Genomic DNA, 144,179 nt, shown 5'->3' with positions numbered 1-144,179 from the left:
CACGGGAATGATTGATAGGTGAGTTGACGTCTTTCCCTGGTGTCTTCGGTAAAGGTGCTGGCTTGAATGGTGCCCGGTGTGACACCCCTTAATGGAATTTTCCCCAATCAAAACCGTTCCAAAAACAACCGGTTGTTGTCCTGCCACCGCCCACCCCCCACCCCCCACCCCCAACCCTCCACCACCTCACCCCCCGAGAATGCCACCCCTGCGACATGCTCCTGTCGCCCATATCAAAAACCGCCACTGGATGTGCTGGCATATCTGGCTGCTAAACACTAGACATTGTCCGAAGTCATAAGCAAGTCTCTAGTTTTAACCTTCAAGTCATACAATGTTGCTCAGCCACAAAATATATTCACATATTCGCCACGTTGCACTCAGTAGCTTTACTTGCATTGTATTAACACTTTCATAACCGAAGGTGGGGAGTAACGTACCACATTCACTCACTTTTTGGATGCATTTTGGCCCACTAGTTTAGCTCCATGAAATGTGCTAACACTTTACCCCCACTAATAGCCAGTTTACAGTGCCTCTCTGATCAGCTGGGTAAAATATTTTTTGTACAATATCTTGACATACATTTGATAGTTTTCCAGAAGTCACTTACAACTTGTGGTGACATATACTGTGACGGAATCCAAACTTCAAGAGCAATAGTTCACCTTGACTGGACTTAACACAGCCTCTGGAGTGCATAGGAGGAAACGTGCATAAGTCGACCGGAAAATGTGTGGATGAACAAATTTGACAGGGAACGCCCACATTAGGGTTGCTCCACCCAGGGTGTGTACCTGGCTTCTTGAAGCTACGAAAATGACAGACTTACATGGACGGAAGAATCTATGCTGCCAGAAATGCGCGCCACTGCACACCTTTTCAATCTTACTCACAAGGGAGAATACAGCCCATAGATTTTTAATGGTCCCATACTAGTCTCCATATTGTTTGTCACTTTTGTCCTCTCAATTAAACACATGAAATTTTGTAAACGTTTGACCCGCTAAAAGTTAGCTAAATTGTGACGTAAACAAAGCTTATCTTACCTTTCTTTGTGGGATATATCGTCACAGACAATTAAATGTCATAACTTGAATGTGTCTCATCTTTGAGTTGCAAACCTTGCATGTTTCCATTCGCTTTTTCTGGATTTTATTAAAAAGAAAAAATCCTTGAATGCAAATTTAATCATTTTAGGAGCGCCTATAATGTTACTTCACATACTGCACTCCGCATCATAGCATGTTGTCAAGGTTGCACATACTACACAATGAATGATTTTTCTTAAAAAAAAAAAAAATGGCACCCGATTTTGAAAAGCAGGCATTATTGTCAAATCATGTAGTTCAAGTGTAAGTCAAGCCTAGTCTCATGAATACTTGAATACTCAATGTAAAGTCAAGACTTTCATAGGTTTAAGCCAAGAAAGTCCCAAGTCCACCAATTGGCAACTTTAGTCATGTAACTTGAGCCTTGAGTCTTCGCCTTCAACATCATGTTATCAGCCTCCGCCACCACAGCAGATGACAACCAACGCTGATTTATGCGAGAGGCTGTGGGCTATCTGCTGGCTTAGCAGGGGACAGGTAACATTTAACACCACCCAGACGCAGAAGCCCCCCCACCACCACCCCCGCCCTTTATGGGTGCAGAATGTGGCCGCATTACGAGCCAAAGAGAAGCGATTGGATCACAAATTAAAACCCTTTCAACCCAAGCAGATGGCACTGGGGGGGTTTAGGGGTGTTGATAGGGATGCTGGGAAAATGAGGAACACAAGAGAGCATTGTCGCACTGGCGTGCTGGTGTCGGGCCAACGACAGCTACGCGGTATTGAGACAAGGTCAGAAAGAAAGATAGAGGCCGCCGATATGCTTGCCTGCACACTCGCGTTTGATGGCTCTTCACTTTGCGAGCCTCCATCTTGTTATCTGTGATTATTACAGCAGCTTGGTCGTTATAGTCTGCAGCCACATACGGACACATGTAAATGTGTGTGAAGCACCCTTGAGGAATACATATAGAAGAGATGTGCTCGGAAGAAATGAAGTACAAATCCTTTGTTACTGTTCTTTAGTATATTTTACAGGTATCTATACTTGAGTGTTTATTTTTTGGGATCACTTTTCAATTTTACTTGAAGTACCGGTACATATTTTAAATGTAACGAGTACGAATGACTGCACAGCAAAAAAAGATGTGAATAGAGAGAATTAAATTAAATGGCGGTTGAGATCTTAATAGATAGATAGAATTAGATTAGATTAATAGATTCATAGATTCAATCCACCAATTTCTCCATCAAAATATATATATAAAATATATATATATATATAAAAATATTCTCCATCTAATCTGAAAAACACATCCAGGTAAGGTATAATTTTTGCAGTTATCATTGGCTAAATTAGCATTAGTCATTTTAAGGAAGTCAGTTCAGGAAGTGAATAAACCTATGTGAACACATTGTTTTGACTTCATCTCCAATTATTTTTTTTGTTTCCTTTCAGTATAGGCATTATGCAAGTTAATATAAGAGGGAAACTATTTTACTGTGCCAAGTTATCAAAACAGGTATTGTATATAATTGACATTCACAATTTATTTGCATGTCTGTCTTTAATTTTTTACATTTACTTAAGTAAAGAATTGAATCGGAACATTTACTTTTGCTCGTGTATGTATTTCACAAGTATCTGTGCTTCTACTTACAGTAGAGACAGAGTGTGAGTACTTTCAACACCTCTGTAAAAGAGGCACGCAATTATGAACATGGCGGTGGCAATATGATGAATTGACGTGTTCGTGTTCCCGATGAAATGTAACAAACACGCAAATAAGACGAACAAAAGGGTCACGCGTATATACTTAAGTACTTCCTCCGGGTATCGCTATTAGGGGGCTGAGGGGGCTGAGAACACCAGCGAGATAATGAAAAGAATATTGATTTCAGGATTTACTGCAGCTGGAATACCTGTAGCTACCAGCAGCATGATATTATTGTTACGCATCGATGCTCATCGCGATTGCACCTGAATATTAACTATCAGCAGTCATAAAAGAAGTTGTATCATCTACATTAATGGGCATCTGACCTTGTGCAATACAGTCCAACGTCTTGTATTGAACACAATCATCTCGTGGATGCTGCTAATCATCAGATTTTTCTCAGATTTGGAAATAATTTCTCCCACAAGGAATAAATCCAGGAGTGGTTTTATTGTATCGAAACATTTCTGCTTTTAGGGGCGACCTCTGGTCAAGCTCTGACCTTCCAGAATTGCGTTTATGACAATTGATCAAACTTTGCCGCCCTGCTCTGCCCACACACAATGACAAAAATGTTTCACAGTTTAACATCTGTCTAGGAAATTATTCAAATTTGTTTCTCTTTTAAGGAAGCCTGGAAATGACCAAATTGACCCTAAAATGGCCGCTTCAAACCAAAATAGCAGACTCCGTAAGTATTTTAGGGGGCATGGAAGCTACAAACTCTTTTTTTGTTGTTGGCCTACTCATGATAGATATGGCTCCCAAATTTCATGCGGCCAAATGACCTTATGGATAGATTTCACTTTAATTAGAGTTTATTGTTTTATGGTGAGTCATCAAATGTCACCAGCATGCTTGATTGATGGTGATGATTCGCCATTTACCGTAGCTCATCTGTCTTTTACACCTGGTTCCAATATGATAGCAATCGAACAAAATTTCTGGACAAATTGGTCTTTGAAGGACACCTAGCAATGGCATACTGTACATGTCCCTAAATGACCACTTCAAGCCAAATTTGCCTTTTCGTACAGATGGGGACTGGAGTCATTGCGTCTTGGACTCGAGTCAACTCAAGTAACTGTTTTGATGACTTGTGACTTGACTTGACATAAATGAAAATACTTGAGACTTGACTCGGACTTGCATGGGTGTTAATGACTCAGGACTTAATTTGACTTGAGCCATGATGACTTGAAAGACTCGATTGTTGTCCATTTTAGATATTTGGTTTAAAAATAAAATATAAAATTATGAATTAATGTTGCTAAGCGAGCGCAAAATGGGAATGACACTATCATGATTGGAGCATTGGCCTGTCAATCAGTTAAACCGCTTGCTCCGGAGAAGTACACCTTTACATTGTCAAGGCTTTCGGGAAAGCCGTGGGTAAAACATAATATGACATTATTAAGAAACAAAGTTGGATAAAATAATCTATCCACCATCCATTTTCTGTACCGCTTATCCTCACATGGGTTGCGGGCGTGCTGGAGCCTATCCCATCTATCTTCGGGCGAGAGGCGGGGTACACCCTGAACTGGTCGCCAGCCAGTCGCAGTTAAAAACGCAGTCGCAATTAAAATTCATTTTGAAATGAAGTAAACTCAAAGTAAAAAACAACAGTTCACAGGAGCGATATGGTTTTTAAATAAGGTACGTTTAAGTGAAAAACAGTACATGTAAAAAAATTGCTTTTAAAATGAAGTATATTTAAGTTAAAAACAATAAATTGTATAAATATGGTTATAAAAAGGAATGAATTTATTTGATAAAAAACTGCATTTAAAAACTCATCCATGAATGCGTATACAGGTTTTGATCAAGTAGCCAATGTTGTCATTATTTGACCTCATTGGTCTTCTCTCTTTTTGAAGACCACATAACCGCATGGACAACTTCATTTAATATGACTTGACTCAGGACTTGACTCGCTCGGGACTTGACTCATTACAGGACTTGACTTGAAATAACCTGAGACTCCACTTGCACAAGACACAAAATAACTTGCACATGTGACTTGATCCCATCTCTGGGCATTGGTTCTTGAGACCTTTTTGGGGTTTGACTTATGACAGACATGCCGACCAAATTTCATGTTGCTAAGAGAAATTGGCTACTGTGGCTGAATTTGCAGAAGATTCTGCTGAGCGCTACTGAGACATTTTTTGGAGCTGGCAGGTAAACTGAAAAGGTAAGTGTAAAGCAAGCAGACATTTGTGTGTGTGTATGTGTTTGTGTGTCTGTGTATGTGTGTGTGTGTGTGTGTGTGTGTGTGTATGCGTGTGTTCATGTAGAAATAAATCAGTCTCACTTTACTTGGTGGATTAGTGCCGTCCAGTGCGTATAATGTTATTAATCTTTGATATCACAGAGGAGATTGGATTTAATCTCTCACACACAGGAAGTCCTTTTTTTGGCTTTCACTTCAGAGGCTTCGGGAGATCTGACGCTAGTCGCCTCTGTTGCTGCGGTTATACTGTCTTAATTTTTTTATTTCAAAGATCAAACGCAGATGCAAAAGAGACTCGTTGGGCATTTGGGATGGAGGCGTGATCCCAGGTTAACTTTGACGTAAATCATTTGTTCAAAGGGCCTTTCTACCAACTGATACAATATACTGTATGTTGCTTCCAAACTTGAATTAAAGCTGTAAGCAGCAATGAACGGGCCCTTGCGCCGCCTTTTTACAAACGTTTCTCAAACTGACTCTGAACTTTGATGACATGCTCAGCCCACATTAGATGGCACGGGTAAAAGTGCTTTGCAAATATAACATAGCCAAACTCTCTAGTAACTTGCTTCTAATTGGAGCTCATGTGGGCAAAGAAGTTTGTCGAAGTAAGAGGCCTGCAATATGTCCAAAATGGCTGCTTCAACCCAGCATTTATGACTTCCTGTTTTAATTTTGAGACTTTTTCTTGTGTCATGTTGTGATGGGAATGGCCATCCTATTTCATGGCAATGGGTTTAACTGGTGCCAGGGGTCATTTTTTCCACGGGTCACTACTGAATTAATTTTGGGAGGTTGTGTTGGAAATTACTGAAATATGTACGTTGTCACCGTATATACCACCATACAAAAAGAAGCGCAGATCACTTTTGAAGTGCAAAAGTCAAGTATTAAAACCAATATTGTGCCTGTAAATTGGAGTGTTAATTGTTATTAGTTCCATTTTTTTTTTCATTTTAATGGCAGATAAGTGGAGCACAGAGTTACATCAAAAGACCCTGCTCATAAAATGTGCACTAGCTAAAGGGCACCAAAGACAAAGTCGCTCTTTTAGATGGTGGAATAGTTTCCTTTGCAGATATTTTAGCTACATCATTTTAGATGATAGCGCGGGCGAGAATAAAAACATCTTTCCAGGGCAGCTGAAGGTAAAGAGCTCACGGTGATATATTAATCGAGTACAACAAACTGGGTCAGAGATACAGATGCTTGATTTCTTAATGCAAGTAGTGCGTCGAAGACTGCAAACTGGGCTCCAAATGATATTAAAATCTCATTAGCAAGTTGAGGCCACGATGCCCAAATATGTTACGTTTAGTGTGTGAACAGGACTTCACCCCAAAATCTAACAAATAGTGGAGCCTCTGAAGTTGAATGGCAAAATTTACCTCGAATCACTCAAAACTTCAAGGCTTTGTCAGACACCGATGAAGTGGTGCGATTTTGATTTTTCAGGAAACATATCCCCTTAAAGTCATACAAAGCTGCAGGATTTCATGCAAGACATCAGTGTACCTCACGAGAACTCAGTTCAGTTGACAGGAAGTCACCTCAACGAGAAATTCATTCTCGAGCCTCTAAAGTCTCTAAAGCTCTTGAAATAACATCATTCATCATTATATAGTGAGATGAGTTTGAAATGGTATTGAAGTGTTTTGGTATATTTAGAGTTCAAACCATTAATACAGTGGTACCTTGGCTTATGAGTTGAACTTGTTCCGTTACCGAGCTCCTGACTCATTTTACTCGTATACAAATCCATTTAATAAAATAACAGAATTGTTGAAATGTTTGCAGATTTATTTAAAAATAAAAACTGAGCTATTACACAGCCATAAGTATTCAGACCCTTTGCTCAGTATTGAGTAGAAGCACCCTTTTGAGCTAATACAGCCATGAGTCTTTTGGGGAATTATGCAACAACTGGTTTTGGGGATTATCTGCCCTTCCTCCAGTTCTGTCAGGTTGGATGGTGAACGTTGGTGGACAGCCATTTTCAGGTCTCTACAGAGATACTCAATTGGGTTTAAGTCAGGGCTCTGGCTGGGCTATTCAAGAACAGTCACGGAGTTGTTCTGAAGACACTCCTTCCGTTATTTCAACTGTGTGCTTAGGGTCATTGTCTTGTTGGAAGGTGAACATTCGGCCCAGTCTGAGGTGCTGAGCACGCTGGAGAAGGTTTTTGCCCAGGATATCCCTGTACTTGGCCGCATTCATCTTTCCTTTGATTGTAACCAGTCTCCCTGTCCCTCCAGCTTAAAAACGCACCCACAGCATGATGCTGCCGCTACCATGCTTCAATGTTGGGACTGTATTGGACAGGTGATGTAGTGCATGGTTTTCTCCACACATACTGCTTAGAATTCAGGCCAAAAAGTTCCATCTTGGTATCATCAGAGCAGAGAATCTTATTTCTCACCATTTTGGAGTCCTTCAGGTGTTTTTTTTAGCAAACTCCATGCTGGCTTTCATGTGTCTTCCACTGAGGAGAGGCTTCCGTCGGGCCACTCTGCCATAAAGCCCTGACTGGTGGAGGGATGCAGTTATGGTTGACTTTCTAGAACTTTTTTCCATCTCCCGAGTGCATCTCTGGAGCTCAGCCACAGTGATCTTTGGGTTCTTCTTTAACTCTCTCACCAAGGCTCTTCTCCCCCGATTGCTCAGTTTGGCCGGACGGCCAGCTCGAGGAAGGGTTCTGGTCGTCCCATTTAAGAATTATGGAGGCCACTGTGCTCTTGGGGACCTTAAGTGCAGCATACATTTTTTTGTAACCTTGGCCAGATCTGTGCCTTGCCACAATTCTGTCTCTGAACTCTTCAGGAAGTTCCTTTGACCTCATGATTCTCATTTGCTCTGACATGCACTGAGAGCTGTAAGGTCTTATATACACAGGTGTGTGGGTTTCATAATCAAGTCCAATCAATATATTCAAACACAGCTGGACTCCAATGAAGGTGTAGAACCATCTCAAGGATGATCAGAAGAAATGGACAGCACCCGAGTTAAATATATGAGTGTCACAGCAAAGGGTCTGAATATTTATGGCTGTGTGATATTTCACGTTTTCTTTTTTAATAAATCTGCAAAAGTTTCAACAATTCCATTTTTTTCTGTCAATATGGGGTGCTGTGGGTCCATTAATGAGGGGGAAAAAATGAATTTAAATTCCATCCATATTTTAACAAATGGCTGCAATATAACAAAGGTTGAAATTTTTAAGGGGGTCTGAATACTTTCCGTACCCACTGTAAATTTACTGTATTTATGGGTGTTCAAATATGACATTACATTGACATGAATAGTGGTTGTTTTTACACACACAAAAAATTGCACCACCTCATTGGCAAAGACGCTTTGGGTGTGGAGGAGAGTGGGGTGGTGGGGTGGGGTGGGGGCTATCCTTGAATAACATTTCTAAATCGTGAGCTTGTCAGCCATTAACATTTAACAATAGCAAGGTTAATGATGCCATAAATTTAATCTCCAACCCGTTCATCAACCCCGTTTTGTCAAGAGTCTTAAGCAGACAGCGGCCGACCATCGCGCCACCATCAGGCACAAAATGGCTTCCAAATTTCATGCAGGGCACTTCAGCTTCATTCATTAGCCGTGCGGCTGAACCGTGAATGTTGGTCACCCGCTTTTGAGACGGTCTGTGTAATTGGAACAAATAATGTCTTTTTAAAAACATTGGCCTTAATAAAATAATTATTAATATATATATATATATATATATATATCTTTTTTCTTTTATTTGTTTATTTATTTATTCATTTATTTTTACATCCGCAGCTCAAGGGCAACCCCTGCAGGCATGATGCTAAAGGAGCAGACAAGTCGTCAAATGATTCTCCAAATTCCTCCTCACCTCCCATCTAGTAAATTAGTGCCACTATTTGTGTCGACGCTGGCGGCTCTTTAATTGCAGATGATGTGTGTGTCTCGTCAGCCTTTTTTGCCATCCCGTCATCGCCCCAAGTCATATTTGTCCAAATAAAGAAAGAAATAAAGACCTTGCTCCCAAGCATTGTGTCACACTTCACAAGTCGGCTTATTTTTGTTGGCATGCATGTTTAGTTTTTGTATTTAGTACAGTTGGACACATTGATCCAATAATAAAAGCTGTATTTCCCCAAACATTGGCCACTATCCGAAGAGATGCCATTCTTTCAAGAATAACTGGGTACATCCCTCACTTTAGACCAATAAACACCTGCCTCAAGTAGTAACTGTAATTATGATTACAAATACAAGTAATGATTGCAATTTGGTGACTGAAAGTCGGTCTAAATTTACACCTGCTCAGACCATGTCTAACTTATGGCACAAGGTCGACCACTGGTCTAACGCAATTTTGGTGAATTTGATCAAGGTGCAGCCAGGCAGGATCTCCGTGGACATTTGTGGTGGATCAGACGCGCAGTATTTCATTCCTTAATACGTGACCAGCGGACATTGAACCCTCTGAATCATTGCAGAAATCGATAAATTGAATGCATTGTTAACATGATTGTCACAATTATTACACTTTTTAAATTATCCCACATACTGGCCGGCATGCAGCAACAGGGTTCGCAGAGGGGATGTAGATACATGAGGTCCGCGGACATATTAAAGTCGCCAGCGGTTTCACCAGCTTATTCTGTATTTATGGATATATTCAATGCTCCAGTCACGCGTTGTCTTCCGCGTACAGAAACGTCTCCATGAAAAAGACTGCTTCGATTGGACATGATTGAAGTCGGCAACGCCCACACCAGTGCAGATGACCGACTTTTAATTGCGCTGGGGGTACGCTGGTCAGCTAAATGTCTAGCCCACCTCCTTGCAGAGTTACGCCAAGCGCAGTGGTGCATTTGCATTAGTCGGGAAAATCGAGACCCTTATGTTTAAACCCTAACCTTTTTTTAGACCTTTTGGCTTAAAACACTTGTATGAAAAAAAACAATTCTAAGCTGTAAATAGAGAACAGTCAGATGAAATTAGTGTTTAGTTTGTGGTAAAAACATGAATAAAATGTAAGTGTGTCATACTCGATGTAGCAAATAATACAAAAAAACCACATTAACGTGAATAGTACTTTTTACATGGAAAATGCACCGTTTTGAATGTTGAGCATGTCTAAAAGCTCCCCACAGACCCATGAAATCAGTTCACAGTCTTTGTGGGTGCTCAGGTGCGCTTGGTGCTGGCTCGGCTCCAGCTCTGTTTAAACGCATCCACGGGTTCTTCTTGAATGCTCCACTTTATGTCTCCCCGCCGACTTATTTGGCTGCAGGGCGGCAGCTCGCTTGTTGCCCTTCACCGTCGCCGGTGTCCAATTCTATCACTGGCAGCATCAGAACGCGGTTTTTATTTTTTTACACTTTCTCCCTCAAATCTTTCTTGCCCATCCCTGAGTGCTTCTCTCCAGATGGCAGGTGACAGCTGGAAAAGCTCGTTGCGAGGCTTTGCCCCGCCCTACACCAACCCCTCACCACCTGGCCCCCGCAACCCGCTGGCACCTTCCTGGCCTTCCAACAGGCCCGGGTTTCGTCGCTTTCCCCGGCTGATGCTGGCGAGCCTCTTTTATGTGTTGCTTAGCAGCACAAAGGGAGACAGCCCATTGATCAAATACCAGCAGCTCAACAGGCTGCTTTGCTTCTTTTTTTGTTCACGACAGCGCCGATGGAGTGGATGGAAGAGGGAGTTGGATGATTCAAGTCTCAGGCCTCGACTGACACTTTGTTTTCATGCTGAAAAGAGCTGGAAAATGTTGCTGTCTGGCACGTACAAAACGTGTGCGATGTGTGACACATGCCAGCAGCAAGTAGGAAGATGCTTTATATTTCTCAGCCATTAGGTGGCCTAGACGTCTAGTTAGTGGTCCTCGACGTTTTTCCGCCATGGACCGGTTTCATACGAACAAATATTTTCACAGCCCGATATGGTGGGGAGGGGTGGTGGGCTCCTGACGGTATTTCCAGATCAAAGTTAATGATCGATCGGGAGGTATGGGGTCTTATTTTTAAAATGTTTTTAATCTTATTTTTCCATACTATTGGCCAGCTAGTGGAAGGCGCCGGGGTTCTCAAGACCTATCTCCCGTTTTTGTGTTTCTTTTTTTTCAGTCTGTCTGTGTGGCCCACTAATAAATGGCCTGAGGAAAGTACTGGTCCGTGGCCCGGTGATTGGGGAATGGGGACCTCTGGTCTCGTATACGTGGCTAAAATTTGATAGCAAATGGGCAAACTCTACATGACTTAAAACCCTAATTTGAAAACTTTGAAGCCCTTACTCCGTTTTAAAAGCCTAACTTTAAATACTAACAATGGCTCAAAACCATGAAACCTGGCTTGATAGCCTAGTTTTAAAATGTAACCCTTGTTTGAAAAAAAAAACAATCCAAACCCCTCACTCTAGTTTAAAACCCCTATTTGAAATCATAACCCCAGATTTGAAACCCTGACCCTGGCTTGAAACTCTGATTTCAAAACCTATCCCTTGTTTGAAAACCTAACATCATTGTTCAGTGACTTTAAATGCAGTTTGTCTATGCACAAGAGGCCAAAACGCATTGGTAAAAATGGATATCTTTCAAGCATGTTAAAGTAGTACTTGAGAAATCAACAAAAACCTCCTATTCTTAGTCCGTGTTTTAGTTACCAAACTCGTGTTTGATGTTCAGTCATCCTGAAGGTAACCTTACATGTTGTCTTTCCTGCTTCTCACCATTTTGATGGCAGCAGTCCCTTGCCACCGTGTCACTGCCGCTGCACATTAAGTTGCCTGGGCCGTCACCTGTCAATCAAACCACAGCAGCGCCCGTGACCCTCCTCGTCCTTGGACTTGACAAGCCGACGGAAGTTTTCCCGCATAGTTGATTTGGTTTTCACCTGAAGCAGCAGCACAAATGCTTCTCCTGCTCTCATCTTTCTGTTGACATGTTATTGAAAAAGCAGGGCTAATATAACACAAGGACGTGTATGCGCCCACGTCTAACACCACTAATTTCCCAGTATTGGCGCCACTTCAGGGCCTTTGAGCAAGAGCCTCTTTTGGGCTCATTGGTGGATGTTCAAGGATGCTCTTCAGGCTTTGGATGATCTACACAGGTGCAGAAACAAAGACCAAGAGCTGTGTGGAGATGTGCTTAGGGGAGATGGTGCTGTATTATTCCTAAGGGGAGGCCTTGTCTTATTTCTGCATGGAGAGATCCTCAGCATCCTTTTGTCAACCCCGTTTGTTTGTTTGCTGCAGGAAATCACACTTCTTGATTTAATGTTGTTGTAATAAAATTTGAAACCCTTAACCCAGGGTTAAAACCCTAGTTTGACAGCCTAACCCTGACTGAACAGCAGAATTAGTAACTCTAACCATGGCCTGAAACACTACAGTGGCACCTTGACTTACAAGTAACATTTGTTCTGTGAAAAAGCTCCCAATTCAATCAACTTGTACAGTATAACAAATCAATTTTTTCCTTTGAAATTAAATGCCCTGAATCCAATACGAGCCCAGCCAGAGAGAACATAATAAAACATAAAAGATAATTCACAGAAATAAACTTGTATAAAAAACAAAAAAAAGTCTAAAATCACACACACACACACTTACACACACACACGCACACACACACACACACACACACGCTAGTATTTGTGTGATAAAATGTGCCATTAAAGGGCTTAAAACTGTACTTTGAAACCCTAACCCTGACTTGTAACCCGAAATTAATACTTTAATCCCATTTTGAAACCCCATTATTTTATGACGGGTGTTTTATGTCAATAAGACATCAGATGCAGACTCCAGGGTCAAATCCCTTTTTCGCAGTAAAAAAATGGAACATAAAAAACATCAGCGATTGTCATGTTTGCATTTATTATCATAAATCAATCAATCTGTGGTCAGAAAAAAAATGTAGTCTAAAAAAAAGTGATGAAATTGATAAGGACACACTGAGTTTTTGGCAAATCAGGAATATTGAATCAAGTTTACTGACAGGTGCCAGAGGAAATACATACTTCAGTCAATATTTCCCAATGTAGAATCAATCATAATCAAATAGCCAATACCTCATAAAACCTGAGTTCAATGAGCATCAAGGGATTAACTGGCACATTTTCACTAAATGACACTGAAGTCACCAACCAGATGGGACGCAGGCGGTGAGATGTGCTCCTCAGGCTGAAGCATGACATGACATGCATAGCATCTCATTAGACGTGACCGCTTTAGCGAGCGACAAGCGTGACAGGAGTTTATCCGCAGGCACTTAAGGACTCAACTGAATGATGTTAGATTACGTTTTACCGGTAGTTTTGGATTTATTACACCAAGAGCTTGTCTTTGGCCTGAGCACATTAATGTTGTGTCGCATTGTAAGGTGGTGCTCGAGTTTTACATGGAACTCCCTGTGTAAAAAAAAAATCAATAAATAAATAAAATTAAAAAAAAAAAGCTGTTTGCAGTACTGGGGTATAGTGTGTATATATGCATTTGAGTGTGTTTAACACTTACACTTAACCCTACACTGAACCCCAACCCTGGTGGTGGCCTAACCCTAACTCTAACTCCAAATGGAGGGGTCACCAACCTTTTGGAAACTAAAAGCTACTTCTTTAGTTAGTTAGTTAGAGCTAGAGTTTGTCATGAGGCACATGAGGCCCCAATTGTGATTTCTGTAATCTGTAGTTTTTTACCTGAGCAGATGATTGGCCAATCAAGTATGATTTGATCCTCCCGTTCAAGTACTAACCAGGACCGACCTTGCTGAGCTTCCGAGATCGGACGAGATCTGGCAGCATGTGGGGATTGGGCCGGAAGCTACTTCGTCGGTGCTGATTAATGTGAAGGGTTACGAGTTTGATACACACTGAAATAACAGATTTGCCCAAATAACTTTTTCAAATTAACTTAAATTTGAAATCGCTGACATTGTGACATAGTTTTTGTATAGTCATATATTATACCTGACCACTTTGTCGCTGCGCCCCTCCCCCCCACACTCAACTCAGCTGAATGGCAACACGGCATTTCTGAGTTTTAAACGAGCGAGTCTCAGATGCTGCGGCGCCACAAAAATACACTCAATAAAGTAAAAAAATGTTTGTGTTTTACAGCAATGCTTAACTATATTTGTCATTTTTAATTAAACTGTGGTGGATGAAATAGCAAAGCTTGCATTCATTGTCGCCAGTGAAGGTCATCGCGGCCACTTTCATTCACATGAATGGGACCAGATGACGAGCTCAAAATAGTCCCCTCTCTTATCTCACCCACATCCACTCTCAGCCAGCTCACGTTCTTTATTAGTGGGCCAACCAACCAGCACTTGGTGAATTGTGCTTCACAATGATTTATACACACTGAACGGGCACTCGCCTCACCTGCGCCACACCGACATGCCACCTCGGTCCTCTTCAGCGGAAAGAGAGTCCTCCAGCACCGTGCTGCGAGAAGCCGCGGGGGACGGGCGTCGCCGTGGCTGCTCAAAGCACTCGCTTGCAGACCTTCTGGGGAGGACCGAGTTGGTGGAGAATATTTCCCTTCCAAAACAATTTCTAGCCCATTAAGATAATTGCATTTGTTGAGGACCCCAGCCCCCCATTACATTTCAACTACTGAACTAGGCTTTCTCGGATGTGCTTCGGGGAAGTGAACCTGTAAACGGAGAAATAATAAATAAATAATATATACAAAATCATTAACAGAAACCATACAATACTGATCAAAGATTTTCCGTTTCTAGCAGGTTGTGCTGGTAGTAACACACTCCATTGATTTTTACTTTTTGAAAGATTTAATGCAACATACTTTTTACTCGGACTCGTGTATTTTTATTAATTGGGAACGCTACTCCCACTCCATTGCATTTGAGCTAAATTGTACTTGCTGCTTTTACACACACAGTTTGGGAAGAGGCTCATACTGTATTTTACTCTAGCAATAACCAGCAGCAAATTCATAATGAGCTCCTCATTAGTGGTAAACAAGCAGGCTGGTCACTACACGCTACAATACAGTAACTTAGGGTACAACAAACTCATGCACAAGTATGTAAAACACACACGTACACTATGAGGAAAGACTATCAACTAACATTAACGACGAAACACATAATTAGCTGAGACTATTTACAATTGCCTCTCAGGGTTCAACCCCATGATTTGAAGGATTTCGTAAATGCTCCAAACAGAACCATAGTGGGGCAGGCGCTGCGGAATTTGTTTCACGTGCGCAATCAGAACGCAGAGAGTGGCGGTAATTAAGGAGCAGTGTCCCCACATGGATCCCATCCGGTGAAGCAGGGTTTTAATTCCCGGTTAATTGAGGCTAAGACGGGGATGGCGGTGTGTGGGGCCAGATGCCCTGCTGGTTGAGCGCCCGCTGGGCGAGGTGATTATTAGAGCTTTAGCAAAGGTAATCTGGAAACTAAAACCAGCCAGATGTACACCTGAGCCCATCTATCTCACCATCCCACAGCTCGCAGAAGTAGGAGGGCAGACATTCCCGTTTTAGCTTGTCTTTAATGGCACCCGCCGGCGAGAGGCAGAGGAGAGAATTGTTTGATTGATTTACTTCATTTGATTTTGGATCTCGTCTGTGATTGGCGTCGACAGGTTCACACGACCGCAGAGAGAATAAACGATACAGAGAGAGGAAGTATATTTAGAATTTTCCGGGCTGCTGCCTGTGCTGAAGTCTAATCAAGGCAGCCGTTGTTTTTCTTCATCATCACAATGATATTATAGTCACTTTTTTCATTTACTGTGAAATAATTGCTGCTTGGAATTATTGTGTTAGGTGACTTGTTGTCATCTACTTTCATGGGCACTACATCAGTATTGTCAAATCTAGCAAATTATTATAAAGTCATGTAAGGGTCAGGGGTAGGGTTAAGGTAAGGTTCGAGGTTTAGGGTTAGGATTGGGTTGGGTTTAGGGTTGGCGATGGCGTAATAAGAATAAGAATTATTTATATCGCACCTTTAAAAATACGTTCACAAAGTGCTTCGACAGTGCTTTTTTGTGCTGGTGGATGTGCTTGGCACATCCCGGGTTTGAATCTAACATCGGGCCTTTTTTTTCTTGAGGCTTGTGTGTGCAAACTAACGATGCATTGACATCAGAGCCCATTTGGTTGGTAATTAATACGCGTGGCTAATAATAGGCCTCAAAGTCCAAGGGTTTAGGTGGGGGAAGAATCTGGTGAGTATATCCTTTTGGTTTTTTTACCTGCAACGTGCCAAGATTATTCTGTATGGATGGAAGAGACTGAGGCGGCACGGTGCCCGACTGGTTAGAGCGTCAGCCTCACAGTTCTGAGGACCCGGGTTCAATCCCCGGCCCCGCCTGTGTGGAGTTTGCATGTTCTCCCCGTGCCTCCGTGGGTTTTCTCCGGGCACTCCGGTTTCCTCCCACATCCCAAAAACATGCATTAATTGGAGACTCTAAATTGCCCGTAGGCATGACTGTGAGTGCGAATGGTTGTTTGTTTCTATGTGCCCTGCGATTGGCTGGCAACCAGTTCAGGGTGTACCCCGCCTCCTGCCCGACGACAGCTGGGATAGGCTCCAGCACGCCCGCGACCCTAGTGAGGAGAAGCGGCTCAGAAAATGGATGGATGGATGGAAGAGACTGTAAAATGAAAAACACAACAAATTCAACACACAAGATGAGTCCAGTTGCCTCGATTCAACCTTTGTGGATTACCATGAACTGGACGACCGAGAGTCCACACAGGCTGGAAAAAAGAGATCATTTTAGTTAAAAATGAGGAAATTATGTTATCAGGCAAACGATATTCTTTTGATTTTGATGCACATGTGATAACCAGTACATCACTGCTTGTTGATGCATTAGCATACACAATCTGTCTTGGATTTATGGCATGCGGATTTAACATTTAAAAACTGACTATACGGAGTTAGCATTGTACAGTAGATATCAAAAACGCCTTTCTGGCTAGTTGTAATTACATTTTGAACTATTGGAATTTCAATTGAAGATAGCTGTTACGTAATTGTGACACGTCGAAACCACAGATAGAGATATCACTTTTGGCAGTCATGTGTTGGGCTTTCTCATTATTCTACAATTCAGTTGCATAACTTCAATTGCATTGCAGACATCTGTAACTCCAGTTTGAGAGACCTACAACATCATTTTGCCTGGTTGAAACTTAAGGATATCTGAAAAGGGACATGTAAATATCTTGAATTGAGGTGAATTAAAGATATCTTGAACTTGAGATATCCCCTATGTGAAGGATGGAAATCTGCAACCTAATTGTAGATATCGACATGAAAGACAAAAGTAACATCGGTTGTTCCAGGCAAAATGACATTTCAGATATCTGAAATGACAATTGTGGGTAGGAAGAATGTAGTTTTGGATATCTGAAATGTTCTTTTTGACACGACAAAACTGAAAACCAGCTATCTGCAACACATACCCAGCCTAGTTGTTCAATGTTAAAAGGGATCTTGCGATAGGAATTATTGTTCGAGACAAGAGCAAGAGCCCTGTTGACATTCACAATAAGTTGGCAGCGTTAACCGAGGTTAAAGGTAATTTTCCATCCATCAATTTTCCATCATTTGCACCTATTCATCTTTTCCTTTTGCTTTTCAATGCACAAGAGGCGAGAACCAACCGGACTACACGCTTGGAAAACTGCATATCAGCTGCCGTGAAGCTGCAGAAGCTTTGATGCTGTTTGAGGTAAAAGCCCATCAAGCTGCATATTAATGTGCATACATCTACTGTCTTTGTTGTGAGCGTGTGATCCAACAATCCATTGTGTTGGGATTGTGTTCTGTCATCTGCATTGGACACCAAAGAGACACCAGCGCGAGTGGATCCCGTGGGTGAGCAATGCCCCCTAGTGGCCATATCATTAACTGAAACAAGGCGATCTTCCATACTTGTGGCGGCTTAAAGCATGTCATGTCATTTCAAAGGCAGACTCTAAGGGTGTGCGTGCGTGCGTGTGTGTGTGTCTGTGTATGTGTGTTCGTACATGAATAAATTGTTGTCAAGCAAAGCGCAGTGTCTCCCAGGAAAAGGAGGAGGAGGGCGGGACAAAACATCAACACGGGGGAACAGATGAGCACTCTCTGCGTTACTCTGATTAATTCACAAACAAGGGCGAGGACGAGTAAGACTCAAAGACGGTGAGGACAGGGCGGGGGCCGAGGAACGTCGGTCCCTTCTTGTTGGAAACTGCTTGGCTGCAGTTTCCTCAAGGTCGCTGGGTTAACAGGCAGTCGGGTGGCGTTGCAGGTGGTGTCTGCCAGCCGGGGCCTGGAGGAGCCCCCAATCAATGCTCACGATGCAGGGCGAACATTATGAGAAGCCGGCCGCTCAAAGCAAGACAGATGAGGGAGAGAGTTATGGCAAAACAATGCAGATCAATAGAAGCTTTATATATTTTGTGGGGTTTTTTTTTGTGTACAATGGATGTGAGATGCTCAGAAATGCAGCTGGTACTATCACCTTGATGCTCCAGGGAGCAAGAAACAGCTTTGAATGAACAATTTGCCTCTATTGTGGTACTAAAATTGTACTTTCTCGTTCAAGAGAGAGTGGAGAAATACGAAACCAAGTATAATGTAGTGAACAAACACTTTTTTTTTAGTTTAGTTCGGGTGATAGTTTTAGTGTTAGGATAAGGGTTGAGGGCAGGGTTAGGGTGAGGCTTGGGGGTTAGGGAAAGGGTAGGGTTTTGATCGCATTAGTGTTTAGGGTATGTTTAGGTGAAGGGTTTAGGTTAGGGTAGAGTTATGGTAGGATTAGGTTAGCGTTTGGTTAAGGGTTTGGCTTCAGCAAAAGTTTTAGGTTGGGGTTTTGGTAAAGGTATGATACTACACAGGTAGGGTTTGGGTTTATGCTAGGGTTAGGATTCTGGGCAGGGTTAGTCTGAGTGTTTATCTTCGGGGTAGAGTACGTGTAGAGTTTTGGGTAAGTGTAGGGTCTGGGGTAGGTGTTGTTTAGGCAGGGTTATGGTACGATCACGTTGGGGTTTTGGGTCGGGTTTAGAATGGTTTATGTAGGATTACGCTTTAGTGTAGGGTTTAGGATAGGGGTAGGCCAAGGTACGTCGCACAAACATGTATTATTAAAGTGGTGCCTTGAGATATGAGTTTAATTCGTTCTATGACCACACTCATAACGTAAAACTCAAATCTCAAATCATCTTCCCCCATTGAAATGAACGGATATGCCATTAATGAGGAATTTATGTTGACTAGCTTCTTTGAAATGGCTTGGTTTAAATTTAGAAGTTCAAGTTTATTTGCAACAGGGGCCGAGGAAGAAACCATTCTGTTGTAGCATATATTGGCATTTGGAAAAAACGTAATTTATTTGAGAAATAAATTCGTTGAAGTTGAACGCCTGCGTTCACTTCCAGGTTAGTCCGATTTATGTTCTAACGTTAAAATCAAACTATTTTATCTCGAAAAGGGGCACCACGTCTCTTTTTAGATGCATAAAATTTTAGCAAAATGAGACGAAAAAACCTCTGTCTCATAATTTGAAGCTTGCTACATTTTATGAAATACCATTCGTAGATTACAGAGGCTTCATTATTAAACTCAAAACAGACACAAGGAGTGGAATTTTATAGATTATTTAATGACATCTACAAGGGATCTATAGGGAAACACAGAGTCTAATTACAGTAAGAAAGAGGGAGAGAGAGAGAGAGAGAGAGAGAGAGAGAGAGAGAGAGAGAGAGAGCAAAGTTGGGATTTTGTGTGTAGTGTACTGACTAAAATGTGTTGAACTGTATTTGTTTGAATTGCTGTTGTGAAAACTAGTTAAAAGTTTGTTTGGTTCTTTGTATGGATGGATACTGGGGTGTCCTGCGTTCCGAGGGGTCTGTGAACATTTCAGGTTTTTTTTTGTTTTTAATGATTGATTGAATGGGTGGTGCGTCCAATTGGATTGGGGGAAGGAGGTGGGTCGTGGGGAAAAAGAGCGGGAGATGGGCGGGGGAGGAAGAGTTTTTTTGGGGGGTTCAGGACCTGTTTTTTTTCCACGCGAACGGATTGGTTGGTTTTTCTACGCGAACGGATATTTTTGACTGTTTTCAACGCGAACGGATTTACTCTTTCAACGCCACGGGTCCTGCCTGCTCAACGCCACGGTTCCTGCCTGCTCAACGCCACCGGGCTGCCGCTTCGATGCTACGAGATCCAGTCGCTGTGCCTACTGAAGCGTTTTGAGGGCGCGTTCCTACGCCAATCGGTTTCGTTTTTTTTTTCCCCAGTGAACTGAGGGTTCAACGGTTTTGTGAGTACTGCCAGTGAGGGCTACATGTGGGGGCTCGTCCGGGATTGTTATTGTTCACTAGTGTATTTGTGAGCAAAGAGAAAAAAAAAAAAAGAAGAAATTCGGTAAATGTTGACCGGGGTTGTAATAGTACTGTAATCACAATACTGAGTGTGTTTTGTGTGACTGGTTTTGAAAAAAAACAAAACAAAAAAAACTCAAAACAAAACATGGAGTCCGAACAAATAATCAAATGGTGTGACGACAAAGGTATTGATGTTAAGAATTCTATTGTGCTTAGTGGGGTTTCTCTTGATGTTACTGATGAGAACATTTATAAGGTACTTGATGAAGTTAAAATTTTTGGTCACACTAAAATCAGAGGACGGTGTCTAACACGCACAAACAACAATCAGTCCGTATTAATTGAGACCACAGATGACATGACTAAAACTGACTTACCTGAACAGTTGGTTGCTGGGGACCGTCAGACTTGTGGGTAGTAAGTGTCCCTGATTTTCAGACTTTCCATGTGACTAGTGACAAAAGAGGTTTCCAATCCAAGCTAGTATCATTCTTAGCCAGTGAAGGAAAGACTTTAGATGATGTGACAGGTTTGCTTAAGACCACGCCTTCCCCACCCGCTGTTCCTGACTTGAACACAAAGCTTGTCAATGCCATCTCTTTGCTTGTGGAAAAATGTCAAGCACCGCCTATGGACGGACAAGGCTATCGTAAACTTTGCTTCTTCTCGGGCATAAAGCCAACGCTACCTGGAGAAGAGGAGTATGACTCTTAGGCGGAACAGACCACCCACCTGCTGGATGAGTGGCAATGTTCTGATGTTGTCAAGAAACAGAGAATCGCTGAAAGTCTCAAAGGGCCTGCAGCAGATATTGTCCGGGGTTTAAGAGTCACTAACCCCAGTGCCACTGCCAATGAGTATCTTAAGGCCCTAGAAACAGCTTTTGGGACCACAGATAGTGCAGCTGATCTCATGGTAAAGTTCCGTAACACATTCCAGCAAGAAACTGAGAAGTTGTCAGGATACTTACTCAGGTTAGACAAACTGCTGCACGCTGTTCATCGGAAAGGTGGGATCGACGTCACTGACATGAACAGGACACGCATCGAGCAAATTGCTAGAGGTGCTCTCACTCATGATCTTGCTGCACTTCGTATAAGGATGACTTACAAGCTAAAGCCCGCTCCAAGCTTTACAGAGCTCCTTCGTGAGGTAAGAGAAGAAGAAGGGATGGTTCTTGAAAGAGAAAGAGTGAAGAATGTTGTTTCTTCATCTGCGGTTAAGTGTGCAGGTTGTGCTACGGCGTCAGTGGTGTCAAAACAACCAGAGTCTGCACCATCAGTAGCTGTTGGAGTTGAGACCGACCATGCCATAGAGAGTCTGAAGAAGGAAATTCAGGGGCTTAAAAGTGATATTGCATGTCTGCTATCTGTCTCTGTCGCCACATCAGAAAGTCCACCACAGCATGCAATCCAGAACCACACTCAAAAAGCTGCTGTAAAATATGCAAGTGGGAAAGAGAGAACTCCGAGATTTCAATATGGTGCAGATGTTTTTTGCTACAAATGTGGTGAAGATGGTCATTTTCAGCGGGAGTGTGAAAACCCAGAGAATCTCCGAAAAGTGAATTAGCGTCTCCTGAAAGCAAAACAGCTGATGGGAAACTTCCCAGGAGCTCAGTAAAGGAACGGCCTGATGCTCTGGAGAGAACACGTTCCACAAAGTGTGATACGCTAAAAGAAAGCAAGGCTGATTTGCCAGAGGGTTTAATTGGACCTAGTTCTGTTGTTCCTGTACAAGTTGAGGGCATCTACGCCAAAGCTTTGCTTGATAGTGGGTCCCAAGTTACCCTGCTGTACCGCTCCTTTTATGACAAGTATCTGAAACACCTGCCCTTGACCCCTATTGAGTGCTTGGAGATTTGGGGCCTCAGTGCAGACCGATATCCATATGATGGTTATATGTGTTTGAAACTTGAGTTTGCTGGAGATGTAGTGGGTGTAGCTAAGACCATAGAAACACTTGTGCTTGTGTGTCCAGACCCAGCCATGAAAGGTGAGATTTCTATTGTGGTTGGCACAAACACCTCCATAGTTCGGAGCTTATTTCATTCCTGCAAGACACAAAACGGAGATAATTTCTTACATAACATGTCTGTTCACCCAGCAATAAAAGAGGCTTATGAGAAGTTTTGGAGCACCCCAGATGACACAGCTGACCTAAAAAGAGGAACAGTCTGGTTCACTCGAGAGAAGCCCTTAGTGCTGTCTCCTGGTGGCGTTGCAAAAGTGGTTGGCGTGCCAAAATTTGTGGGGGGGTTTTCTGGTCAGGCTGTTCTTGTAGAAGGCCCAGAGGAGGGTTACTTCCCTGAAGAACTGTTAGTGATGCCTGTTGTTGATAAAGCAAGCGCTGTTCATTGTCGTCGTATCACAGTAACTTTGAGAAATGTATCAAATCATCCTGTGACATTGAAACGTGGTATGCAAATTGCTCATTTGCACAGGGTGGATGTAATAAATGCAGTCCCTGAAAAGAAGTCATCTAAGCCGTCCACATCTCAACTATCCCCCTCGTCTTTCAACTTCGCAGATTCTTCTGTGCCTCCTGAGTGGAAGGAGAGGCTGTGTCAGAGAATGATGGAAAGGAAAGAGGTTTTCTCCTGTAGTGAGTTTGACGTTGGTTGTGCAAAGAGCACACAACACAGCATTCGAGTGACGGAGGACAAACCATTCAGACAACGATCTAGACGCTTACCTCCAAAGGATTTGGAGGATGTGAGAAAACATTTAAATGATTTGAAAGAAGCTGGAATAATTTCAGAGTCTAGAAGCCCCTATGCGTCACCTATCGTTGTGGTCCGCAAGAAAAGTGGGACCATACGTATGTGCGTAGATTACAGGACCTTAAATAGGAGAACAATTCCTGACCAGTATACAGTCCCACGTGTGGAGGATGCCCTGACATGCCTGAGTGGTAGCAAATGGTTCAGCGTGCTTGTTCTCCGAAGTGGCTACTATCAGATCCCTTTATGTGATGCTGACAAAGAAAAAAACGGCATTTACCTGTCCGGCAGGATTTTATCAATTTGAGAGAATGCCACAAGGCATCTGTGGAGCACCAGCCACGTTTCAGCGTATCATGGAAAGGACGGTTGGTGATATGAATCTTGCTGGAAGTGTTAGTGTACCTTGATGATGTCATTGTTTTCGGGAGAACATTGGAGGAACATGAGCAGCGCCTTCTTAAAATTCTTGACAGATTAAAGGAAGAGGGACTTAAATTATCTTTGGATAAATGTCAGTTCCGCTGTCCCTCTGTAACCTATCTTGGGCACGTCGTTTCTAGCAATGGCATTGCTACTGATCCTTCAAAGATCGAAGCTGTGAAGTCGTGGCCACGCCCAGAGAACATCACTGCTCTCCGTTCTTTTCTTGGGTTTTGCGGATACTACCGACGGTTTGTGAAAGATTTTTCCAGAGTCTGTCATCCGCTCAATCAGCTACTGCAGGGCTGCATTGTGACTGGAAGGCCAGGAGGAAATACTAAAATGGAAAAGAACAACAAAGAGAAAGAGAACTCAAAAACAGACATGAAGACAACAGAGTGGTACCACCCCTCAGAGCCGTTTGGGGCAAGGTGGAATGAAGACTGTGAGAAAGCTTTTGAGACATTAAAGGTCAGTCTTACAGAATCACCTGTTCTTGCAATCGCAAACCCAAATCTGGCTTATGTTCTGCATGTTGATGCAAGTAGAGAAGGCTTAGGAGGTGTCCTCTATCAGGACCAAGGAGAAGGTTTGCGCCCGGTTGCAGTTGTAAGTAGGAGCCTCTCTCTGTCAGAAAAAAATTATCCCACGCATAAACTTGAATTTCTGGCTTTAAAATGGGCTGTCACTACCAAGCTGCATGATTATCTCTACGGAGTCAAGTTTGAGGTTCACACAGACAATAACCCGTTAACATATGTCTTAACCACCGCTAAGTTGGACGCAACAGGACATAGATGGTTAGCGGAGCTATCAATGTATGATTTCAGCCTGAAATATCGCTCTGGAAAACAAAACATTGATGCAGATGCATTGTCACGGCGTCCTCATGCTGACAGCGATGTGTCTGGTGAAGAGGAAGTGTCCATGTCTCCTACCAGCGTCCAAGCTGTCTGTCACATGTCGTCAATTAGAACACCTCATCCGCACCGTTGCAGAGCTGTGGATCTCCTGGGCTCATCCAAGCATGCTGTACCCAGAGCTTATTGTAGTGTGTCTTCTGTAAGCACTCAGCCACTGCCCCAAATGTCTTTAGCTGACATCTCACATTCTCAGCAGGAAGACCCATGCATTGGAGAAGTGTGGTGTGCTGTTGTGCAGAACTTTGCGGACCGGGCTAACAAACGAAAACATCCGGATGTGTCATTGTTGTTAAAAGAGTGGGAAAAGTTAAAGGTCAAGGACTCTGTACTGTACCGAATCAGTAAGCCTCCCAACAAACAAGTTTGACAACAACTCTTACTCCCACAGAAGTTCAGAGAAACTGTTCTTCAGTCTTTGCATGACCAGTCAGGTCACCTTGGGTTTGACAAAACCTATGGGTTGGTGCGATAGAGATTTTACTGGCCTCGTATGAAAACACAGGTTGAGACGTATTGTAAAAATTGTTCAAGGTGTATTCAGAGGAAAACGCTGCCCAAGAGAGCTGCTGAGTTGTCACATCTTACCAGTGAGGGGCCGATGGATCTTGTCTGTATGGATTTCTTGACAATTGAGCCTGACTCCAGAAACATTTGTAATGTGCTTGTAGTTACAGATCACTACACACGTTATGCTCAAGCTTTTGCGACTAAGGATCAAAAGGCGTCAACAGTTGCTAAGGTCCTGTGGGAACAATATTTTGTCCACTATGGTCTACCGAAGCGAGTACACTCGGATCAAGGCAGAGATTTCGAGAGCCGCCTTATTCATGAACTGTTGAGTATGCTTGGTATAAAGAAGTCTAGAACCACATAAAAGTCTGTTCATAAAAGGTTATGTTGTTATACATGTCATGAGGGCATGACCATTTTTTTTTGTGGGGGGAGAGTGTAGTGTACTGACTAAAATGTGTTGAACTGTATTTGTTTGAATTGCTGTTGTGAAAACTAGTTAAAAGTTTGTTTGGTTCTTTGTGTGGATGGATACTGGGGTGTCCTGCGTTCCGAGGGGTCTGTGAACATTTCAGGTTTTTTTTTTTTTTTTTTAATGATTGATTGAATGGGTGGTGCGTCCAATGGGATTGGGGGAAGGAGGTGGGTTGTGGGGAAAAAGAGCGGGAGATGGGCGGGGGAGGAAGAGTTTTTTTGGGGGGTTCGGGACCTGTTTTTTTTCCACGCGAACGGATTGGTTGGTTTTTCCACGTGAACGGATTTTTACTGTTTTCCACGCGAACGGATTTTTGACTGTTTTCAACGCGAACGGATTTACTCTTTCAACGCCACAGGTCCTGCCTGCTCAACGCCACCGGGCTGCCGCTTCGACGCTATGGGATCCAGTCGCTGTGCCTACTGAAGCGCTTTGAGGGCGCGTTCCTACGCCAATCGGTTTCGGTTTTCTTTTCCCCAGTGAACTGAGGGTTCAACGGTTTTGTGAGTACTGCCAGTGAGGGCTACATGTGTAAAGCTAGTAATTTCCCTAAACTTATTAGACACTGATATTGTACATTCTAGCAACGCTTGTTGTGATGTACTCACGACCGTAGATCAGTTGGTCGGTGGGGATGATCTTTCTCCGTACATCTCTGGAGGAAAATGAAGCAGGTTTAGTTGAAGAAGAAAAATGTTGCAGAAAAATAAAACAAAAACAAAAGAAGCGAAAGAAGAAAAATTGTTGTCCCCTCGTAACTTTGCTGCCGATTGACCTTGTGGTGGGCCCAGCTCTTGCTCCCAGCTGCGTGCGTGACCGGGACAGGATGCCGGTAGTTGCTTGCTGAGGCTCCGCCGACTGATCACGGCTAGAAAAAAAGAACGATTGAAGCCGCCGTCGGGTTGAGGCGGGCGCTCGCGCACTTAGTGGCGCCTGGTAAAACTGGAGGACAATAGAAAAGGAAGGGAGTTGGCTGAGGCCACCCAGTGGTTGGCGCGATTAGCCAGCCAGGACGGCAGAGGAGCAGGACACAAGAGAAAAAAATGTCCGTGTCCCAGCAATTGTTCCTATTGGGCGTTCGCCGGCGCCTTGCGTACATGTTTGAATATTAAGCAAATAGTTCATTGCTGTATTTGCATTCCGTTGTCGATCTGTCCCAGCTTCGTCTTCTTGGCGAGAGGGTCCCCCAACCTTTTGGTCGCTAGCTTCAAAAAAAGGAAAGAAGTCTTTTGAAGACGGGAATCAAGAGTTGACGGGAAGCTGCTAATTAAATTAAGGTCCAGCAGGCATCTTTTAATGGCTGTCTCGCACAGCAGAGCCGCGGGGAGGCATGCAGTTTATCCAGTTGTTGGTGGGAGGGGGGGGGTCAACTGGGTCAGTCACTACACAATTTTGCTACATAATACTGTAAGTCATAATAAATAAGTAAATGAGTGAAAGAACTTTCTCCTGGACACTTTTCCAACCCATCAAATGGAAACTTTTCTGAATTTACAAAAGGCCAATGGAAGTAATGAGACAGACAAGGTGACGGGAAGGTGGCGGTGCACAAGATGCTGTAGCAAACACACAGATCGATAGGAGAGAAGAGGCTAATGGGCTAGAGGCTTCGGCGGCGGCGCTGATATCCACAGGTCTTCTTTTTACTGCAGCCTTCTTAAATTATTCCGGCCATGACACGGGCACAAAGACCCGCCGCCAAGCCGAGAGCCGTCGCTTGTCGTTTGAGCCTTTAATCATGCCAGATCTGCTGTGGGGGGACCTCATCTTCTTCTTCATGTCTAAAAGCCCCGTCGCCATCATGATCCACATGCAAGAGAAAGTGCCTTGAATGAACAAGTGTCTTCTGTTGTGGTTCTGAAATTGTACCCTCCTTGAAGATGCACTGTAATAAAAGTCAGTGTCTACTGACACAGCCAAGCTCGATGTAGTTACACACTATTTTTGCATGTGTTTAGGGTTATAGGTTGGTTATAGTCGTGTCAGGGTGAGGATTGGGTTTAGAGCAAAGTGAGGGTAATCGTAAGGTTTTGTTATCGTTGGGGTAGGCAAAGGTTCAGAGTTGAGAGTAGATTTAAGTTTGGGTTAGGGTTTAGTGTAGGTTAGTGGCAGAGATGTGAGTAAGTCACATATATGCAAGCCACAAGCAAGTCTCAAGTCACTGAGGGGAAAAAAATCAAGCAAGTCGAGTCGCCACTAAATTTCAACCAAGTCGGGTCAAGTCATTACTTGGTTTAAGCAAGTCGCAAGTCAAGTCATACAATCTTGCTCCAGTTGCAACATATATCGGAGTGGTGATAAAATGTGTTTTTCACAAATCATAACACTAGAAAAAAAAGTATTCACACCTTGTAAAAGTTAAATGAACAACAACTTAGATGATAATTGATTGATTGATTGAAGCTATTGCACTGAACTGTTTTCCAGTACAAACTGTGCTGTGTACTTTGTGAGGACAGCCTTCTAATGTCTACGGTTCTTAAGAGAGCACCATTAAGCAAAAGCCAAGACTGTTTTCTGTTGGTCAAATATAATTAGAAGTGTACCTAGTGGGCTAATGGAGCATGAATGTGAATAATAGATGACATGAAAATGTTGCAATCTTTAACCAGTCGCCCACCGTGCCGCCCTAAGCCAGTGTATGAAACTTAATGTTGACCAGCTAGTTAAACTCTTAAATTAGCTTACCTATCTATATTTTGTAGTGACAGATGAAGTTCGACGTCGTTCTTATTGTGTCTTTGATGTGCGAGTTGCAAACTATGCATGTTGTCATCCTCTTTTTGCAGATTTCATCGACATCATCCTTGAATCCCAATTTTATTATCATTGGAGCTCCTTCCATCGGTGTTCATGCAGGTGGTTAACCTCACACCGGCAAGTGGGCAACAACACAAACTGTTTTGCCGGGTTGGCGCAAATGACCCCCTGAAACATTTCTTACTTTAAAAAAAGGCAAACTGTCTCAATTAAAATGCAGATTTCCAACTCGGAATTAGATGACTTGTCATGACAAGTCATGTAGCAAGTCAAAGTCAAGTCTCTTGGCTACCAGGTCTACAATCAAGTCTTTCTTAAGTATTTGGCAAGCAAGTCGCAAGTCATAAAACTGGCAACTCGAGTCGACTCACGTCAAGTCAGTTTACTCGAGTCCCCCCTTTTCTGCTTAGTGGTAGATTCATGGGTTTAGGGGTAGACTTTAGGGTAGGGTTAGTGTCATGGTTTAGGTTAGGGGATATGGGTTTAGGGTATGGTTTGAGTTTCGTTTATTGGTAGGTGTATTTTAGGGTTCTGGTAGACTCTTGGTTTAGTGTAGGGTTTGGATTTGAGTAAGATCTGTGAGGTTATGATTCACGTGGGAGGTTAGAAAAGGACAAAGATGTGTGTCGCTGTCTCGCACATGCTCAGTGACCACTACCACTGAAATATGACAGCTAGTGCAGTAAAGGCTTCAAGAAATACAGAGATGGATATTTTAAAGGCAGTATGATGAGACTCTCTTAAAATGTGATCAGCCCCACTGTCAGTGGTTGAGGGGGTCCTATCAGGGTTCACTGCGCACACAGACTAGCGCCTTAGGCTGGGGAGAGGCACGTGACAGGCTGGTGGTGAGAAAATAACAACCAGGCCCTGAGATGGAGCAGGAGAAAATGTGGAAATACAGGGCAGAAATAGCTGCATCGATCAGGCGAGGTGCAGGGGATTAAGGGCGACAGGTTCCATTTTGGATTGGATAAATTGGAAAGAGGCGGTGTGTACATTACACTCCCTGTTACACACTTGATTTCTGTCTATGCAAACTGACAGGAGCTATTAGTCTTCTTACCTGTTAACATTTAGCACGTGCATGCTGATGATCATTATGAATGCTAATGTGTAGTTGAAATTCTAAATAAAAGTCTACTTGATGTGTTTGTTTTTATTGTGCAATGTGGTGTTGAGAGTAGCATTAACATGAGTTATATGATGCATACATTGTAACCACGGATAATTTTTTTGTCATTGTGCTCATTCCTATTGTGCATTTTACCATAATTAACTAGCGAGAGGAGCAATCACAATAATTGTAGAACATATAAATTGCACACGTGCCTTGGACATTTTATTTTACTAGTTGTTCTAGTTATTGCGCAAACTGGCGCCTAGCATGAATTACTGTTGAGAGGTGTGATCGCATAGTCATCAATGCACGCTTGTTTGTGACCGACTGTGCCGTGGACTTTGTTTTTTACTCTGTGGATTATATTTTGTGGTTCTGTTCCTCTTTTGTCGGCAATAAATAACTGGAGAGAGAAGCGACCGCATTAATTCCAGGATGTAACACGTACACACACGCATATATAACTGAGCATGCGGTGGCCATTTTTTTTTTACTCTGATTATTTGTAGTCATTGTTTTTTTTCTATTGTGCCACGTCACAGTTATCCTGAATAGCTGCCGAGATAAATCACCACATTAATGATACGACATTAATGTGTGCCTACGAGTGACAAAGCGTGCCACAGACCTTTATTTTTATTTTTCATTTATTTTATTTGTTTGACTCTGTGGGTTTTTTCAGGTCATTGCGTTAATTTCTATTGTGCAAGATGGGAGTAATCGTGAATAACTGGAAAGAGCATCCATCACTTTGATCATACGACATGTACACATGCCTGTGCGAGGTGGCAGACTTTGTGGCTTATTTCGTATTTAGAAAACCCGGGCAAAGTTGTGCTTTAAAGCTACTTCAATGCAAAAGACAGCTTGCTTGCTAAGCCATTCCTTTTCGTCATCTAAACACAGATTGTTATGCTAGTCCACCCTATACTGCTTACGGCCACTAGAAGGCATATTCCTTTAATTTGCTATTATACTGTATGTTCACAATTGAGGCGGGCAAGGGTCACCACTTTGTGAACAACTGCATGAGAATGTTTCTCAACGTACAATTGCAAGGAATTTAGGGATTTCATCAGCTACGGTCCATCATAATGTCAAAAGATTCAGAGGATCTGGCGAAATGTCTGGTGAAGGATAAAAACCAACATTGAATGCCTATGACCTTTGATCCCTCAGGCAGCACTGCATTAAAAACCATCATCATTGTGTAAAGGATATTGACACATGGACTTTGAAACACTACAGAAAACCATTGTCAGTTAACACAGTTGGTCGTTAAAACGCTACCATGCAAAGCAAAAACCATATATCAACAACACCCAGAAACTGCGTCGGCTTCTCTGGTTCCGAGCTCATCTGAGATGGACTGACACAAAGTGGAAAAGTGTGCTATGGTCTGACGAGTCCTCATTTTATATTGTTTTTGGAAATCATGGACGTTGTGTCCTCCGGCCCAATGGAAAAAGAACCATCTTGATTGTTATCAGTGCAAAGTTCAAAATCCAGTATCTGTGATGGTATGGGGGGTAGGGGGTTATTGCCTATGCCAAGAGTAACAAATCTGCAAAGGCACCAATAATGCTAAAAAGTACATACAGGTTTTGGAGCAAAATATCCTGCCATCCAAGCAGCGTCTTTTTCAGCGATGCCCCTTCTTATTTCAGCAAGACAATGCCAAACCACATTCCGCACATGTAACAATAGTGTGGCTTCGTAAAAGAGTGCGATTACTAGACTGGCCTGCCAGCAGTCCAGACCTGTCTCCCATTGAAAATGTATGCAGGCGCATTACGAAGCCCAAAATAATAAGCGGCTTGCACGCTTTGATTAAAGAGCAATGACAACAGCGGCAGCGAGTCGCTGAAAAAGAAAAGTTTGGAGGCAGAAAAGGGAGGATGAGTCGAGTCAATAACGATCTTGGCTGGTGGCTGCTGGAGCTGTGATGCAATCTCATTTACTGGTAAACACAGTCACTACACTCTGTGATTGACATGTCATACTATAGGTTCTGGTTTGACCATCAAAATCAAGAGGTCTTGCTTTGACATAGTGCATTGCTCTTTAACCAATAGAATCTTGTTCTGACATGAAAAAATCATAGTAAAACAAACTTTTTGGACCTCGACTGTCACCTCGAGACCCCTCCGATAAGGCATCAATCAAAACCAAAAGAGGTTGCTTCTCGAACAAGCTGTATTATTATCAAAGCGATACAGGAGAGACGCGCACACAAAAGCATGTTTTCCACCATGTCAACACGCATGGAAGGTCCTGGTGGTGCTACAGCAACAGGAAGCAGAAAAACAGGACCAGGAGAAGTGCACCAAATGCTAATAATTCTTCATTAAAAAATTTTTAAAAAAACTAAATTATAAAAATTAAAAATACAAAATGTCATCATGTGGAGAATGTCTATTGTGGGTGAGTTACACGTCACAGATCCACTGCACAATATAACGCCATGCGCAATAAGTTAAATAAAGGCATCGGATCCTTGAAACACACGATAGAGGCGAGCTAATAACAGCAAAAGAGGAGCGCTCAAATGTCCCACAGACGGTAAATGTTACTTTTCCAGTTTGTTGATCTTCTCTTCTTACATCTTTACTCAGTTCATTAGTCAAGTACTCCAGGAAGGACACACACATTCTGTCGGGTGCAGTTCTATGTGTTCTGAGTTCTAAAAGGTCCGCTTCAGGGTTGGTCCGGGTCCTTTCCTTCTTCAGTAGGGGGAGCTCTAGAGCCTCCTGCCGGTGCAGGACCGGCAGCACTGATCTCCATAGAACTTGTGGCCGCAGACACCGTGCTGGGGGACCAGGTGGCACCAGCTGAAGTGGTCCACGCAGGGGGGCTCGCCTGCACAGAGAGATTGGACACAACGGAGCCTCAAAGAACTTGCGCTTATTTTCAGGACTTGATAAACACACTTTTTCAGGGGAAGGGTTTAAGGGACTGAGCAGAAAATAATTACATTTGTAACTTTAGATTTTTTAAATTCGTAATACAGTACTTGTACTTTTTTAAAGAAAATGAAAATATGAACTTTTTGCTTTAGAAAATCCGTTTCATAATTTTTTTCAGTCAATATTTTTTTAGGAAAAGGGGGAGATTCTCCCTTGTAAGTGGTCCCTGGAACCAAAAAGTTTGCAAAGCCCTGATGTAGACACAGCAACACATTCACTTTTGAAGCACTTTACCTCTCAGTGTGGTCCCTGCAGCTGTCACCCGGTTATGGTGCTGTGGTGGCGGGACGCCGCGGGGACAGAACTGAGTGTTGCAGGCCCGCGAAGCGACTGGTCGCTGGTGGGGCAGGCAGCCGGCCGCCGGACGACCCTGACGCAGGCACTGGATGTTGCGAGTCTGGACGCCCCCGCCGCAGGACACCGAGCACTGAAAGAAAAAGAAGCCGTGAAGAAAACAAACACACAGAACGTACCAAGTTGCCCTCCAGCCAGATGTGGACAAGCATCTCCTCTGGTGGAAACAGGCGGCAATCACACGCGCGCATCAAACTATCAGAGGTTGCCCTTAAGACTTGATGCATAATAGATGAGGAGCAACAACACACAACAAGCTGCCCGCAGTTTGCCCATGCTGTGTGTTGACTTTCTGATGCCAGAGCAGTGCAAACAGGGCAGATCCAAAGAAATCTCAGATGCGCCAATCCAAAGAAAAATACATTGCAGTCATAAGAATACTATTATTTCATCAAAATACACCAAACTTTATGCTCATAAGATTGACTTTTTTCCCTGAACAAATACGAATCTTTTATTTTTTTTTTTTGAACAATATAAAAGCTCTTATTTTTTCACTCAAAAGTTAAAAAAAATATTTCCCCAAAAATACAACCTCTTTTCTCAACAATACAAGACTATTTCCAGAACAAAATTTGACTTTTTCTTGGGGGAAAAAAAAAATCATGAAAAAAAACAACTTCCATTTTCTGCTAAACAAAAAAGGAATGATTGGAACCAATAACTTGCATAACTGTGCCCTTGGGGGGACAAAAAAAATAAATCACTTTTTAGTTACTTTTTATCCGATTGTTCTATTGGGATTACAACTTTTTTTCATGAAAATCTAAAAACGTTTCTCTAAAAGATTAATTGTTTTAAAATTACTACTTTTTAAAATACTTTTTTCTTGTAAGACTATGATTTTTGTCTTGGAAAAAAAAGCTCTGGAAGGAATAGAACTTTTTTTTGCTCAAAGATATACAGCTTTATTCTTGTAAAATTGCATTTTTTTTTCATCAAAAAATGGGCAACAATTCCGTCTGTTTTTTGTTTTGTTTTTTTACTGGGAAAAACACAACTTCATTCTTGTAAGGCTGCAACTTCTTATCTCAAAAATATCTAACAAGCTTTTTTCTCACAGCAATCCAACTTTATTCTCGTTCAAATCTGTGTTCATAACGGTCAGACAATGTCGATATTGTGATGATGTTATCTACAAAAACTGATGATGTTAGTTTTTGTAGACAAAAACTGATGATGTTATCTACAAAACTGTATTTGTTAGTATTCATCACATACACAGCAGGAAAATGTGAGGAGACACTTTCCCATGCTAGTGAATGAGGAGGTGTGTTGAAACGTTTGACTGATGCCATACATCAATTGTCAACTGACTTCTTCAGCTTCTAACCTTGTGTTTGTGTCACTTTGACAATGGGTACCTGTTGCCATGGAGAAGAGTACCAGCTTGACACCACGGCGCTGGGGACGGTCCTGCCCGCCAGGACTTGGGCCAGCTCGGGGCACGGTCCTCGGTTGCAGCCCTGCTGGAGATCCGCTGAGGGTTTGGCAAGGTTCCTGCATCTCCTCGCGGGAAACTCCATAAACCTGCGACGAGAGGGAACACCAACGAATGGGACACTTCTCACTGGATTTGCGTAGATTAAAATCTTATCACTGCGAAGAGTTCTTACCTGCCCTGGAAATCTTTCTCCCCGCAGCGGAGCTCTCGCTTCTGGAGGCCCGGACCGCATGACTTGGAGCACTAAAACATAAGAATCATACATTTCAGAATTTGTTGATCTCTGTGAAGTCAGGGCGCATTGATTTTCCCCAATGTTACAAGTAGGAACGCCAGCTTTATGCGCTGTTCCAATCTGCATTTCATAGTCGGAGGTTGAAAAATTCTTTGAAAAAATGTTTTCCTTTATTACTTTATTCTCTAAATATTACATTTCTTTACGTTTCTTGAACTATAGACCTTTTTTTAAATTAAAAAAATACAAGCAAAATCTGGAAAAATACTACGTTATTTTGGGGAAAAACATTACCCCCAAATATAAATGTATTGTCATACACAAAATATATTTTTTTCCTCAAAAATACACTGAAAACACCAACGGGGGGATAGGCACCTAGCAGTGAAAACCCTTAAGTAATTGATGACCCCTCCCAAAAATGTTTAGAATTGCAAGTACAAATAGTTTTCAACTGTAAATACACCCACAAATATTATACCTAAACAGTTAAATATCATTTTAAACTCATCTAACAACATTACCCTTAAAAAAGAACAATTAAAAAAATGCCTTACAGGTGATTTGATTTGGAAAAATGCACCAGAAGTATGCGTGTAGATGCACATGTGATGAAGACTCTCTGTAACTTCCACTAACAATCCAGGCTAAATTTAGCTCCTCCCCAACACACAAAGCTTCTCCTTCGGTCAGGATGTATTACTTCAACACATTTCCTTAGCACCAATTTATTATACTACTTTCCTATTTTGACAAGGCTTTGTTGTCATCTTGCATCATCTTGGGCATTTCAGAAAGAGCACAAAAACATAAATGAAAAAAAACTTGAGTAGGTGGTTTACTGCATATTTTTTTCTCTCAAAAATCTGAATGTTCTGAGAAAAATTGTCAGAGATTATTAATTTTCCCAAACTATTTGTGATTTTCTCAAATATTCAGACTCTTTTCACAAAAAAATATTTTTAAAAATATATTAATGTTTATTTAATATTATATAAAAATATAGTTTTCTTGCTGAATACAATTTAAATTCCCTAAGATTATAATTTTTTTCTTGATTTTTGTATTCTCCTAAAACAAAAAATAACCTTTCTTTTCATAAAAGATGCACTTTCTTTTTTCCTTGGTTGGGAATTTCCTCAACATTTTTTTCTTGAAAAGAGGAATTAAAAAAATATATAATTTTTAAATTCTTAAGAAATTACCTGCTGGAGTTTGACTTGTTTACCTCTAAAACATACAACTTACTTTCACAACAATGCATTTCCCCCCCTCAAAAATACTTAACCATATTCTTTGAAAAATACATTCACTGCAGCACAACTTTTTTTCCAGATCTTTTTCTCGAAGAAATTTATGACTTCTTTTCCTGAAAAAAATAAATTCCACCCCCACAAAAATGAGTTAATCTTCAAAAATATACGCCTTTTTCAAAAAACAAAAAAAAGACAAAATTTTGATCAAATTGCAATTTACAACTACAAAAAAGAGCATTCCAATCTCATTTCCTAGTTGGAGAAGTGAAATGTCCTTCCCAGTGTAATGCAGCATAATATGTACGTATGCATTGTGCCTGACATGCTGGTCCACAGAGGAGAAATTATTTTGAGGCCATGCCCTCCATATTTGAAGGGGGTCAACATTAAATCCCTGTTCCTACCTCTCCCCAGGAAGTATGCGTCCACTGGAGCCTGTCGTTCTTGGGGCAGCGGCGCAGGACGCAGCTCTCCTGGGCTTTGGGTCGCTGGTTCTGTCTGCACATGCTGTCGGGCACCACCGCCGCTGCCGTCCCGGGGTCGCCGCTTTGGCAGAACACGCTTCGCTTCCTCAGTCCGCGGCCGCAACTCTTGGAGCACTGCGAGCGAGGAGACGTGGTGAAACACAGGTGGCGTCCTCTGCGGGGTTAGTGGTGTGAACATGTGGACCGCACGTTTTTTTTTTTTTTAACCTTGCTTGTGATTCTCTGAGGTTGGATTTTAAATGTATGTGTGTTCCACTTTTTTGGACTACTTTACATCAACTTCCAAAGCAACCCACCCAGAAAATATCCTAGTGGTTCACATAACTTCATTCTTGTAATAGTAAAAAAAAAATTCCCAAATATACACCATTCCAATGCACTTTTCATAGTTAGAGGTTGCACTCTATTTCTTGAAGAAATACAACTTCATTCTTGAAAGATTGCCACTTTTTTTCTCGAAAAAGAAAATTCCAAAATATAAAACTTTTTTAAAGTTTAAAAAAAATAAAATATATATATAAATATATATATATATATATATATATATATATATATATATATATATACACAGTGGGTACGGAAAGTATTCAGACCCTCTTAAATTTTTCACTCTTTGTTATATTGCAGCCATTTGCTGAAATCCATCCATCCATTTTCTACCGCTTATCCGAGGTCGGGTCGCGGGGGCAGTAGCTTTAGCAGGGACACCCAGACTTCCCTCTCCCAAGCCACTTCATCCATCTCTTCCGCGGGGATCCCGAGGCGTTCCCAGGCCAGCCGAAGGATGTAGTCTCTCCAGCGTGTCCTGGGTTGTCCCCGGGGTCTCCTCCCGGTGGGACGTGCCCGGAACACCTCACCAGGGAGGCGTCCGGGAGGCATCTGAATCAGATGCCCCAGCCACCTCATCTGGCTCCTCTCGATGTGAAGGAGCACCGGCTCTACTTTGAGATCCTCCCGGATGAACGAGCTTCTCAGCCTATCTCTAAGGGAGAACTCATTCCGGCCGCTTGTATCCGGGATCTTGTTCTTTCGGTCACGACCCACAGCTCGTGACCATAGGTGAAGGTAGGAACGTAGATCGACCGGTAAATCGAGAGCTTCGCCTTTCGCTTAGCTCCTTCTTTACTACAACGGATCGATACAAAGTCCGCATCACTACAGACGCTGCACCGATCCGCCTGTCGATCTCCCGTTCCATTCTTCCCTCACTCGTGAACAAGATCCCGAGATACTTGAACTCCTCCACTTGGGGCAGGATCTCATCCCCGACCTGGAGACGGCACGGCACCCTTTTCCGACTGAGGACCATGGTCTCAGATTTGGAGGTGCTGATTCTCATCCCAGCCGCTTCACACTCGGCTGCGAACCGCTCCAGTGAGAGTTGGAGGTCACGGCTTGATGAAGCCAACAGAACCACATCATCTGCAAAAAGCAGAGATGCAATACTGAGGCCACCAAACCAGACCCCCTCTACGCCTCAGCTGCGCCGAGAAATTCTGTCCATAAAAGTTATGAACAGAATCGGTGACAAAGGGCAGCCTTGGCCGAGTCCAACCCTCACTGGAAACGAGTCCGATACTGGTTACTGCCGGATATGCGGACCAAACTCTGACTCCGGTCGTACAGGGACCGAACAGCCCGTATCAGGGGGTTTGGTACCCCACACTCCCAAAGCACCCTCCACAGGACTCCCCGAGGGACACGGTCGAACGCCTTCTCCAAGTCCACAAAACACATGTAGACTGCTTGGGCGAACTCCCATGCACCCTTGAGGACACTGCCAAGGGTGTAGAGCTGGTCCACTGTTCCATGCCCAGGACAAAAACCACACTGCTCCTCCTGAATCTGAGATTCAACTTCCCGACGGACCCTCCTCTCCAGCACCCCTGAATAGACATTACCACGGATCCCCCTGTCGCCTTTGAGCCCCACCTCCAGGCCTGGCTCCAGAAGGGAGGAAGGGAAACCTGAATCCATTAATTGTATTCGTCATAGGTTTTTTTTTAATGATTTTTTGCAATTTGTTTTTTTGCTAAAATCATTTAAGTTCATTTTTTTTCCTCAATAATGTACACAGAGCACTCCATATTGTCAGAAAAAAACGGAATTGTTGAAAATTTTACAGATTTATTAAAAAAGAAAAATTGAAATATCTATCTATCTATCTATCCAGTATATATATACACACACTATATAGCATTGTTTTGCCTTCTTCCTACAGTACATTTTCTACTCAATAATCAATTGGCAAATTGAACGAGTAATTGCATTGATAATTCAACACAAGCAGGACTATCAAACAGAAGGTCCCTGCTTGACTGAGGCTCCATTATGGACCCAAACATTAAACACAAAACTGGCATGGCTCACAAATGAATGTGACCTCCAAAAATCAGATTATCTGGCAACGTAACAACGCAGTAAACTTCAGAGGGAAAAAAAGGCGCAACTGCTCATCAGGGATGCTTTATGAGACCATACGTCACCCCACTAACACCCCCCCGACCCCCCACCCCACACACACACACAAATATACAAGGTGCCTCATCCCAGCAGGGCTTTTGACACTGAAAGCTTTCACTTATCTTTCCAAGGAGAATGCCTTTCACAGCTACCTGAACTCACCAAACACTCCCACCACTGTCATAAAGATTGACAGCTTGAGTGACAACTCTCACTCTCTTTTTTTAAAGCAGAATCATGACCCCACGTGACCTGCATCACGTTTGATCAGATTCCCTGAAAAAGTGCACACAGAAAAACGAGTGTGTGAAATCCTGCATTGACTTAATGCATCTTCATTCTCAGTTAAAAATATGACAGCTAAAATATGCTCATAATATTATGCATTTTCATGAAACTATGCAACTGTTTTCTCAAAAATGTGCAACTTTTTCTTGCAACAATCTGGCTTCATTCTCATAACATTGTGACTTTTTTTTTCTCCCCAATTTTCAAAAAAATGTTAGCCCGAAATATAATTATTTAAAGTACACAGTAATATGACTATTTTTTTCAAAACATTACAATGTTCTGTAAATTTTAAAATCATTTCACAAAAGTAAATAACTTTTTTCTTTAAAAAATACGGATAATTTTTTTGAAATACTATTTTCTTGAAAAAAATATTTATCAGTAATAAAAGTAATAATAATAAACTTTATATGCTGCATGTTTCAAGGGATCTAAGAATGATTAACAATACTTTTACATAATTTTTATATAATATTTATAAAATTTATAATAATTAACATTTAATTTGGGGTTCATCATATAAATTTATACGTGATATATTATATATTTAATATTTTTTAATCATTTTTTGCAATTTGTCAGTTAGCGAAATGTCCAGCTGAGGGCAGCAGAGCTTAGAAGATGAGTGAGACAAACGTGTATGCAAATGATGTGCGTGTATGTTTACTTTTTGCCTTTTATAATTTCTTGAATTTTCCAAAAATTTACAAAACGTCACCATGTTTTAATTAATTTTTTTATTTGAAAATATATGATTTTTTCCCCCATAAAATTATGACATTTTCTAACAAAAAGGTTATTGAAAATGGATGGATGGATGGATAGTTTCCAACACTTATCGTTTCAGCAGCAAGGCACCCTTGCAGAAAAGCGTGAAAGGTGTGTGACATGTTGCTGCATGCTTTGAATTTACCTGCGTCCAGGCTCCCGCGTTCCAGCCAGGCGGGCAGGCCTGAGTGTTGCAGGGCCGCAGCTGCCCCGGTGAGACGACAGGGCAGAGGGAGTGCGCCGCCGCCTCCTCCCGCTGGTAGGTCACCTTCCTCATGCAGCGCAGTGTCCTGCTCTGCTGGCCTCCGCCGCACGAACGACTGCATGTCGCCCACTCTCCTGTCCACCAGCTGAGAGGGTACAAAAAAAATGCAGAGGTTGCTAGAAAGTCCACTTTTTCTTCTGTCAGTGCTCAAAAAAACAACACAAATTTCAAGCAGGCTAATCATATTTATTCATATTTATCATATAGTAACTTTTCTCTTGCAAAATTTCTTTTTTTTTTTAAAGAAATTACATTCTTCTTAAAAATACGATGATTTACATTTCAAAATATACAGCATCTTTACAGAAAAAATGCAAACCTTTGAATTAAAAACAAAACACTTTTTTGTTAAAAAAGAAAAAAATATATGTTCTTGAAAATGTACATCTTAAAAATACATGGCTAGTTTTCTCCTAAGATGAACTTGAAAAAAGATCATTCATATTGATTGTTATTTAGCATAACTATATTCTTGTAAGATTACATATTTTATTTAAAAAATATACAATATACGTAATGTTTTAAATTAGAAACAAGACCTTAATTCTCAAAAATACTTTATTACTTAATTATCCTAAGATTAATACTTATGTAGAAAAAAAGTGCCATTTTTCTCCAAAATATAAATATTTTGTGTTTTCACTTTGTCTTCTGTCAGTGGTCGCAATTCTGTACTGATTTTGCACGTCAACAGGTAATTTCTAGCAAGCTGATTATATCCATTCATATGTATTATATCTTATAACTTTTTATTGTTGTAAGATTATATCTTTCATCTCAAAATGTGTAATGCTTTGCTTGAATCAAGAAGTATTTTTCTACAGAAAAAGAAAACATTTTCTTCTAGAGAAAGCACAGTTTTTTTTCTCATAAGATGAATACTTTTTGGGCAAATATCTAACTTTTTTTCTTGAAAACAAAATTTTTTCTTGCAAATATTTATGTTTTTTCATACTTTTTTTTCCAAAATATAAAGAATTTTCCCCCCCAAAAAACGCAACTTTTTTCCAAAAATGTACATCTTAAAAAAAAATGTAATCGAAGAAAATGCAACAGTTTTCAAAAATTTTACTGTACAGCTTTTTTCTTGTAATGTCTTAAGGTAGCCAGGATGAACAATTTCTTTACCTTATCAAACTTTTTCTCAAATGTTCAAGGTATTCCTCAGCTACAGTATGTCAGAACGAGCATCTTATTGATTATCTTATTTTAATCATAACCAAAAAATGCCAAGTCTATGTTTCCTTGTCATGCTTAAAGTAGCTTCAGAGTTGCGGCGCAAGAATCTTACTGTTTTTTAATGACAGTCAGTGTAAAACAAGTATGGTCACAATTATCAGAGGACCAGTGAACATTTTTCAGCGATTGTTGATCCATGCAATCTTAATTTTGGACACGGTAAATGTAAAACAGCTCAGGAACTAATATTAAACCTGTGAACTATCCTTATTACCGGTAGTTGTATTAACTTAACTAAGTACTAACTAAATAAACGAACATCCACGGACATCAGATGTTTTAAGTTTTTCGCATCTTTGCTCCAAAATAGACGCTGTCATGTTGGCACCGCAGCTCAAGGGAGAGATTACTGCAAACGAGTGGTCTGAGCACTGCGGGATTTTCAGCAGGAGGCAGATGGCGAGTGGGGCAGATGTCTCCGGATGCCGCAAAAATAAAAAAGACCTCGGGGCATGGAGGCGCTTTTCATTCTCTTTAGAATTCCGCAGACAAAATTTGGGAGAAAAGCGCTGCGTGAAGGAGTGGTTCTTTATTCCCCTGTGTTTTGTGTTTTGTCCGAGATTATAAATAACAACACATCACCGACGGAAAATTTCCCAAAACCGCGGCCGAGCTCACCCTAATTTGCATCTCGCAATTGCTACATTTTGAGATAGACGACCAGCGACTATTTCGGAGTGTTGCATTTGGTATTGAATTTGAAGGTAGGCCAACGGGTATCCTAGATTCATTTATGTTTCTTCAGTCAGTCAGAACCAGAGGAAATGTTTACTTGGCAACATGGAAAAAAAAAGCCATGCCTGGGAATGTACAGAAAGTCAGCCATTTTGGTCGGAATCGGCCATTTTTAGTTTCATTTGGGCCATTTCCAGGGGTCCTTCAAAGATGAACACTTTCTAGAAATTTTGTCTGATTGTTACCGAATTTGACCCACATACAGTATACTAAACAGATAGGCAACACTGAAGTGCAAAGTTTTTGAGGTTTAATCATTGTGTGTGGGTGGATCATGGGAGCGAGGTTTGATGACTCGCCATTAAAGCACCTATAGCATCGAGATGGCCTACATTTTTAATAATGTCATTCTGTTTTGGAGCAATTGTTAAATAACTAATTGCCCTGGGAACGCCCCCTTTTTCATCGCCAAAATCGATATACTGCCGTGTCTTGGTGTAACGTCAGCAACGGAACTGGAGACCAAACTCGCTGCAAAGCCGTTGTGGACAGAGGAATGTACTACACTGTAATGTGGCATTGAATTGTGAACAATTTGACTTTTTTGTAATTAATTGCGTGTGGGCGGATCATGGTGGCAAAGTTTGACGTCTCACCATAAAATACCAAAGTCTCATTACTCAATTTGAAAATTCAGCCCCCGAAATTTTGTCTGATGTCTACCAAATTTGAACCACGTATACCCGACAGATGAGTGACCAAAGGGTCTAAAACATTTGAGTTTATATCATTGTGTGTGGGCAAAGCATGGTGACAAAGTTTGATGACTTGCCATAAAACACCAAACTCCAATAACTTGACTGTACACAGTTAGCGCTCAACCAAACTCTTAAGTCTTCATGTGGCTCTCAACTTCACAATTACCTTGTAAAGCTGGCACTTAACCCTATACCATCCCCATTTCCACTTATAATATGAAGGATTTTGCGGAGAACCGCAGTCACCACTCTTTTCCCTGAGGGCCAAACACTAACAGCAGTGTGGGGGTTTAAAGTGTAAAGTAGGTCTAAGTGTGTCTGGTGGAGGGCTGAACTGACTCGGCCTGGAGAGACAGTCCGGGGCCTCGCAGGAATCTCCGCACAATAAAACATGTCAGCGGCCAAAATGCAGCAGTGATAAGAAGGCCAGCCGCGTTATGTGTGGAAAAAAAATACTCTTTGGATACAATTTGGAAGAGAAAAAACAAAATGCCTAACTTATAAGGCTCTCGTCGCACAATAAAAGTAGGGATAAGAGCCATTTTTGGTAGTTTAAGAGGAAATGGATGTCACATGCCCCACGATGAAGCACTTCTTTGAATTGACTGGATTATTTCAGTCATTGTGTTTATTTCTATTGTTCAAGGTGGCGGTTATTATTAATAGCTGCTGAGAGGAGCTATCCCATTCATTATAGGACATGTACAGTACATTGTGTGTGCCCGTGTCTCATTGAGTGGGTGGTGGACTTTTTTGTGCTGGATTATTTCCAGTTGTACTACAACATCATTGTGCTCATTTGTATTGTGCAAAGTAGCGGGTATTATTAATAACTGGTGAGAGGAGCTGTAATTATAGGACACTACATTGCACAAGCAAATGCACATGCACATGCTTGACCAAGCATGCCATGGACTTTTTGACTGGATTATTTCTAGTCCAGGGGTTTCCAAACTTTTTTCTCCAAAGGCCACATACAAAAAAATCGAAGGATGCAAGGGCCACTTTGAAATCCTTCAGTTTCACCTTACCACACTATACAACAGCATCACTGATGACATAGAACACAGGTGTCAAACTCAAGGCCCAGGGGCCAAATCCGGCCCATCACATCATTTTATGTGGCCCGCGAAAGCAAATCATGTGCATTGATTTCATGATTCTTGCTAAAATGCCAAAATTGCTAACTGTCTTCACTTATAAAGATCAGCATTTTTTCCTCAAACTCCCTTTTAAAATAAACTGAGTATTGGTTGAACAGTTTCTACCGACTTCTGACTTCAAAACTAGTTATGCATCAATTTGCTGTGCATATGTAATAATATACATTTATATGGGCTCACAGTCATAACAGCCCTCTGAGGAAAACCATAACTAAAAAATGAGTTTGACACCACTGAAGATGTGTTCTAGTTTTTGTCACAACTTTGAAATTTGTCTATAGAGCAAGTACACGTTACAATTCTCAGACATTTCCTGACATTCTCTCACTCTTAACTGTGGTATATTCATTTATTTCCTGTGTATTTTAACAATTTATTGAGTGTTTTTCATTTTTGACTCTTTTGTTTTCTTTTATGCGTATTTGATTGCCAAATTAAACCACACATCACCTGACCGCCATCTGCAAACTCTGTTTGGCTCTTGACCATTGTTTTGTAAACTTGGGCGCTTGGCTTTCTTTAGTTACTTCAAGTTCATCAGTTCATCGTTATTATATGTTGTCTGTTTCTGTGTTGAGCAAGCTTTAGAATGATATCAGCCTTTTGAGTTGGGAAAGTTTTAAACTCGGATTCAACAAATGAAGGTCACACTTAAACTCTGAACCCATATTGTCTTTGCATTAAAACATTGGCCAGAAAGTGGTGCATTTTAACCGGTTTTAAAGATTCATAACTTTCTTAATATTTGTCACAGGAAAATATCTGTCTGATAATGCCGGTGTCATGTATGAGTTGAAATTTTACACACATACATACTTTGATTTCTTTTAATGTCATCTTCGACTCTGTTGTAAAGTGCATTGCCATTTGTGACGTTTTTTTTCTTTCAAGTGATTCATACAGTTTGTCAAACATTTCCTGCATTTCTCAAAATGCTGGCTTTTCAACTGTGTCAAAAGGCAGTATTTCTTTTGCGATGAAGTGAACTACACTTGTTCTGGGCGCAGTGTTCCGTTTGTATTTACTTTGTCGACCATAACGCCTCGCTAGGCAGTGAGTGTTTAATGTCAGGATGAAACCCAATTTGACATAAGCCTGTTGTGGACTCATCTTGCTATTCGGTTTGAAGCCGAAATATTCATGCACAAGTCTGATGCATTGCGCTATTGCAATCGTCCTTTTTTTTCCCCCCTTGCATCAATTTGTACCTTATGTGTGCGAATGTGTAAGCTATTGACCCCGCCTGCCCATCGCCACAGAGACAAAGAGTCTGAATACCTGACAAAAGAAATCTCCCCACTCATTCTGCTTTAAACAAACGCGCATGAGTCCTTCAGTCTTTCTGGAGGCAAGAGACAAGCAAAACTACATGCCAATATATTGAGGCAGGGAAAATTAGGGTCACAGGCCGTGTTCAATGTTATTTTTAGTACATGGCCCGTGGACCATAGTTTGGATAGCCCTGTACGTGTCATTCAATTATATTGTGCAAGGTGACAATTATCATTGTTAATTGGTGAGAGGAACAATCACAGTAAAGACACATGACAGAATGTGCCGTGACTTTATTTGACAGGATTAATTCTGTTGATTTCTATTGTGCAAGTTTATCATGAATAACTGCTGATTGGAGCTATTCCTAGTGTGAGTACTCGAGTGTGAGCAGTGAAAAAATATGAGTATTTGACACCTACCCTAAAAATGTTGAACATGTTCTATATTAATAGACTAAAATGTAAATATACCACACATTATGATCCCAAAATACATTTCAAACTCATCTTACAACATAACCTTAATAATACAGTAAATGCCTTACAGATGATTTGATATTGTAAAAAAAAAAAAAAAAAAGAATGTACAGGAAGTTTCGCCTTCGCAACCTGTAAAAATATCAATTGCTAAGCAATAACCAGAGCTCTGTTGTTTGTTAGCTTGAGTTTTTTAATATCCATTCAGAGAAGCAAAAAAATACACGTGGTGAAGACTCTCTGTAAATTATGTTAACAAGCCAGGCTAAACTTAGCTCCCTCCTGACATACAAAGATCTTCGTCTCTCATGTATCATTTCATCACTATACTTCCTTGACACCCGTTTCTACTTTCTATTAGGCTTTGGTGCAATCTTGTAGTTCCAAAAAAAATGCATAAAATTACTGCGAATACTTGACTTTCTCAGCAAATTACTAAGAATAGAAAAATATGCGAACAGGCGAGGGTTCACTGTATACGACTCTGATCCCGTTCCAAACAAAGAGGCTGTGTCAAGACGTGCAACGGGACTCTTTAATACCTTTGGCTGAGATAAGGGAAACGCAATGCCCAAGATTAGTGGCAGGAAATAGTGTCTTGAGTGTTGGAAACAGAGGCCGTTTGCTCTCTGCCTCGTTGCACTCAGCCCGGACTTGTTGCGGCAGCCCGAGCCAACCGGCAACGTCCCCGACCAGCCGACGCATGCTTTGTATGTCTATTTCGGCCTCGCGGCTTGGACGCACAACGCATAATTGCAGCATTAGTGGAAGTGCTCGTGCTCTCCCTGACCCCAAAACGCCGTGCCCTGCCTCTTCAGTGCAGCGCGCATGTAAATGACTTTGCCGCTCACCGGAGAGGGAAAGCCTTTCATAGGGGTGCTGCTTCAACTTGAACGCCACCGCAGTGATCGAGTCTGCATGCATGCACGCCCTTCTTTTTGAAAGTCAACTCCATTAGACACACAAGGTCTAGACATGGGTGGGCTCAGCATCTATGGAGGTTTTGTTCACGTCAAAAGATGGTTTTCAAACCAAAATAAAATGCTTCCAGGCAGGGCGGCACATCTGCCTCACAGTTCTGAGGTTCACGCTTTGAATCTCAACTTTGGCATTCCTGTGTGGAGTTAGCATGTTCTCCCCCATGGGATTCCAAAAACATCCATGTTAGGTTCATCCAAGACTCTCATTTGTCCACAGGTATGAATTTGAGTGGTCGTGCCCAGCGATTGACTGGAGAGCAGTCAAGGGTGTACCCCGCTTCTCAAAATCCACTGGGGTAGGCTCCCAGTGTTCAGTACTGAACAATCCAAATCAATGAATGTAGCACTCCGGTTCATATGCATGATAGAAAAAAGTCCTCTTATTCCTTTTTAATTCAGTGGAATATTTTTGTTTGGACATTTAACAAAATTATTTAGTGTGCATTTACTTTAAACTATGTAGTAAAATATGTCCATTGTGTATAGAAAGTTTCACTTACTGATAACACTGTTAGCCCAATCCTATAAATACAGACCTCGAAAAACAAGTGAAAACACTGTAATGTGCATTCGAGGCCAGTAGTAGGCAATGTCAGGTTTTACAGAAAGAGTATGTTAATGTACTACTTGTCCAAAACTATCATTTGAATACCCTCATTGGTGAAATGTGAGTTTAGAAGTTGACAATTGTTAGTTGTGCAACTCTGTCAGACAAATTAGCAGGATAGCACATCTGCACTTAACACACATAAAAATGTATCGTGAACTCACACAGTCTTCTTTCTATTCGCGGTTTATGTACCCTCTTATGTACCCTCCTCTGTAACGCCCTATGATGCCACAAGATGGTGCGAAAGGCTTGACTAATAGGAATGTAGCAATTGGTGTCAAGGTAGTCTGTTGGAGTGATACATTGCCGCTGTTGTAAGATATTTGTATGTCGGCCAGGAGCTAAGTTTAGCCCAGCTTTGTTAGCAGTTACGAGAAAGTCTCCCCCGATGTGTATATTTTTCCGCTGCTGAAATCTAAGCCATTTTTAGGGTAATGTTGTAATATCAGTTTGAAATGATATTAAAGAGCTTTGGGATCTTATTTTGCTGTATTTTTATGGTTTAAACTATAATATAGGCAATTGTTAACATTTTTAGTGTGAGCGTCATTACTCGCTATTTCGTGGCAGGAATCAGTTTATTTGCGGGCGATTACTGTATTACATTTTCATAGATGATGCTTTTTAACATGGAAATGCTACCATTTTCATGCCAAAACTGCCAAAAGGCTTTTGTAATTTTTTTATTTCTGTTGGATAAACAAACAACATTCTCCCAATCGTCTCAAAATAAGACATGGTTAAAAGGAGATTACAAATGATTAAATATAGTTTGAGTAGTTTTAATGTATGTCTTTATCTATTGGTTAAAACAAGATAGGAACAGCATCGTGTCATGGCACTACTACTAAAACACTGCCTGTGATTAACGTGATCCATGGCGGGACGCGTCCATTGATTTGTTAAGTACAGACCTGAGTCACAAACTCTCTCGGTGCGTTTCTCAAAAAGGAACAGAGGAGAGATTAAAGAGTGGGATAGAGGAGGAAGACCACGGACAAAGTGCAGACTCCCCTCAACCGCAATGAACGAGTGTGCGCAAGCCTGTAATAAAACAAGCGCAACATTTGCCAACATGGATGCACAAGCCGCAAACCACACACACATACGCAAGCACACGTGTAAATACACACTCACGTGCACACGAACACACACAAACACACACACACACGCACACAAATACTTACTATGCAGGGCAGGGCTGCATATTGCAGAGGTGCGAGCCCAGCGTGGGTCTCGTGAGCGGATTGCACATTGTGGCGTTGACGTGAACTTTCTGGTCCTGCAGGCAAATTGCCTTGGTAGAAATGCGACCTGAAGGGACAGAAACAAGAATAATTGTAAGTTCTCAGTGACCCCAGTTTTACTTAACTGGTCTAAAAAGTATTATTTATTTAGTTAAAATAATGCAACTTTGGCCATCCGGCCATGGCAGCGACATATAGTGGTGTTACAAGTACTGTATAGGTTGTTCCACGAGATAGCAGCAGATCCAATGAACCTTTGTATCCACCTATTGCCATTCATACAAAAGAATTAAAGCGTTGTGTTCAACTAAACAGGTCCAGATTCCACCAGGATTAAGTCTGTTTGTGAGTAAATAGAGACAAGATCAACATTTTATCAATATGTAGGGTATATTAGTTGTGACATTTTTGTTCGGTGGTGTGCCGTGAGATTTTACAAGCGTCTCGGCTCCATAAAGGTTAGTAAGCACTCTACTGATGAATCCAACAGTTAATAATAAAAGGGGAAAAAATAATTATAGGGCGTGAAAATTAATTCTGATTATTGTTTTTTTTGGGGGGGGGGGAGGGGGGGGGGGATGGTGGGTGAAGGAAACATGCAATGCCATCCTAATTAGTTTACTACCAAAAAAAAAATAAAAAAATAAAAGAATGTGGGGGCCACTTTGATAGTGCCTGCTCTCTCATCTTTGTACTGCAGGTACCAAGTAAAAAGCCAGGGATTTGGGGGTGGCTACTTCCCCATGGATCCCACTCGAAAAGAAAAAAATAATCAATGATGCAACATTCTTACTCTCTTGCTTAAATTTTGTTAAAGCCAACTCATTGCCAAATCAGCACCCCCTAGCGTTGAAAGTAAGAAGTACAATGCAGGCACACATTCTTAATGTAATGTGGGCCGTGTTTTATTTTACTGTTACAGACCAATAAAATAAAACAAGATGCTGCAAATGAACCCATGCCACAATTTGGACACCGGAATTACAATTATAAGGGGCATTGATTTATATTTAAATTGTTTTCCTTTTTTCTCTTTTTCACATTTTGTTCCCCTCGAGTTGTGTACTTATTAATTTTGGACACCCGGTTTTGCCATTTGTGCCCCCGCATCCATCTTGTACTATGACTCATTCCAGCAGAATTGGGGAAGGCTCGCATTGCCAAAACCCATCCAACCTGATCACTGCCTGTATACGGGCAAACGCATTAAACCAACATCCAAAGTCTTCCTACTCACCTCCGGCACAGGGAGCGGAACAGTCGGAGCGCACCGCACCCCAGCTGTAGTCTGGCTTCCTCTCGGTGCGAGGCAGTGTGTACTCCCAAACCACGCCGGGGTTCTTGCCTTGCAGGAGAATCTAGAACAGGAAGAAGAACCCATGAATTGTTGTGGAGAGACAAGAAGTAAAGGACTGCAATGACCTCAAACTTTGTTCTCTAGGCAAACCCCCCAGGGGGTGTCAAACTCGATCCATCCATTTTCTATAGCGCTCATTCTTCCTCGGGTCGTGGGTGAGCCGGAACCAAGCCAGCTGACGTTACGTGAGAGGTCGGGTACACCCCAGACTGGTCGTGAGCCATTTGAAGGGCACAAATAGGCAAACAGACAAACAATCATTCATGTTCACATCTGAGGACAATTTAGATTCTTCAATTAACCTAACAAGCATGTTATTGGAAGGTGGGAGGAAGATTGATTACCTGCAGAAAACCCACGCAAGCACAAGGAGAACATATAAATGCAGAGATTTGGAGTCCGGAAGTATAGGGTCCAGCTCACCCCTGACCCTAATGAGGATAAGCAGTATAGAAAATAGATTGCTGGATAGACTGCAAAGGCAACAAATGCCTTGGCAAAGATCTGCGCTTCCCTGTGCTCTTGTCACTATGATAACTAGGAGAGGAACGGTATGCCAAAAATCACAACTGTACTGGAGGTCTGTGTGGTGGACCAGGGAGAGAGTAGATCATGTATGTTGCCTTCAACCGCGTCCGGAAATCTTAGCCTTGGACTTCGAGCGAGATTATTCCTCCTCCACGGACATTCTTGTGGTATGCCAGCCCGGGGACCGCTATGTAATTTTGCTCTCGCTCTTTGGGCTTGATGAGTGGCGCGGTGAAGATGTGGAAAACCTGTGGTCTGTTGTCTCTGCTGCGACAATGTTTTGTACTTGTCAAACATGACAAAGATCTTACACTGTCCGCATCTTAAATGTGTCTATCTCCAACACTTGACAGATAGTCTGTCAGTCATGCCAGTCATTTTAGTTCTAATCGTCATTCCCCATTGCTAGTTTGACAGACTATGCAGATTAGTGTGTTGATGGTTGTGGTGGGATGTTTATCTTTGCTTGTGTTTGTCTTGGAGACCAATATTTGGCTTTGTCTAAAACAATTGTTCGAAAAGTTGTGTGGTGTTTATGTTGGCAGACAATGTTAGTGCACATTGTGTGTCTTTGACACAGAGGGACTTATTTCACAGATGGAAAGCAGCAAAATCCACGATTATGTCTGCATTGTATTGTTTCTGCAGCTGTTTTAAAAAAATGTTGGATACATATCAATTCACATTTAATTTCATTCAAATGTGCGGATTGTATACCAAGGTTTGTGGTGTGTTGTGTGTGTCATTTGCGCATGTGTTTTCACGACACTGGCAAGAAGAAATTGAGGATTTAGGACAGACCCCTGAGGCACACTGTTGGATTATTGCTAATTTTATAACTCTAACCTTTAAAATTTTGTTTCTGTCTAAATGCTAGAATGAGTAGTCTGTAAAAACGAGTGGTTAGTCTATGCATTTGGGACCGGTACTACAACGAAGCGACAATAGTGGACTAATAGTATCTAATGGAAAGCTGGTATAGCCAAACACTGTTTAAAAATTTTTTTTTTTAAAAAAAAGCCAAAAACAGGAACAAAAATTTAACACTTTTACACTTTTTGCCATCCAAAGAACCATGTACTGTATCTCTAAATTCTGTTTAACTTGTATCAGAAAAATATAATAGCTGAAATATTAATTTAAAAATATCATCAATTTCATTGCACATCCCCCCCCAAAAACAGTTTTCAGTTATTATAATTGTTTTTTTAAATGATGCAAAATATAATAAACAACACACAATTTATACTGAATCTCTAAATGCAGTTTGTTTTTTCTTAAATCATAAAAACTACAAAAAAATAACTTTTTTAGTTTTTAGACATAATATATATTTGTGAGATACATTGGTTTAATTTTATAGTCACATGAAAACAAAAAAAAAAAATTTTGATATTACAAAAATAAAAATGTGACACTTTTTGTAGCCTATGTACTGCTTCTCCAAATGAAGTTGACTTTGTATCTGAAAAATTATTACATTATACAATATACTGTATAATCAGTTAATCAGATTTTCTAAAATCCCCAAACATGTTTAAATGTGAAAAACTACAAACATAACTTATTTTTATAGAGACGCATACATGTTTTTCATTATAGAGCAACAATATTCTTTTCACTAGTTTACCCAAGAACACAGCAGTGAGGCAGGAGGCTCATATGGAAACTTTTTTGTTTCCATCTAAATACTAAAACAATTATGTTTTAGTAAAATCGTCCGCGAAAACGAGTGTTCACTGTACACATTCACAACCACTACTACAACCAAAACGACAATGGCTGACCAACTGTACTGTGTTTGCATGTGCGTGTCAAATTCTAAAGGGACATATATTCCAATGAAGCATATTTCCCCCCCATTTTAATTTGATCGTTGGGACGTATTCCTGTCTTGAAACTGCAGAGTCTGTTGACGCCAAGCACAAAAGCATCAGGGTAATGCGGACTGGAGATTTCAGCATGCCTGACAAAATTAACAGCAATCCGACCTTTTTGTACCAATGACAACAGTTAACATAAGCAGCATTTAAGGAAGATGACATGTTGGTTTCTCCCCTTTCGACTGTTCATGCACGTGCAGACAGCCAAGAGGAACAATCTACCTTTTGGTCACAGGACCCAGCGTGCACTTGGACGCGTAAAGTGATTGTTTCAGTCGGCGGTTTTCCGCCTCAGGGAGGCTCTCGAACGCGGATCAGACACGCTCTTGTGTAAGCTGGGCTGAAGGCCAAGGTAAATCGGTGATATTCACAGGCTTGTCAGTAAATTTGATGGTTAAAATGGAGGAGCGAAAGCAATTAAGAGCATGCCTAATCATTTAGGTACTGTATTTCAGCAGTTAATTCACAGGCATCTAATGTAGTGGTTCCCAAATTGAAGTCCGAAGACACCCTGGCAGTCCGCGAGCTATAGCTTGTGGGTCCGCAAAATAATTTACAACAAATTATTATGTTGTATCATTTAAAAAGTACATACCTACATATGAGGACTGGCATGTCAATTAAACACACGTAATAAACCAATTTCTCCTCCGTACCTTAGGCCAACTAAATGTCCTTTATGATTGTGATTTATCACATAAATCTGACAACCCTGCATGAATCAAGTTCTTTTTTTTTGGTTTTAAGAATAAAAGGCATATTATTACAAGAATAATCCTGGGTTTTTTTTCCAGAACAAAGGGAAAATGTGTTTTTACAGAATATAAGGCATAATATTATAAAAATAAAGTTGCATTTTTAAAATTAGAAAATATAATGAATTAGAATAGAGTCTATTGTCACTGTAAGGTACAGATACAATGACTTTGGGGTGCATATAAAATTTAGTGCATTCAAAAATAGGAAGACTTATTTTCTTCCTTTTTATCATGACAAAACACGGCTTCATTACAACTTTTTTTCTGGAAAAAAATAAAATTTTATTCAGATAACTTTACAACTATTTTTCAATTAAAAATATACATTTGTTATTATGACATGACAACTTATTTCTCGCAAATAGGCCACTTTTGAATTCCTATTGCATTTAAGGGAGCACATTGTAGTCATGTTTAATAGCCGTTCATGAGAGGATCCTTGGAAAAACAAAAGCTCTCCTGTAAGGGGTTCATAGACCCAAAAAGTTTGAGAAATCTTGCGCTAATGATCACGTTTGCTGCTGCTTCATCCAGCCGTCAGTCTCGGCTCAATTTGGACATCCAAATAAATGGCTTTCCTTGGTAACTAGGAATCACCGGTCAGTTGTTACAGTCAGGATGCGGTGGAAGATAGCTGAAAATTGAGCAGTGCAGTGTCCAAATAAAGTGACGGCGAACCAGCATGAACAGAGAGAGGAAGCAGTCTTCCCTCTCAAGAGGCTTGTGGCCAAAAGTCAATGATAGCAGTATGACTGAAGAATCATGCCACGTTGTCACTGGACTGTATGCATATTTTTATGGGCAATAAGTCTCGAGTAACCAGTTTCAGGTTGAATTTTACCTAAAGAAAATAGACTATATGGTCTTTGCAGGGAGTATTACATGATATGGTTTGAAATGTTAAGATTGAGTTTATTTCACAAAGGCACAGACAAGTATAGTTAGCACTGCGATGTAAGAGTACAGTACATTAGATGTTATTTAAAGAAAATTACACATTATGACAAAATAGGATTTACCGTACCAAACTGTATGGAAGTACATGAAAGTGAACTGCACCATTTGGTGGAAACCATGTCTGTAAAAATCAGCAATAGGAAGAAATTGTGTGCTCCCTCGTGGCCTGACCTTAACTCATCACAATCAAAGAGCTCAGTTGCAAGATTCTTAATCTTTTAATCTAGCCGCCATCGCTGCCACACTCTCAAACTCCTCTTTTTTTGGGGGGTTGTAAATACAGGACATACTTAAGAGAGATTAGAGCGGTGACATCTACAGATCAGTATGAACTGTGAATGCACGCAGACAAGACTGACTGCATATTAAGCTTCCCTTTCTTTAAAGGACTGCTTTGGTTTGTTCAAACATTAATCCTCCTTTCATATTTCGGCAACGTCTCGATCAGTTATGATGATATAAAGCAAACGTGAATCTCAAAGGTTATTAAAGACACAGGCAGACACAATGCTAATATTGCTGGAAAATAAGTGATTGAGTTTTGCAGCATCAACACAAATTGTCACATCAAAGACTTAAAAATGCAATTTTTAATCCCACATTTACCTTGGCATTAACTACCGGTAATTCAATCCTTTATGTCAACATTTACATATGGACTACAGTGAAATACGGCCTATTTGCAATTCACCATATGCCTATATTAATTGTTTAAACCCGATATATACCCCAAACTAAGATCCCAAAACCCTTAAAACCAAATGGTTTACACATGATTTGATTTGAGGAAAAAAGGAACAAAAGAGCTAGGACACTGACATGTAGCCGTCGCTTCGTAGCCCATAAAAAGGCAATTGCAGCACAAAGATGTACACATGGGCGAACAGTCCCTGTAATTTCTGCTAACAATCCGAGCTAAATTTAGCTCCTCCCCAACTTACAAAGATCTTGGAACGGTGGAGCTGTATTGCTTCAACATACCAATTACTTCTTTCATAAAAGTTTTTCAGTGAATAGCTGACGATAGGTCTTACACAAAAAAAATGCAAATAGGTGAATTTGTGAATAGCAAACTGTGAATAGGCATAGGTTAACTGCTAAGCAGAGTACAGTATGTAGGTCTCACTAAATCAAAAACAAATGGCCGATAGGTAAATAATAATTATTTGTAGGGTTAGGTATTTTATTTTTATTTTATGGGTTGCGAAGCCGCAACCCACACGCTAGCATCTTCACATTTCCAGTGTATTTCATCCCAATCAAAGTTATTTAATATAATGTAATTTAATAATTAATTATTATTATTCCATCCATCCATTTCCATCCATCCGCTTATCCTCACTAGTGTTACGGGTGTGCTGGCGCCTATCTCAACTGACTTCAGGCGAGAAGCGGGGTACACCCTGAAGTGGTTGCCAGCCAATCATGGGTTACATATACACAAACAACCATTGACACCCACGGACAATTTAGATTCTTTAATGAACCTACCATCCATGTCTTGAGAAAGTGGGAGGAAACTGGAGTACCTGGAGAAAACCTACGCAGACACAGGGAGAACATGCAAACTTTAAACAGTAAGGCCGGATTTGAACCCCCGCAGAACTGTGAAGTGGACGTGCTAACCATTCATCCACTATGCCGCTAATTATTATCATATATAAGGCTCCAGCATGCCTATGACCCTAGTGAAGTGACCCTAGTGAGGATAAGCGGTACAGAAAATGGATGGATGGATACTATAATATAATTATTTCATATAACATGAACATTTGCTTCTAAATATACTGCATATGTTTAACGATGATGGCTGTATTTTTTTAACCCCCCCCCCAAAAAAAATCTTGAATAAACCACCAATAAGCGTTTTCGAGGAAAAACAAGGAAATTAAAACAATGGAAGAAAAAAAAAAAAAAAAAAAATCCACAAATAGGTGACTGTGTGCCGCTGTTTTAATAAATGGTTGACTTTCACTGAAGTGTCTCTGTTATGTGGACCCAGTCACCGACACAAGCAGGTTATGCTGCGGACAAGCCCACTGCCCGTCCGGTGGCCAAGAGGAGCCGTTTAGCTCGTGAGCTAGCTGGTGGTTTGCACCTTTCGCGGCTCAAACATGTAGGGATGTGTAGGCATAAGATTTCATACATAGTAGGATAACAGAGTTGAAAGATGAGCGGGGCGTTGTTTCAACGCATTCAGTGGACACGCCCACAGTGTCAGAACTGAGGGAACGTCTTCATTTTTCATGACTTTGAAGCCTCATTTTATTTACTTGGCGATTTTAATCATTCACATTTGGTACACTCTTCTATGTGGTGTGTCAAATTTACAAGACATTTATTTTCACTTTACAGGTACTTTAAGGGTAATGTTGAAGGATGAATTTGAAATGCTATTTAAGTGCTTTTGGATCATATTTTGGGGTATACTTTCATTTTAGTAATACAGACCATTCTAAACATTTTGGGGGTGTCCATTATTCAATTAATTTAATGAGGGTTTACGGCAGTCTTCTGAAGCGGTGTTCCCATGCACTTTTCCTCATCGGCGGTCTTAAAATTCCAACTTCCCATTTCTCTGGAATGCGGCACAAGGACAATAGCGCCCTTCCCCCTCTGGCTCAATGCAGTAAAAGATGTTTCGTTCCTATGGATGCATTCATCGTACAAAAGCAAACAACACTGAGCACTCAACGGAACCCGACCACAAGTCAAGCCCTCTTTTCTGAAATAGCTGCGAAAACATACAAACATTTCCGGATGGCCAAGTGACCAGCGAGTGGATCAACTTTTAGGAATATCCCGCTGGTGTTTCTCCCAAAGATTTACGGCTCGCTCTTTCCTGACTGAGTACTTTTAGGCCTTCAGGTGAGAATAAGTGTCCTGGTGCTCACCTGGTTTCCACTTCTGGTGTCTGCAGCCAGGGTTCATAGTTCAAGGGAAAATAAAAAGCTTGCGCTGACAGTTATGTGTCAGGACCAGCCTCCATGAAGCCTGCCGCTTCGGGGCTGGTAAAAGACTCACCCTCCTGTTTTATAGTCTCTCTTGCCTTCCAACCAGTTTTTCTTTCCGTTTTCTTGGTCCGCTAAACTGCAATCATGTTTGCAACAAAAGCACTTTTGAGGTCAGGGGCCACGGGGGCCACATAGCCATGGCTCTAGATGCTTGTGCATGAATGAAAGGATGTGACCAGCGCTAAGAGAGAGTAATGTGTGGTGATGATGCACGGTGGCAGTGGTTTTTCTACAGAGGTGGAACCTGTAAAGTCAAAGACCGCTGAAGTTGTAAAATTTGTAATTAAGCCAAAATGAGTAAAAATTGATATTTTATCATTATTATGATAATTATTATATTTTTTTTAAAAGAGGAATACCCCTCCTTGAGCCGTCACCTTGTCGTGGTGGAGGGGCTTGTGTGTCCCAGTGATCCTAGGAGCTAAGTTGTCTGGGGCTTTATGCCCCTGGCAGGGTCACCCATGACAAACAGGTACTAGGTGAAGGACCAGACAAAGCACGGCTCAAACAATGGACTTAGTTTTCCCTTGCCCGGACGAGGGTCACCGGGGCCCCCCACTGGAGCCAGGCCTGGTGGTGGGGCTCGAAGGCGAGCACCTGGTGGCCGGGCACAGCCCGAAAGGGTAACGTGGGTCCCCCTTCCCATGGGCTCACCACCTGTGGGAGGGGTCATATGGGTCAGGTGCAGTGTGAGCTGGGCGGTGGCCGAAGGCGGGGACCTTGGCGATCCGATCCCCGGCTACATAAGCTGGCTCTAGGGACGTGGAATGTCACCTCTCTGGCAGGGAAGGAGCCGAGCTGGTGTGTGAGGTCGAGAAGTTCAGACGAGATATAGTCGGACTCGCCTCCACACACAGCTTGGGCTCTGGTACCAGTCCTCTCGAGAGGGGTTGGACTCTCTTCCACTCTGGAGTTGCCCACGGTGAGAGGCGCCGAGCAGGTGTGGGTATACTTATACTTGGAGGGGGTGCTGGAGAGCGCTCCCGCTGGGGACTCCATTGTTCTGTTGGGGGACTTCAATGCTCACGTGGGCAATGACAGTGAGACCTGGAAGGGCGTGATTGGGAGGAACGGCCCCCCCGATCAGAACCCGAGCGGTGTTCTGTTATTGGACTTCTGTGCTCGTCACGGATTGTCCATAATGAACACCATGTTCAAGCATAAGGGTGTCCACACGTGCACTTGGCACCAGGACACCCTAGGTCGCAGTTCGATGATCGACTTTGTGGTCGTGTCATCGGACTTGCGGCCACATGTCTTGGACACTCGGGTGAAGAGAGGGGCGGAGCTGTCAACTGATCACCACCTGGTGGTGAGTTGGCTCCGATGGTGGGGGAAGATGCCGGTCCGACGTGGCAGGCCCAAACGTATTGTGAGGGTCTGCTGGGAACGTCTGGCAGAATCCCCTGTCAGAAGGAGTTTCAACTCCCACCTCCGACAGAACTTTGCTCATGTTCCGGGAGAGGCGGGGGACACCGAGTCCGAGTGGACCATGTTCCGCGCCTCCATTGCTGAGGCGGCCGACCGGAGCTGTGGCCGTAAGGTGGTCGGTGCCTGTCTTGGCGGCAATCCCCGAACCCGTTGGTGGACACCAACGGTGAGGGATGCCGTCAAGCTGAAGAAGGAGTCCTATCGGGCCTTTTTGGCCTGTGGGACTCCTGAGGCAGCTGATGGGTACTGGCTGGCCAAGCGGAATGCAGCTCTGGTGGTCGCTGAAGCAAAAACTCGGGCATGGGAGGAGTTCGGTGAGGCCATGAAGAAAGACTTCCGGACGGCTTCGAGGAAATTCTGGTCCACCATCTGACGTCTCAGGAGAGGAAAGCAGTGCACCACCAACACTGTGTATAGTGGGGATGGGGCGCTGCTGACCTCGACTCGGGACGTTGTGAGTCGGTGGGGAGAATACTTCGAAGACCTCCTCAATTCCACCGACATGCGTTCCCATGAGGAAGCAGAGTGTGGGTTCTCTGAGGCGGGCTCTCCTATCTCTGGGTTTGAGGTCACCGAGGTAGTTAAAAAGCTCCTCGGTGGCAGGGCCCCGGGGGTGGATGAGATTCGCCCGGAGTTCCTAAAGGCTCTGGATGTTGTGGGGCTGTCCTGGTTGACACGCCTCTGCAACATCGCATGGACATCGGGGACAGTGCCTCTGGATTGGCAGACTGGGGTGGTGGTCCCCCTTTTTAAGAAGGGGGACCGGAGGGTGTGTTCCAACTACAGGGGGATCACACTGCGCAGCCTCCCTGGTAAGGTCTATTCAGGGGTGCTGGAGAGGAGGGTCCGTCGGGAAGTCGAATCTCAGATTCAGGAGGAGCAGTGTGGTTTTCGTCCTGGCCGTGGAACAGTGGACCAGCTCTACAGCCTCGGCAGGGTCCTCGAAGGTGCATGGGAGTTTGCCCAACCAGTCTACATGTGTTTTGTGGACTTGGAGAAGGCGTTCGACCGTGTCCCTCGGGGAGTCCTGTGGAGGGTGCTTCGGGATTATGGGGTACAGAACCCCCTGATACGGGCTGTTCGGTCCTTGTACGACCGGAGTCAGAGTTTGGTCCGCATATCCGGCAGTAAGTCGGACTCGTTCCCGGTGAGGGTTGGATTACGCCAAGGCTGTCCTTTGTCGCCGATTCTGTTCATAACTTTTATGGACAGAATTTCTAGGCGCAGCCGAGGCGTAGAGGGGGTCCGGTTTGGTGGCCTCAGTATTGCATCTCTGCTTTTTGCTGATGATGTGGTTCTGTTGGCTTCATCAAGCCGTGAGCTCAAACTCTCACTGGAGCAGTTCGCAGCCGAGTGTGAAGCGGCTGGGATGAGAATCAGCACCTCCAAATCTGAGACCATGGTCCTCAGTCGGAAAAGGGTGGCATGCCCTCTCCAGGTCGGGGATGAGATCCTGCCCCAAGTGGAGGAGTTCAAGTATCTTGGGGTCTTGTTCACGAGTGAGGGAAGAATGGAACGGGAGATCGACAGGCGGATGGGTGCAGCATCTGCAGTGATGCGGACTTTGTATCGGTCCGTTGTGGTAAAGAGGGAGCTAAGCCGAAAGGCGAAGCTCTCAATTTACCGGTCGATCTTCGCTCCTACCCTCACCTATGGTCATGAGCTGTGGGTCGTGACCGAAAGAACAAGATCCCGGATACAATCGGCCGAAATGAGTTTCCTCCGCAGGGTGTCCGGGCTCTCCCTTAGAGATAGGGTGAGAAGCTCGGTCATCCGGGAGGATCTCAGAGTAGAGCCGCTGCTCCTCCGCATTGAGAGGAGCCACATGAGGTGGCTGGGCCATCTGATTCGGATGCCTCCTGGACGCCTCCCTGGTGAGGTGTTCCGGGCACGTCCCACCGGGAGGAGACCCCGGGGACAACCCAGGACACGCTGGAGAGACTACGTCCTTCGGCTGGCCTGGGAACGCCTCGGGATCCCCCCGGAAGAGCTGGATGAAGTGGCTGGGGAGAGGGAAGTCTGGGCGTCCCTGCTTAAGCTACTGCCCCCGCGACCCGACCCGGATAAGCAGTAGAAAATGGATGGATGGATGAAAAAAGAGGAATATAAAAAATTTAATTAAAATACAAAAACTGAAAATGTCAAAGTGATAGATGGAAATTATGAGTGAAAATCAAAGATGTTTGTGTTAAATGGTTAACAAAAAAAAAAAATTAAAAATTAAAAAATTTAAATAAAAGGCTGAACAAAATGTCACATGGCCAAAAGAAATTCTGAAAAAAAACATTATAAATGAGTGTGAAAACTGAAAATGATTGATAATTGTGATAAAATGTCTTACATTCTGCAAAAAAATTCATAAAAATGAGTGAAAATGCAAAGTTACAGAAAGAAAATAGAGAACTAGTAAAACTTTTGGAAAAGTGTCATATACAGTATTTGTGACAATAGTTACAGGGGTAAAAACGTTTTTAAAAAAGTAAACATCTATCAGATATAAGTACAAATTATGAAAAGAAATAAAGACTCAGTTTTTCAAAAAATGGAGTGAAAATGGACAAATTCAGCTTTTTTTCAGCTATTTTTTTCATGACTTCGGAAAACGGTAGAGATGTTCCTGTTCTGGCTGCTCAGTACAATACAACTATGATAAGATGACAACCGTCTCTTTCACGCAGATATTGAACATCAGCCTTACTTCAAACACCAGCGTCTCATTGGTGGGCCCGGCCGCGTACAAGCTCTCAGGCTTTCTGAAGGAGCGCTGGTAGCTGAATGTGGCCCCTCCGAAGTGGAACTTTCCCGGCCAGTCCACCGTCCAATCGCCAGTCAGGTAGTACTTCCTCTTCACAGAACGCACTGCCAGGTAGCTGGTAGACACCGCCATCTCCTCCACGCGAATGCTCCGGGCACCCGGGGGGATGGTTACCATGGAATAATACTCTGAATAATGAGAAAAGAGATGGAATTAGAGTGATGTCTTTTGTCCTGACATTCCTGATGTGAAATCGGACAAACTTACCGTTAGCCCTGTGTTGCAGCGTGTATGTGCCTTTGTAGAATTTGCACGTAGAGTTGCTTCCCTTGCACACACCACACGCATCCAGAGAGGCCTTAGATCCCAGAATCTGATCGCAACCAACCGCCTGCACACAAAACCATGGTAAAAAAGGGGAATTTAGAAATCCAGAAAAGTAGCACGGGCTACATGGCCATGGCTTTCGATGCATGGATAGAAGCAAAAGTATTTCTAGAGATTACAACTGAAAAAGTTGAACCCCGAAGGTTATATAATTCCTAATACTGCCAAAATAATTGAAAATGGTCAAAAATGAATGTAAAAGCGAAAAAAGTGAACATTTTTATTAAAAAATTAGGAAAAAATGGTTAACAAAGGTAGTGATGAATTCTCAAAAAGGAATAAACAATAAAAAAAAATAAAAATGAGGGAAAATTGTCAGAAATTTAAAATCAAATTATGAATGAAATTGTTAAAAAGTTGAAACATGGTTTAAAATGAGTTAAAATTAGTGAAATTATGTCAATGTAAGTCAAAATGTTGAGAAAAAGATGACATTTTGTCCTAAAATTTCCATTGTATTTCGAGCTTATTTGATCAAATAATAGTGCAAAGGGTTTCAGAATTCACAGTGCCAAAAAAAATATATAGTGAAAAATAGCGAAATGTTGTCCAAAAATGTATTAAAATGTTTTTGAAAAAAATGTGAAAATGGTAAAAAAAAAAAAAAGAGTGACTAAAATATCCTACATCAGTGAAGAATCGCCAAAGATGAATGAAAAATTCCTAAGCAATCAATGAAAATGATAAAAAAAAACTATAATTATAATTGTTATGGGAAAAAAAACAATGTGGTGAACACAAATATATGGTAACTAGTAAGAGTTTAGTGAATAACTGCAAATAAATCCATACAAATTCCATGAAGCGATGCTTCAGGATTGCAGACTATAGTGCATTTCAACCCAGCTGTTACTAATGCCCTTTATATAAATATATATATATATATATATATATACATATTCAAAAACAATTAGATGACATCGAGCAGAATGGGCAGTAAACTGACACTGACGTTTCAACCCGTTCCTCTGTTCAATTCAATCAGTCTCCTGAACCTCTCCCTAGAAACTGACATACAGCTGTAATTATTTATCGCAATGAGGCTAATTCACAAGCGCCTCGTCCAAATTGGCAGATCACATTGCCACGTACGGTTCGCCCCGGTACAGTATGCATGCCACAATGACTATAAATGTACTGAACTTCACATGCAATACAAGTCCGTGCCAATTAAAGCCAACGTTTGGTCACCCACCAAAAGCAACATCGTATGTGAAAATGGGACAAAATAAGTGTCAACGCGTCGGTTTGCGTTGGACCGCAAGACAATTGGGTTAAGCTTATGGTCACAGTTTTGAAATGATTGTTTGGAAATATGCTCTTGACGGCTGCTGAAAGGTGACACTTGAGGTCTACCAAAGTTGGTGAAAAAACAACCTTTAAGTCAAAGCGGGACGAAAAGGATTGAATGACGGTCACACTGTGGAGTGGTGTGCTGCATATTTTTGAAGGGAATCATGCCTTTATTAATCACTGATAGAGACTTGTACCTTGCACATGCCCTCGATACAGACGGACGGCAACCTTGGGGTTGTAAAAGTCAGCTAAGATGACTGAAAATGGCAAAAATGAGTAGTAAACTGGTCAACAAAAAATAGAATAACAAAAAACTTGAAAAAACTTTTACAAATTTTTTAAAAAAACAAGTGAAAATGGTGTAGAAAAATGTAGAAAATTATCAAACAGTAGTGGTAAAAATACTTAAAAACTGTACAAAAAAATATTCAAAAATGTAAGGAATTGTTAAAAATAGTGAAAATGTGAAAAAGAACAAAGGGAAATTTCCCAAAATTCCATGCCTCAATATATTCTCTATAGCCCCGCCGTTTCCACCCCCACAAAACACCATGAAAAATGTTAATAAGAAAAATAGCACTCTACAGTAGTGTTCTTAATAAAAGCTGACAGTAATAACATAATTAAAAAGAATGTAAAGATTTAAACAGTTTGTTTATCATAATTAATTTATTGCGTGGCTGGTGTGAGTGCCTTGGCCAGAAGGGGGTTGCATAATACAGACATAGAAAACACAAAGAAGGTTTTCACAGTGACTGTGTAAGCTGCAACAATATGGTCGCCGTTTTTTTTGCAGAAGATAAAGACTATATGACTGTGAGTATTGTTATAGTGTCTGTCTACATGTGTTGCTGCACTGTTTGTGTTCAAATGACCATTGTTTAAAGTGTTATAACACCACAACAGCAATGCTATTCATTATGGCGTTTTGCATCGTGTGTTAGCATTAAATTAGTAGATTTTCCTAATACAAATGTGTAATTTTCTTTGTTTTATGTTCAGTTTGACTTCAACTGGGAATGGCAATAAACTGCTTAAAGCAACCATTTGGCCTTTTTTGGGGGAAATTCGCTGCCACTATTTAGCACTTGTATCTCAAATTTCTGCTTGCAAGTCAAAGCAAAAAAATCAATCAAGTGACTGCTTGTATCTCAAAAAGGGAATCATGGCAATATGAATCTTAAGTGAAGACTTTTTGTACCTCGCACACGCCGTCAATACAAACATCGCCCTTGCGGTCAGAGCAGTAGGTGCCGTCTTTAACCTTGCTGGACATGGCGAAGAAAAAGTCAAAGTCCTCAGCCGTGCAGTACAGCTTACAGACATCTTCATCTGTGAAGAAAAAGTCACTCAATAAGGCAAGCAATCAGTCCAGGCCGCAGACCTCTGCCAAGGCCAAACGTTTTTACAAAGTGCTGTTCTTACGTTAGCTAAAGAATGAAAAAAAACAAGGTAGCTAAAAAAAACATGAAACAGGTGCAATATATATTTTTTTAAAGATGAGTGAAAATTGCCTCAGCAAAATGAGTTGAAATTGTTGAAAACTTATTCAAAAAGGAGTAAATTATTATTATTTTTTAAATGGCAAAAACTGTTAAAATGAGTGAAGGTTAGTTAGTGAGTTAGTCAAGTGGAAATTTGCAAAAAAGGATTGAAAATGTTATTGATATTAGGGGCATAAAGGCTATTGTAAAGTAAGAAAAATATTTTTAAAAATCAAATAAAAAACATACTGCAAAATATTTTTGAAAAGTCAAAAAAATTTGTGAATATTTTAAAATAATAATAAAAAATTTAATAAAAAACATCACAATTTAGTGAGTTTTTCACTGGTATTACATACCGTGGATTACATAAAACTACGCAATAGGTTTATGTAATCCACGGTTTACAGTTTATGGCTTTGGTAGTGTGAAATTGACATTGCGGGACCAGTCGTGTTATTAATTCAAGCTTGGTCTGAACGGGAAAAGACTGACAATGAAGTCTCTCGGGGGATTTCTTCCTTGTTTCGAATCACAGACAAGTCTCGGCGAAGGTGACTTGCCCCAAGGTTCCCGAGGCAGTTTACAGTGTCTTCCTCCCTACATAACCTCCATTCATCAAGAGCTTAAACAGGCCTGGGACACTGGCCAAACACACCGCTGTCCTTCACTGCAGTACCTCCCCCTTACTTTCCTTTCCTTTTTCAAATCTTTTCGAAGGTTTGCAAGTGGCTACATGCTTCCCATCAGAGGTGGCAAAAGTTCTCACAATCAGATACTTAAGAAAAAGAGTGGTAAAAGTAGAACTACTGATTCAACTCCTTTGGTTAATTAAAAGAAAAAAAGGTCAAAACTCAAAAATGTACTTAAGTACAAAAGTAAAACATAACAACACATTTTCACTGTCAGTTATATACAGTAGCCATTTTAATAACTTCGCAAAAATGAAAAACAAAAGAATTTTTGAAAGCCAGAACCTCTTGGATTTTAACATAAAATTATTCTCTTAAATAAGGCCAAGGATGAGGAATGTACTGTATCTCCAAATCTGTTGCATCATTGTTGTTAATGCTCCCTGGTTAGTGCTTTGCCTTATCAGTCAATCAATCGGCGTTAACTTTACCTCTCTCCATTTCTGTCTTTTTTATATTGTGTCCTCAATTCAGGAGGTTGAAAAAAGTAATGAGCCTATTTTGCCTCAGTAAGGAGTGGATAGTACATCTATCTGTTTATAAATGGAGGGAGTAAAAGTACGTCTTGAAAATAATTACTCAAATAGAGTACAAATACCTGAAAATTACACTCAAGAACAGTAACAAAGTATTTGCAATTTGTAACTTCCCACAACTGCCTTCCATGCATATTACACAGGGTGATCCTTTCCTCCAGTTTTTTTTGGGCCATAGCAGCAGTAAACGGAGCTAGGCATGGCAGAAAAAAAATCTCATTAAAGGGATCTGCGCTGGAATACGGAAGAGCAAGCTGAATTAAGACAAGACAAAGCAGCAATACACACTCCTTTGTGTATTTAAGAGGTGCTGCGCTGGCCAATTGGATTGTAGGTCTTGCACTTTATGTTGAAAATATTCCCAAGGATTAAATTACCAGGAACTAATTAAGAAAATACTTAACATTGGACAGACCAACCATGACGGTTTTGAATAAACTCTACGAGGGCTGGGTGATATGACCTTAATATAGAAATCTCAGATTTTTGAGTAAAGCTGACAGAAATTTTTTTTTCCCTCTTTGTGATTCCTCTTGGGACAATGTACCCTTTGTAAAAACAAGTATGTAAACACAATCCTTTAAAAATAATATATTATTATTAATATTAATTGTTGAACAATTTTACATTATCAAAGGAGCCATCAAATCCCATGGCTCAGCTGGTTCACATTGCCGACTATCCCACTGTTTTTTCTCATGTAGACAGGTGAGACAAGGTGATTTTGGCAAAATGTTTGCGACTTGAAAGTACATATCTGGGGTCAAAAGTTTCCGTGAACAAATTACTCCTTTTGCAACATATAAATGGCCACCATGTCTTTGGCTATTTTCAGTGCAGTTGACTTTGTGATTGCCTTCTTTCAAAACAATGTCAAAATAATTAAGCTCATGATTGCCTTCTTTCAAAACAATGTCAAAATAATTAAGCTCATGTTGTCTGTTTCTTAGCAGGAACTAAACTCGCTAGTTGGCCTTTTTTTGAAAAGTAGTCGCTAGAAGGGTTGGAAACTTTACTAATTATAGAAAACATACTAAGTTGGAAACACTTGCTATGCTTTTGTAAACCCCCTCCTCTCTGTTCGCAGTCATGTTGTTAGTGTAAGCAGTGCAAGCCAGCATTGACATGTTGAGTTTTAACCACTGAAGCCACAAAAAAATCTATTTACTTGAATTTATTGATAAAATAGATTCATCGTCCAGCCCTGTGCTTTACCACATATTCAATACAAGCTTCCAATATTACCGTCCACTTTGGTGTACGGCTTCCACTTGTAGTACCAGCCCCTGAAGGGTTTGTTGTTGTACTCTGCACACTGCTGAGACCGGAAGTCCACGCTGTTGTGCGGGCACGGGCGGGTGTTGCACAGCTGGTTTTGGCGGCCGGGGCCATAGCAGAATTTGCCGTTATGCTGTGGCCTGGAGGACAAGAGGAAATGTTGTCAAAATGTGTACAAATGGTTAGGTGCACACTCAATGTAAAAAAAAAAAAAAAAGTGCTTTGTAAAAAAAAAAATAAGAAAAATAAAATAATGAGAATCAGAAAAAAAAGTGATAATGTTAAAAAAGTGAACTTTTGTCAAATGTAGTTAGTACACATGATTTTATGTATTTTGTTTTAACAGTGTAAAGTCAGAAGCACTATATTAATTTGTCATTTGCCCTCTGATACTTTGGTCATCACAAATCAGATTTATATACCAGGAGATCCTTGGTTGAGGTTTCCGAATGCCGCAAAATTAACCACAGTCGTTTTATGCAGTGGCGTAAGAATAAGTGGTCATGCGGAACAAGCAAACACGCTCAGAGCATTTTGATGTTTTTCAGTGAGTGGTTTTATATTTATGGCCTAGAAGTGTTTTTCATACAAATATTGACTAAATATGACTTTACTACATTATTAGCATAAATTGCGGAAATACCCTCCAGTGTAGAAACACCGTCGTAGGAACGGAACTGTCATAAAAAGAGGACCCTTTGTATCCAATACAAGAGTCGGAATACAATTGAGAATGGATGCAAACAACAGCATCAATTACCACATGTTGAAGAAAGCCTGTTGGCATTTAGCAAGCTTTGGATTACCCACAGCTTTTAAACTCAGGCATTCTGGCATGACCACCAGCAGAGAAAATTAACTTTAGCTACTTACGCTGGTTACCAAAAAGGGTATAGCTAGTGCGGACCCGGAAGAATCCCGCTGTTCTTATAAAAACAGTAATGCTGCTCAACTTGGCCAGGGTACTGAAGAATGCTGACTAGAAACAGAAACCCAACGGGAGGGCAGGAATATCGGGGGGAAAAGTGTGTGCGTGCGGAATGAAGAAATATCATTCTGGATTCCATCTAACGGAGGAGTGATGGAATGGCATTCTGAGTGCTTTCGATTGGGCTTGATATTATTAGATGATCACACATGGTCATGCGCTTATGGCGGGGGTCTACACAGTGTACTCCACTTGGGGCCTTCTTCAGTGCAGTTTGGATTCCAGAATTCCTCTTTAACAGTTAGTCGGATCATTTGATACCATCCCAACTGTCGATGTACTTCCAAAACAAGACACGAGCCAGATTGTTTGGTTTGAGTTTCAGCCTCCCTTCCGCATCAACACCCCTATGTTGACGCAGACCTCGAGGCCTTGCTGCTTCATGCTTCAGTGTCAGCCAAAATTCCCGGTGTGGTCACCATCATCCCCTGACCTCAATCGTATTGAGAACTTGTAGAGCATCCTTAAAAGAATGAAATCCATCCATCCATTTTCTTTACCGCTTATCCTAAATAGATGAAAACTATATTTCCAAACAATTTATTTTCTTAAACTATTATCCATAATAATGGGTTTTGGAGAAATGTTCAATTAAAGTGTGCCCCCCACCCCGAAAAAAAAAATAAAAGAAAATATTGTTCATTGAAGTTTTTATGCATCTGTCCAAAATGTCAAGCGACAGACAAATGGAGAGGGCGTGTGACATGGTTTATGTTGATGCAGTTTGGTGCACTTGCATTTTTTTACCATATGAACACGAAGCATACAAGTTTCCTCTGTTACCTGGTTTCTGTTTGAGTTCAAAAAGTAAAAAAGTAGTTCTTTGTGTAGTAAGGTCCTCTTTTGGCCCTGTAACTAAATTTGTGCAACCGTTGCTATGGTCCTCAAGAAACCACCCAGTTTGGGGGTAATGTTCCTACTGTTAAAATGAACCTTTAAGACTTTCCTGCCAGTTCCTTTGAGCAAACTGCTGACACAAGATCTGGATCTGGTCCCCGGGAGCTACATGGTAATTCCTCAGGTTTACAACCAAGTAGATCGGTTGATATGGCTGGAACCAAAGTTTGTTTGCCATGTTAAAACCTGTCAAAAATTACCATACCTAAGGGGAAAACAACTACAGTTCCATTAAAACTGACTGAAGTATGAAAACCCCTTGAAATCTGCCTGTCAGCAGAAGGAGCTGATGTCTGGTCTTCACCTGGAGGACCTTCCACTGTGATAGAGAGTACGGGGCTTATACATAGGAGTCCATACCGAGCACCACTCAGTCTTTACATTCCTCTTTACATTGAGTGTGTGACAAAATGTGCACCGTCAAAACCAGGTCAAGACTGTGACCCTAATCTCCCAGGCTTGTTGGCGAGGATTAGGGCAGACTCCGTTTGATCTGGCAGGTGGTCCACGGGGCGGTGGTGGGGGAGCAGAGAGAGGAGGCAGGTGGAGGACGTGGGGGTAAAGCAAAAAGATTAATTTTCTGCCTTTGGAGCAGCTACGACAAGGGCTTTAATCTTTTATTTTAGGCTTTTATTTTGAAGTTGGCCACAGAGCACGGTGGCCCTATAATGAAGCCTTAACCATATGTTCGCCCCCTGGTGGCTGGCTGACTAGGTTCCGGGCGCTGCTACAAATGAAGCACTTTTCATACGCAGCAGTGCCCACATTTAAAATGTAAAAAAAACGCAGATGATCAGGCTCCTTTTAATCGTGGCAGCCAAAATCGTAATCACGATTAAAATTCAATTAATTGTGCAGCCCTACAAAGAGAACACAATAATTAAGCAGACTTGACAATGACTGCTTACCACTGAAGCACTTAGGCTCTGCTGTCACCTGATGCAAACATGTTGCAACAAGCATTCTCTTTCTTTGTTTTTATGCCCACAGATGAAGACACACACACGCACACACACGCACACAAACACGCGCACGCACACACACAGTTAAGAGATGCACATTGCTTAATTGTTAACATTTCTTTTAGCGTGACAATTCCTAGTCCACAGATTCCCGAAATGACTTTTTCTTAATTTTGATGACTGGTGTTAAAGATGTCTGATAACCATCATTTGTGTTGTCCATCCAGCCAAGATGCTGGGTACACCATAGGCTGGACGCTAGTCAATCGAAGAGCACATATAAACAAACAAATATTCATGCTCACATTTACAGCTATTGACAATTTAAGACTCTTTCGTTATCCAAACATGCATGTTTATGGGATGTGGGAGGAAGCCATAGTACCCAGAGTAAACCCATGAAGATTTGAACACAGATCTGCAAACTGTGAAGGAGGTGTGCTTACCATTTATCCACCATCCTGTCCGTTTGTGGTGTGCTTCCAAATCATGGTCTGCAGACATATAGATTCTTTCTAATCCATTAAAAACCACATGCATCCACATACAACACAAAGCTGCGTTGTTTAAAAAAAAAAAAAAAGAAAAGCTGAGCAACAAGGATCAAGGTTTGGTCCCTTGATTGTTTTTCATTTTAAGACCCAGTAAATACCTTATGCGTTATAGTGCCTTAACATTATTTTATGACTTTTTACGAGCTATGTTTTCAAAGAAAATAGCAAAGGAGCTAACCTTGAAAATTGTTGCACACCTTTGTTGTTGTAGGTGGATGCATGGTGATGCTATGGTGTCGATACTTTTACAGACTGTGAGTTGGTTTCAATGTCATTTTGGTAGGACATGCAAACCTGTCGATTTGGAGCTGTTCGTGGGGTGTGAATGACATTAGCGACAGGCAGACAGATTCAGACTAATCCATCTGGTAGTGGTCTGATAAAGAGGAGAGGGGCCAGGCCAAACTGTGTGGTACAGTCGTACACTCACACAAAAGCTCCCACAGTTGAATACATTTGCCACTGCTAACATGCAACTGAGATAAACGTGGGGTTTTGTGTTAAAGATAAACCCTAACGTGCCTAAATGTATAGCCTAACATGAAACCTTAAAGCGAACATATTATGTAAAAGTGACCTTTTAGGAGTACCTGCCCACCTATGAAGTGTGAAATTAAGTAATTTTGTTATCTGCCTACTTCGATCAAATGTGCCTGTGCGTGAGACGTTTTCATGTATTTAATAATCATTCCCACAACAATTTTCTCCAGCGATGACTTAAGGACTGAATAACAGCTGTTTGCTCTGTGGAGTTGTGGCCAAGTGGGTGTGGAGGGGCAAGTGAGTGTGTGTGTGTGTGTGTGTGTGTGTGTGTGTGTGTGTGTGACATAAACATAAAAATACAGTCACTGAGCAATGAAAGGTTACCAGTAATGTGGTAACGCCGATACATTATTATTTTTTTTTTGTCAATTGTGCAAATGATGCACTGTCCTCTGGCAATTTAGAGCCGTTTGAAATGACTAATAGAGCAATAATCTGGAACAGTGTCCATTGTGCAAATGGTGCAGATCCTTCTCAAGCACATGAGTGGCCAGTATTGGGAAACAACAGATATGAAAAAGTGCAGAGTGGCGAGACTACTACAGTCAGTGCACGAATAATGTATAATTGGCCCGACAGAGATGTGACAACAATCTCAAGACAAAAATTGGCAGCATGTTATAATGGAATGGGTAAGTTAACTGTTTAAGAAGTTAATGGCAAGAGGGAAGAAGCTGTTGGAATGTCTGCTAGTTTTAGTTTGCATCGTTCGATAGCGCCTACCTGAGGGAAGGAGCTAGAAGAGGTGGTGACCAGGATGTGGGGGGTCCAAGAGGATTTTGCATGCTCTTGTCTTAGTTCTGGCAGCGTGCAAGTCCTCAATGGTGGGTAGGGGGGTACCAAGAATTTTTTCATTAGTTTTGATTGCCCATTGCAGCGAGTTTGTCCTTTTTATGGTAGCACCAAACCAGACTGTGTCATGGTCTGTGTTTTGGTTTGGGTTGTGTTTAGTTTTGTTCAATGTTTTCCTGTGTTCCATGTTTGTCGTGTGCTCATTAGGTTGTTGTGTCCACCTGTTCTCGTCTACTTTGTCGACCAATCAGCTCTCTCTAGCCACTCGTCTTGTCCAGGTGTTCCTCGTTGTCTCGTCAATTTGTTTGTATTTAGTTCCCTGGTTTCTTTCAGTTCTCGTCGGTTCATTGTCGTTGTCACATGTCTTGCCATGTCATTGTCGCTCAGGTATTTCACCAGTCATGTCTTGTTTCTTGTTTTGGGTTCACTCAAGTGTTTCTTTGTTACTTTGTGTTTAGATTTTGGACTTTGTTAATTTAGCATTTAGACTTTTTCATGATCTTTGTTTTCCTTTGTTTTTGGAATTAAATATTATTATTTTGAGATTCCCGCACTCCTGCCTTGCTTCCCTGCAATTGGGTCCACCATGTTCTTGCCTTGCATTCCTCGCCGTCGCCCTAACCATGTTCATGACAGACTGTGATGGATGAAGACAGGACTGCTGTGTAAAACTGCCTCAACAGCACCTGTGGCAGGCCGTGCTTCCTCAGAAACTACAGTAAGTACATCCTCTGCTGGGCCTTTTTGAGGATGGAGTTGATGTTGAACTCCCACTTCAGGTCCTGAGAGACTAAGTCCCAGGAACTTGAAGGTCTTGACGGTTGACACAAGGCAGTTGGACAGCGTGAAGGGCAGCTGTGGCGAAATGCCACCTGAAGTCCACGATCATCTCTACAGTCTTGAGCGTGTTCAGCTCCAGGTTGTGTCGGCCACACCACACCACAGCCAGCTCCAGCCGTTCCACTTCCTGTCGATAAGAAGACTCGTCACCGTCTTTGATGAGGCCGATGACTGTGGTGTCGTCTGCCGTCTTCGGGAGTTTGACAGCCGGGTGCATTGAGGTGCAGTTGTTCGTGTAGAGAGAGAAGAGCAGCGGAGAGAGGACACATCCTTGGGGTATCCCGGTGCTGGTGGTGCGTGTGGATTACGTGGTGTCCCCCAGCCTCACCTGCTGTGTCTTGCCCGTCAGGAAGCTGTTAATCCACTGGCAGATGGCAGGCGAGACACTGAGCTGGAAAAGTGTCAAGGAGAGGAGTTCAGGGATGATGGTGTTGAACACAGAGAGTTTGTGAAGTCCACGAACAGGATCCTCGTGCCGTCGAGGTGTTCTAGGATGAAGTGCAGTCCTATGTTGACTGTGTCATCTACAGACCTGTTTGCTCAGTAGACAAACTGCATGGGGGTCCAGCAGGGGTCCTGTGATGCTCTTGAAGTGGTCCAACACGATACATACAAATGACTTCATGACCACAGATGTCAGGGCGACAGGCCTGTAGTCATTCAGACCCGAGATTGCAGGTTTCTTGGGGACTGGGATGATGACATTTGAAACAGGATGGTACTTCACACAGTTCCAGATATCTATTGAAGATCGGTGTGAAGACTGGAGCGAGCTGGTCCGTGCAGACTTTGAGGCAGGATGGGGACACAAGGTCTGGGCCTGCTGCTTTGTTGATCCTTTGTTGTTTGAAGATATGTCTCACATCCTGTTCGCGGATGGACAACACAGGAGGGGGAGTCAGGTGGTGGTGGTCGGTGGTCAGCTAGTCCTTTGTTGTTCTCTGCTTGGGTGGGTGGTCGTTTGTAGTTGGTTAGCGATTGTAATCCACTCCAGACTGACTTAGATTCATTTGCGGTAAACTGTTTTTCTAGCTTTTCAGCATAATTTCTCTTCGCGATGTTAATTTCTTTGGTCAGCTGGTTTCTAGTGCAATTATACAGGGCTCTATCCCCACTTCGATAGTCCTCTTTAGCCTGGCAAAGTTGGTTCAGTGGGGCAGTGAACCACGGCTTGTTATTGAACGTGCAAAATGTCTTTGTTTGTACACACGTCTTCACAGAAGCTGATGTAGGATGTAACAGCGTCATTATATTCATCCAGGGCTGCCAGTTGAAGTTTCAAAGACACTCCAATTTGTGCGGTCGAAACAGTCTTGAAGTTCAAACTTTGCTTCATAGGTCCACTTCTTCACAGTTTTCACCACAGGCTTCACACATTTACTCTAAGTGTTTGCCTGCATGTTGGTATTAAGTTAATTAAGCAGAGCCCAGAGCTACGCAGGGGATAGCACGGTATGCGTCATTTAGCGTGGTGTAGCAGTGGTCTAGAATGCTGTTTTCCCTGGTAGGACAGTCGATGTGCTGCTTGTATTTAGGGAGTTCGTGGTTGAGTTTAGCTCAAGTTCCCAAAAATAATGAGGGATGAATCTAGGTGCTTTTTTTCAAGTTTGTTTACTTGTTCAGCAAGCGTTAGCAGTGCTGTATCTGTGTTAACTTGAGGAGGAATGTAGACACCCGCGAGCATGAATGAAGGCGCTTCAGCTGCCCACTGCTCCAGTGTGTTCCACTAACATGTGTATGTGTTCACTGTGATGGGTTAAATGCAGAGAACAAATTTCATGTGCATGCATGCATGTTCATGACAATAAAAGATGATTCTTCTTAATGTTTCCAAAGACAAAAAAAAAAAAAAACATACAAAGTACTACAGGGGGCACCTAACCAAGGCGCCATCTGTTTTTAATTCCAAATGTTTTAGAAATATGCACTTTGAAAGACTAAAAATATATACATTTTCAATTTTGGGTCAATCAGTGAGATTTTAGGGTGAACGTTTCACAATAGAGACCGCCTTCACCATTGCCCCCACCACCCTCTGGAACTGTCTCCCCTCACACAGCCGTGCCTTTGAGTTACCACAATTATTCAAAAAAGTGTCAAAACTTACTTATTTCAATTAGCATTTAACCTGTATAACCCATCAACCATTTCACCTGTTTATTTTTGTATGTTGTTGCTTGTTTTATGCGTTTGCAAAGTGTCTTTGAGTTTCATTAATAGCACTATATATAATGGATTATTATTATAATTATTATTATTAGTTGTGCGGCACGGTGGACGACTGGTTAGAGCGTCAGCCTCACAGTTCTGAGGACCTGGGTTCAATCCCCGGCCCCGCCTGTGTGGCGTTTGCATGTTCTCCCCGTGGCTGCGTGGGTTTTCTCCGGGCACTCCGGTTTCCTCCCACATCCCAAAAACATGCATTAATTGGAGACTCTAAATTGCCCGTAGGTGTGACTGTGAGTGCGAATGGTTGTTTGTTTGTATGTGCCCTGCGATTGGCTGGCAACCAGTTCAGGGTGTACCCCGCCTCCTGCCCGATGATAGCTAGGATAGGCTCCAGCACGTCCGCAACCCTAGTGAGGAGAAGCGGTTCAGAAAATAGATGGATGGATGGATTATTAGTTCTAGGAGTAGTAGTAGTAGTCGTATAATAGTTGCTTAATTTTGGATTTACAGAGGGGTGGGTTGTAGGGGGTTATATTATTTAATGGGCTTTTTAACAAACAAAACTGACATATAAACTTGGGTAACAATTTGAATTACAATCACTCTCTGGAGACTTAATGTTAGTACATTTGAAAAATAGTAACAAGACAAGAGGGTGAAAAGACAAGGACAATCCTGTGGTACTTAGGCTCACGACAAAATTCGAATGGGGGCCATCGTAGGTCTTAAAACGAAAATAAGGGCTTGATGAACTAAAGGTTTGTGCATACAAAAATTGGTGAAAACCCTTTTGACCACGCAAATGAGAAGTGGAAGTTGATCTAACTGGGCAGAGCCACGATTGCATCTGTAAAAAGCGCTAAATTGTCACAATTCATTTTTGCGCATTGTTGGAGGAGTATATGCTTCCCTAAAATTAGTGGAACAATTGATGGCACGGTGGAAAACTGGTTAGCACATCTGCCTCACAGTTGTGGTGACCGGTGTTCAAATCCCGGCCCCGCCTCTGTGGAGTTTGCATCTTCTCCCCATGCCTGGGTGGGTTTTCTCCGGGCACTTCGGTTTCCTCCCACATCCCAAAACATGCATGCTAGGTTGATTGAAAACTCTAAATTGCCCGTAGGTGCGAATGGTTGTTTGTTGTGTGTGTGCCCTGCGATTGGCTGGCGACTGGTTCAAGGTGTACCCCGACTCCTGCCCGAGGATAGTTGGGATAGGCTCCAGCAGTCCGTGACCCTGGTGAGGATAAGCGGTAAAGAAAATGGATGGATGGAATTGATTTAGCGCATGATGGTTGTTTGCCTCTTCCACTTAAATTTTCATCACTTCAAAACTTCATTTTGAGCTTGCCGCGCTCTCCCAAAGGTTTCATCGTGACCGAAAACCTCTTTAACATGGGAAATTAGCTGTCATGATGTTTCATGCGCAAAACCATCATCGCAGCGACAACAAGCCAGGCTGTGGTCCTCTTTGTCTACAATTAATTCTAATAAAGTAACGTTATGAATACAAACAAGTCAGCTGTCCAAGGAGAACTCACTGCTTTTCTGAAGCGTTTTACACTGTATACTTGAACTCACCACGAAAAGAGGAAAAAAAACTGAATGCTGTGCTCATATCATATCATTCACTCTTGTCTCATATCCACTGTTTAGTTTTTGCATCCGTTTTTACACATGTTGCTGACAACATGCGCAATCAGAGTGAGTGACTCATTAGCACCCACTATTTGGGATCTTCGTAAAATATCGGCATCTTCATATATCATGTATAACATGCCCACCAACTGCATGAACAATCTGTTCAAGTGAAGTCGCAATTCAGTGCCCTCAGGGTTATATAGAGAACATGTGACATAATTATTTTATACTGGAGGCACTTGTGAAGACCAAAGAATGCCAAGTTTCAGGAGCACACTAATATAAAATGGTGTGCCATGTTCACACTGTGAAAATAAATACCTTCTGTTGAAATGTTTGAATATTACAAAATTGCAGTCAAAAGCTTCACCTCAAAAGAGGTTGGTTTGTTGGAACTTTTTTGTTGTTTTTTTCCATGCACTGCAACAACTTAAATTTTTATGTATATATTTACAAAGGATGCATAACTAAATGGTGCAAGCTCACTGATTCATAATACTGTTGAAATCATTTTTGGTTAAAATTTTCAAACTGTACAAATGATTTGCAACAAAATGTACAACACGATAATAATGAATAAATGTGAATATTTTCTGAAAGTAATTGTAATTATTTGCACCAAAATAATGGGGAAAAATTTTTGAGTAGCTGTTATTTATGGATTTTTAAGCCACAAATATTGTGGTCCGGCCCGCTTGAGATCTAATTGGGGTAAGTGCGGCCCGCGAACTAAAATGTGTTTGACACCCCAGCTTTCGAGAGACCCGGATACCTTTCCCTCCTGGTGTCCCACTGACCCCGTAACTCGTAGTCGCAATAGCTGCTGTAAAAGCGCTTCCCTCACTGCCGCAGGAATGATAAACGAACCAGACAGCTAACCTGCTTGCGAAGGGCCTCCTCCATGGGCCCTTCTTGCTCTGCCGAACGCGGCATATGCGTAACGTGTATCATATGAGCAGAAAACATCTTTGATCCCCTGGCGGGAGGGATTAGGAGACGGGCCGGCTGCGTCTGTGTCTGCCTGGCTGTTAAGTAAGCGCTGATGAGCCCAGTGAAGTGAATGGTCCAAATATTTAAACTGACCTCGTTGTGTGTTTGTAAGGGGGGGGGGGGGAGCAACTGGTGAAAACTTTGTAAAGCCTGAGAGGAAGTGCTGGAAAAAAACTGTTCATTAGCACTGGCAGCCTCTTAAAGCATTGTTGTGCTAATATTTTGCTCTCAAAACATCTGTAGTAAATCCTTTGGGTTTTCTTGTTCTTTCTTGTTTAGAATACTGTCGATTCATATTTCTTTTAATCCCTTCCCAATTCTATCGATCTATCTATCTGTTGTCTATCTATCATGCTCCCACCAACTAATCTACTTACAAACACTAGCTACTGTATAATATATATATATATATATATATATATATATGGTCCGCTGAGGGCACTGGAAACAAGCCCTTCAACTGTCAATCAAATATGTTCGCTATAGTCAACTACTGGCTGAATAATGTGTGCTGCTGAGGTTTGGCTTACTAAACAGTTAACTTTCCCATGTGTGTGTTAATTGGGACTAACCGGCACAACAACTCGGAGTGAGGCGCTGACGTTTTAAACGATGTTGCTGTGGTGGAGTGAGCTGTTTAGCTTCTTAGCTTGCTAGCTCATTAGCTTGCAGGCTAGCGAACATAATAAACAGTTAACTTTTCCTTAAGTGTCTCTGTTGCGTGCTTCACACTGCACATGGAACAAGGCTGTCAAGTATTAGATGGCACCAACAACAGTCCACCGAGGCGCTGACGTATTAAACAGCATCGCCACAGTGGAGCAAGCTGTCTAGCTCCTTAACTCGTTAGCTCGTGGGCTAATGAACATAAGAAACAGTTCACGTTTCCTTAAGTGTCTCTGTTGCTTGCTACACGTGCACATGGAGCAAGGCTGTGGAGTATTAGACGGCACCAACACTGGTCCTCCGAGTCACTGACATATTAAGCGACGTCGCCAGTGGAGTGAGCTGTTTATCTCCTGAGCTCACTCGCTTGTTAACTCGTGGGCTAGAAAATACAATAAACGGCTAACTTTCACTTAAGTGTCTCTGTAGTGTGCTACGCGGTGCACATGGAGCAAGGCTGTGAAGTATTGGATGGAGCAAACACCGGTCCGCCGACATTCCAAGAGCTCACTAGCGCGCCAGCTCACCACAACAATTTATCAAGTCCGGAACAACTATCATGTCCGTTTTATTTGTCGAACGATAAGACGATATAGTAATTATCGTAATAGGCCGAACTAACTCTGCAGCTGCTGTCCCAAAAATAACCTAGGACAATGAGGCATGTGTTGCTACACCAAGTCTAAAGATAATTTGATTATATCAACACTTGTAATGTATTAGCTTGTAGTAAATTTCCATTTCAGATGTTAAAAAAAAAAAGTTAGAATAAGAATGTGATAAAGTAGAAGACAAGTGTCATATCTTTAGGGTACAAAATCAGAAATTAGAGGGTAACAGCCTGGTGACAAGATGATCTAACCCTAAATATGCAATTGCGCACCATTCACAACCCACATCTCGTCTTCCATGACACTAAGCAAAGGTCGTGTTCGCTTGATGAAACAACTGTGAGCCGAAAAACTCAAAAGGTGCTGCCGGCCATTAATTTTTTTTTGACTGACTCTTTTTTATATCTTGCAAAGGAGATCAATTGTACAGAGAAAATGTGGGGAATGGAGTATAGAAAGTCTTCTGATTACCACGGCAGCTGCGGTCCCAGTTTAGTCACTGCCTTGTAATACCAAACATATAATTGTCGAGAGTTACTCAGAATAGGGGGTTCAATAACAACCTCAGATAGTGAGCCACGTGTCCTTAAAAATGCAATACCTCGCCCTCATTCCACCTGCCTACCAATACAATAAAACTCGGGTTTACTTAATAAAACACAAATGCAAGACAAAAAATCTTAGTTGCCCAAGCTAGGCAAAAAAACTTTGCATCATGAGGCATGCTGCTTCACGAAGTCTCAGAAGAAGCGATGGAAAGATTGTACCCCCCAAGATACAATTACCAACAATTATCTTCATCGTGGGTGCCTACCATTTCAATTAAACTAAAGAAAATGTGTGTTTGCTTGACGAAACACAAAAGCGAGAGAAAAAACATGAAAGGTGCTGTCGGCCATAAAATTTGTCTTGACTGTTGCTTCATGTTCATCCGCCAAGAGTCCAACAAGCCAAACGCTGGCAATTAGTTCCACCATCTATCTACTGTATTTATCCCCAGAGCTGAGTAGGAACGCGCTATATTTACTCCGTTACATTTACTCAAGTAACATTTTGGATAAATTGTACAGTACTTGTCAGAGTAGTTTTAGTGACGCATCTTCTTCTTTTCCTTTCGGCTTGTCCCTTTAGGGGTCGCCACAGCGCGTCATCCTTTTCCATGTAAGGCTATCTCCTGCATCCTCCTCTCGAACACCAACTGCTCTCATGTCTTCCCTCATGACATCCATCAACCTTCTCTTTGGTCTTTCTCTAGCTCTCTTGCCTGGCAGCTCCATCCTCATCATCCTTCTACCAATATACTCACTACCTCTCCTCTGGACGTGTCCAAACCATCGAAGTCTGCTCTCTAACTTTGTCTCCAAAACATCGAACCTTGGCTGTCCCTCTGATGAGCTCATTTCTAATTTCATCAAACCTGGTCACTCCGAGAGCGAACCACAACATCTTCATTTCCGCCACCTCCAGCTCTGCTTCTTGTTGTCTCTTCAGTGCGACTGTCTCTAATCCGCACATCATGGCTGGCCTCACCACTGTTTTATAAACTTTGCCCTTCATCCTAGCAGAGAATCTTCTGTCACATAACACACCTGACACCTTCCTCCACCCGTTCCAACCTGCTTGGCCTCCCCGGGCGCTTCAGCTGCCCCCTGCTCCAGTGTGTTCCACTAACGTGTATGCGTTCACTGTGATGGGTTAAATGCAGAGAACAAATTTCGTGTGCATGCATGCATGTTCATGACAATAAAAGATGATTCTTCTTCTTCTTCTTGGACCCGTTTCTTCACTTCCTGACCACACTCACCATTGCCCTGGACAGTTGACCCCAAGTATTTAAAGTCCTCCACCCTTGCTATCTCTTCTCCCTGTAGCCTCACTCTTCCCCCACCAGCCCTCTCATTCATGCACATATATTCTGCCTTACTTTGGCTAATCTTCATTCCTCTGCTTTCCAGTGCATGCCTCCATCTTTCTAACTGTTCCTCCACCTGCTCCCTGCTTTTACTGCAGATCACAATGTCATCTGCAAACATCGGGGTCCACGGGGATTACCGTCTAACCTCATCTGTCAGCCTATCCATCACCACTGCAAAGAGGAAGGGGCTCAGGGCTGATCCCTGATGCAGTCCCATCTCCACCTTAAATTCGTCTGTGACACCGACAGAACACCTCACCACTGTTCTGCTGCCCTCGTACATGTCCTGTATTATTCTAACATACTTTTCTGCCACTCCAGACTTCCGCATGCAGTACCACAGTTCCTCTCTGGGTACTCTGTCATAGGCTTTCTCTAGATCTGCAAAGACACAATGTAGCTCCTTCCGACCTACTCTGTACTTTTCCATCGAGATCCTCAAGGCAAATAATGCATTTGTGGTACTCTTTCTAGGCATGAAACCATACTGTTGCTCGCAAATACTCACTTCTGTCCCGAGTCTAGCCTCCACTATTCTTTCCCATAACTTCATTGTGTGGCTCATCAACTTTATTCCTCTATAGTTCCCACAGCTCTGCACATCACCCTTGTTCTTAAAAATGGGCACCAGCACACTTTTCCTCCATTCCTCAGGCATCTTCTCATGCGCTAGAATTCTATTGAACAAGATGGTCAAAAACTCCACAGCCACCTCTCCTAGATGCTTCCATACCTCCACAGGAATGTCATCAGGACCAACTGCCTTTCCATTTTTCATCCTCTTTAATGCCTTTCTAACTTCCCCCTTACTAATCATTGCCACTTCCTGGTCCACCACACTTCCACGGTCCACCTCTTCTTCTCTCCCTTCTCTCTCATTTTCCTCATTCATCAACTCCTCAAAATATTCTTTCCATCTATCTAGCCCATTAATGGCGCCAGTCAACATATTTTCATCTCTATCCTTAATCACCCTAAACTGCTGCACATCCTTCCCATCGCTATCCCTCTAACTGGCCAACCTGTATAGATCCTTTTCTCCTTCTTTCGTGTCCAACCTGGCATACATGTCATCATATGCCTCTTGTTTGGCCTTTGCCACCTCTACCTTTGCCCTGTGTCGCATCTCAATGTATTCCTTTTGCCTCTCCTCGGCCCTATCAGTGTCCCACTTCTTCTTGGCTAACCTTTTTCCTTGTATGATTTGCTGTACTGTGAGGTTCCACCACCAAGTCTCCTTCTCTCCTTTTCTGCCAGAAGATAGACCAAGTACTCTCCTGACTGCCTCTCTGATCACCTTGGCTGCAGTGGTCCAGTCTTGTGGAAGCTCCTCCTGTCCACCGAGAGCCTGTCTCACCTCTTCCTGAAAAGCTGGACAACACTCGTCCTGTCTCAGCTTCCTCCACATGGTTCTCTGCTCTGCCTTTGTCTTCCTAATCTTCCTCCCCACCACCAGAGTCATCTTACACACCACCGTCCTATGCTAGCTAGCCACACTCTTCCCTACCACAACCTTACAGTCGGTAACCTCCTTCAGATTACATCGTCTGCACAAGATGTAATCCACCTGCGTGCTTCTTCCTCTGCTCTTTTAGGTCATTCTATGTTCCTGCCTCTTATGGAAAAAAGTGTTCACTACAGCCATTTGCATCCTTTTTGCAAAGTCTACCACCATCTGTCCCTCCAAGTTCCTTTCCTGGATGCCGTACTTACCCATCACTTCTTCATCACCCCTGTTTCCTTCACCAACATGTCCATTGGAAAACGGTACTTTTACTCCGTTACAATAATCTACATGCCACGCGCTACTTTATCAATTTATCAATAATTGTGTGTGCGATCTATTTTTAGACTTTCTTTTTCCACTTTCGCATCGGGCAGCATTGGTCTAATCCATCAGGATCCCCACAGTGACGTTTGACTTATATTCACCAATCAAACGACACAATAAACTCAAGTCCACACACAGTCTTCTAATGGGCTTCGCGGGCCAAAGTGAGTCGTGACATCCGCGTGCGACTGGTGATTACATTACAGACCACAAAAAACAACAGCTTTAACATGCAACATAGTTTTTGTCACTGCCCACTGTCACTTTCAGCCCACTTCTAACTTGAGAAAACATCTTGCGGTAAATTGCAGATGATTTTGCTGTTGTTTTGGCATTTACAACAACATTAGCCCTATTTTATGGTTACAACTGTAAAACATGCATCTTCTGGGGTATGTTTTCTTTCTATCTCTCTTGTCTCTCTTTCTCGCTCGCTCTCACACACACACACACACACACACACACACACACACTTCATCAATAAGTCTGGTCAGCAAACAGCTTCTTCGTTTTAGTAATCTGACAGGTGGGCCTACAGTATTGTGCTGTTTAACAAGTAGAAACAATATAAGAACATTTCTTAGAGCTAAATTTGCCTTAATGTTATTTTACAAAGATTGTATTTTAAAGATTTTATTAACTATGTTTTAAATTAGGCGGCACGTCTGCCGACTGGTTAGAGCGTCTACCTCACAGTTCTGAGGACCGGGGTTCAATCCCCGGCCCCACCTGTGTGGAGTTTGCATGTTCTCCCCGTGCCTGGGTGGGTTTTCTCCGGGCAGTCCGGTTTCCTCCCACATCCCAAAAACATGCATGAATTGGAGACTCTAAATTGCCCGTAGGTGTGAATGTGAGTGCGAATGGTTGTTTGTTTGTATGTGCCCTGCAATTGGCTGGCAACCAGTTTAGGGTGTACCCGCCTCCTGCCCGATGATAGCTAGGATAGGCTCCAGCACGCCCGCGACCCGAGTGAGGAGAAGCGGCTCAGAAAAAGGATGGATGGATGTTTTAAATTAAGTGATAGTGTTCATCCATACCTGAATTTGCACATTCATAGTTTATTTAGTTATTTTATTTTGCGATTTATAAAAAGAAATCAGAAGTTATCCACAAGTTACTCCGTATTTGAGTAGTTTTTTCACTGAATACTTTCTCACACTTAAGTCAATATTTGGAGGTCTACTTTTTACTTTTACTTGAGTCATATTACTCTAAAGTAACAGTACTCTTACTTGATGGCTACTCTACCCACCTCTGTCTATCCCCCCATGGTTATGCAACACAGAGCAAATCACTCGCATATCCGAGCAGGCATGACTCCCAAAAATTGACTTGGGAGCACCCAGTGAAATTTTTGGAAAAGTCAGTGCCCAAAGCCAGTTTCACTTAGCAAAATGAAATTTAGTATAGGGACATCACGAGTCTCGACAACCAAGGTTATAAACAACAAAATGTCTGCCATTTTGAACTGAAACGCCTATTTTATGGTAATTTTGGCTTGTTTATTGAACAAAAATAATTTGAACATTTTGGGAATTTTATGAAAAAAAATCCCATAGAATTTTTCTTCTAAGCCTGAAGCATTGAGCAACACGAAATTTATTAAATTACATTTTCAAAAAATTCTCAAGAACCCATGCCGAAAAACAAACAGGAAGTCTGTCATTTTGGTTTGAAGCGACTATTGTAGGCTCACTTTGGCCATTTCCAGGGATCTTTAAAAGAGAAATTTGATCTTGAAATTTTGTCTAATTGCTACCAAATTGGAACCACATACAGTATACTAGACAGATGGGTGACGTTATGTTATGAGCCCTGCTTTTGTCATTCCATGAGGGCGAAGTTTGATGAGTTGCCATAAAACACAAAATTCTAATAACTCATTTCCACAGGGCTCAAATGTCCTTGAAAAACAATAGTGTTATACTGTAAAACTACAAGCTTCCCGTGTGCATGTTGAGACGAACCAACGGAGATGTCATGGGCTGTGGGATGCGCGGCATTACGTTTATGCGAGCGAGTAGCGATGCGAGACGTTGGCAGTTCTCGGTGCTAACTGCTCTGTTTTAAGGAGGTTTCCCCCCCTCCACCCTCGTCTGGAGCATGGGGAGAGATTGTCTTGCTGTCTGGACTGTCAGCTGACTGAATGTGTGCGCGTGCGTGTGCATGTGTGTGTGAGTGCATGCGTGCTGACAGCTACCTGGCAGACAGTGCATTCAGGTGTTCCAAAAAAAAGGATAAAGGAGCTGTTCTCTCATGCACATTTTCTGATGTGGGAGCAGCCATGTTTCTTTGGGTGATGACATGATGAATGCCATCTACTGTATACTGTGCGTGTGTCTGTGTGTGTGTATGTGAATGTGCGCGTGTGTGCGTGTGTTTACCTTGGACTGCTGCAGGAGCGCTCCCTGTACATGACCCCACCTCCACACGTTCTGGAACATTCAGACCATTGGGACCAGGCTGACCATTGGCCGTGAACCGCCTTGGGGGTGTGGTCCCCGTATTTGACACACTGGCCACGCAAACACCACTGACATAAGACAATAAGAATCAATCAGTGAGCTTCCTTATCTTGGGTTGACGATGGAGATTCTAGGGTGATAAACGTCTGATGATGTACAGAAATGTGCGACTCGCTTATGGCAGTGGTGAAATTAGCTCAACGTAAGTGCTCAACTAAAGGTTACGATATACAGGGTGGGTCAAAAGCAGGTAGGCACTCCTCCACGTTTTTAAAATGTTATTACAATTGCACTTATTTCTTACAATTCTATTTATGAAACACAGCTCAACCTCGTAAGTTCAATGTAGACTTTAGGGTTTCAATCCAGGGTTAGGATTTCAGGGTAGGGTTCCCAGTTAGCATTTCATATCATGGTTCCAAGCCACGGTTATGATTTTAAATAAGGGTTAAGGGTTCCAATTAGGGTAACAATGTCAGTGTTAGATAAATTGTAGAAGTTATCATTTATTTGCTTAGCTTGCATTAGTATAATGGACAATTTTAGATGTCTCGCCTTCAAAAAGAAGACTCAGCATCATCCGATGGAAGGGCGCCTGGACCAAGGACGTGATCGGATGTGGTCGGGTCGTGACAGGTGTTGGTTCAATATTATGTGTTGTGTCTTATTGTTTAGAATACTATGTCTGGGAAAAACCCTCTTATTATCAAATATTTTGTGTTGTGTCTTATTGCTTAGAACATTATGATTTGTAAATCCCTCCTATTTCAAATAAAAGCAGGAGCGAGGGGGGGGATTGTTTAGAGCGTGTTGAGAGACTGTGATCTGAACAATCTCCCATACGCCCTCCTCATGAGAAAAAGAAACCAGCGTCTTCATTCCTTTTGTGTCTATTTTTTATAATGTTGGGTAAGATAAATCCAACATTAAATTGGTCCTTCGAGCCGGATGTCAACACACCCGAGGATTCCAGTTGTGGAGCCGACTTCCAGTTAAGAGACCGTGGCCACGGCAAGTAAGACCCTTTTACGGGACTGGTCTTCGTCCTCCTCAACTGGGATCTGAAGGTTGACGACAATCCACAGGATTGAAGACGAGTGGTGAGTTAAATTTTAAAAAAATTTTTGGGGAAAAAAGGATTAAAGAGTGAGTGAATTGCGCGACGAAGAAGTCTGCGGCAGAACAAACCTTGTGTAATACTAGTCACTGGCAAGTGAGATGGAGGACGGAATCCGATAAAATCCGTGGGGACGGCGGAGTCCTGTACGTACTTAAATTCCGTATTTATTTCTGTATTTCTGTGTTTCTGTGTTTCCGTGTTTTCGTGTGTTTATAAAAACGTTATTAATATCGTGTGTATGTGTAAAAGTATGAATGTATAAGACGGGATTGTAAGTGACAACTGAGTTTGGAAGCAAAGGCAAGAATTCTCCGCCCCAATTAGGGTAGAAGCTTGAGAATTACCAAAACTCAGACATTTATTGTCACCCTGTCATTTTTGAATAAAGTCAGTATTTAGGTCACTCTAGGTGCAAATGAACTGACTTCCAAATTCACAAAAATGGGAATAAATAACAGTAAACAGGATCAAAAAATAGACCTAACGTATAAAGATTGGAAATATGTTCAACTACAAAACCATTTCAAAATAGAAGATTTAAACACGTGGATAACCAAATACGGTTTCGCTGGCCAGCTAAATTCGCAAAAAATAGTTCAACTTCAAAACGAAATAAAGTGTCGACACAAAAATGATATATAAATGATATATATATAAAATGATAAGGGGTTCCACCCCAGGTGTGGGTTTGTGTGTGTGTTGAACTGGTGGAGATGTCAAAAGTTAAAACCTTCCTTCCTTCCTCTCTCATTATTAACTCCTTTCCTTCTTTACTGTCTTCCTTCCTTTCTTTCATACAATCCTTGGTTCTTCCTTCGTACCTTGCATCCTTCCTTCCTCTTTTCCTTCTTTCTTTCCTTACTTTTCTAACATCACATCTCCCGTTTGCTCGTCAATTTGTTTGTTTGTTCCTTGCTTCCTTCCTTAAGTTCATTTTAAAAAGTGTACCTACAGTACTTTTGCCACCTAGTATCTATGTGCCACAGTTTTGGATGTTTTGTTTTTTTGAGGTTCAAATAATTTGTAAGTCATTTATTTTAATGGTTATGTTGAAATATCAGTTTTAGGATCATATTTTGTCGTATATGTACATTTCAACAATTAATAAAGGCATTAATACTCATGGCCATTATATCTAATGATCGGTCGATAAATGGATGGATGAATAATGGTGAGACAGACAGACAGATTTAGAATTTAGAGTGTATAGAACAATATAGGCGGCACGGTGATCGACTGGTTAGACCGTCAGCCTCACAGTTCTGAGGACCTGTGTTCAATCCCCGGCCCCGACTGTGTGGAGTTTGCATGTTCTCCCCGTGGCTGCGTGGGTTTTCTCCGGGCACTCCGGTTTCCCCCCACATCCCAAAAACATGCATAAATTGGAGACTCTAAATTGCCCGTAGGTGTGACTGCGAGTGCGAATGGTTGTTTGTTTGTATGTGCTCTGTGATTGGTTGCCAACCAGTTCAGGGTGTACCGCGCCTCCTGCCCGATGACAGCTGGGATAGGCTCCAGCACGCCCGCGACCCTAGTGAGGAGAAGCGGCTCAGAAAATGGATGGATGGATAGAACAATATAGAATATAAGTGTATAGTACACATTTTAATGTGCATATTGATTGTACATACCACTGGTGTTGGGTGGAAACCTTACATCTCCAAAATCATCACCCCCCAACCCCCACCCCCACACCACCACCACCAAAAAAAAAAAAAAAAAAAAAAAACATTGATCCATTAACATTGCATCGTCCAAGAGAGCAAGCTATTTTTTACACTTGATATGGTCAATAATTTGTAAAAACAGGCTACCCATATGGGGACTGACCAATAGTATCTATTTGTGAAAATAAATCTAAAATTGACCATATATAGACATAGGAGGTTTCGGCCTGACATCAGCAATAATTATGTATTATACAAGTATTGCATCCATCCATCCATTTTCTAAGCCGCTTCTCCTCACTAGGGTCCGCAGGCGTGCTGGAGCCTATCCCAGCTATCATCGGGCAGGAGGCGGGGTAGACCCTGAACTGGTTGCCAGCCAATCGCAGGGCACATACAAACAAACAACCAGTTGCACTCACATTCACACTTACGGGCAATTTAGAGTCTCCAATTAATGCATGTTTTTGGGATGTGGGAGGAAACCGGAGTGCCCGGAGAAAACACACGCAGGCACGGGTAGAACATGCAAACTCCACACAGGCGGGGCCGGGTATTGAACCCCGGTCCTCAGAACTGTGAGGCTGTATTGCATGTATTACTTATTATATGAGATTATTAAAATTAAATGTTAAAGTGACATAATTGGCTTGTTGTAACAAATGTTTTAGTATATTATTTCCTGTAAAAAATAACTGAGTTACCAAACTGAATAACTTGTGGTGACCCCTAAAGTTACAAGCTGAAAGCCGCAACATTTCCAATGGGGGATAATGTCTTAGAAATAATCAGAGTGGATTGTGTACGACTTTAAAGCTTGTACTGTGTAAAGTTAGTAGTTATTAGTAGTAGCTCATCGGTAAGGGCTTCAGCTTTGATGCCAAAGGGCCACAGTTCGAGTCCTGCTGTATACAAATATAAAATGGCGACTGTCGATGTGACCTTGAGAAAGGCTTCATCCCCCAACCTCCAGCTCAAAAGGTGCAGCACTGTCCTCTTTCACTCACGAACCCTTCCACTTGAGATATTATAATGAATATAACAAATAAAATAATTAACTTTTTACACATAGTATATCCATTCTTGAGCCTCCTCACCATGTCTGGGCCGCAGCTCGTGCCTTCAGCGGCAGGCATGAACTTGGTCTCGCATCGGTGGCCCGTGCGGTGACACCACAGCGACTTGCAGATGTCCTGCGAGATGAGACAAACAAACTGGATGCAAATAAGATGTTGTCTACTATGTTTCCCTGTGCAACAGGTGGCAAAAGTACTTACATTCTGTTATTCGGTATGAAGTAGATACTTGTGTAAAAAAAAAAAAAATAATACTCTGGTAAATGTACTGATTATTTCCATACTAAAAGTGAAAACTACAAATTCTGAAATGTACTTAAGTACAAAGGGAAAAATTCATTTTTAATATCTGGTAAACAATACTCATTTTCATAAATTGATCATTAAAAAATGTTATCTGCACACACAATAGTTTTCCTCTTTTATTAACTTGCATAGTGCTCGAACTGAGAAGAAGAAGAAAAAACAAAAAAAAACACTGGACACAGCTTTGTTGCAAGCTAAATTTTCACAGGATAATCAGGGCTGAACTGACAACATGTCCTGCATGAGTACAACAAAGACAGCATACAAAATAATGCTAAATAAGCCAATGATAACAACTGTATCGCTCCCTGGTTCACATTCCTCCATGTCGCTATTGTTTGTGTTCTTTCCCCTGTTTTTCAAGTCTCAAGATCTCAATCAGTCAATCAAGATCTCAAACTCGATTGACCTATTTTTACGTCATTTTTGCATCCGGTTGTCATCTGTGGAGATTGACAAAAGTAACGAGCCTCTTTTGACAACATCTTTAAATGTAGGGAATAAAAGTAAAACGTCGCCAGAAAAATAAATACTCAAAGAAACCGTAAAATCTTCTTAAATACAATAATGATGTATTTGTACTTCATTACTTCCAACCACTGCTGAGCGAGCATCAGCAGCTCCCTGCCAGCGCCAGAAGTGAATCTCGTTGTCGGGTTTATGGCGCACCCCTGCACCATAAGCCCGACAATGAGCCTCCCCTGAAAAAAGCCTGGATGTCAAACCTAATCAGTGCACTTCTTTAATGAAAAGGGCTATAATTGTGTGTGTCATTTGACCCAACAATACAGAAATGGAGCGAGTGAGTGAGCACAGAGGGAGAGCCTCACATCGGGAGACAGGCTGCCGACGCTGGCAGCCGGCCCGGCTGCACCGGGCACGGGGAAGCGACCAGGACGGAGGGCCAGGGCGAATTAGGCTTCCAGACTGCGTTAGGGTTTCAAATTAGGGTTTCAAGTCTGGGTTAGTGTTGCAAACAAAGTATTAAAATTAGGTTTCAAGTCTGGGTTAGGGTTTCAAATTAGGTTTTCAAGACAGGGTAAATTTTCAAATTAAGTTTTAAGTTAAAGTTTCAAGCCTCGCTAAGGGTTTCAAATTAGTTTTTCAAGCTAGGTTTTGAGTTAACGTTTCAAGCTTAGGTTAGGGATTCAAACTCGGCTTTCAAGGTAGGGTAAGGATTTCAAATCAGGTTTTAAAGTCAAAGTTTCAAACCAGGTTATGTTTTCGGATTGGGGTTTAAAGTAAAGGCTACGGTTTCAAACAAGGCTTTGGGCTTCAAGCCAGGATTAGTTTCAAGCTAGGGTTACAGCTTTAAACATGCGTTAACGTTTTGAATTTGAGTTTCAAGCCTGGGTTAGGGTTTTAAATTTGGGTTTGAAACCTGGGTTAGGACTTTAAATAAGGGTTTCAAACTCAGGTTATCGTTTTTAAATTAGGGTTTCAAGCCTGTGCTAGGCTTTGAAACAATGGTTTAAGCTCTGTAAAGGCTCTCAAATGAGAGTTTCAAGCCAAGGTTAGGGTTTCAAATTAGGGTTTCAAGCCTAGCTTAGAGTTTCAAACAAAAATTAGGGTTTTAAAATAGGGTTTGAAGCGTAATTTAGGGTTTCAAACAAAAGTTAGTGTTTCAAAATAGGGTTTCAAGTTAGGGTTTCAAATTACGTTACCAAACCTGCATTAAAGTTTCAAACAAGGGGATCTCCAATTTTAATGTTTTTTTTTTTTTTTGAGGGGGGGGTGTTAGCGCTGCTAATCAGTGTTTCAAGCCAAATTTGGGGTTTCAAATAAGGGATTTCAAGCTAGGTTGGGGGTCCACAGCAAAGGTTTGAAGCCAAGGTTAAGGTTTCAATCAAGGGTTAGCATCAAAGTCACTGTGCTTTACACAAAAGACGAGTATTTTTACGTTTTCCACCTTGTCTCCTTTTTTCCAAAAAAAAAAGCCTATTTTTACCAGGTCATGTTCACGTAAACATCTTTGAATAGCCACGATGAAGTGTTTGTGCACTAATCCGCTAGCTATAACATTTGTCTTAGTCTATTTCCCAGCGGTTAGAAGCCAAGCAGCATTTCCATGTGAATAACAGCTAACATAAAGATTTCACCTAGCCCACGGGGTTCGAATGGGATAGAAGGGGCCTGTCCATTGAGGGGAATTCAAACCAGGGGTAAAACACAGGGGGGGGGTCTTGGGCTGTTTGGCAAAGATTACTGCGATTAATAAAGTGCTCATTTAGCAAGACATCATTGACGCTGTAAGGATGACAATACTTGGACCCTGTATGATGGGGGTGTTCATTACTGGAGGTTCCCAATGGTCTCAAAGACATGTTGATGTGGGATAGTTCCGGTCTACAAAAACCTGGACTATTCTATAGATGTTTTTCATTCAATGCAAAGAGTGAAGCTAGTGTGGGAAAGGCTTAAGGTGCTTTTAAAGATTTGTCCCAGTGAGTAGAAGGGGAGAGGCTAGAATCCTGTTCCAGACCAAAGATCCAAAGACTACCAATCCATATCGAGTTAGTACAGGGATGTCTTAAAATCAACATAAGGTAACATTCAAAACATTCTGGACTGGAAGGCTAAAATCGTCCTGAAGATTTTACAGAAAAGCAGAAAAAAACATTAACGGACTAAAACATTGCAGAGTGGGACTCGTGTAGGTGGGCTTGATGTCCACTTAAGGTGTACTTCGTGAGGGTCTGGACTTGATTTTAATCATTTGTCTTGAGGAACTGTAAAAGCAGAGACTTCAGACTAAAGATGAAAAAAGCAATCAATTAACATGAACATTTGGAACTGGTTGCTGGAGAGATGAGGGTACTGCTCAAGTGCCCTCATATAAAACCATTAAACCCTTCATATGGGATAAATTAGGGATGATATTAGATCATAGTGGTCCTCGTCTGGTGATTTTTAGGTTTTTTTTGTTATTGTTTTTTTTTTTAACATTCTGAACAGCATTTGCCTTGGGGACCCAAAATACAAAGGCTTAGAATCCCACTGTAGACCCAAAAAGCAGAAGCTTTAAGACAGGAAGACTTGTTGGAATGACTTAGGGTTCAGTAAAGTTGACGTTTAGAAGGGTCTGGCTGCGGTTTTAAGGATGTGATTCAGGAAATGGAAGTGCTAGAGAGTATAATCCTGCAGCAGACCAAAGACTCAAAGAGCATAGGAACCACGAAAGGACCAACATATGGAGAACTGGGACTGGTTAGAGAGATAGTTTACTGCTGAGGTGCCCTTGAGCAAAACCACCAACCCTCTTTTTACAGGGTTAGTATAGGAATGACTAGAAGTCCACATAAGGTAAAGTTTGGAAGATTTTTATGAGCATACCTTAATAAAGTCAAGGCTACACAACTTGGCCTTGGAGCCGAACTGCCACTTGCACTGTGTGTCTCCATCATACAGCTGCCCGGGAAGCTTCTCGGGATATTTGTACTGACCTATCTGCCTGGGCTCGTCCACCAGACAGGACGCCTGGGTCGTCCTAGGGGACAAACCGTCGAATATCACGATTACAATCGACAAAACCATCCAACCAACGGTGCATTCGCAATGATGCCTACCCGAGGAAGCGATTGAGGTACTGGCGGCTGCAGGTGGACCAAGAGAACACCCCGTTGTTGCCGGCAAGGGTGGGTGACATGATGTTGCCCTCGGTTTTGCGACAAGGGTTACCCTCACCGTCATGTATCATCCCGAAACTGAAGCAAAAAAAAAAAAAAAAAAAGCTTTTCAAGTTGGGTTTTCAAACCTGTTTCAAAATGGTTTCAAGGCTCGGTTTGGGTTTAAAATTAGGGTTTCAAATCAGGGTTAGGTTTTCAAGTAAGGCATTCAGATAAGGGTTTCAAGCTAGGGGCACAGTTACAAGCTAAGCTTTGAAGTGAGGGTTTCAAGGTAGCATTAGTGTTTTTATACCAGGGTTAGGGATGAAAACAAGGGTTGGGGTTTGAAATTATGGTTTGAAGCAAAGTTCAAAGTTTAAAATTAGGGCTTTGAGTAAGGGTTTCATATTAGATTTTCAAACCTGCATTAGGGTTTCAAATTAGGGTTTCAAGAAAGGGTTAAGTTTTCAAATTGGGGTTTTATGATCGAGAGATTTTTAACAATATTGATGGACAAATGAGAGTCATTTTAAGAAAACAATTTTTTTAAGTGTTAAGTGTAGTTATTAATATCATATTTAGCATCTTTGAGAGTACAGCGATGCTAAATTTCATGAGTTTGAAATTATATTAAAGTGTTTTGGGATCATTAGTTTTGGGTCTATTCGGGTTTTAAACTATTAAAGCTATAGTATGTAACTAAGCTTGAATTCTTCATCACAACAAAAGATATATGACGTAGGCAATGCATGGTATGCCCCTTGTGCGTGATTCTACAACATTTTTACTGCAGTCATTTCCGTGCCGTCATTTGGAGTGCGCCACCAACTGGGCCAGCACGGAAAATGAATAGGGCATTCACTAAATATAAAAAATAAGATACTGACAGCAAGATGTTAGAGAAGCTGAATAGCTTCATTAGTATTGTGTCATGGGTGGCTTGGGTGAAAATTACTTTTTTTAACAAAAAAGGTTGGGCATTATTGCATTAATATAGGCAATTCTTTAAAGGAAAAAAAAAAGTGGGTTGCATCTATTAATTGCAATTGCTATTTGTGGCTGGTCTTGCTGTATTCTTCGCATCATAATGTTAAGTTTATGCTTTTTCGACACTTTAGCAGCCGGGTGTTGAGCAGGAGAAAACATGTTCAAGGTTTGTATTGGGCGAGTGCCAGACAGGCAGACGAGTTTAACTATAAAAAAAAAAAAAATAAAAAAAAATGTAAATTGAACCAATCAAACTTGTATCTCGATGGAAACGCGAACACAAACAAAGCAGTGTCCGCCCTAGGCTATTCTTTCAAACAGTTGAATTTGGACGTAATGTTGGCAGGTCAATGCGCGTTTGTGTCTCTGTGTGTGACATTTGAGGACCCTCTCAGTCGATAACGTGGAGGCTTCATATTCTTCCAGTTCTGCCACTTGGCTGCTAAACATCGTCACTGTCAGGCGCGACAGACATACTTGTGTCCGGACTCGTGAGCAATGGTGAACGCCAAGCCCAGTCCTGTGTCCTCGTTGATAGTGCAGCTCCTGTATTTGCTGCACATGCCGCTGATTGGAGCAAAACCTGTGTACAGAAAAAACACAAAGAACAATGAAGAAGCAAAACAAGCATAAATTTAAGATGCAAAAGGTGATGAACGTTCCTTGGACCTCGTTTGCATGGTGAATGATTGTCCAACTTTGAACCCGATGCTCCACCCACATTAAATGGTGTAGGCAAAAAAACAAAATGTTTGCATCGCCCAGCTGTCAAGTATACTTGCTTCTGAATTGCCCTAATTTGAAAATTCCCTCGTCGGAGTTTGTTAAAGTAGGAGCCCTGGAATTCACCCCAAATTTCTGTTTCAAACCAAAATGCCTGCTTTCTTGTTCCATTTCGAGCGGGGGTCTGAGAGACTTTTTTTGTGTCGATCGGTGAAACTGGTGTCGGGAACTAACTGTTTCAAACTTTTTGATTGTTTTAAACCAAAATGGCCGGCCTTGTGTTCAGTTTCAAGCATGGGTCTCTGTAATTATTTTATTTGTCCAAATATGATAGCCATGTCAGCCAAACCTTTTGTTGATCGGTGAAATTGCTGTCAGGGGCTAATTTTGTTCAAACGTTTTGACCATTTTTTAGCTTTCCATACACGTAAACAGACATCAATGCCATGTGTGTTCCTCAAGGGTACTTCTACATCCACCTTGCTTGGCCAGTCCAGACATTTTAGTTTGATCCAAACCAAAATAACAGGAATGAAAATGTGCCTGGGACCGCAGTCTGGACCCAAATGACTTCCAAGCAGACATGGGAGACTCCCTGGGTAGGTCGGTTAAGACTTTCCAGCAATTACACGAGGTCGCTCCATCCATCCATCTGTCCGTCTCTTGAGGGTAACATGGGAAAGATGGAAAAAAAAAGACTACACCCTGGACTGGTAGCGGCTGAGTGGGATTTGATGCCACGCCAGCTATGTGAAGTACCAAGGCAGTATAAGAGATGAATATGCATGAAATAAGGACGCAACAATCCGATCTAGGGTGTGTATACATTTTCTTTGCAGTCTTATTTTTTTTTCAAGCTTGAAACTCTAACACTTGCTTGAAAACCTAACCCTGGCTTGAAAGTCAAAATTGAATCACTAAACTTTGCTGAAACCATAAACCTGTCTTGAAGCCCTAATTTGAATCCCTAACCTTTGCTTTAAACCTTATCTTTGAATTGCTAAATTGAAATCAGAACTGTGGCTCTAAACACAAATTCTGGCTACAAAGCCTAAACCCTGTCTTCATACCCTAATTTGAAAGACTAACTTTAACCCTAAAATTGGATTGAAACCCTAACCATTGTCCTCTTTAATTACTTGAAACCCTAACCTTGGCCCGAAACCCTAATTTAAAACTAACCCTGCCTTAAAAGCCAAATTTGAATCCTTAGCCTTTGCTTAAAATGCCAATTTGATACCCTATCGTTTGCTTTAAAGCTTAACCTGGGCTCAAAAACTGAATTTGAAACTCCACGGTTGGCTTGAAACCCTAACCCTGGCTTGAAACTCCAATTTGAAACCCTAAACCTGTCTCGATAGGATGTAATTAAAATCCTCAAGCACTTTTAAACTGTTGAATGTGCGACATTTCAAATTCAAGCATTTTTATGAATGTGGAGCAGCCAAGGGAACGCTGCTGTCATGCGTCAACAGAAGCAGGTCAGCAACTTGCACGTGGAAACCAAAACTCACAACCTTGTGTGTGCAGAGTAGCATAAACTGGTTCGAGACATTCAGGTGTAAAAACAAACCAAAACCAAAAACAGAGAGCAGGAAGTTGGACTTGGCCGGCCGCCTTACCCAGGGTGTCGCAGGGCTCGTTCTTCCAGGAGCAGATGTCGAGTCCAGTGAGGAGGACGGCGTGGTCGTGCCGTTTACCGCTTTTGCCCACCAAGCCCGACTGCCACTGGCAGAAGCTGTTGAGCGACTGGTCAGCATGGTGATTGATGGTCAGGCCCAGCTGTTGTTGAAGAGAAATACATGAGCAGAATCTTGCAAAAACAGTAAGTAGAGTAAATCCCCTGCATCATCATGGTTCGCTGTTCACCAATTCACCTAGTGGTGTTTTTATTTGTGTCAAACTTAAACTTAAAAACTGATTTATATCTATGGTTCAACTACTAATATAGGCAATAGTAAAAAAAAATTTGGTGGGTGATTCACTTAGTCACGTTTTTTCACTATTCACAGTGGGGCGTGGTCCCTATCCCCTGCGGATAGGAGCGGATTACTGTATATTTGCAGAGTTACAGTACAAGTCAGTGCACTCACTGGGTCCTGTTCCAGTAGCAACAAGCTAACTACCACAATGTTGATGTCTGTCCCGATGGTGCCATCTTTGAAAAGACTGGAAACCTGAAGAAAAAAAGAGCAGTAAAAGTGGCTGTTAACTCAACAAATGAGCCAACTCTAAAATCAGTTACCGCCATGTGTTTGCCTGGTTGTGTGTCGTCACGGCCAAATACACACAGGACGACCATAGAAGAAAATGTGGAAAGACTTTGTCATTGATGGACTTAGGGATTGAACAAGTGCTGCATTTAGAAGAATGGGAAGAAGCCACCGGCGCCACCGAAAGCACTGCGAAAACCACATTTTTCAAAACGAAAAGCAGAGCGTAAGGACGGTATGGTCTGAGCCGTGAGGAGTAATGACTGGTGTCTTCTGAGTCTGATCCTTCTGTAAGATTAAATGACATTCTATCGATAGTAAAGTTCATCTAAGTTGAGAGTCCTATGACTGAAACACAAATTTTTTTTTAACAAACTACCTGGTAACATTGCTCCTTGTCTGTCAACAGACATTTTCCACCAAGCGATACGGTTTGGTTCATTTTGGTAAGGTGAGCATTTTTCTGCAATTCTGTTGTAAATCGTCTCAAAATATCTGACCTGTATCTGTATGTATGTAGGTGGGTAGGTAGGTAGCTAGGTACTGGGTAGGTACTGGGTAGGTAGGTAGGTAGGCACACAAAGTAAGGGAGGTAGGTAGGAATAAGTAAGGTAAAGTTAGGAGTGGTAAAGTAAAGTTGGTCAGGTAGGTATGGTCAAATAAGGTAGTTAGGTAGGTAGATTGTTAGTTTCCATGGTTAAGACTCCCAAATTATTCAACCTGTACCGTCTTCATTTTTCAGCATGCTTCCATTGGGATACCAGCTGCTGTAATACAGTCCAGTTCTTTACAACACCTGTATAGAACTGTACTGTTTGGTGAAAAAATAGCAAATTATAGTAAACTTCCTCGACTGTCTTCCTTTTTTGACACTGACCATGTTCATGACGGTGAGGATATAGGTGGTGACATTCTCCCGGCCGTGTTTCTCCAGCATATTCCTGTCCGCCACCACCAGGGTCTCCACATTCAGACCTCCCACCCGGTTGGAGTCAATAGGGGACCGCTTTAGCCTTCCCGGGCCCTCGTCGTCAGAAGTGTCAAACTCATCTGGCGTCAGAAAAGGGTCCTCAATGGGAGGTTTGGGGGTGTCTGTGAGGATGAGAAGCATTTTGGTCCATTTAGCCAGAAAAGTATTTGCGGTCGCCATGTCCGTTCTAGGTGATCTTCCACACCAAGCATGCCTTTATAGACCTTGCATGGTTATTGTCATTCTTCTTTTACGTACATTTCATATATATAATGAGGGTGCATAGTCATCATGTGAGGTTAAGCAAAGCAATGCTGGACTGAAATAACATAGTACAGTATATGGGCTAATGTAGGTGCGTAGGTAGGTAAGGCAGTGTAGCTAATGAAGGTAAGATAATGGAAGGGAAAGAAATTGAAGGTTGATAGGTGCAGTGGATATAAAATGTGTACACACCCTTGCTCAAATGCCAAATGTAAAAAAATGAGACCAAGATAAATTATTTCACAACTTTTTCCACCATTAAAGTGACCTACAACCTGCACAATTCTATTGAAAAATAGAGGGGATGTAAACATAAAGGACTGCGGTAATACTGATGAAAAACAAATGTGTAAAACATGCAAAGTCACTAAGCAATGCACATTTTCCAGCAGTGCAGTGATACTGATCAGCAACACGAATCGCGGGCGCCACGGTGGACGACTGGTTAGCACGTCTGCCTAACAGTTCTGAGGACCACGGTTCAAATCCGGCCTTGCCTGTGTGGAGTTTGCATGTTCTCCCCGTGCCTGTGTGGGTTTTCTCCGGGTACTCCGGTTTCATCCCACATCCCTAAAACATGCATGGTAGGTTAATTGAAGACTCTGAATTGCCCGTAGGTTTGAATGTGAGTGAAAATGGTCGTTTGTTTATATGTGCCCTGCGATTGGCTGGCGACCAGTTCAGGGTGTACCCCGCCTCTCGCCCGAAGATAGCTGGGATAGGCTCAAGCACGCCCACGACCCAAGTGAGGATGAGCGGTGCGGAAGATGAATGAATGAATGAATGTTCTATAGCACCTACCAGGGGGTAGGGTGAGTTCAAGAGAAAATTAAAAACAATTGTCATGAAATGCCGATTAGAACAGCTGAACATTTTTGTAGTGGTTAATTAAAGGCACTTTAAATGGTGGCAGGTGTGTGCTGACTCTCATTTAATGAGTTTGCATGTGATTGGTTAATTCGGCGCACAGCCACATCTTTATACAGTTGAAACCAAATTTTTACATACACTATATAAAAAGACATGCTTTTCTTTCTCAGTCTGACATGAAATCAGGATTAAACTTTTCCTCTTTTAGGTAAATTACGATTACTAAAATTACATCTATATGCTAAATGCCAGTATAATGAGAGAAGGTTTTTTTAGACAATTTTTCATGCCTTTTTCCAGTCAGAAGTTTACATAGTATTTGGTACTATTGCCTTTAAACCTTATGAATTGGGTCAAGGTTTTGGATATCCTTTCACGAGCTTCTCACAATAGTTTGCAGGAATTATGGCCCATTCCTCCCGACAGAACTGGTTGAACTGAGCAAAATTTGTAGGTCGCCTTGCTCGCACATGCCTTTTTAGGTCTGCCCCTAGATTTTCAATAGGATTGAGATTAGGACTTTGCGATGACCACTCCAAAACTTGTTACTCTTAAGCCACTTTGTAACCAGTTTGGCTGTATGCTTCGGGTCACTGTCCATTTGGAAGGCCCATTTATACTCTGGCTTAAACTGCCTGTCTGATGTCTTGAGATACGCAACATCTCAAGTAGTTCTAAATAATGCTCTTTCCTCATGATGCCATCTATTTTGTGAAGTGCACCAGTTCCTCCTGAAGCAAAACAACCCCACAACAGGATGCTGCCACCCCTGTATTTTAAAGTTGCTATTCTCAGGCTTGCAAGCTGCCCTTTTTCTTCCACTTTATCGATAATGATAATAATAATAAATTACAACCCCAATTCCAATGAAGTTGGGATGTTGAATCGAAATCGAAAAAATGGATGGATGGATGGATGTCCCTGTTTGCATTTGCAAACTGTAATCTGGCTTTTTGATGTTTCTTTGAGAGTAATGGCTTCTCCCTGGCAGAGTGGCCTTTCAGCCCATGTCAGTACAGTACTTATTTCACTGTGGATAATGAAACCTATCAGAAGTGTCCAACTACATGACATCATTGTTTGAATTTTCCAAAATTATTTAAAGCCATACTAATCTTACTGCATGTAAGTAAACTTCTGACTTTGAAGAAAGGAAGGAAAAATTGTCCAAAGAAAAATCCTTATTTCACTATTCTGGGATTCAGAAAATAGAAATCGTTTTGGTAATCCTAATTGACCAAAAACAGGAAAGGTTTAGTCTGATTTCATGTCAGACTGAGAAAAAAAGCATGTCTTTTTATATATCCATCCATCCATTTTCTGAGCCGCTTCTCCTCACGCGGGTCGCGGGCGTGCTGGAGCCTATCCCAGCTGTCATCGGGCAGGAGGCGGGGTACACCCTGAACTGGTTGCCAGCCAATCGCAGTGCACATAGAAACAAACAACCATTCGCACTCACAGTCATGCCTATGGGCAATTTAGCGTCTCCAATTAATGCATGTTTTTGGGATGTGGGAGGAAACCGGAGTGCCCGGAGAAAACCCACGCAGGCACGGGGAGAACATGCAAACTCCACACAGGCAGGGACGGGGATTGAACCCCGCACCTCAGAACTGTGAGGCTGACGCTCTAACCAGTCTTTTTATATAGTGTCTTATTATTATTTTATATAGTGTCTTATTATTATTTTTACTTCCCCTCTCGAAACGATTTCTTTTTTTTTTCAATTGAGTTGTAAAGGTTGTAGGTCACATTCATGGTTGAAAAAGTTTTACAATAATTTATCTTCCTCTCATTATTTTATATCACAAACACCTGGTATTCGAACAGGGGTGTGTAAACGTTTTATATCCATTGGAGTACTTTCAAAAAATTACAAGTAGAAGGACATGGAAGTTCCCTTACATACATTGCTTGCGGCGCCCACAGAAGTGTTGCTTTTGTGTGCTCCCATGTAGATCATCCTGGTGTTGATGGTGGTCCTGGTGCTGCGTGGACGGACCGACACCCGAAGGGTCGCCGGCCCGTTCGCGGACCACGTGTTCAGCTGAGCGTTTGTAGATGACGTGTGGTTGGTGACCGTCAGGCGCACTGTAGTTGTGATGTTTGGCCAGATGTTGAGGTAGAGGCGAGATCAAGTAGTCGTGCTCAGTCACACGGATCAAACCTGACTGGGTGACACACACAATGCAAAGAATCAATTACCTCCGCCAAAGTTCAGCTGTGAAAATTAAGTAGAAATCAAAGTTTTGTTTGTTTGGGAAAAAAGGCCATACCACTTTGATTCTGGAATGGAGGAAGCATTTCGATTTAAGTATGTTTGTTAACACACTACTTCCTGGTTTTCGGAAGATGGGAGAAAACCAGACTGTACCACTTTGATTCTGTGCACGCAAAGCTACGGATTCCGTATACTCTAAAATTGTGTAGCACAGTATTCATGTTTCACAGTCAGCACAGTCAGTGTTGCCAAATTAGCAACACTTACGACGATCCATTGGCTATTTCTCCAAAAAGAAATAGACAACATGAGTCGAGTACTTTGAAATAAATTGTTTTCCACAGGAAAAGAAAGGAGCTCAGTGGAAAACATCACGGACAATGCCAGACATGATGCCCTTTTATACATTGCAAATATAGTGACTGCCCTGGGAACTTCCCTGAGAATACCCGATCGCATCTGATATCAGAAGCTAAGCAGGGTCGGTCCTTGGTAGTATTTGGACGGGAGACCACCAATGAATATCAGGTGATGGGGTTGGGCAGTAGGCCACTCACCTACTCCCATAAAAACAACAGAAACTGGAGTTGTGGCCTAATGTGTCTCATGGCACTGAGCTCTGGGAAAAAATCAATAAGACAGTGATTTATCCACATGCAAGAAATTTTTTACCAGAATGTGCCTCCAAGCTGCAAACATTTTGCGAGGTGGCATTACCTCATCTTTTCAACTCAACATTAGAAAAGAGCATGACAGAGTTGGTTTAAAATGTAAATTTATTAAGGACCGTGTTTACATACATGTTTTCCCTAAAGGGACATCTTTCCCAAAATGAAGCACTTATTTTCTTTTTATCTGTAAAGAAAAAAATAGAACAAAATTCTGAAAGTTGATGCAAGTTAATGCGGAGGGGAAAACATTTTTGCTATCAGAAATAAAGCAAATCCCATGAAGAAAAAACAGAAAAGGGACAAATGTTTTTAGAATAACATAATTGTCATTTGCATTTTTTTTTAGGGGAAAAAAAATATTAAAATTGGAAATCTGCTGCACGGTGGACGACTGGTTAGCACATCCACCTCACAGTTTTGAGGACTCGGGTTCAAATCCGGCCTCGCCTGTGTGGAGTTTGCATGTTCTCCCCGTGCCTGCATGGGTTTTCCCCAGGTACTCTGGTTTCCTCCCACATCCCAAAAACGTGAATGGTAGGTTCATTCAAGACTAAATTGCCTAGGTTTTGAATGTGAGTCCGAATGGTTGTTTGTTTATATGTGCCCTGCGATTGGCTGGCGACCAGTTCAGGGTGTACACCGCCTCTTGCCCGAAGATAGCTGGGATAGGCTCAGGCACGCCCACGACCCTAGTGAGGATAAGCGGTACAGAAAATGGATAAATGGATGGAAATCAATCTTTTGTGAAACATTTATTTTAAGGCCATATTGCCCAGCCCTGCCTCCTGCCATTGCGCTTCTCTGCTTCAGATAATTAGTTAAATTTAGGGTTGTTGGGGCAGCAATACATCGTCTATTTCAACTAATTCCCATCAGCATTGTAGAGCAGGCACACACTGGACGACGTTTACACACATATCGACCCACTGACCCACTGAGCTTTAGCCTTAGTGTGTGTGTGTGTGTGTGTGTGTGTGTTTGCGTGTGTGTGTGTGTGCGCGCGCACACGCGTGTGTGTGTGCGTGTGTATGTGTGTGTGTGCATGTGTGTGTGTGTGTCTGACACAGCCGACTAGCAGGTTGCAAAATAAACAGAAGACCGACAAAAGAGAGGCTGGTGTTGTCAAAACATGACCGTGCTTGCTGTGGAGCGGACGTTTTGAGCCTGAGTTTCTAATTTGTGTGGAACCTAAACTTCCTCTAGCCTACATTTCACGTGGTTGCATTACATGCTCTGATTTGACAGCGCACCCCCACACAGGCACACACACACGCGCGTACACACACACACACACACACATACAGACCCTTTCCAAAAAAACATTTCATCCATCCATCCATTTTCTACCGCTTATCCAAGGTCGGGTCGTGGGGTCAGTAGCTTTAGCAAGGACGTCCAGACTTCCCTCTCCCCAGCCACTTCATCCAGCTCTTCCGGGGGATCCCGAGGCGTTCCGAGGCCAGCCGAACGACATAGTCTCTCCAGAGCGTCCTGGGTCGTCCCCGGGGTCTCTTCCCGGTGTGACATGCCCAGAACACCTCATCAGGGAGGAGTCCAGAAGGCATCCGAATCAGATGGCCCAGCCACCTCATCTGGCTCCTCTCGATGTGAAGGAGCAGCGACTCTACTCTGAGATCCTCCCGGATGACCGAGCTTCTCACCCTATCTCTAAGGGACAGCCCGGACACCCTGCGGAGGAAACACATTTCGGCCGCTTGTATCCGGGATCTTGTTCTTTCGGTCATGACCCACAGCTCGTGACCATAGGTGAGGGTAGGTAAATTGAGACCTTCGCCTTTCGGCTTACCTCCTTCTTTACCACAACGGACCGATACAAAGTCTGCATCACTGCAGACGCTGCACCGATCCACCTGTCGATCTCCCGTTCCATTCTTCCCTCACTCGTGAACAAGACCCCAAGATACTTGAACTCCTCCACTTGGGGCAGGATCTCATCCCCGACCTGGAGAGGGCACGCCACCCTTTTCCAACTGAGAACCATGGTCTCAGATTTGGAGGTGCTGATTCTCATCCCAGCCGCTTCACACTCGGCTGCGAACTGCTCCTGTGAGAGTTGGAGGTCATGGCTTGATGAAGCCAACAGAACCACATCATCTGCAAAAAGCAGAGATGCAATACTGAGGCCACCAAACCGGACCCCCTATCCATCCACCAAACAATCCATTTATTCCAGTTCCACTACACTCATGCATCAATGTATTCTGATCTACATCAAATCAACACTGTGGTGTCTTAAAATAGAAGAGAAGTCAAAGTTAAGATAGAGGAACAAAGAAGAGGGGCCAGGGCGGTCACATTTTTATTAGTCACATTCTCTTTGTTCATTTTTTCATCCCCTTCTGTTTTTTACAACATATACCTCATCAAGCGACATCACTGTCGTCCTTCCTCTGAAACTTTCCCCCGCCCTCGAGCGATGCTTTGTGACTTTTCATCAAAAGAATTAACCTTGTGAAGTCTAATATATCACACGCCGTATCGGTCGTCTTTGCTTTGCACTGCTTTTCATGTCATTTTTCATCTTACAAGGTGCAATTAGTAACTTTCAACCTGGAAAACTTAAAATATCAAAAGTTACTTGTCAAACTTTTTCTTTCTTGTACACTTCAAAGAGTTTTAAGTGAGTCTAGACTAGATGTTGATTCAGTAATGAGTATGTTAAGGTAAATGAAAATCACATGAGAAAAAAATTGGTAACCAATGGGAAAGAACCTTGCCTCAAAAGTAACGTGAAAACTTTCACATTTTACTGAGTGTTGTTTGCTTTTTGTTTGCCTATAGGGGGAAAGGCCTACCATAACAAGTAATTGACGTCCACCCCCTCCAAATATTTATAATTGCCTATATGAAACCATCAGTACATGGCAAACTATGATCCCAATACAGTTTAATATCATTATGAACTAAGCTTACAACATCCATCCATCCATCCATTTTCTGAGCCGCTTCTCCTCACTAGGGTCGCGGGCGTGCTGGAGCCTATCCCAGCTGTCATCGGGCAGGAGGCGGGGTACACCCTGAACTGGTTGCCAGCCAATCGCAGGGCACATAGGAACAAAGAACCATTCGCACGCACAGTCATGCCTACGGGCAATTTAGAGTCTCCAATTCATGCATGTTTTTGGGATGTGGGAGGAAACAGGAGTGCCCGGAGAAAACCCACGCAGGCACGGGTAGAACATGCAAACTCCCCACAGGCGGGGCCGGGGATTGAACCCGGGTCCTCAGAACTGTGAGGCTGACGCTCTAACCAGTCCACCACCGTGCAAGCTTACAACATTGCCTTTAAAAATAAATGAGTTACAGAGGTTTTAGTTTTAGTTTTTAGCGCTCCCGCTGGGGACTCCAATGACAGTGAGACCTGGAAGGGCGCGATTGGGAGGAACGGCCCCCCCGATCAGAACCCGAGCGGTGTTCTGTTATTGGACTTCTGTGCTCGTCACGGATTGTGCATAACGAACACCATGTTCAAGCATAAGGGTGTCCACACATGCACTTGGCACCAGGACACCCTAGGTCGCAGTTCGATGATCGACTTTGTGGTCATGTCATCGGACTTGCGGCCGCATGTCTTGGACACTCGGGTGAAGAGAGGGGCGGAGCTGTCAACTGATCACCACCTGGTGGTGAGTTGGCTCCGATGGTGGGGGAAGATGCCGGTCCGACGTGGCAGGCCCAAACGTATTGTGAGGGTCTGCTGGGAACGTCTGGCAGAATCCCCTGTCAGAAGGAGTTTCAACTCCCACCTCCGACAGAACTTTGCTCATGTTCCGGGGGAGGCGGGGGACATCGAGTCCGAGTGGACCATGTTCCGCGCCTCCATTGCTGAGGCGGCCGACCGGAGCTGTGGCCGTAAGGTGGTCGGTGCCTGTCGTGGCGGCAATCCCCGAACCCGTTGGTGGACACCAACGGTGAGGGATGCCGTCAAGCTGAAGAAGGAGTCCTATCGGGCCTTTTTGGCCTGTGGGACTCCTGAGGCAGCTGATGGGTACCGGCTGGCCAAGCGGAATGCAGCTCTGGTGGTCGCTGAAGCAAAAACCCAGGCATGGGAGGAGTTCGGTGAGGCCATGGAGAAAGACTTCCGGACGGCTTCGAGGAAATTCTGGTCCACCATCCGACGTCTCAGGAGAGGAAAGCAGTGCACCACCAACACTGTGTATAGTGGGGATGGGGCGCTGCTGACCTCGACTCGGGACGTTGTGAGTCGGTGGGGAGAATACTTCGAAGACCTCCTCAATTCCACCAACACGCCTTCCCATGGGGAAGCAGAGTGTGGGTTCTCTGAGGCGGGCTCTGCTATCTCTGGGTTTGAGGTCACGGAGGTAGTTAAAAAGCTCCTCGGTGGCAGGGCCCCGGGGGTGGATGAGATTCGCCCGGAGTTCCTAAAGGCTCTGGATGTTGTGGGGCTGTCCTGGTTGACACGCCTCTGCAACATCGCGTGGACATCGGGGACAGTGCCTCTGGATTGGCAGACTGGGGTGGTGGTCCCCCTTTTTAAGAAGGGGGACCGGAGGGTGTGTTCCAACTACAGGGGGATCACACTGCTCAGCCTCCCTGGTAAGGTCTATTCAGGGGTGCTGGAGAGGAGGGTCCGTCGGGAAGTCGAATCTCAGATTCAGGAGGAGCAGTGTGGTTTTCGTCCTGGCCGTGGAACAGTGGAACAGCTCTACACCCTCGGCAGGGTGCTTGAGGGTGCATGGGAGTTCGCCCAACCAGTCTACATGTGTTTTGTGGACTTGGAGAAGGCGTTCGACCGTGTCCCTTGGGGAGTCCTGTGGAGAGTGCTTCGGGAGTATGGGGTACCGAACCCCCTGATACGGGCTGTTCGGTCCCTGTACGACCGGATTTGTATCGGTCCGTTGTGGTAAAGAAAGAGCTAAGCCGAAAGACGAAGCTCTCAATTTACCGGTCGATCTTCGTTCCTACCCTCACCTATGGTCATGAGCTGTGGGTCGTGACCGAAAGAACAAGATCCCGGATACAAGCGGCCGAAATGAGTTTCCTCCGCAGGGTGTCCGGGCTCTCCCTTAGAGATAGGGTGAGAAGCTCGGTCATCCGGGAGGATCTCAGAGTAGAGCCGCTGCTCCTCCGCATTGAGAGGAGCCAGATGAGGTGGCTGGGGCATCTGATTCGGATGCCTCCCGGACGCCTCCCTGGTGAGGTGTTCAGGGCATGTCCCACCGGGAGGAGACCCCGGGGATGACCCAGGACACGCTGGAGAGACTACATCCTTCGGCTGGCCTGGGAACGCCTCGGGATCCCCCCGGAAGAGCTGGATGAAGTGGCTGGGGAGAGGGAAGTCTGGGCGTCCCTGCTGAAGCTACTGCCCCCGCGACCCGACCCGGATAAGCGGTAGAGAATGGATGGATGGATGGAGGTTTTAGTTTTGAAAAAATGAACTGGAAGTGTGAGTGTACAAGCACACGCAGTGAAGACCTTTCTTAACTTCCAGTAACCCATGCTAAAACTACCTCTTCCCAGACATACAAAGCCTGTCTCTCAGCTGACATGTATCACTCCAAAAATACTTCCTCGACACCAATTCCTATTTTAAATGGTGGCATATTAAGGCATTTCAGAAAGAGCACAAAAATATTTTAAATATTTTGCACCTATTATGATCTATTTTCATTCGCTACTCGCTGGTTGCGTGCTGCGGCCAAAGCCCTGTGTAATATAAACGTAATTGCTTTGGCGCCATCTTTGGCATCTCGATGGTGAGGAACTATATTGAAGTGAGTTGAGGAGCTACATAGATAACAGCAGTGCTTTACTGCCCTCTTGTGGCTTCTTGGTACCAAGGAACTATGTTGACGTGAGTCGAGGAGCTTTTTATGGTGCTTCCCTAACATTTTCTGCCATCTATAGCCATAAACCTGGGGGTCGGAAATCAAATATTCATTTTCACTTTTCCCAGCAGGGCTCTGTCCCTATCCCTGTGAATAGAGGGAGAACACTGTGAAGTTGAATAATAACAACAAAAATATGCTGACAATAATTATTAAATAAGATGCCTAAGTCGACAATAATAAAGAGCATGTATAAGTAACAAAATTAGAAAGGATGTAAAAGTCAACAATAGTAATTGAGTAAGTAAACGTGACAAATTGTGACAAGATCGTCATTATTTTACAATTTATACTTTTTGTGACATTTTTGTTTGGTGGTGTGCCTTGGAATTTTCTCATGTAAAATGGGAGCCTTGGCCCAATAAAAGTTGGGAAACACTGGGGTAGGGTATAGTAGGTAGGTAGATGGAGGCAGGCAGGCAGGTATGTAGAATGGATAGGTAGGTAGTCAACAATAACATGAACAATAACACAATTATATTGCAAAACAGTTACACTTATGATCTTTGATTAATTGACAGCTAGAAAGTCCCCTGGATATTTTGTTTGCATTGGTTGGACTGCCACAAACAAGAGGCAAGAGGCTACAATATGAAAAGTTTATCAGCTCCTTCTTGTAACCAATCTGCTTTGGTAATAATGTCGTCGTTTTCTTGACTTTTTCTCTCACTGAGTATCCTAAACTTGCCTCTATATAAACTGCTTTTAAGGTTTCCTACCATGACATTATGACGCAAATGACTAAGTGCTTACACGCCATTAAAGACAAGGGAGGAGGTGGGGCCATGGGGGGAACCGAGTGGCCAAAAGCCCCAAACCAGTGATTACTGCACATCTGTGGGGAGTCATGTGACCAGAAGAATTATGGGTCTTGTTAGGGGAAGAAGCACAAGGTGGTAATATTATATTTAGAAGAGCAAAGAGACCGGTAGCAGTGCGAGAGAACAGAAAACAGAAAATAAATATAGGAAAATTATACTTTTTTTCCCCCCCTTTTTTCTTTACAGGGTTAGTCTTGCATTTAAAGGAATTCATTCCAAAAGTAGTATATGTGTTAGTAATAATAGTAATAATAATAATATGTCCTGTGACTGACTGGCGACCAGTTCAGGGTGTGGTCCACCTTTTGCCCGAAGTCAGCTGGGATAGGCTCCAGAATGCCCGCGACCCTAGTGAGGATAAACGGTACGGAAAATGAATGAATGAATTTCTAAGTTGACAAAAAATGAAAGACAATGATGATTAAAGGTATATTTGTCAACAATAATTAAGACAATATATAGGTTGAGAATAATAATAAAAAGAAGATGACAATAATAATTTAATAATTTATAATTATTCATTCATTCATCTTCTTTTCCGCTTCTCCTCACTAGGGTCGTGGGCATGCTGGAGCCTATCCAAGCTATCTTCGGGCGAGAGGCTGGGTACACCCAACAACCATTCACACTCACATTCATACCTACGGGCATTTTAGAGTCTTCAATTAACCTACCCTGCATGTTTTGGGGATGTGGGAGGAAACCGGATTACCCAGAGAAAACCCACGCAGGCACGGGCAGAACATGCAAACTCCACACAGGCGGGATTCGAACCCCGGTCCTCAGAACTGTGAGGCAGATGTGCTAACCAGTCGATCACCGTGCCGCCAATTTATAATTAAATAATTTATAATTAATAATTAAAGATCCATCCATCCATCCATCCATTTTCTGAGCCGCTTCTCCTCACTCGGGTCGCGGGCGTGCTGGAGCCTATCCCAGCTGTCATCGGGCAGGAGGCGGGGTGCACCCTGAACTGGTTGCCAGCCAATCGCAGTAATTAAAGATCTACCAGTCAATAAGGAAATGTCACTTATTATGATGTAGCTGGTAGCATAGTGGCAAAAACAGTACATGCATGTGACCTGGCTGCTCACAGCGCACAGTATAATATGGCAGAAGCTAACAGCAACAAGTCAAGGTGAACAAATCAAACATTCAGCTCTTACAAGTTGATTCAAGCAGCATGACGTCTGTGGTGTGTTGTTTTACCGACTCTATTCTTCAGTATTTGTTGAGCAGCATTACGAAGCTAATCGTCATTAGCATGACACTGTTACACCATTAGCATCACAGCTGCAGCGTTACTTCCAGTTCTGTGTGTAGAAGTGGAAAAGTCAAGAGTGCATTGACAGTATTTTCCATTTGTTATGGGCCAGAGGGATGGGTCTGTGTCCCCTGCTGGCCCAAAATGGGATAACGAGGGGGGAACAGAAGATGTTTTGACGCTCCTCTCTGCGGGTGTCACGACATCAACCCGCTCAGGTCGCTCAAAGACAACTCCACCTCATTGTGATGCTCATCAGGAGTACAGCGAAAATCTGTTTGTCATGGGGGATACGTTCCACACCCACCCGATTCGAGAGATATGTAGAGAGAATGTTAGAAAAGACAAAGAAACACTGCTTTTTTATGGTTTTACTCCTCCTGCACTTTTTAAACACTGTAAACATATTTGAACACAAAAACACAAAATGCAAGCATACAATTTATATACAATGCTTTATGTATTGTAAATTCTGTGTGGTCGTTGGGTGGTTTTTGAGAGGCGGGGCTTGTGTATAATTGTCTGGGCGTGAGCTGAGGCCGATAGCAGCTCCTCCGTAAAGGCCTCGCGGCCGACAACGCCCTCATTGCATCACGTGACCGACGAATTGGCCCGTGCGGGCCCCTCTGTGTCACTTGACACGCACACACGGCAAAAATTGTTGTTGCGTGTAGAATGCCGCGGAGATCATCTCTCGCGATTGGTCCGTTTTAGTCACATGCTGTGATGATGTAATGAGCGTTCCTCCCAGTTCCACGTAGCACCTACGCCGCCGCCTTCTCGATCGATTTTGCAGCATAATTAAACGTATCATCTGGTCATTTAGGTCCATTTGTTCTAGCAGACTGCTGCGCGGTCGCCGCCCGCACGAGTATAACGAAGCCTTTAGTGTGCTCATTGTGTTTATGTGTTTTACTGTTCTCCCGGTGTTCAATAAATGGCTGAAAAGTGCACCGACAACTGTGGCTCTAAGTGTAATTGCTGTATGTTTGGACAAGCAGACTCGCAACAACAACGGCTGTAGTGTTGACCCTTATGTGTGCCTTTGAGTTGTGCGGCCTGGTGAGTAACGTCAGGAACATGGCCGCTAAGTCTTAGTGGACGTGAGGTTAAGCTTACTGTAGCTCTTTGCAGGTGTTTTCATTTTGTATTTGTGTTTGACGAAAACATGAAATGAATGGCAGCTGAAAGTGCATCAGCAACTGTTGCTCTCCTTTTTTCACTTCACTAAAAGCTTGAAGCACCCTGTAACTTAAATTTTGGCTCGCAAAAACACAAAGCAAAGAATCGACCATGTGGTGGCTTGTAAGTTGTAAAACTTGAAAGTTAGGCCACACAAAGTAATATCATGTAAAAAACCATGATATAGTGTAGCAGGGGCGCAAAAGATAAACCACGATATAGTGGGGGAGCACTGCAGTAGAGTAATGTTAGTCTAGCATGCTAGCACTGTAAACGTAATACATGTTATTCATGTAGCTGAAAAACTCATGATTTCGTTATTATTATTGACTTAGCCACGTTGTACTGAGCAGCCAGAGAAGACATGTACAGCGAAGCCTTGCTCTGAGCGAAAATAAATGCGTAATGGATGCCCTTGTAAAAAAAAAAAAAACCATTGCCTGTCATAGTTACAACCCGAAATATACCCCAAATTCTTATCATAAAACAAAGAACAAACAAACAAAAAAATTATATCATTTCAAACCCATCTTACATTACCCATAAAAATAAATGGCTAATACATGATTTGCTGATCACATGTTAACTTCCACCACTGCCGATAGCTCTTAAGGCCTTTCTCCGCATCACCTTGAGGAGTTTAACACAATGGTTTCTCTGGAGTTTGCCTCGCCTGCCTGTCGCCTGAATCTTCCAAGACTTCCGAGGCTGTGGACTACAGCAACACGCCAAGATAATGTTAGCATGTGTGTTTATTTTTAGGTCATCTCTAGCCTTAGTATCCTTAAATGTGTGTTACCAGCAGTGTTTTTTGCTGATTCAGCACCTTTGGAACTTGTCCTGATCAGATACTAGAAACAGGACAAGCTTTTGCCAGTGCAAACACGTTAATAGAGAGAAAATAACAAAGTTTTGTAATTTATTTAACAACATGGCCAACAAATGCCATTATTTCATTACTGTAGTAGATATGGAGGCAACACTAGTGGCTCAGGTTTTGATATATGGATTCTGTTTGCATCCACTTGAAATCCTCCGCAGACTCCATTAGTCTTGTGTGAGAAAGACGACAAAGGACACACACAAACACACGGCTTCCCTCAGCCATGCTAAGAACCCAACCACACAGCCCCTCCTTTTTCCTCCTCTCAAGCTGGCATCTAACAGTGGGCACTACATCACTGTCAGCATGCAGACCACCAGGGAGCGGCTCCGGGCCCAAGAGAACGGGGACGGCCCAATTTGTTGGCCTCTACACAAAGTAGACAGGTACAAATGGGCCGAATGCTTGGCGGAAATCAGTCACTGACTTGTCACTTGAACCCAATGGGGGTGGGATGAGGAGTTCTTCCTCAGATGCCCCACCCCGCAAAAAAAGTCATCAATAAAAGTTTGAATGCCAGGGTGTTTTTAAGAATTCTGCTGGTGAACTTTTCAGATACTAAAGCCCGTTTTACTCGGGGATTTTGCCGCTTTCCTGTGTTGTAAGGTACAGACATGACTAGATTGAAGTTTAAGTGAAGTTTAACACCTGAGACCCACTTCCCATGCCTCTATGCGTCATAAGCAATTGTCGCTGTTCCTCTTCCACGCACAAATCACAAGCTCCTTTCATATTGACTTCCTGGTAAAGGTTCGAGGTTAACGGAGCCGGCATTTATAGTCCAATTCAGACAGCCCGCCTTCACCCAACCAGTGCGGCTTGGCACCTTCAGACAGTCATTTGACGACATCACTGCAACAGGGATTTTAACACGAAGGGACATAAGCAGTGATTAAATTCACACTCTGGTCAAAGCCCCTTTTACACAGGCAACATTCCGCCTCCGGTACTACTTCGGAAGACGGTGGAACGAGCCACTACCAAGTTGACCACCTGACAAACATTGCCCACACCTCTGCGTCAAAAGTAATTGTTATACATTGTGCTAGAAAAAGGGACAGCCCTTTTCCCAAACACATCGTACAATGAATAAAAAGTCTTTTGAAATTATTTAATTCTAACAAGTACATCAGTTGCACATGATTAAAATGTGTTGGACTAAGATGTATTATTCTATGATTGATTTTTGAGGGAAGAGTGGAAAGAAATTATGTCGTTTACCAAATTTTAATCATGTGCAACCGAAGTACATGATCAAATTTACTTCTTATTTTTTAGTGTACAACCCCTTTCACACTGGCGCATCCGAGCTGTGGAAAGTTCCCAGGAAGACACTGTGAAGGAGGCTTGTCTGTTGTGTTTGGCGGCGGCATTATTATATGTATGGAAGACAAAAAACAAAAACAAAAAACTTAAAAAAGATTGCTTAGTGGTCACTACAGCTATGCAGATGTGGCAATGTCCCACATCGGGAAGCTCTGTCCCAAAGAGACTCGGGGCGGGGAATAACTACCGTTAGACCTGAGATATGTGTGAAAGTATAGTATCTTGCTCAAGGACACTGGCATGGTCAAACATCCTCAGGATCAAACCCTCAACCTTCAGGTTGGGAGACGACCAATCAACGACATGATCAATGCCACCCCTGAGCCATGCCGCATGTACAGTACCATTACGCCTTTGATGAGCCAAATTCCCATTATTCCGGGAAGGCAAATTTCAAAGGGATTTGTGCATTTGTGTTTGGCAAAGGATTAAGTATTTGTATGGAACACTAAAAGAAAATATGACTATCAGGAAAAATAAGACTATTTTTGAAAATATACAGCTTTTTCTGCGATTAGCTGGCAATCAGTTCAGGGTGTACCCCGCCTCTCGCCCTAAAATAGCTGGGATAGGCTCCAACATGCGCACGACCCTAGTGAGGATAAGCACTACAGAAAATGAATGAATGAATAAATATACAACTTTTTTCTGAGAATATCCTGTACATTTCTCTCTGAAAAATATGTACAATATATGTTGAAAAATATGACATATTTATAAAAGGGGTTCATATGGACCAACATTTTATTTAATTCTACTACATGTTTAATTTGAGTTAAAAATAGTCTAAAATATTGCTCAGTTTTCACTATGTTGAAGTCCCTGTCCACCACGCCGCAACTGAAAACTGCACTACACCCAGCATCACTATGGGGCCGGTGGGAAAAGCCACTGCACACCACAGGGAGTCGGGTGCGTGGTAAGGGCAGACGTAATTCGTAGGTTGCAGTCTGTGATCTTACAAGAGTGCCTAGCTGAAGTCGCAACTTGCGGCACCGTGTCAACGACAGGAGCGGGGGAATGTAGCATGTAACAAAGGACATTAGGAGGGTGGTAGAGGTCGCATTCGCACAGTAATGCCATGTGTATTGGCATCACGTTCATTTAAACAGTTTCATATCAAACAATGCACTTTCATTGGTCTAAATTGAAATTTTTTGTTTGCTTGCTTTTGGGGGATATTTTTACAATGGAATATCTAAATTGAAATGCCCAGGAATCATATAATTAGCAACCTTTTGAGGTAAAAACATGACCCTAAAGTTGAAAAAAAGAAGCACAAATTATCGCCTTTCTTGGCAAAACTGGAGACATCACTGCAATAAACATCAAAGGACGCTTTTTCTTTGGTTTCCGACCTATATTTTAAGACTTTTTTTTTATTTTTATTTTTTTATTTTTTTTTGCCGCCGTAGTAATGTAATATTTTCATCACCCTGTTAAAAATAAAGATAGGAAGTTGTAGCTGTTAATGTTTCTCTTGTTTATGTTTATGATGTTGTTGCTTTTGTTGTTGTTTCTGTTTATTCGATTGCTGTTGCTCTTTATGCTATTTATTCTATTTTACTGTGTGTTTTGATTGTTGTTATTTCTGTTATTCTGGAGTTTCTGTTGTTGCTGCTGTTTCTAATACTGCTGTGTGTTGTGGTTGTCGTTTCTGTAGCTTTTGCTCTTTTGCTCTTTCTGTTTCTGCTGCTTTTTGGAGTGTATGACACAGTGTTGTAGTCGTAGTAGTAGTCCGAAACAATATCTTTTGTTTTTTATACTATTCGTCACCAACTAATTGAAATAAAATGTTGAACTTAATTAACCAAATCAGTAAACACCAGACCCTGATTTTTTTAGGACTTGATACAATGCACTCCCCTTAGTCTTTGCTACAGTTTGGGGCTCAACAAGCTCAGTAACCTGAACATGAGAAAACCTCTTTTCCTCAACATGCAAGCCGTGTTGATTAAACATCGTCATTCTCTCTGCGCAAGAGCCCCACTGACAAGTTCATGTCACTCAAGTACCGAGCCTTTAAGGACATGCAGAAAATAATTACAAAGTGTGCACAATTAACAAGGCCCTGGGGGATGAAATCCCTCATCATCTAGCGCTGCTCTTAATACTGTCTCATTTTCTACACTTCCATCTGTTTGACCCCTGGCCCAGAGTGCTTGAGTATTAGTTCAAGTCCAGAAGCCCCAGCTGACTTCCCCTCTTTAAGAGACAATAACAAGAAGAACGAGGGTTTCTTATTCTTCCTTTCTCCTCTTTGCTTGCTCTCAGCCCATTTGGTTCCCCCTTAAAGCCCTTTGACATGAACAGTCCATCTTTCAAAAGAGATGATACGGCCTCCCTGGGAGCTTCCAAGGCTGGACAATGGCTTCACATTATCCCTGCACAACACTTTCTCTCACTCGTGCTCTCTCACTCACCATTCATGATGTCACCCTCTTTTCTTCTCTCTCATGTGTCTTTCTTCCTCTGCTGCATTGTTTGTAATCCCACCTTAATCCCCCCTCCGGCAACCTTGAATGCAGTTGCTCCTTATTTTGTACTTAATCCTAAAATTCTTGGTAGGAAAGCTGCATAAAAGCATGGGTGAGTCCAGTCTCACACCACACACATGCAGACCATAGTACTTAGATAAAATAAGATAAAGTGAGATGTCAATATTCATTCAACTTGTATCTTTGGGATGTCCTTCGAAAGCACCTACTAGCCCATATGCCAGGGGTGGCCTAACCTTTTGGCTCAGGGGCCACATTGACTTTTAAAATTTGACAGGCGGGCCAAGCCAGGACCAGATGCTTACATATTAAAAAAAATAAATTAAAAAGGCATTGTAGTGTTAATACTTTACTTTTAATGGGAACAGTGTTGTATGGTTGATCACCTTTTTTTTGCCAGTGCATCAAAGTGTTAGTTTTGTTGAGGCTATTCTCAGAACACATCTGAGGTGTTCATCACTCAGCTGGGATCTGTAGGATGTTTAGTTGGTGTTCATCACACTAAAAGTCTGTTCACACACATATGTAGAGCCAAACACCACCGACATCCTCTGTGCCATCTTCTGGAATTTTGGAAATTTGTCAGCGCTTAATGAAGTATAAAACTCATCCAGTTTGAAAGTTGAACTTCTCTTTTAAGACAGTATCACATTGGAGATCAATCAGTTCCATCTGAAGCTCCCGTGGCGCTGTTTCAAGGTCTTGTGTGACTGAATCTTGGATGGCAGTTTGTCAGATAAAGGTGTTTTGCTGAGCCTGCAAGCTTGATTTTACCCGCTGAGCCATAGCCATCAGTTCCTGCGTTGATTGGCTGTTAGCATAATCAGCATGCTTGGTAGAAAAGTGACGGCTGATGTTATATTCCTCTAAAACCGCAATAGTTTTTTTTAACAAATTAGACATAGAGCCTTTGACCGGACTTCAGTGAAAAAGTATTTAGTAGTCCATCCTATATTAAACCCTCGGCACTCACTGTCAACTTTTCTTTTCTTTGGCCCACTCATGGTTGAAGAAGGGTTCAGAGCAGTAGCAGAGTAAAAACAAAACAGCCAAAGTCAATTCAATGTATCACTGTACTTACTGCGCTACCTGGTGGAACGACTGGGCATTACAGGACAAACTGGTGGAACCACTCGGCATTACAGGACAAGGTCAAATTAATGCAGTCATGATTTTGATATGATTTGGGCAATTCTGTGCCAATCTTCGGCGGGCCGGATTGAAATGATCAACGGGCTAGATGTGGCCCGCGGGCCATAGTTTGCCCACCCCTACCATAGGCCCTTAATAGGCAATAGGCCCCCGAACTGTTAAGCCTTCACTACGTGTTTTGGTTGGGTCAGCACTTCTTCCCATGCTAACGATGCACAGACAGCCTGTACAAAAGGCCCCAAAGTCATTCATTGTTCTGGAAAATATGCTCATCTCTGTAGTCAAGTCGCCTTAAGCATTTATTACTTTTGTGTTCCTTTGTGTATTTGTTATTCAAGCCATCCAGTTCATGTAGTTTGTGAATGGGCAGTGACGTCACGGTGGCTGGAAGCAGAGGTTGCGACTCAGTCGGGTGTACCGGGTTATGAGTTTGTTCAGCTGTTGTCCATCCATCCATCCATTTTCTGAGCCGCTTCTCCTCACTAGGGTCGCGGGCGTGCTGGAGCCTATCCCAGCTGTCATCGGGCAGGAGGCGGGGTACACCCTGAACTGGTTGCCAGCCAATCGCAGGGCACATAGGAACAAACAACCATTCGCACTCACAGTCATGCCTACGGGCAATTTAGAGTCTCCAATGAATGCATGTTTTTGGGATGTGGGAGGAAACCGGAGTGCCCGGAGAAAACCCACGCAGGCACGGGGAGAACATGCAAACTCCACACAGGCGGGGCCGGGGATAGAACCCGAGTCCTCAGAACTGTGAGGCTGACGCTCTAACCAGTCGGCCACCGTGCCGCTGTTCAGCTGTTGTATCAATGACAAAGTTAGTTTACTATAAGTGCCGTGTTAGAATTAGCCATCAATTGTGCTATTTATTTATTTATTTATTTGAAAAGTGCTATAGAAATAGAGTCTGATTGATTGACTGATGAGTGATATTAGTGATTTTATATTATGTTAATTATTGACAGTTACAGCAGAAATCTGCCATCATAACTGATGCCCTCTGTCTTTCAGAACAAGAGCATAATACAGGAAGTGCTATGCGAACTGTGTAAATGTTGAACTTAACAGCATTCTTAATAGCTGTTATTTATAAGTGTACTTATTTGATTATTTTAATTTCTCATATGGTTTGGTTTGCTTACCAATCTGTGTTTGGTCATTCTTCCTCTCTTGGAAAACCACACACAGAGAGACACAGACACGCACACACACGCACATACGCAAAGGCAAACACTCGAAGTGTGAAGCTGCTGAGTAATAGGACAGAAATGCATATTTCCTTCTTTCTTTTGGTTCTTCATGTTTATATTTCAAAAGAAATTTGTTCTTAACCCATTCCTGATGTATTTGTTTTGGATTCATGACAGGGGTTTGTTTTATTCAACTATTTATTTTAATGCATGTCAAAATGGAAATGCTATTTTATTTTATTTTGTATTTTTGTTGTTATTTTGAAAGGAAAGGACATTTGGTTTGAATACTACAGTATTATCACATGATGCCTGACTGACTTAAAAATAATTGAGCTTTGACTCACTGTACAAAATCTTTTTAGCCCTTCAAGATGTTTTATTGAATACCCCTGCACTAGCCCCTATCAAAAAATACCACACTAGTCATAGGTCCGTGGTAATGGGATAAGAAAGAGAGTGAGATAGTTATATTAATTCAGTGCTTATCTCTGGAACTTCTGCCTGAGATATGAAAACACTGAAGTCCATTTTAGGTGTCCAAATACCCAGAAGCATACCTAAACTAGGGCGACCAGGCATCCAGAGGCATAACTAAGTTTGGTTACCCAGATATCATATATCATACCTAAGTTAGGTTGATAAGAGGTCAGGAAGCATACCTAAACTACAGTGTTTAGACAGGAGCATACCTTAATAAGGGTAACCAGACATCCAGAATCACACCAAAACTAGGGTGACGAGATGTCCAAAAACCTACCTAAATTAATGCGACCAGACGTCGAGAATCATACTTAAGTTTGGGTGACCAGATGTTCAGAATCATACTGTAATTTAGGGTGACCAGTCCTCAATAAACATATATAAACTACAACATGTAACATCATCCATTACTATAAAACCCAGAGTCAGGTAAGATACATTAACGTCACAGTTTAGCTAACCAATCGCTGTTCAAACATGAACTAGCTGCATGTTGGTTATGCATTTTAATGTGAGGACAATAACGTTACAGACAGTACGGAGACAAGTTTGGAACCATGAGAATATGTGATTGTGAATGTGTTGGCCCAATGGTTAAGATCATCGCCTGCCACCGTGGGGGACCTAGGTTCAAAACCCCGACTGGACCATCCGCCAAAATCCTCCGGACTCACGGCTGTGGTGTCCTTGAGCAAGACACCGATACCCCAAAATGCTCCCCGGGCGCTTCAGCTGCCCCCTGCTCCAGTGTGTTCCACTAACATGTGTATGTGTTCACTGTGATGGGTTAAATGCAGAGAACAAATTTCGTGTGCGTGCATGCATGCATGTTCATGACAATAAAAGATGATTCTTCTTCTTCTTCTTAAGTCGTACAACTAACTAACACAAGTCCAGGCACAAAGCCTATGACTTGACTTATAACTTGCTCAACCCAAATAACGACTTGTCTCGACTTGCTTGAAATTTGCCACAGTAACTTGTGCCCTGCTTGAAACTTGTAGTCTATGACTTGAGACTTAATGACTTGCAGTCACCTCAGCTGTATTGTACATGCCACGCCACTAGTTGGCAGTGTAACTCTAAACGCAACAGAGCAGCAATGACCGGTCGAATGTAACAACAGTAGCAGACTTACCAGCCCCGAGCACGTCGATATGGCCGCCGAAGAGGACGACAGGTTCCGGATAAATCCTTGATAGAGGCAGTCATGGTACCCCTCGCCTCCGGTTACTGTGGTGATGCCGCCCGAGCCCAGCGTCTGCACTGTGAAGCCCGGGCCAACCACCAAGGACGGCTGCAGGTCCAGGTGCACGTCCCGGCCAAAGACAGTGAGGCGATAGTGCACGGATGAGGAGTGCGACACGGACCTCCTACTGCGGCGGCTCACATCGTGGCTCAGGTACCGTCCTTGAGAGTCAACCTCCACCGGGGTGGCGAAGGCATAGTCTGAGGGAGACAGAGGACAGGAAGTCATGTGCACCGTCAGAAATACTTTTCTGGGGCCAAAACCAAGAGGTATGTTTTTTAAACTGTGAAGGTCTAGGGAACAAAAACAGTACATTCGAGGGTGCCATCCTGTTGACAAAGGTACAATATCCTAGTCCTTTGGGGTTGGGGGGGTTACATAAGTGCTATTTGTCCCTTGTAGCAGAAGAAAGGACTTTAGAAAGCACATACCGCCCTTTTAAAAGACCAGAATACCACAGTGTAAGAAACATACCGTAGGTCCCGTTGGACTAATTGGACTCAAGACAAACTGTACCTTTTCTATGGTTCAATAATGTCCTCTAAGGATCTATGTGGTACTTGTCTTTGGGGGAGTTTTGCACCTTGGTGCTATTTATCCCTTGTTGGTGGCACTTCTGTGGATCTGTGATTGACAGACGATCAATCCAGGGTGTGGTATGCCTGTTATCAATAGTGATAGACTCCAGCTCCCTGTGACCCTGAACACTTATTGTGTATTGGTATGGCAGGTCAGTCATATGTACTGACTGTAAACATTATAAAGTCAACTTCCTTTTTAGGATTACAGTAATCGTCCGCAAATAGCAGGGGAGAGAGATTGTGTCCTGCTCTGCATACCGAAAAACCGTGAGTAATTGATGCCCCCACAAAATATTTATATATTCCTATATTAACAGCTTAAAGCCCAAATACGCTATACCAAAACCTTTGATTACAAAACACTTTAATACCATTTAAAAGTCATCTTAAAATTTCATCTTTGAAAATAATAGCTTACAGATGATTAGCTTGGAAAAATATATGTACAGTGGTGCCTTGAGAATTGAGTTAAATTCATTGCATGACTCTGCTTGTAACTCAAAATACCTGTACCTCAAATCATCTTTCACCATTGAAATGAAGGAAATGTCATTAATCTGTTCGAGCCTCCCTCAAAACACATTTTTGTGTATGTGTGTGGTTTTTTTAACAGGGAACATTATAATATTGTACTTTGTAAAATCATAGCGCAATAGCAAAATAAAATAGAATGTAAAGTATTTCATAGTTTGTGCATCATGATTTAATGCTGGGCGGCACGGTGGCCGACTGGTTAGAGCGTTAGCCTCACAGTTCTGAGGTGCGGGGTTCAATCCCCGTCCCCGCCTGTGTGGAGTTTGCATGTTCTCCCCGTGCCTGCGTGGGTTTTCTCCGGGCACTCCGGTTTCCTCCCACATCCCAAAAACATGCATTAATTGGAGACTCTAAATTGCCCGTAGGCATGACTGTGAGTGCGAATGGTTGTTAGTTTCTATGTGCCCTGCGATTGGCTGGCAACCAGTTCAGGGTGTACCCTGCCTCCTGCCCGATGACAGCTGGGATAGGCTCCAGCACGCCCGCGACCCTAGTGAGGAGAAGCGGCTCAGAAAATGGATGGATGGATTTAATGCTGCAATCCAATTCATTGGTTTCCACAGGGAAAAAAGGCAAATAGAATTTTTAAATCGGGGACTGCAAATGTACACGGGATTCCTGTAATCGTAATCAATTATGACATTAGATTTATACTACTGGTGTACGGTACATGTAGTCTTATTCAGATTTTTCTGTCCAGAACATTCCCACATGGAACAAATTGAGTGAAGGACAGGAAGTGTAACTGCTGTAAACAAATACAGTGCAACTGAGCCCCTGGCAATCAGATGTCATAATAATAATTCAGAAAAAAAATAAAATAAAGTTGTCATATATTACAAAGAGTTGATCTGAGTCGCGATGTACTAAGCTACCGCCTCCACCAATCATATGGCTGACTCATCGATATACAGTATAACACTTTGTGTATGTCAGATTCAGTTAAAAAAAAGTAAAACAAACAAAGCAAAACGATTTAATAGCTTCAATTCCAGTGCTTGTCAGAGCAAATAAAGGTTTCAAATGAATGGCTAGGTTACAGTGAGCTTCATTCACTGTTTCCTGTCACGCTCCAATGCTGGGAGAAGCCCGCCGTCTTTTTCTGCCAAGCCCCTAATAAATCAACGCTTGTAAATAGTCCCTACAGGGCAACTTGGCCAAGAGGGAATCCCAGAGTGTGCGCAGCACATTTTTTTGGGAACTCATGACTCTCTAGACCCCGACATTGTCCATCCATCCAACCATTTTCTTTACCGCTTATCCTCACTAGGGTCGCAGGCTGCTGGAGCCTATCCCAGCTATCTTCGGGCGGGAGGCAGGGTACACCCTGAACCGGTCGCCAGCCAATCCCAGGGCACCCTGACATTGTCACACTCCTAATTTGCTTTTTGAGGACTCCCAAACGTTACCATACTTGAGCCATTCCAGAGGTTATTCCTGTCATTTACTGTGAAACCTCTAAAAATTTCCTATAGGATAATCTGTCGTCGTTTTAAAACCATTTATAACTTCACAATGTTTTTCAAGCAACATTATCAGTTGCACAGACAAAAAAGAAGTTACTCACTGTGAAACTCAAATCCGGCCCCGCCTGTGTGGAGTTTGCATGTTGCTTGCGTGGGTTTTCTTCGGGTACTCCTGTTTTCTCCCACATCCCAAAAACATGCCTGGTAGGTTAACTGAAGACTAAATTGTCCGTAGGTGTTAATGTAAGTGCGAATGGTTGTTTGTCTATACTGTATGTGCCCTGCAATTGGCTGGCGACCATTTCAAGGTGTACCCCCCTCTCGCCCAGAGTTAGCTGAAATAGGTGCCAGTACGCCCGCGACCCTAGTGAGGATAAGCCATCCATCCATCCATTCTCTACCGCTTATCCGGGTCGGGTCGCGGGGGCAGTAGCTTCAGCAGGGACGCCCAGACTTCCCTCTCCCCAGCCACTTCATCCAGCTCTTCCGGGGGGATCCCTAGGCGTTCCCAGGCCAGCCGAAGGATGTAGTCTCTCCAGCGTGTCCTGGGTCGTCCCCGGGATCTCCTCCCGGTGGGACATGCCCGGAACACCTCACCAGGGAGGCGTCCGGGAGGCATCCGAATCAGATGCCCCAGCCACCTCATCTGGCTCCTCTCAATGCGAAGGAGCAGCGGCTCTACTCTGAGATCCTCCCGGATGACCGGGCTTCTCACCCTATCTCTAAGGGAGAGCCCGGACACCCTGCGGAGGAAACTCATTTCGGCCGCTTGTATCCGGGATCTTGTTCTTTCGGTCACGACCCACAGCTCATGACCATAGGTGAGGGTAGGAGCGAAGATCGACCGGTAAATTGAGAGCTTCGCCTTTCGGCTTAGCTCTTTCTTTACCACAACGGACCGATACAAAGTCCGCATCACTGCAGACGCTGCACCGATCCGCCTGTCGATCTCCCGTTCCATTCTTCCCTCACTCGTGAACAAGACCCCAAGATACTTGAATTCCTCCACTTGACGCAGGATCTCATCCCCGACCTGGAGATGGCATGCCACCCTTTTCCGACTGAGGACCATGGTCACAGATTTGGAGGTGCTGATTCTCATCCCAGCCGCTTCACACTCGGCTGCGAACTGCTCCAATGAGAGTTGGAGGTCACGGCTTGATGAAGCCAACAGAACCACATCATCTGCAAAAAGCAGAGATGCAATACTGAGGCCACCAAACCGGACCCCCCCTACGCCTCGGCTGCGCCTAGAAATTCTGTCCATAAAAGTTATGAGCAGAATCGGCGACAAAGGGCAGCCTTGGCGGAGTCCAACCCTCACCGGGAACGAGTCCGACTTACTGCCAGATATGCGGACCAAACTCTGACTCCGGTCGTACAGGGACCGAACAGCCCGTATCAGGGGGTTCGGTACCCCATACTCCCGAAGCACTCTCCACAGGACTCCCCGAGGGACACGGTCGAACGCCTTCTCCAAGTCCACAAAACACATGTAGACTGGTTGGGCGAACTCCCATGCACCCTCGAGGACCCTGCCGAGGGTGTAGAGCTGGTCCACTGTTCCACGGCCAGGACGAAAACCACACTGCTCCTCCTGAATCTGAGATTCGACTTCCCGACGGACCCTCCTCTCCAGCACCCCTGAATAGACTTTACCAGGGAGGCTGAGCAGTGTGATCCCCCTGTAGTTGGAACACACCCTCCGGTCCCCCTTCTTAAAAAGGGGGACCACCACCCCAGTCTGCCAATCCAGAGGCACTGTCCCTGATGTCCACGCGATGTTGCAGAGGCGTGTCAACCAGGACAGCCCCACAACATCCAGAGCCTTTAGGAACTCCGGGCGAATCTCATCCACCCCCGGGGCCCTGCCACCGAGGAGCTTTTTAACTACCTCGGTGACCTCAAACCCAGAGATAGGAGAGCCCGCCTCAGAGAACCCACACTCTGCTTCCCCATGGGAAGGCGTGTCGGTGGAATTGAGGAGGTCTTCGAAGTATTCTCCCCACCGACTCACAACGTCCCAAGTCGAGGTCAGCAGCGCCCCATCCCCACTATACACAGTGTTGGATAAGCAGTACAGAAAATGGTTTGATGGATGGATTTTTTTATGTCCAAACAAAAGCATAAGTGACCACAGTAAGCAAAGAAAAAGCGAAAAAAATGTGTACTTTAAATAGGGGTGTTTTTTAATCTTCGGAAATCGGTCCAATGTCAGCAAAATAAACGAGTATCGGATCAGGTCAGACTGGTTCGAAAATCTTGGATTTTACCACTCTTATACAAACAGCTCATTCCACACTCAGCTCCAGCACTTCTATCCAGGAGCACCCAGACGGCATGCAGAGCCCACGTGATCACAACAACAGGTTGCTAAGGCGCTAACATAGTAGCAAGGAGTGAGAATGAATGTTGTTTGAAAGTCCATTATTGACACTCCAGTTTAAGTTCACTGTAAAACTAAACTCACTAAACAAAAGAATCACCCCTATTGAATGTTCAAAAACATAAGAGCCTTTGTTTCTTTCTTCCTTTTTGTTGACAAAAATCGCTAGCTCAAAGCTAAAACACAATGAATGAAAGACGAGCTAACGAAAATTCGCACTAAACTCTCAAAATAATTAATATTGGTACACAAACGCTGTATAAACACATACAAACAGGCAATATAACAATACTCTGGCATATATTCTTCGAACTCTGTGAAAAAAAACGTGATATGATAACAATATTCGACCGTGACTTCTTCTTCTTTCTCTGTTACTGCGAGAGTGTATCTCATTGCGTGGATCACACTGCCCCTCAGAGGCCAAGACGTGCACAGCAAGAACGGCGATTGTCAATAAAACTGAACCCCACTTGCAACAAGTTCAAGTGTATTACCGCACATGTGGAGAAAGCAAATGATGTTCTCACATATACTGACAGAAGGAAAAAAATGAATCGAACTTTAATTGTTATTTTGCACTTGCGCAGCCGTTATGTTGCAATTCAAATATATATTTTGACATTTGTTTTATTCGTTATTTCATGGCGCAATGCATGCTGGGAGCACACGATTTTACACTTCTGCTACGTGGTAAAAAATAAACTAACTCTCTGTGTGACGTCAACCCAAATCCTATGATTCAGTGGAAACTGTAGTCAATTACTGGAAAAAATAAAGTATTTTACTGTAAGGTATGTGGTTTAAAAAAAAATGTGGAATTTACAGAAATGTCTAACAGTGTAATAATAAATGCATTTAAAATGCATTTTTTAATTCTATGTATTTTTGGGGTTATTTTACCCGAATACCAGGAGTCGAGTTTCCATTCATATTCTTCCATCCGTGATTTTCTATTTCTCGCTGACAACTTGTAGCCAGCATGCATGCCATCTGAACGACAATGACAAGTGGAACACTCACCATGATTCAAACCGTGGCTACTGGAGGAAGAAGAGGAGAAAGACGAAAAGTAGCCGTCTGACACCGTGTGCAGGGAGGCGTGTGTGCAGCAAGTGTTCAAAGTCTGCAAAAAATAAAAATAAAAGACGGGTATAACAACAGGTGATGCATACATGACATGAATCGGTGTTTCAGGTTCAGGTCCGTGCACGTGGTATTATGCGTAATTGCCGTTAGGATTATGAGGTGGGTCCTTGGGAAACTTCTCTGTGAGGAGTCCGTGGACTGGAAAGGTACGAGAACCCCTAAGATGAGTGACATAAACGAATGTGCAATGGATTTTTAAATGAATACCTTGGTGAGGCTCCAGGTCAGCAGGGTGGAGAGCAGCCGTCCTGGGGCGCAGCCGACCAGCGGCATGGGTAGAGTCCAAATGAGAAGCAGCAGACAGTCCATGGTGGTGGTCGAGACGGTGGTGGGTACAGGCGAGCTCACACCTCCCCGCCACTTCTCGTAGTGCGCACGAGATCGAAACGCGCGCCAAATATTGCCATCATCACGCAGTGCGCGCGCATCGTGGACCCCCTCAGGTGAGGTCCACTCGTGTGAGTGAGTGAGTGAGTGAGACGCAGGTAGTCCAACTCTGACTGAATGAGTGAATGCAAGTGAGTGAGCCCGGGTGGGAGAGCCTGTCGTGCGCATTTGGCCCAATCAGCTCGCAGCATCACAAGAGCACGCGTGGAAAGCTGAGCAGGCACTCGAAACCCCCACACCAGGCCGTGCAAGCTCGTACACGTACCTTGTCGCGTGCGCGTGGACGTCACGAGAGCAGCTGGCGTGACACGACACACATTTTGTCAACTCTGTGCTTGTATGTTGAGCACTTCATGCGTAAAGCGCTTTGCGATTCCCATTAAGACTCAATACAGTCCAAAATACAGCAGTGCCAATGCTGACGCGCACGAGTCACGAATGCTGGTTTTCTTTGCATCTGCCTTCAAGCATGCGCTGTAATGTTGTGTGTCAAAAGTAGCACTCGCAACAATGCATGTTCGAGGTACTGAGACAAGCGTTGCCACGAGTGCATTACTTCATTACAAATACAAGGTGGCATACACATATTTAAGGGAAGGAAGGGAGGATAGCATGGAGGTGGAAGGAGGGAGGAAGAAGGGATGTATGAAAGGGGGAAAGGATCAAGGAAATCAGCAAAAATGGAAGGAAGGAAGGAAGGAGAGTATAAAGGGAGTAAAGTGGGAGCGAGGGATGGAGGAAGCCAGGCTTGGTGAAAGGGAGAAAGGATGGAAGGCTCAATATATGAAAGGAAGGTAGGTTGAAGGAAGGAAGAAAGGCTGGAAGGAAGGAAAGAAGGAAGGTATTAAGGTCAAAGAAAGGAAGGAAGAGGCTCACTGACACGTTTAGGGTCTCCACCGGGTCAACACACACAAACGCGAGAAACCCTAATCTGAAACTGAAACCTGGCTGGAAGCCCGACTGTATTTTGAAACCTTAATTCTTGAAAGCCTAAGACTTGCCTTGAAACCCTATTTTGGAACCCGTACCCCCGCTTGACACGAGCATAATGTCAGCGGGTTCATCTCGGAAGCTTTTACTGAACTCGATACAGATTGGAATTCAGTTTGAATGTTGAGAGACAAACAAGCATTCACGCGAATGCAACTGCGAGGTTCAATTATTTATGGCAGCGGCGTCCAAACGTTTTCCTCCGAGGGCCGCATACAGAAAAATGGAATGATGCAAGGGCCACTTTGACATTCTTTGACTTGCTCAACATGCTAAAACCAATTTATCAAGCAATTATACGGTATAGTTATTTTGAGAAACTGCTGCACCACAGCGTTCTGTGAAAAGCGATAAGGCATATACTTTTGGTGTGGGCCGCAGCCCTGTATCCCACAAGAGTAAATCCACCCCCGCTTTGAGCGGATCTTCAAATTCAGAACATTTTGCAGTCTGTAATAAGCTGTCTTCATTTGAGGATAATGATCATTAATTTGCTATATTCCCAAATCAGACCTTGACACAGAGCAGAAAGTGGAGGAAAAGATTTTTTTGCTTCTGAAACAGAATTCGGTATACCCGCTACCAACTTCCGCATTCAGCAAAACAGGTGAAAGCACTTTCAAAACTGCGCGCGTGGGTTGCGCTCGAGTATTAAGGCAAACTACACGCGGGACAGCCGCAGTGACGTCAGCATAAAGAAGCCTTAAGAGATAAGGACATAGCACCCGTAGTAACTTTAAATGTTGTTTAATGTAAGACGTCACCACAAAGCCACCAAACATGACAATATCCGATGTTCAGGCTTCGTTCGTGTTTACGCAGAGTATATAATATCATATGTGTATAAATAAAGGACATACATGTATCTAACCTTTGTCAGAAGACACCAACCATTAAAAAAAAAACAATAATAATAATTATCACGTTCGGCTTTAAACCATCATGTCATCAGCCCGTAGTTATGTTTGTTAGCGCAGGAAGTCCACTAACCTGTTTTCTGGGTTTGGTCATGGAATGTTCCACATATAGCAGATTATCTTCATTCTTTAGGTATTAATAAAGAGAATTGTGTTACTATTTTAGTTGTAAATGGTTTCTTTGCATATGTTGAAAAGCTGTATATAAAAGCAATTTAGTTAGTAGTCGTCGTAGTAGTACACCCCATAGGATTGCGAGCAACGTCAGATGTTATTTATTTTGTATATGCCGCTAAAAAAAATGGACAGTGGGTCGCAAATGGTCCCCAGGCTGTAGTTTGGACACCACTGATTTATGGAGTAACTGCAAACAGAGTAAGCGTTCACACTGAAATCGTGCATTTAAGAGTCAAGCATTCTCAAGTAGTCAAATAGGGATTTCAGGATTGTGGAAAAATGATGGCCTAGATGTCCTGAATTGTGCAACTATTTTGAAGTTGGAATGGTTTGAATTGGTTGAGCAATGTGGAAGGCTTTGCGTGTCGGAAAACTGCAAGGAGTTATAATTATAAATATGAAGAATTTTGATGCAGAATAGTATAGCTTTTAGCATTTGCACAACTGGAAAACATTGTATATTCCTGCTTTGTGTTGTAAAGTGTGCCATGGAAACGATCCCTGAAGAGATTTTATTTCCTTCTGTTGATCCTTCCAGGACTATTTTCTGTAGCGGCAGACGTGTTACCCTGACACTCATCTTTCCGTATCATATCGTCGGATATTATATCATATGATATGATATCATGTCATACTTGAGTGGCCCTGGCAGGCAAGTTAAATTCTTCATGATTTGCTCACTTCCTGCGTCAGGTGTTGCTTTGAGTGGCTGAAAATATGATTTGTGCCGCAGTGTTTGGACGTGACGAGTGTGGTGACCCGATATGCAAACGCAACCAAATCTGCAACGGAAATTCTACGATAAACATGCTCTCATTCTCAAATTGCCTCTGCGTGAATTTAGATAATACACACCAGTGGTGCCCTAATTTGAAAGAAGAATTTCATCCTCTAGCCCTGTCTTAAAACCACACTTTAAAGACTAAACCCTGACATGTAAACTTAATTTGAAACTTTCATCCTGGCTTGAAATCTTACGATGTACCTGGGCTTGAACCCCAAGCGTTGTTTGACACCTTACCCCCGGTTACGTCTTCAAATTAAGGACCTAAGCCTCGCTTGATCCCTAACTCTGGTTTGAAGCCCTACTTTGAATACCTAACCTTTGTTTAAAACACTAACATGAATTTTGTTCGCTTGAAACCCTAATTTCAAACTCTAACTCTGTCTCGAAACCCTAATCCAGTAGTATGAATCCGCAATTGGAAAACCTATTCGTTGTTTCAAACAATATTTTGAAACTCTAACCCTTGTTTGAAACCATAACCCTGGCTTGAAACTTTACTTTTAAACCTCAATCCAGTCTTATAACTGTAATTCACAACCCTAAACCTGTCTTGAAAGCCTAACTGTGTCTTGAAATCCTAATTTGAAAACCTAACCTTGGTTTGAATCCCTACTGTTAAGGCCTTGCCCTATCTTAAAACCTGAATTTGAAACCCTAACCTTATCTTGAAACCTTAATTTGAAACCTAACTCTGTTTTAACAGCCTAAACGTGGCATATGAAGACATGCAGCTGTGTTCTATGTTGTTTTTTGTTTTTTTTTACCATACAGTATTGTTGCAAGTTGCAGGTGCGCTATGTTTTGCTGTGTTTCATTTTTGTTATCTATCATTGAGGACCTCATCTGTTTGCGCATTCTGGCCTGGCTCCATCTCAAACCCCAATCGCGAAACTCGATAGCAAAGCTCACAGATGCTCCGTGTGGAGTTGTGAGGCAGCATCTGTGCTCTCAGTTATGTTGAGGCCTTCTTAGTTTGGATGACTCTACCGAGACCATTGGGAGGATTCATGTGCTTCTCAGGCAGTATCCACTTTTATGAGGAACTTTCCAAAGAGACGTCCTACTATGCACTTGACTACTGGAACCAGGCTGTTTTGTCCATTGTTAAGTCCCTCCACATGTGGTATAATAATAATAATCACAATATTATCAAAATAATGTCATACATTTCAGCGAATTCAGTTGTAATGTTGACACTATAGTCAAAATACTGTGCTACGAGAATATAAATGTAGTACTACAAGTAAAGCCTATTCCTTGTTTAAAACCATAACCAAGTCTTGAAACCCCTCCTCGAAGGCCTAACCTTGGCTTGGGATCCTAATTAGAAACCCTAACCCAGTCTTGAAACCCAAACTGGAAAACCAAGCTCTTGTTTTAAATTCTAACACTGGATTAAAAACCTACTTTGAAAACCTAACCCCTGGTTTTTACACCCTACTTTGAAAGCGTAACCCTATGCCAGGCTTGAATCCCCAATTTGAAAGACTAACTCTTGTTGGAAACCCTAAACCAAGGCATATAACCCTCATTTTAAATCCTACTCCTGTCTTTAAACAGTAATTTGAAACCTCAACCCTTATTTGAAAAGTTTGAAAGCCTACTCTAAAACCTTACGCCTAGCGTGAAACCCTGAAACCTGGATTGAAACATTAATTAGAAACCGCAGCACTTGTTTGATACACTAACCATGACTTGACAACCTCATTTGAAATCATAAAACCATGCTTGAAACCCTAACCCAGTCTTAAAAGAAAAAGGTGTCATATTACGAGCTTTGGAATAGTTTAATGTGATTGTGTAAATGTTTCTGTTGCGTCTAGATTTGTGTGGGAATTGTGACATTTACTCATAGATGTCTGACTTAATTCTCAGGAGATTGTCTTTTTTTCCTCAGAAAAACACAAATTCACTCCTGCAATTCGCAACCTTGTTCTCATAACTTGTCTTCTTTTTTTCCCCCTCTCATCATTTTTCCATTTCAGTGTGAACGGGAGACGACTTTGGATTTCAAAGAACATTTCACCGCAGAGGAAACAGTCGCTCTAATCACCCGACACCTTCAAACTGATGAGACGACTGATGGTTCTCGCCAACTTTGTGTGTTTGTGTGTGTCTTTTTGGGATTACCCCGCTCTTTGTCTTTGAAGTGAAAGGGAGGTGGGGGCACGGTGGTGATCATGTCATCCGTTACCAGTCAGGTGACAGGTTCCTGTACCCGTCGACACCTTTTGATGACATCACAGCCGAGGTGTGAACTGATATGTGTTTGCTATATGCTTGGCGCTAGGAAGATTAAAGCATGATACACCGGCAACACCATGTTTTAAGAAAGGAAACATTAAAAAATATTGTGAAAATACACACGACTCACAAAATGTCAGGGATATTGGGCTTTTAGGGTGGCACTATTACCTTTACCGGTGACCTGAATTTGACCTACTCTAAACATTTGCACATCCGATCAATGGTTCAGTATTTTTTTGCACAATTTACTGTTCTATGTTCTCTGCTGGAACCGTGGGAGACTGGTTAGCATATCTGCCTCACAGTTCTGAGGACCGGGGTTCAAATCCAAGCCTGTGTGGAGTTTGCATGTTCTAGCGCACGCCCGTGACCCTAGTGAGGATAAGTGGTACAGAAAATGGATGGATGTTCTATCTACGAGTTCACCTATCTCCTGCTCTATCTATGAGCTGAATGGCAAACTTTACAACAGATATTTTTTATGGTTTTATTTTATGCTTTTTCCTCCAGTCTCTCTGTTGCAACCTGCTGATGACACTCTGTGACACTCAAAGCTCAGCGATCACTTCCCTTGAGAACACCCGGTTTGAAGGCTAAGGATGGCGAGGTGCGGTCGAGGAAATATTAGGTGTGGTTTTGGTCTCATGATGTCAAAATGTGAACAGTGTGATGAAGAGGACTGTTTAAATGCCAATTGTAATTGAACCAAGAAATGTATTGATCCATTTGTGGCTCAAACATCTGTTGTGAATTTTGCCGTTCAATTCCTTGTTATAGGACAGCAAAAAGTACTGAAACATTGAACTGTGAAGATGCATTCAAAAGTTTAGAGAAGGTCACATTAGGTTCTGTGGTAAAGTGGTGCATTTGACGTTCATCCTAAAATTTTATTCAAAGCTTTTTGTGAGTAGTACATTTAATTGCAAACGCTAAATTAATAGTGAAATGTAAAGGAATTCAGTTGTTTACGCAAGGCCCGAAATCGCATATTTCACATGCTCGGTGCTTCTTCACAGGGGAAAAAATAGAACATGAAGTCGAGAAAAAGATGAAGTTCATGACAGCGGTTTGGGGTAAACAAAACAATTGTGTTGCTGGAATGAGATGTTAGGGCTGCCAAAAAGGCAACAAGTTTGTTTGACAGGTGGTTTCTTCAGTGTAAAAAAAGCCGTAAGGAATGAGAACAGCCGCGCTCCCCCCTACGGTCGTGATGCAGTATTTCATTTACAAATACACAGCTCTCACAATATTTCGACACAATATTTCACCCATGGAGCACAAATTATTATGATTATTAAGATTATTATGATGCTTATTATTATTATTATTATTATTTGATATTTTTACAAAGAAATGTGAATTTTTATTCTTAATGAATAGTATTTTCACAAGAAAAAACATGACTAACTTTAGTTTAAAAAACAATTAAAATTATTTTAAACAAATCTATTTTTTATTGAATACACTTAAATAAATATTTGTTTTTGGACATATCAACATGATGAATCAGTTGACTATAGAGATGCATGAACATAATTATTAGTACTTAGTAACATTATCATTGCAACTGATTTTTATGTTTTTAGTACAATTTGAAATAATTCCAAAAACTAAAACGTAATTGTTTTTTTAATTTTATAATCACGACAATATATTCTGAAGTAACTGATTAGTGAATTGTAATTAGCCGTCCAGCCATCCATTTTCTGGACCGCTTCTCCTCACAGGGGTCGCAGGCGTGCTGGAGGCTATCCCAGCTATTTTCAGGCGAGAGGCGGGGTACGCCCTGAACTGGTCCCCAGCCAATCGCAGGGCACATATAAACAAACAACCATTCACACTCTCATGCACACTTATGGGAAATTTAGAGTCTTCAATTAACCTATCATGCATGTTTTTGGAATGTGGGAGGAAACCAGAGTACCTGGAGAAAACAAATCTGTTGCTTTAAAAAAAAAATATCTACTTTGGCCCTGGAGCACAAATCCTTCTTAATGCTCACTGAGCGGAAGTCTTGAGGGATATCATTCTTGGAAGTCCTGTATGATTAATGGCCACTTTGGCTATTTTGTACAGGTTTAGAACAGCATTCTTCTTGAAAATTTCAGAAATGTTTGACTTTCAAGACTCTTTAGAAATACAGTAATTGGGTTACATGCCAGTTATTTGACCCAAATATTTACCACTCGCAAGGGGAAGTTTGACGCTAGATACCTCCACACTGGTCAAGAATGAGTTATGTTGCACAATCCTATCTACAGTGAACCCCCATTCATTGCAGGGGATACGTTACATACCCACCTGCGATAGTTCTGTCATACAGTATAGAGACACCACATAAAAACTTTGTTAAAAATACATTATTTGAACACACACACAAAAACGTGGAAGCATAAAATGCGTAGAAATGACTGTATGTACTGCAGTGTCAGGTTTGTGCCTTTAAGAGGCGGGTCCTACTAGGGCGGTGTGTGAAGTCGGCGAGTCTACATGTGAATGTCTGGGCGTGAGCTGGGGCTGACAGCAGCTGCTGCGTGAATGTGATCATTGTGTTTATGTGTTTTACTGTTCTCCTGGCATTCAGGAAAAGGCTGAAAAGTGCATAATTGACTGTGTTTCTCGTTTCATATATGTCAGATAAGGTATACTTTAAAAATGAAGTTTACACACACACACAAAAGATCACTTTAAACCACAGATCTCTCTGATGCAGCGGGATTTCCGTGACAGATGCTATGGATACATTCCACATATAAATCTGCGATCGAGCCGGGGAACACAGGAGTACATTTATAATGACCGTCACTTGTCGCAGCTTGACCTCACCTTATTTTCCTGGGGGGGGGGGGGGGGGGGGGGGGGTGTAGCAACTACAGAATAACAGGGAGCGTTTGGTTTGTGTCAGCTTGACGGCTGTACTCTAAAGGGCTGCAGGTGTCAGGTATCAAGTGATAAAACGAGGCTCCGTGTCCCACTGGTCAGCAATTTTGCATTCACATACAGAAGTTCTAGAGCCCACAGATCGCTCCTGCTTTATCTCCACACAGTTAGTAGGCCAGGCTAACTGCTAGTAGCAGAAGCCTTCAGGTGGCGACGTGACAAAGAAACCGCCTAGGAAACTCAAAACCAAGTGATACAGGTTGGTACAAAACACAATTTGTTGTTTCCATTTGTTGCTTCATTGATTGACCATTGATTGTCGCTCCTTGGGTTAACTGATGATGTTTTGTGGGTTGACCTGGGGTGCTTGATGTATTGACCCATGGTGCTTTGTAAATTGAACCATGACGCTTGGTTCGTTGACTTGAGCTGCTTTTTGGGTTAAAAAGAATTGCACTTGGTATGTAAACTCATGGTGCTTTATGGCTTGACCAGTGGTGCTTGGTGTGTTAACCGGTTGTACTTCCTGGGTGGACCCATGGTACTTGGTGGGTTGACCCATGGTGCTTTTGACCCATGATCTGTTGTGGGTTGATTCATGGGGCTTTTGGTTCAGTATGCTTTGTGGGTTGACCCCTGCTGCTTCCTGGGTTGCCCCATTTTGCTTTGTGGGTTGACCTATAGTTCTTTTGACCCATGATACTTCGTGTATTGAGACATGGTGTTTGGTGGGTTGACCCATGGTGCTTTTGACACTTTACACCCATGATACTTCATGTGGAGACCCGTCAGAGGTTGACCAATGTGACAAAAATGGTGTGCCCCTTTTCCCCTCGCCCCACCGCTTCGCTCGCTTGACATCTCGTGCTCCGATTCGCTCCATCAGATCAGATGCTCGATCTTTCTCACCGACGGCACTGGTCGCCCATTCAGCGAGCTCGATGGGCCGCGAAAAGTTGTCGACGCAGGCCGACCAAGGCCAGCGGGACACGCCGCAAAGAGCCCGCCGACCGCCTATCTCCACTCCATCTCAGCCTCAGTGACTCACTTCAGAGGTGATGAGATAATGAGGTTTGAGCTAGGAGCTCCTCGGTCTTGTGTTCTTCACCACGCCACAAACACAACTGAGTACTCACCGCCTGCCAAAGTACCACAAAATGCCCCCCACTCCACACACACCCTACCACATCCAACCCAAATCCATCACAGCCAACACACACCGTGCCACATATTTATTGGCTTTATCCCAGCAGAAGGGGGGGACAACCCAACTTTTCCCCCCAGATCCCACCCACATCCTTGGGGGGACGTGACAGAGAGCAGGTCCCCGTGGTGGCAGTGCTTAATTGACGCTTGTCCTGCCTCTTTTGTCTCACGGCGCAGTCTAATTGAGATTATTGGCTCAACCCAAAAGCGAGATTTGAATGATGGATATACCGTTGGTGGTCCTAATGCCTAACCCTAACTTAACCCCTAACTTCAAACCTTAACCCTTGATCCTAAATAACCCTTGAAAATGTGGAAGTACAGTGGTGCCTTGAGATACAAGTTAAATTTATTCTGTGACCATCCTCGTAATTTAAAACACTCATACCTCAAATCATCTTTCCATAATGAAATGCCACTATTAAGCCCTCCCCCCCCCCCCCCCAAAAAAAAAAAAACTAACATTTTTGTGTGTGTTTCAGAATAACGGCTTGCATCTCCAAAACTCTAAAGTCTGGTCACTCGTATCCCAAGGCACTACTGTAGATGGGTTTAACACATAGCCAGTGAAGATACACAGAAAAAGCATTGTACACCTCTCATACTTTAGGCCAGTGGTTCTCAAACTGGGTCCCGAAACTCCCAGAGGTCTGTGAACCGTACCTTGTGGATCCACAAAATAATTTGCAATTAGTTATGTTATATCCCTTCAAAAAGAGCAAACCTACATATGGGGAGCTCTGATATGATTGTGACACCATCACACAAATCTCACATCCCTGCATGAATTGTCAGGTTTTTCTTTTTTCTTCTTTTTCAATAACAAAAGGCTTTTTGTTACCGGGATAAAGTTCTATGTTCCAAGAACAAAATGGGTATTTTTTCAAGAATACAGTTATTTTTTCAGAGAGAGAGTAAAAGTGTCTTTTCCAGAATAAAAGGTGTAATATTACAAGAATGAAGTATTTTTTTATTCACTAGTTAAAATTATACTTTCTTCCCTTGTTAAACGTTGACTATTATAACTCTTGAAAAAAATACTACGTTATTCTCGTAAAATTATGACTCTTGGATTGTTTTTTTAAAATTATGAATTGGTCTTGATTTAGCTTGAACAAAAAAATAATAATAAAAACATTAAACACATTATTCTCATTACATCACAACTTTTCTCTAAAATATCTGAATTTGTTAACCACTTTATTCTTGAAAATTGGCAACTTTTTGATTCCTATAGCATTTAGGGGTACACATGGTAATGTTTAATCAGCATAAGGATTATAAGGGGGTCCTTGGAAAGATTTCTCCCTGAACCCAAAAGGTTTGAGAGCCCCTCCTTTAAGCATTCTGCATCAGTCATCATTCAAAATCAACAGGGCTCTTGCTGGGACAAGGGGGACAAACAGCCTCTGAAAGTCTGGAGAAAATCCAGCGGTAATCCTGACAACTCTGTCGAGAAGCCTCGCGCAGTCAGGGCTCACAGAATCCCCATGGTAGTGGTCGGCGGTCACATGCTCTCTCTCGCTCTTTTTCTTTTCTCCAGACAGACGGGCAGAGAGACAGACGGACGAGGCCAAATTACAGGATGGAGGATAAACATGCCGTGTAAAAATACACGCGGCAACCAGCAGGTTCATCAGGCCGCGACGGGGATGAGGCTGTTTTTAGAACGCATCTTCTCGTGGATAATCTCTTCCTCTTCATTTGTGACTTCTTTGGAAGGGAAGGGCCATACTTTGATGTGTATATATATATATAAAAATACGCATCACTTGGGAAATGCACCGTGAAGTCGAGGGCAAGTCGAAACAATGAGATTTTTTTTTATTTTTGTGTTAAATGACACCGAGATGACCGAGATGGCTTGAGAAGAGAGCACTCAAACTGTTGAGTGCTCTGTTCTCAAACCTTTATCACTTTTTCTTTTAACAACATTCAATATATGTTTGGGAACTGAGGACACTAATTGTTGAAGCTTTATAGGTGGAATTCTTTCCCATTCTTGCTTGATGTACAGCTTCAGCTGTTCAACAGTCCGGGGTCTCCGTTGTTGTATTTTACGCTTCATAATGCGCCACACATTTTCAATGGGAGACGGGTTTGGACTGCAGGCAGGTCAGCCTAGTACCCGCACTCTTTTACTATGAAGCCACGCTGTTGTAACACGTGCAGAATGTGGTTTGGCATTGTCTTGCTGAAATAAGCAGGGGCGTCCATGAAAAAGACGTTGCTTGGATGGCAGCATGTTTCTCCAAAACCTGTATGTACCTTTCAGCATTAATGTTGCCTTCACAGATGTGTAAGTTATCCATGCCATTGGCACTAACACAGCCCCATACCATCATAGATGCTGTCTTTTGAACTTTGCGTCTATAACAGTCCGGATGGTTCTTTTCCTCTTTGGCCCGGAGGACACGACGTCCACAATTTCCAAAAACAATTTGAAATGTGGACTCGTCGGATCACAGAACACTTTTCCACTTTGCATCAGTCCATCTTAGATGAGCTCGGGTCCAAAGAAGCCGGCGGCGTTTCTGGGTGTTGTTGATAAATGGCTTTTGCTTTGCTTAGTAGAGTTTCAAGTTTCACTTACGGATGTAGCGCCGAACTGTATTTACTGACATTGGTTTTCTGAAGTGTTCTTGAGCCCATGTGGTGATATCTTTTACACATTGATGTCGGTTTTTGATGCAGTGCCGCCTGAGGGATCGGAGGTCATGGGTATTCAATGTTAGGTTTCAGCCATGCTGCTTACATGCAGTGATTTCTCCAGATTCTCTAAACCTTTTGATTATATTATGGACCGTAGATGATGAAATCCCTAAATTCCTTGCAATTGTACGTTGAGGAACATTGTCCTTAAACTGTTCGACTATTTTCTCATGCACTTGTTCACAAAGAGGTGAACCTCGCCCCATCTTTGCTTGTGAATGACTGAGCAATTCAGGGAAGCTCCTTTTATACCCAATCATGGCACCCACCTGTTCCCAATTAGCCTGTTCACCTGTGGGATGTTCCAAACAGGTGTTTGATGAGCATTCCTCAACTTTCTCAGTCTTTTTTGTCACCTGTCCCAGCTTTTTTGAAATGTGTTGCAGCCATAAAATTCCAAGTTAATGATTATTTGCTAAAAACAATAAAGTTAATCAGTTTGAACATTAAATATCTTGTCTTTGTAGTGTATTCAATTAAATATAGGTTGAACATGATTTGCAAATCATTGTATTCTGTTTTTTTTTAATGTTTAACACAACGTCCCAACTTCATTGGAATTGGGGTTGTACATTTCCAAAGTAATCTTCCCAGTAATGGAACAACGGACTTTCTGGGGGGGAAAAAACTGATACATTTTGGTGAGGGTCTGGATAAAGGTGTGTATATTGCATTCATTTTTTTCTTATTATTTTCAGTTGGGTCGTTAGCTAGTTGTCAGAATTACGCAAAAAACTACCCAAACGAGTTTCTGCTAAACTTGGCATGTTTACCAATGACACAAAAAAGATTAAATAGAGACAGCGAAAGCCAACCACGGTTGTGATTGATTGATTGGTTGATTGATTGATTGATTGATTGATTGAGATCTAGGGGACTAAAGAGGGAAAAAAGGGACCGCAACAATATGGAGGAATGTGAACTAGGGAGCATTAACAATGTCGATGGAACGGATTCTGAGAGGCAAGATATTTGACACCCATGGCCTTGATTAAGAAAATTGTTAGTTGACCCTTTGACATCAAATAACTCTTACCCCCAAAGGCCTGATTGCCTGGCGACAAAAACCCTCCCAACGTCTCCATGAAATGACAATGGGAAAACCCATCGATTTTCCTCCTCCAAGGACAGATCATTGTGACCCATGTTGACGTTTCTTTCTTCTCCACACAACAGAGAGCAAAGCAATGGCAGAGGGAGGTCAGTGGACACAAATGTTCATTGTCCTGATGGAGCAGGATATTGCAGCAGCATGCACTCAAATGTGCTGACGAGCTTAAAGCTCAAGGCCAACAACGGAAGCTTCTCAAAGTTTGCACTGAAGCAAAGTCAAACATGAGCAGGAAAGAAACATAACAAATGAAGGTTTTAGACTCTCTAGGGACTATTTCGGATGGATGCCAATATATGCCCACTGGCCACTACATGTTGAACTTTGGACAAAAGTACAAGTAAAAAAAAAATATAGTGTTGGGTGTTTTGCATGTTACTACTTCCTGGTTCATAGAGGATTGGCCTCAAATCGTATCAGTTACACGTCTTGGTGGTTCCATTGTGACTCAAATACCAAAAAATGTTTAAGAAACTCCTTAAACATAAAATAATGAAAATATTTTTTTCTGTCCATTTCTTGGCTACTTCCTGGTTCACAACAGATTGGTGTATGAAAACAAGATTACACTATTTTGTTCCACTGTCATGCAAATGGAAAGAAAAAAAAAATCTGACAAATGAGAAAAAATACATACTTCCTGGATGGCAGGAAAATAAATCTTCATTGAGGCGTGAATGCAGGGGTAACATACACCAATGGGCATGAAAGCAATTCATGTGTAATTTGGACCATGAATGTAAAACCTTTGTGTGTCTATAAGACTGGAGATGGTATGTACGGTATGCGGTTTTCACCGTGTAGGTTGATTATTTTCAAACAAATCCAAAGTGTCTCTTGCTGCTCCGTAAATCACAATCAGCCCATCATGTTTTTTCACAACTAGAAATGCATGGGCGGCATGGTGGACGACTGGTTAGAGCGTCTGCCTCACAGTTCTGAGGACTGGGATTCAATCCCCGGCCCCGCCTGTGTGGCGTTTGCATGTTCTCCCCATGCCTGCGTGGGTTTTCTCCGGGCACTCCGATTTCCTCCCACCTCCCAAAGACATGCATGAATTGGAGATTCTAAATTGCCCGTAGGTGTGAATGTGAGTGCGAATGGTTGTTTGTTTGTATGTGCCCTGCGATTGGCTGGCAACCAGTCCAGGGTGTACCCCGCCTCCTGCCCGATGATAGCTGGGATAGGCTCCAGCACGCCCGCGACCCTAGTGAGGAGAAGCGGCTCAGAAAATGGATGGATGGATAGAAACGCATGCTGAGAGACAACCACAATGTTCCGTAATGAGTACATAAATCGTCATTGATGTTCCTGAAATCTTGTTCGTTAAGTTTGTTGAGGACTATATTTTCTTTGATGTTTAAAGTAACTTGTAGACTGTTATTGAGAAGACTAAATTACCTTTGATGTTTACTAAAACAAGTACGGTAGGTTCATGACAAACTAAGGGCCAACCCTAATTTCACCCATTTCCCCTCGTTTCACACCTTAGCCCTTGTTTTTTCATGTTCACAAGAACAAAGCAGTGTCCCAATTCTCCGTAAGGTGACGGGATAGCGCTAAGGCGAAGGTCTGTATAGCCCTTGAAACCAAGTGAGGTCCTAGAGCTCACTTGAAAGCGAGGGGTATGGGACTCTGCCCTCGCTGACTGACGAAGAGCTTGCTTACAACTCGACGGAACGGGCAAGGAAGTTCCTGTATATAAATGTACTGTACGTAAGCATAATTACCGATATTCATACTGATGACAGTCATGTTTTTATCAATGTAAATACTAGCCATGTTTTGAATTGTTGTTAAACGGCTCGTTATAACGACTTCACGAATCGGTAGTCTACCGTCAGACTACGGTGACAAATTCACAGCCAACGTACTTCACTACAATTTACTACATATTATGAACAATTAGACAGAATTATTAAACAGCTACGTCACATTCAGAAGCTTCGAAGCAAATGTAGCATCTTCTGAGTACTTCGCTTTTTATATAGTTAAACTGAAGTATATGTAATGCAGTATTTCATCATTATGAAACTGTTACCTGGAAAGATCCTTGTCTGCCGTTCGTTTTACTTCATGGGAACACAATTGAGGCCACCGTAATAACCTGACGTATCTTCCTTCATAGGGAGACCACCACAAGACAACACGTCTTCTACAACAGCACACAGCTCTCCAGAACTGCAAACCCAACTAGTCAAAAAAAAAACTCTCCCAAATGTGAATATCCAGCCATACAACGCTTATCCTGTTCAGGGTCGCTGGAGCCTATCCCAGCAAAAGGCGGACTATAACCTGAACTGGTCACCAATCAGTCACAGGGCACATATAGACACAGGCAACCATTCGCACTGACACTGAGTGGGAACTGAACCCAGGCTGCCTGCACCAAAGTCAGGCAAGTGTCCCGCTACACCATCAGTGACTCAATGTGAATAATAATAATACTACTAATTACTACTACTACTACTACTACTAATAATAATAATAATAAGTATATGTATATGTATTTATGAAAATGTGTTCCTAGAGTAGATAAAAAGGAAATATACAAATGGATGCACCTTACCATGTGGTAGGAAACATCCATCCATCCATTTTCTGTACCGCTTATCCTGGCGTGCTGGAGCCTATCCCAGCTATCTTCGGGTGAGAGGTGAGCTTTACCCTGAACTGGTCACCAGCCATTCGTAGGACACATAAACAAACAACCATTCGCACTCACATTCACACCTATGAGCAATTTAGAGTCTTCAATCAACCTACCATGCATGTTTTTGGGATGTGGGAGGAAACCGGAGTACCCAGAGAAAACACATGCATGTCACGTACGGGGTCAGATCGAAGGCAAGGAACGCAAGGCAAGAACATGGAGGACCAAAGTGCAGGGAAGCAGGGAGGCAAGGCAGGAGTCTCCAAAAAATAATATTTAATCTTTCAAAAAGGGCAAACAAGGATATTGGATAAAGCAAAACTACACGAAGTCCCACAACAGATAACAACCAAACCAAAGTAACAAAGAGACACTTGAATATCTAAAACTGGAAACAAACTATGACCTGTGAGTAAGACATGGAACAGATAGGGACAATGACACCTGACAATGGCATACCACAATGGCAACGACAACAACTATGACATGGCAAAGACATGTGACAACAACAATGAACCGACAAGAACTGAAAGAAACCAGGGAACTAAATACAAACAGATTGAAGAGACAATGAGGAACACCTGGACTAGACACGAGTGGCTGGAGAGAGCTGATTGGTCGACAGGGTAGACGAAAACAGGTGGACACAACAACCTAATGAGCACGTGACAAACATGGAACACAGGAAAACATGGAACAAAACTAAACACAACCCAAACCAAAACACAGACCATGACAATGCAGGCACAGGGAGAACATACAAACGCAACACAGGCGGGACTGGGATTTGAACCCCAGTCCTCAGAACTGTGAGGCAGATGTGCTAACCAGTTACACCGATCCACCTAGTAGGAAACATCTATTATTATTTAAAATAAATACATAAATAATAGTCATCTTTAGAATGCATATACCCATAAACTGCCAGACAAATTTAGAGAAAAAACAATTCATAATAGTAACATTCATTTGACACAAGGGCATCTTGGAAATGTAAACAATTGTTGTGTCTGCCTATGACACAGCCAGCAGGGGGCAGCAGCAGGGTATTCAAGTGATTCCTAGGTGCATTATTTTACCCCTTCATCTTGGCCCTCCAAACAGAGGGCTAAGAGGAAGGGGTAAAACAAAGGGGAGGGGCTAAATGTTAGAATTGGGATTGGCCGTAAATAGTCTCTATACTTTAATAAAACACTTACACGAGGTTCACTGAAGATTCTAAATCGTCTTTGATGTTCCTGAAAGTGGCCTGTGACTGACTGGTGTAGTCCACCTTTTTCCCGAAGACAGCTAGGATGGGCTCCAGCTCACCGTCTAGAAAATGGATGGATAAATGTTCCAGAAAACTTGTATGTTAAGGTTTGTTGAGGATTACATTTTCTTTGATGGTTACAATAACTCCCAGATTGCTATTTGAAGCGCAGTGCAATGCGGCCGAACCCAATTTGGAAGGAACCATCAAATGAGTTGTTGGTGAGTCACACCCGCACAATTAGTGCCCTGCGTTTAAAGACGCCCTGCGTTAAACTCCGAGTCTGTAGAGGCTTCTGAGGATCGACACACAGTATATTGTACTATATCCCTTTTATTAAATGATATAAAGAGTGACAATCAAGGGACAAGTGGGTTGCTACAAAGAGGGGACGTGGGCGACAATTAAAGTGGGAGTGGGGATTTTGTGAGGCTCCCGAGTCCCGATTGCCCCTATTCACTTGAATGTACCCAGCGCACTACATACATCGCTCGCGTGCATTTTGACAAGAATGGCTGCGAAATTCGCTTTTTCATCCACAGGTAGTGTAAATATGAAATGAGAAATTTTAGAGGTGGAACAGTTCACAGGATCCACGATTCGCTGCATATCTCGATTTTGTGGTGACAGTTTGCGGTTCGGCTCGGTACTCCACGTTGACTGAAGAAAAACAATTCTGTTTTGTATATTTTGAAATATTATTATTTTAATTATACTGTATATCTTTGTTCATCTATCTAAGCCAGCAGCATTAAGTGACAGGCAAACAATTAACTGCGCTTTCACTGGATGGCAAAAGGTACAATAAACCAGTTTATCCAGCTGTTGCCATTCATACAACTGGATAAGTCATGGTTCCATGCAAATATATTAGCTTCATGTTCAAGTAAACATGCCCAGAGTTCACACTGAGTCAGTACATTTGTGACTAAATTGAGATCATTTCAGTATTTATACTTTTTATATTTTTGTTTGGTGGTTAACCGTGACATTTTTCAAATAGGCGTAGGTCTTATATGATGGACGTAGACTGACATGTTTGTACAAACATAGCGATCACCAACACAAAATCTCTGGTGTATAAAGCAAACGAGAGATACATACTCAGTATGCTGGTCTTGCTGTCATTTGGGATGTTATGCGAGTAATGAAAGGCACTTGAAACAGGTATCCGGTGCCGGTCACCAGTCTCTTTAAAGTCCTGGCAGGTATAGCTAATGTATGCAGAACCAATATTGCATAAACAAGCAAGGGAATAGTTACTACAAAAAGTCCACCAAAGAAGCGAGCCATATGCCACTGCAGCATGATTATGCATCGCTGGAAGAACATGACACAAATGGTGTCGACTACTCAAGTGGAAGACAACTCAGTGCCACAACCATGCACGTCGACATCTTGGCCAGCATTAGCGCCACACTGTGCACGGCTTCGCCTCAAGAATAAACAATAATAAAAAAAAATGGTTGTGCATGCCGAATAGAACAGGCAAAACAAAACAAAATAGTCGAAGAGAACTGTTTGACGTTCATCAAATCCGTTCCACCCCTAATACTGTAAATATAGTTAAGTATTGTTGTAAAACACAATACAGTACATGTATGTATACTGTATATACTGTATTTGCTTGGCTTGGCAGCGGCACGCAGCAGCCGGCTGGGTCTTGCTA

At 42.5% G+C, this 144,179-nt stretch overlaps 1 protein-coding gene across 2 annotated transcripts; it reads right to left on the bottom strand.

Annotated features, from left to right (window-relative positions):
- Nucleotides 1–29,939: 29,939 nt before the first annotated feature.
- adamts18 (ADAM metallopeptidase with thrombospondin type 1 motif, 18) lies at nucleotides 29,940–125,811 on the bottom strand. 2 transcript variants are annotated; one of them, XM_061765305.1, is made up of 24 exons: nucleotides 125,399–125,811; nucleotides 125,066–125,168; nucleotides 118,965–119,275; nucleotides 100,166–100,427; nucleotides 97,030–97,244; nucleotides 96,033–96,116; nucleotides 95,562–95,721; nucleotides 93,694–93,799; nucleotides 92,191–92,328; nucleotides 91,958–92,111; nucleotides 88,340–88,435; nucleotides 84,375–84,523; nucleotides 66,560–66,732; nucleotides 63,804–63,934; nucleotides 61,187–61,310; nucleotides 60,863–61,107; nucleotides 49,474–49,594; nucleotides 48,177–48,303; nucleotides 39,694–39,898; nucleotides 35,946–36,140; nucleotides 34,223–34,293; nucleotides 33,971–34,136; nucleotides 32,487–32,679; nucleotides 29,940–32,145 (listed from the first exon to the last, which is right to left on the bottom strand). In XM_061765305.1, the coding sequence occupies exons 1-24, from the start codon at nucleotides 125,744–125,746 to the stop codon at nucleotides 32,027–32,029; spliced, it is 3,996 nt and encodes a 1,331-aa protein (XP_061621289.1). In that variant the 5' UTR covers nucleotides 125,747–125,811; the 3' UTR covers nucleotides 29,940–32,026. The 2 variants fall into 2 exon arrangements, with proteins under 2 accessions (XP_061621289.1, XP_061621300.1); XM_061765316.1 differs by lacking the exon at nucleotides 96,033–96,116.
- Between the last annotated feature and the right edge of the window lie 18,368 nt (nucleotides 125,812–144,179).

Source organism: Phyllopteryx taeniolatus, chromosome 2, assembly GCF_024500385.1.
Source record: "Phyllopteryx taeniolatus isolate TA_2022b chromosome 2, UOR_Ptae_1.2, whole genome shotgun sequence".
NCBI classification, from domain to species: Eukaryota; Metazoa; Chordata; class Actinopteri; order Syngnathiformes; family Syngnathidae; genus Phyllopteryx; species Phyllopteryx taeniolatus.
Note: the sequence above shows the minus strand (reverse complement) of the source record. Positions and strands in the feature narration are given on the sequence as shown.

Bases quoted from the DNA above. Each gene is read 5' to 3' on its own strand.
- adamts18 (XM_061765305.1), bottom strand. From the start codon at position 125,746: ATGCGCACGACAGGCTCTCCCACCCGGGCTCACTCACTTGCATTCACT. The intron at 119,276-125,065 runs GTGAGTGTTCCA...TGTCTCCCTCAG, and splicing joins TAGCCACGGTTTGAATCATG to ACTATGCCTTCGCCACCCCG. The intron at 88,436-91,957 runs GTATGCTCATAA...CTCATCTCGCAG, and splicing joins GTAGCCTTGACTTTATTAAG to GACATCTGCAAGTCGCTGTG.